Below are 124,069 nucleotides of genomic sequence, written 5' to 3' on the forward strand. Positions count from 1 at the left end.
CTATGCCAGCCAGTCTGCACATCACCAATTTATACATGGAGCAGTGACCAGTATACTTTTTTTAGAAGCATGGCTTAATGAGAGCCAAGGCTGAGACCCACAGCCTACCTGGCTCTGCCCTGGAAAATGCAGAATATTGGAGAGCAGTGCCTCTAAAAATATGCCAAATTGCTCCCCCTCACTGCTGAATAATCACAGCATCTTAAGGGCAGGGAGATACTTTCATGTATCTCTTTCTGAATAAATTAACAAGGGTTCGTAGAATGGCTATACCAAATCTAGCTAGGCGAAGGGGATGTCAGTGTTTTCTTCAGTTAAAAATATATTTGTGTGCTGAAGATGCATTTTAAAAAAACCCATCAATTCAATGTGCCTGTCTGATGCAGCCTTCCCTCAGAATCTGACCATCTCCATGCCAGTAAGGGAAATGGAAGTCAAAAATATAAAATTGCTGATTGAACAAGAATATCTGACTTGTTGCTAATATCAGCTGGAGGACTTGACAGTGGTTAATGCAACACCATTTATAAAAGGGATCCAGAGAGGAGCTGAGATAGTACATTTTGGTTAACATAACATCTGTTCTTGGAAAACTAGTGGAAAGCATTATTAAAGAATGTCCAAGCATGAAGAACAAGCCTCGATGAAACAGAACCAGTATGGCTTCTGTAAAGGTAAGCCCTTTCACTAAACCTTTAGTGTTTGGGGTTTTTTTGAGAGTCAGCAACCATAAAATAGGGGTGATTCAGTTGACATGTGGAAAGTCCCACAGCAAAGACTCCTGAGTAAGCTTAGCAGTCATGGAATAAGAGGACGGGTCATTTTATGGATCAGTTAATGCTTAAGGAACAGGAAGCAGAGTAGAATAAAAGGGCAGTTCTCCCAGTGGAGAGTGGACCATCAAGACGGCTGATCGTCGAAGAATTGATGCTTTTGAATTATGGTGCTGGAGGAGACTCTTGAGAGTCCCATGGACTGCAAGAAGATCAAACCTATCCATCCTGAAGGAAATCAGCCCTGAGTGCTCACTGGAAGAACAGATCCTGAAGCTGAGGCTCCAATACTTTGGCCACCTCATGAGAAGACTCCCTGGAAAAGACCCTGATGTTGGGAAAGATTGAGGGCACAAGGAGAAGGGGATGACAGAGGACGAGATGGTTGGACAGTGTTCTCGAAGCTACCAACATGAGTCTGACCAAACTGCGGGAGGCAGTGGAAGACAGGAATGCCTGGCGTGCTCTGGTCCATGGGGTCACGAAGAGTCGGACACGACTAAACGACTAAACAACAACAACTTCCAGTGGAGGAATATGGGAAATGAGTCTCCTGGGAAGCGGTATGGGACCCTTGCTTTATAGCTTGTTAATAAACAACCAGGAGTTAGGGGTGAGAGCAATGAGGTTGCCAGGTTTGCTGATGATAACAAACTGTTCAGGGTGGTTAAAATAAAAGGATTTGCAATGAGTTCAAAAGGGATCATTCCAAATAGAGAAGGCTGGGCATTAAAATGCCAAATGCAGTTCAATGTAAGCAAGTATAAATGATGCACATTGGCTTCATGGAAATGCTACTGGGGTCTGAACTGATGGTGACTGACAAAAGAATAAGACCTTAGGGTTGTGGTGAATAGCTCAAAATGTTAACCCAGTGTGTAGCAGCTGTGAAAAAGGCAAGTTCCGTGTTGAGGATAATAAGGAAAGGGGTTGAAATCCAACAACATAATAATTATATTATACTAATCTTTCATGTGGCCACACTTGAAATGTTGTGTACAGTTCTGGTTGCCTCACCTCAAGGGGTAATGTAGAACTGGAAAGGTTCAGGAAAGGGCAACCAAAATGATCAACGGTCTTGAGCAACCCTCCTATAAGGGAAAGGCTTATGGAGCTTTATGGTTGAGAAAACATGACGTGATATGTGCAAACCCATGTCTGCTGTGGAGAAAGTGGACAGTGAGAAGTTTGTCTCCCACATTCAACTATATCTTGGGGCCATCCATTGAAGCTGAACGTTGGAAGATGCAGGATTGACAAAAGTACTTCACACAGTGCATTTAAGTTGCCCCCACAAGACGTAGTGATGGCCACCAACAGTGGATGACTTTAAAAAAGGTTTAGGCAAATGGATTGAGAATGCGTGCCTACATGACATGTACGTGGTGTCCTGGGTTTCCCACATGCAGACATACAGCTCTTCCGCTGGCCCCTCTCAAAAGTTTCTTCTCCAAGGAGGCAACAGAAGGAAGGCATAAACGGGGGGCTTCCCGAGTTCCCGGTCCTTCACCCACCCCGCAGAAATCGCTCGCCTGTGAAAGCCCTCCCTGAAGCTGGATCTCGTCTAGCGGGCTGTTTATTAGACTCCGAGCCTGGGCCTTGATTTCATTCCTTTTGTTCAAATCCCAGAAGCCCAACGGGGCTCCCTCGGATTTGACCCCAAATGGCTCAAGCAGTGAGGCCTACCCACGAGACGGTGCCCCCCTCCAACCCACTCCCTGTAGGAGCTACAGGCGCGACCCGCACTTAGGTGCCCAGCCTTGGCTCTGTCCCCGCCCGCCAGGCGAGCCACTTGTTTCCCCACCGGCTCCGCAGCCCCACTCCTGCCTTTCTCTCTTTCGCGGCTCCTCTTTATTTCCGCCGTCCACCTAGCCCCCCCCCCCGGCCACCCCCGCTTCAATATAGCCGATATACAGAACGTCTATCTTGAACCGTCGGAGGGGGAAACCTCCGGGCGCCTCCCCTTTAAGGCTCGGGGCGGTTGCACCGAACGGCTTCATGAATGGAGGCACGTGACCCAAACATCACGTGACGTGTCCGTGAGCGGCGGCAGCGGCGGACCCCGGACTCTCGGTCCCTCTCTGCGTGGCGGCCTCCCCCCCTCCCCGCCCCGGCTCCCCCCCTCCCCCGGCGGCACCGAGCGGAGAGGGTGAGAGACTGCGCGGGCGGCCTGGGGCCCCCGGTTCCACCTCTGGAGGAAGAGGGAGGAAGGCAAACCGGCGCCGCCACCCCCCTTCTCCACGAGGGAGGGAGGGAGCGAGCGAGCATTAATAAGCGGGGGGGGGGGCGTCTGACATAGAAGCGGGGGGGGGTGTCTTTTTTAGGAGAGCCCTGCCTCTCGTTCTCCAATTGCGCCCGGGAATTTCGGGCGCCGTGGAGTTCAGCGTTTATCTCTCCACGGTGTTTATTTATTTCCATTATTATTATTATTTGAAGAAGCGACTCTTGCAATGTAGGTGGAGACTTATGTTGACAGGAGCATGGCCCCCCTCCCCAATTTCCACCCGGGAATGTTCTGGCGCGCTCGGGTGTGGGGGGTGCGTGTGTGTGTGTGTGTGTGTGTGTGTGTGTGAGAGAGAGAGAGAGAGAGAGAGAGAGAGAGAGAGAGAGAGAGAGAGAGAGAGAGAGAGAATGATAAAATAGTGTGGGGGGAGGGATAGGTGGGTCTAGGTGAGCGAGCTTCCGTATTTCAGCAGCCGATCTTCGCTTCCCCACCTCCTTTCTTCTCCTCTGCTCGTTGACTTCATTTTCTGTTGCTGACAGATGGGTGGGTGGCTTCCCCCCCTTTCTTTCCTTCTGAGGGGTTTCTGCGGCGTGGGTGGCCGTATTTATTTCCCCCCACCGCTGTCGTTAGGAGGAGAGAAATGCCATTGCCACCCCACCCCCGGTTTTGCCTCGATCCTTATTGTTGTTGAGTTTTCTTCTCAAGTAGTGGGGATCAAAAAGTAGTTGGGCACCTTATTATTCCATTTTCTTAGGGCAGGTGCGCCCTCTCCCCTGCTGGGGGGGAGAGGTGAGGTTCTCCTTACACACTTATGTGTGTCTCCAGGGATGTGCAGCCATGTCTGCTAATGTTAAAGGGCTTGCCGTGCTGACTCATCAGGTGTCTGGTGGGGGAAAAGAGTGAGTCTATGTGGGGTGGGGCACAGGAAGGGGAAAATATGGAGAGTATTGGGGATTGGAGGGGGGGTCTAAATCACCCCATTGCATCCCCTTGGCACAGCCTACTGTGTGCAGAGCCCAGACACTGCTGACTCATCAACATGAGGTCACCACTAGGTATATGCTGCACAAAGGGAGGTAGGGGCTGACCGGCAGATGGGACCTGTCAAAAGGGTTAGCAGGGGGAGAGAGGGTGACTTGCTGACTCACTTTCTCACTGGGTGATAAGGCAGAGAAGGGTGCAAGTTCAGGAGATGGTTGGGAAGGGGATTCGCCTGAGATTCTTTCTCTCTGCTACTTGTCTATATTTTGCCTGCATTCAAAATGTTGTGACAACTGTAGCTTTCTGAGCATATGTCATACAGTGTATATATCCATGTGCAGTTTATGTGCATTATGTGCAGAAGTAACTGTATGTGGGGAGTGTGTGTGTGAGAAAAGGGTTACTTGGCAGAACTTTTGTGAGAGACCCATTCCTAAGTGCTTGTAGATTTATGTCGGTATGTACGGTATGTTTGCCCTGTCTGCTCGCGTGTCCTCGGTGCTCTCTCTCTGTACATGCAGGTCTTAACTTTACTGTTTTGGCTAGCTTTATAGACTTTGTAAAATGGTAGCTCCTGAATACCTTTATGGAAATTGCTGCTACTTGTCTATGCTGTCTTTGTCAGACAGGCACGATGTCCTCAAGGACTCTGTGAAGGAGCTTGGCATGCTGTCACACTGAAGTGGGAAGGGCACAGAGATGCAGATTCCCTTGTTTGTGCCTGCACAGCTCTGCTTGATTTGTATAATGGAGCACGTCTGTGCAACAAGTGCATGCTGTCCTACCCTGAGTCCCTTGTGTGAAGTTCCCACAGTGAAGGTAGCTGAAGCATGCTGTCGTCTACAGCCACAACTCTGGAGGGCAATCTGTCCTCTGCCAGTTTGAGAGCGGCTTGGCTACTGGGGACTGGGCAACTTAATCAGTATGTCAAAGATGTTTAGATTGCGATTATATGGGGATGCTTTGTGTAACAATAGCTAGCTGTGGTTTGATGTCCTTTTGACGGAGATCTCCACAAACTGATTCTAATTCTAAAACGGTAATGTTAGAAGGACAGAGAAAGTTAATCTAGTCTGATTCCATTCTCTGTAAAAGGATACTTCAAACCTAGTGCTCCTAACAGACTAATGTGTTGCATGTCTCTTTCCTGGTCTCATTGTAGCAGGATAGGAGATGATGAACAGCTGTCTTGATTCTCATTCTGGGTGTCTGACATAGCAACCTGGACAACGTATTATTACTGGATATTTAGATAATTGCAGTGACTTACAAAGTTTGTGGCAAATGGGAAGCAAAATAGATGTGCCTTGTCTAGAAGCCTCGCACAGTACTTGAAAATAATGATTCAAAGGTGTGGAGAGAGATGAGCAAGCTCAGTTTTAATTATAAATATGATGAGCTCCTCAGTGATCATAACTAGGAGTCTGGTAGGAAGAGGTCAAGTTACTGATTTTTGGTCCCCTTTACTTCAGTTCTGCTGAGTAAGAAGAAAACTTGTGTAAACAGCAGTGCTGAGGCACTATGCACTTTCTAAGCATAGTGGGGAGATTGCTGGGGCCAGTCATGTCTGCTTTGAGGAGACAGAATTCTCTAGTGACTCTGTTTCTTGAAGTCTTAACTGGGTAAGCATCTACTTTCAGGTTAAATATTCCATAAATGAGAAGTTATGTATAGACAAGCCCTCATAAAACACATGAAAGACTGAGGGCAGCAGAGTCACTTACTTGCAGATATGTACAGTGTAGTGTTGAAACTACTGTTCATACTTCACCTGTTGAAAAACCTCCCGTTGCAGACGGTCCTCCTGCTCCTGGTTCCCCCTTGTCGTCATGCCCATCTCCTTCCTCATCCCTTGCAGCTGGGCCTCCTCTGATGGGGCTGCCTCTGCTCCTGGAATGGGTGACGTCACCATGTTTACACTAGTTTGATGGCACAGCTCTGTGAATCAGGAATGTTGAGAATGGGGGCCTGTGTTGAATCATGCGCTCTGCTGTCAGCTCTGTTGTGAGCGAAGAATTGGCGGTGCTTGTGCTGAGTGCAGACCTTTTGAGCTTGGCAAAATGTGTTGAGGTTGCACTTTCCCCCTTTGCAGCCGTCGCACTTGGCACTTTCCAGTGTGATCTTTCTTCGGGAAGCTGTCAAAAAGCTGAGAAATCAGCAGTCTGGGGAGTTAGACCAAGTTTGTCTCTGTCTGGATGCCAGTTCTCTCTGGCCGTCGTCCTCCTTGCGTGATGTTAATAAGTCCTTCTGTGGCCAGCAAGTCAGGACTGTAGAAGGGTCTGGTGCCATCCCAATTTATGCTGGGCACAGAACACGCTAAGTTTGGTAGGGATTCCACTTCTTGACTGCCCTCTTTTGGCCTTTTAAAATCTTTCTAGTAATGAAGGTTGTGCTTCTCCTAGGCACAGACGCAGCACACATTACTCCTTCTGATGAAACTAAGATACCTAAGTTTCATATACAAATATGAGTTCAAGTATCTTTGACCCATCAGAGTGACTGAGGTTTTTTTTTGCTGTGTCTCATCTTTTTCTCACAGCATGTTGTTGTGTTGGTTGTTTAGTCGTTTAGTCTCACAGCATAGACTTCCCTAATAATTTCCTATGCAATGAAAGAGAACTATGAGCACTAAAGATTATTTCCGGGCAGCCTTTATGTCATTTCTTCTCTTCCCAGATGATAAAAAGTAACTTCGCATTCTAAACATTGATTTCTAGACATTATATTAGAGTCCTGGACTTGCCCTATGAAATGCATTTTTGAGTTGGCTGGGCAGGGCACTAAGCATATATACTCTCCCACTAAGTATCTCTTTTCTGGGATATCTGTGGAACATCACTTATACTTGGCATGGTGAATCTTATTATTCCCTTACTTCTGCTGGGTTTACAAATATAAGATGGGTCTTTGCTTAAGCAGTTTCTGTACTTTAGAAATGTTCAGATCACTCTCACATGAATGCTTGCAATGATGCCTAATACATTCTCACATGTCTCAAAAGAAAATCCTATGACAGCAAAAGGAGATTGTGTTTGGAGTATTAGTTCTAGTACTGTGGCTATTCAATGAGTGGGTGACTTTAGGTTACAGTTCTGCTGGAGACCTATAACTGCACATGGTTTTTAAATGGAGCAAAGTCAGAAAAATGAAAGCAAAGGGTTATACTGTTGAGAGGCATACTTGTCCCTTCTGTAGCATTTATTTTACCAGTATTGAAAGAACATGATTTTTTAAAGCATTACCGTGGTATCAGAGGGAAGCCTTCGCCCTGTTGCAAATTGTGTTTTGGGGGATGGCAATACTGTGTTCCTCCTAGTCTATTCTCTGAATTAAAAAACTTAACTAGTAATTAATGTCTCTTTCCCCCACATATTTTTAGAATGCTGACTCCCAAATGGCAAGTCCCAATACTGCCTGCAATCAGGTTTTGGATGTTATAGTGCAGCAAGCTAAGTGTATTTTCCTTCAAGATCAGTAATTGTTTGGAACCTACTTGTCAGTTTTAAAGACAAAAATAAGTTGGTAGGTCCCGCTAGTAAGACAGTTGGGACCCACTGCGTTAGTGTGCAGTAAGCCTTTAATCAGTGACCACAGCCATATCCTTTGGGCATAAGCACTTTGCTTGTCAGCAGTTTTCGGTGCTCTAGGAATATCAGAGTTGTTGCTGGCCTATTAGTGATCTTGGAAAGCGCTGAAGCCATCCCTTCTGGGGGTGCTGCTGGGGGACCGTTCCTTGGCTTTTGCTGACACGAGCTTGTCTTAATTCTCTGCCATAAATGTGAACTGATGTTTTATGCATTTAACAAACAAGAACATGGGCTGTGTGTGGGAGAGGCATTTATTATGCCATGTAAGTGCTGATGATGTGCCTGGTGGGAGGTGGATGTAAAAACATCCCTGTCTGGATGCACATAGTGACTCCTCTGTCCCTGACACAGTCCTGGCCACACCAGCAGATTTTCTTCTTGCTTAGGGAAAAACTGTGGCTTCTGAACTATTCCAGACAAGTAGCCAAAGGTATAGTATTTATGACGCCTAGTGTGTGTGCATTTTGGGGGTGCATGTGACCTTTAAGACACGACTCATCTCTTGCTGCAGTCCCAGATCTTCTGCAGAAGAACATAACTAGTGTTTCATAAAGTTCCAGATTAAGCCTTAAGAATAGCACGACGGGATTCTGCTTTCTTTTTTGTTTGTGCTATGTGGTGGACTGTTCTGGCTTATACTGACAGCTACACCAAGGCATGTCTGTATGCGATGTCTTTTTTATGAATCCACTTTTGTCTGCTGGTTTCAAAAAGAACATTCTAATAACGTACTCAGCAGTAAAAATTTGCTTGCAAATGTACTTGCTGTCCCATGTGTCTTGTGAATTCTGGCATTGCAACGCTAAATTTTATTCTCGCTAGACTAACACAATGGATGTAAAATTACTAAATGTAAAAGTATAATCAGTGTGGGTTCTTTAATTTGCCTTCTGATTTCCTGAGCTTTAACTATAAAAACCTGATTACACTTCCCAGGCTTATTTCTGAAATCATAATTGCTGGAATCTTGAGAATCTTTAAACTTTTTTTCTAAAAAAAGTAGCATTTGGCATAGATTTCCCTAGCGACACACATTCTGGAAGCTTAGAACATAGTGAGATGAAACCAGTAAGCCAGCCTTCCCTAATCTTGCAATCTACAACTCCCATAATTCCTAAACATTGCCTATGCTTGATGTATCTTATAGAATTTGTAGTCTTATTATTAATGTTTATTTATTTGAACCGCATCTACTAACTGTAGTTCTTGAGGCGGCTTCCTCTCTCTCTCTCTCTCTCTCTCTCTCTCTCTCTCTCTCTCCCTCCTCTCTCTCCCCCCCTCTCTCACACAAACTCTTGTGTATTTCCTACAAACCAAAAATGGCTCCCAAATGTTGAGTCCCTTAGGTGTCAGTCCCAAATATCTGGGGAGCCCTCGGTTGGGGCAGTCGGGTTGGGGCAGTTTTCTAAGAATGCTCCCTCTCATTCCCTCTTCTCCCTGCCTGCCACCCCCTGTGTCTTGCTATTCAGTTTCCCAGACAAAGAAACACTTGAGACAGGTTGGGTCAATCCATATGCACCAGCTTCTGTCACAGGGAGTATTTATGAAGGCTGCTCCCACACAAACTCTCTAGTTTATGGGATGTCATCGTAGCTCGTGTAGCTTTCAGCCCAATCATGGAAAGAGAGACAGGCTGGTTCCCTGGCAAGCCTCTTGGGCTACAACTCTCCTGCTTGGTTATACTACGAAGCATGCACTGTAAGCAAGGCTGTTAGTATGCTGAGTCAGCATGACTGGCTCGGCACAGGCGTGCAGGACCCTGGCTGCCAGGCTATTTTTAAATGTGGCTTCATCCTGCTCTGGCTCCTCCCAGGGTTCTTAATTCCCCTCCCTGCCATTTGCCTTCAAGTGTTATAGAGAGCTGTGGGGCCGGTAGTGACAGAGGTGGCCAGGAGCTGTTGTAAGTCTCTCTGCTTGGTTCATGCTGTGTGGAGCGCATAGGGATTCGTTCCAGCAGGGAGCCCTGCCCACTTCCCTGCCTGGTTCCTGAGCCAGATGAGTAGGTATCTGCAAATGAGGGCTCAGGGTCTTGAGTTTGATGGTGACCTCTGGCCATTCTCTTTTCTTGCAGAATCTGACTGTGAAGGCTTGCGTGTTATGACGACCCCCAACAAAGGAAACAAAGCCTTGAAGGTAATGGGGCACAAGTGGGGCTTTGCCGTCCATGGGCAATACCAGAGCTTCCCGTGGTACATCTGTTCCCTTCTGTGTCCCCCACAGGTGAAGCGGGAGCCAGGTGAGAATGGGACCAGCTTGACAGATGAAGAGCTGGTGACCATGTCTGTGCGGGAGCTGAACCAGCATCTGCGGGGCTTGTCCAAGGAGGAGATCATCCAGCTAAAGCAACGCCGGCGGACCCTGAAGAACAGGGGTTACGCCGCTAGCTGCCGTGTCAAGAGGGTGACACAGAAGGAGGAGCTGGAGAAGCAGAAGGCAGAACTTCAGCAGGAGGTGGAGAAACTGGCCTCGGAGAATGCCAGCATGAAAATGGAACTTGATGCCCTGCGCTCCAAGTACGAGGCGCTGCAGAACTTCGCCCGGACCGTGGCCCGGAGCCCTGTCACCCCTGCCCGGGGCCCACTTGCCGCCAGCATGGGGCCCCTTGTGCCCGGCAAGGTTGCCACCACCAGCGTCATCACAATAGTGAAATCCAAAACGGACGCCCGGTCTTAGTGAAACGAGCACTGCCTGGGCTTGTGTGTGCAGGGCAGTTAGGCACAAAGCTCATCCGGAATCCCCAAAGCACAACCCTCTCCCAGGTGGCCTGGCCCCACGCAGGCACACGCCGGCCTGCTTGTCACTGCAGTCCCTTTGTTTTTAGCTTTGTTCTGGTTGGTGTGACTGATGGTAATGCAACCCTTCTGTGTGAGCAGAACCTTCCACCCAGAGGTGTTCTGGGGACAGAGACTGAAGGACCTCGGTACTCTAGCCAAAGAGATTCTCAGCAGCATGGAATAAATTCTTGGGGAGAGAAGTCGCCCAAAGGGGGGGGGGAGGGCAGAGGTCATAGAAAGTTGGAAGACCTGCTGTCAGTGATGACGTATACCATTCTTCCAGGGTTGTGTGTCAGCTGTCCAGTCTGCTGCTTGTAAATTGCTTGGTATCAGTGGCTATGATGGGGGTAGTTTGTGTAACCATGTTTATATTAACATCTAGTTGCGCCTTTGATGTTTAAAGGTGGGATTCCTTAGGACTTTTCCTAAAAGGGGAGGGAAGGGGCAAAACTGCAGTTTCCTGGTGTCTGTGCTGCTGAGAAGGGAAAGGAGCCAGGAATGGGCACTGTTGTAGCCTGCCTGTCAGGTAAAAAGGCAGGTTCTACTGTGGTGACTACAGGCCGGTTTTGTGCCTAATGTGTTGCACTGAACAAGACCAAAATCACTAGTTGTTTCCTGTGTTTGGAGAGTATCAAGTGTCTCTAGTGTGATGGTTTACACAAGTCTATGTGGTTTAAATAGCCCTTTATTTAAGAGAGAAACATTCATTTGAAAGAATTGTTAAAGATCCAAGTCTCAAAACTAAAACTGGATGAACAACTTGGATTTAATAGTCTCCTTTTTAACCTGAGAGGGTGGGAATATTTGACTGTCATATTCCTGGAGACTTTGCTAATTTAAAAGAAAAGAAAAAGAAAAAGTTAAAAAAGTTAAAAAGTTTCTCGCTAAGTCTTTGTGGCTCCAAGGTTGTTTTTTATAAAGAGTTATCAGACTTTTATTTATAAATAATGTAGGGGGGAAAAGACAAAAAAAGGCTAGTCCTGTTTGATATCTTTTTGCAATTGTACCAAAAGTGACTTATTCTTGAACTCCTCACCCGCTTCTTTTGTGCTCCTGTTGTGTTTAGTTGTCTGTGCTCTGAGGTCTTGTGTGGCGCTGTGATGTGATGGTGCCAATGGCCATCTTTGCTGTGTGGATGTCCTGTGAGCATTTTTTTTTTGCTTTTCCTGGGCTGAGGGCAGGGCTTTCTTGGGCATTTCCCAATGACCTTCTGGCGATCCTCTCTTAGAAGGTTTACCTGTGTCTATTGGCCTCACTTCCTCAGCTGCTGAAGTCTGAGGTAAATTGGCTCTTCTAGGGTGTTGCTGAAACTGCATAAATCAGGCATAGGCAAACCCGGCCCTCCAGATGTTTTGGGACTACAACTCCCATCATCCCTAGCTAACAGGACCAGTGGTCAGAGATGATGGGAACTGTAGTCCAGAAACAGCTGGAGGGCTGAGTTTGCCTATGCCTGGCATAAATTATAACTGGCAGACACTCTTGCCTTCCCCCATGCCACTTTGCATCACAGAGTTTGCTTTCCTGTGGATACTGGGTCTCCAATGGTCAGTCCCAACATGTCAAAAAAAGTTGGGGAGAGGAGGCCACTGCCCATGCTGCAGCAACATGAATCAGTTAGTGGAGCTGGCAATGTAACTAACTCCAATATTTTCTAGGGTTGGGCCACAGGCGGCATACATCTAGGTTCATTCCTTGGGAATAATTCTTTTGCTGTCAATGCTACCATCAACTTACCTCCTGGCTGTTGTTTTCTGTTCTTGGGCATGTTGGGAAGTACTTGGGAAGCGCCAATGGAAACTCCATAGAGACTAATGAGTGTGTGATTGTCAGTGTGACCCAGGAAAATCCAGCTTTACTATTTATTCTCCGGATACTCATAAAGTGTTGTTGGAAGCCTGGTCACGAGGTTCTCCAAAGGAGAACCTTCTGGCAGCCTGCTTTTTTTCTGAGAGGAGGAGAATAGTTGCCCTGCCTTCTGTGCTGCTACCCAGAAGTGTTTGGTTCACAGGGAGCAGGTGGTCATCCCATTATCAAGAGGAGCATGTTGGGACTTTGGCAGTATATATTTGTCAGGCTGTCTCTCCAGGTGTGCACTTAAAACTTGGGGCTTTGCCTAGAAAACAGTGTTCTTCAGAGCAAGCACAGCTAGTGAGTCCTAGTCGAGAACACGTTCAGAAATCTTGACTGAAGCAGCATAAGAACAACATTATAATTGGCAGACACTAGAACCCTCCAGCTGTTATGATATTGCCAGCAGGATCGAGAAACTGGCATAGCTCAGGCTGGGCAGTACAGAATTTGGTGGCTTTTCAAACTGACATTCTACTAGATTTGGCCTTCACGGCTAAAGAGAAAAACTTAACGGCCAATTTTGAAGCAAAGAGGTCAAATTCGTATAAGCTGAAGGGCCAAATTCCTACCCAGCAGATACCCAGGGACAGCACTCAACAGTTTCCATTGTAAATGTTTTTTCCATCTCAGTTTAGTGAAAATTTATTCCCCGGAGTCATCTTCCGAATAACCTACTCAGTGTGAAAGTTTCACTTAGAACATCTCCTAGGTGCAAGAAAGAAAGAAAGCTTTAAATGAGGATTAGTTGTCGAACGTCCTCTTCTTGAGCTCTCTCCAACTGCAAGCTTTCCATTTGCAATGTAAAGACAGGGCTGCTCTCTACCGCCAGTGGTTCTTGTAAATATCGCAACCATTCTTTCGACATGGCAACCTGGGGTGCTTTTCTGCTGCTCTTTGAATGTGTGGACTGCAAATTTGCAGTTGGCAGTACAGGAACAAGGAAGAGCAGACTGAAAAAGAGCGGGTGTGTGTGTGTGTGGATTAAATAACAAAAAGAGCTCTGGTGTGGTTGCACACTTAGCTTTGCTGGAGATTCCACCAGAAATCATACTGGTTACTCCATACAGCAAATTTAGAAAGAATAGGTAAGAGGCTGCTATTGGCAAGGTAGCACCTTTGCCCTACTAAGGCTGTTAGGTGTCTGACCGGAAAATGATTGAATTGTATGGAGTATGTTAGGGCTGCTGGGGTCAGATGTGGGCTTGTAAGGTCTGGTAAGGCCCCAGGGATTTATGTCTCTCACTCCCGGTTTAAAAGGTTTAGAAACCATTGGAGGATTGATTATGTAGGATTGCTGGGTCCAGAGCTATCCTACCTTTTATTGTTTTTTAATCCTTCTACCTCTCTGTACATCCTTCCCTCCCATCTTCAAGCTGTGCATATTTTCTTCCCCTTGTTGCCTTCCATTTTCTAGTCCTTTGCCAAAGAAATCCAAATTCTGTGAAAACCAAACAGTTGTAATCTGAGCAAGCAATATGTATGCAAGCTTGTCAAACTGAGAAACCACAACAGCGTGTAACTTGGGTTTCCTGGTCACCAAACTGACAAGCGAGAGGTGGGGGCTGAAGGGAAATCGTAGGTCTCGTCATGACTTGCTTTTGAGAGTCACGTGAAGGGCAGTTCCATGGGCTGCCATGCTCCCTTGATGAGCAACAACTCTTGAATGCCAGCTGTCTGACCTCCGCCTGCCTCTCCACTGGCATTGGTGTGCTTCTCTGTACTGTATACTGCTCCATGGAAAGCAGGGCGACAACACCTTTGGTGGTAACTTTGATATTTAAACACAGCTTGTATGAGAAAGTGATTGAGTGGGGCTGTCTTTCTGGGGTAGAAGTTTCTTTTCAACAAACCTTGTTGACTCTTATCATGGATATATTGTCCAGAACAGTTCTTAACAGCTTGCTGGAGTTGGCCGGGCTTCCATTGCTGCTTCCTCTTAATGGGTTGTCTACTGTTTCCATCTAGATCTTGGATAGCAAGAAGGGCCTCTACTGAAAGTCTCTCCTCTAGAGTTGCAACAACTCGTGCCCTTTCCTAAAGAGGCGAGACGCTGTCCACAGCTGGGTTTGTTGGAAGAAGTTGCAGGTGCGTCACCTTGAATACAGCGGGTGTGTTATCAGGCGTGTTCTGGCTTTGGAAAGTGGGAAGGGTTGAAATGAAAGTGGTGAATCTTCCAACACCCAGGGGGCCCTTCAAACCTCCCATTCTCCCTTCATCCATTTTCAGTCCGTTTCCTACTGTTTATTATGAGTTCTTCCCATCCCAGGTGCCCCTCTCAAGCCCTTCCCCTTGATTTCTCTTTCTGGTATATAGAATTCAGAGTGTGATGGTTCTTGTTTTCAAGGTGATTGTTTGTTTGGTTTTTTCTGCTGTGAAGGGTGTTGTGTGTTTATTTCTCCTTTTTTATTATGGGGCATTTTGTTTGATGCAACAGGTGGGGAGCTTTGCTTTCTACTTAGCTGCGGAGCAAATACGTGAAGTATAATTCCGCCCACATGTGGCTGGCTTGTGGCGGGGAGGGGGAGGGGGGCTTGTTTTTATGTCGTGGTGAATTGTGTAAAAGTGATCTCTTTGATTATGGAACAATTATTTTGCTTTGGAAAAAGCAAGCAAGACTGCAGGCTGGGACTAGGGTATTTGACACTTAGGCATGGGTGGAGATTGCTCAGCGTTTGCACATGGGGAATGTGCCCTCAGGTTGGATAGCTGTGAGTGTGTGAGTGCATAGATACATGGACACACACATCACATGCATTCATGCATAAAAGTCATGCATTCCTTGTGTCAGATGTTCCTTTTGGAATCTCTTGTGCCCTTGGCACACTCCAGAGATGTTACAAGTTGGCCTTGGCAGGGGGTTGGACTAGATGACTTTCGAGGTTCCTTCCAAGTCTATGATTCTACGCTTTCTTCATATGTTACCTTTAAACAGGATTGGTATCCTGTTTATTGATGAAGCTGTACTCAGAATTGTAGCTGAGCTCCAGTGGCATCTTGCTTTCCCTTCCACTGGAAAATGCAAGCACTTATTGACAGCCCCCCCCCCTTTTTTCTTTCTCTCTCACACCTTCCTGATGTCTCGAGCTATATTTTGTCGGTAAGAAAAATTTCTAATGCACAGGAAGGTCATTTCCTGTTTGATAACATTGCTGCTTTCTTTGATACCTGCAGTAGCAGGTAGCTATGGCTGCTAAAACAGAGGTTCTTCCCCATGTTGAGAGACCAGGACAGTATCTCATGGCAGTCTTGCTGTGAACGTCAGACAGGTTCTTCCAAGAGATGAGGATTTATGTTTTCCTCTCCCGCTATCTGATGTATACAAGCTCCGGACACTTGTGGCTGTCACCTGTATGAACACTGAGCAGTTGAAGTGAATAGTTTCCTCTTTCCCAATGAAGGTATGTTACTATCTGGCTAAGGTATGTTACTGTCTTGCTAAGGCAAGGGGGGTTGTTATCTTCAGAGGGTTCCAAAACAAATCCTGCTTGTCCTTGCTCTTGCCCTCACCTGCAGTTTGTTCTAAGTTTATTACACCCTTTGCCAAAATGGAATATTATGGAGAAAAACAAGACAAATAAGAATATTCAGAGCACTTAATGAGACTGGCTAAGGACTTTTCCTCCCCACCCTCCAGATGTTGAGGATAGTTCTTACGACATATTGATATAAGAAATACACTGCTGCTTTAAAATGTTTCTTAAAAGGGGTGAAGAGGAGTATTTTGATAAAAAAGAGAATCTCAATCTCCAAAGCTAATAAAACTGGAGATTAATTCTATGTGCCAGGGGTGTAATAGCATATTGTCAAGTCCTGGGGCTCTTCTATATAATGGGAGAGCCCAATGAATTAATCAGTATTTATTGCTAAATTATTGTCCTTTTTCAATCTGTAGATATCTGATAACTGTTGGGGATTTGTTGCCACAGCCCCAGTGGAGGTGTTGTTAATTTATTTATGTATATAGTGTATGTTTGTTGATATGAAGCATTCTTTATTTTGTATATGACCAATAAACATCTTTAAAGAGGCTGGTTCCTATGATATTACTGACTAAATTTAGACTGGCAGATTTGTTTCCTGTTGCTGACTGAATTGACTGAGGCTTGGATGATTTAATGCAGTGAATGTACCTTTCCCCCCCTGCTGTAGAAAAAACCAAATTTGCTTCCTCTTAGGGACTTCCCAGACAATCCATTTTAGCACAATACTTGTGCAATTATTACCCATTTGTTACAAGCAATCCTGGTAACTTCCCTCAAGTTTGTACTTCTGATGCCTTCTTCCCACACTGGATGGATATTTTCTACCTTTGTAAGTCTTCCTTCAATTAGCATATATGTTGGTGTTCTGCCTGCTGTGTGGAATTGTGTTGTCATCCCTCATGACATCAAATAATTTTTTCATACTTCGTTGCTTTCCTCCTCTACTATCCTGCTATATATATATATATATATATAACACTCTTCATAAAACAACAACAATTCTTTGCTGATTTTCTGCTGTTCGGTTGTAAAAAACCAGTTGTAACTTAAAAAAAAACAGACATTGCAGCAAGGCCATTTCCTTACCAAAGTAGACATAAGGTACTGCACTACTAGAGCTAGAGTTTGACTAGTATTAAGGACGATATTTTATTTAATTGCTTAAGAGAGTGGCTAGCTTTTGTGTGGACATGCTCAGGTCCTTCAGTCCTATGTACATCTGGAAGTCAATCTAATTCTGTGTGATTGACTTACATGTAAATGGGCCAAGGTTGGGGTCATAAATGCTGTTGACCTCAACTTTGTGATTCAGAAACAGGTCAAAGCACAAGACAATTGCCCGTTTCTTTTCTCTTGTATTGGGTAAAATCAAAGCACCATAAACTTCCTACATCCCAGACCCCTTAAAAATTATTGGTGGTTTTTACTCCACAGTGGATGTTGAGATGATGATTTATTCATCTACCACCCTTTGTGAAAGACCAAAGGGTTGTTTACAAAATAAAACATAAACAGTATGTTTCAATATGTCACGTGATAGTTATTTAAAGTACGGTACTGTAAAAAAGACGCAATGAATTTGTTTTTGTAAATTACCATGAGAAACAAATCACAATTAACAATGTAATGCATAAAAGCTGTGCTATCACACCAGAATCCCATGTATTTTGGTTTAGGCCAGTGCTGCTGGGAGGTACACACTTTCTGTCTGAAGGCAACAGTCCTTATCAGTCCCTCACTTCTCCATCAACAATTTTCCAGACCTATTCCCCACCCCCCACTCAGTTTTGGAAAATAAATCAAACAGACTGAGACTTATTTTAATGTGTTTATTATGATAAGTAATCCATGTGCTTGTGATAGGTTACTGACTTTGTGCGGCTCTTGCTTGCTCATGTCACAACATTGTTTATAGTCCTGTTATGACATCTGGAATTACAGGGCAGAACTAGCTGCAAAAGCTTCTACAGTATATGGATGGCTCTGTCTCTCTTTGTATCTTTTCTTTTAACTTGTGATATTCTTCTGTGTTTAACTCTTTAAGTGAGAAAGAGGGGAAATAAGCATAAGGGACAAAGGAAACTGTTTGATACAGTCAGATCATTAGACCATCTAACTCAATACAGTATTGTGTACACTGATGGGCAGCAGCTCTCCAGCATTTCAGAAAGAAACATTAACAGCCCTACCTGAAAATGCAAGGATCAAACCTGGGACTTTCTGCAAGTAGAACCGGGGGGGGGGGAAGGGGGGGCACTTGCTTTATATATGAAGGACCATGCTGGTAACAGCAAAGTCGCTGACTTACAGAGGTTAGGGAACCGAGCTTTCATTTCTGCTGTGATTAAAAAAGAAAACCTTGTGTCCAGCTATCTCTGTGGCAGCAAGGATGTGCACGGCTTATGGGGTACAATAAGGAACATTTGACAGCTGTCAAATAAGAGAGGGTCAGCTGCTCACTTTCTCTGCCTTCCTTACATCATTTTTTGATGCTGCCAATTGTATAGATATGACGAGATCTCTGGAGTTGCCTCAATTTCTGATTTCCCATTGGAAAAAAGTAATCACAGAAAACTGGTGCTTCACAGCAGTTATGAATGCCAGCTGTTGACTCCTTTAGCTGTAATTTCTTGCTCGACGTCAGGACTATTAGACAAAATGCTCAGATTGTACCAACCATCAGTTCATGGGCTTAAGACCTCGGTCCCCTCTTTCGGGAAAGCGACAGGAGGGGAGGTGAATATCAAAGCTGAGAACGACCTGGCCAGAACTAGCGCAGCTCCGGCGCGTCTAAGGTTGGAAAGTGCTCGGCTGCCACCACACTTTCCACTTCAATGCCAGCGCGGAGCAGCTTCGCAGGACAACGAGATTCTAGCGGAAAGATACCGGGAAGAGGCGGGCGACAGGCTAGCCCGAATGCGGACCGGCGCTTTAGATCTACTGCTTGGAAAGCGAGAGCCTCTGGCGCTTTTTCCAGCCGGTGGAGAGAGAGCCGCCATGGGCTGCGAGTCTCTTCACGGAAAAAGATGGCTGTAGAGCGGCGGCGTTCTACCCTTTGACATCTCTATGGCAGAACTCCTGGAGACATTGGACCGGAAGTTCCGGCGAAGAGCCTCTTTGGCCCTTCTAGCCTCCTTTGCGAAGAGTTCTGGCAGCGAGCCTCGTCACCTTCTGTCTCTCTCTGAATGGCAGCAAAGTAAGGGCACTCTAGCTTCTTCGGTCGCTGCTCTGGGAGGCCGGAAGCGGAAATAGCGGAAACCACCGGCAGGGCCGGTTGGTACCCGGAAGCTACCGGGACTATGGCGGCTGGTTGGAGTTTGAGCCGCTCGGAACGGAAAGCGGCGGCTCGTGCCGAGTTCCTCCGGCAGGAAGAGCAGCGGGAGCGACGGAGACAGGTACCTGCGGTTGGGGCGAGGAGCTTGTGGGTCTCTGTAGCGCTGGTGGGCGCAGGTGTTTCTGCCTTGCGCCTACGCCTCCTCCTTCCCCATCAACCGCCCCCTTCCTCTGTCTCTTTCTTTCTCTCCCTCTCCGTCTCTTTCTCTCCCGCCGTTCGGCGCCAGGTGTCGCGGATCCTGCACAAACCGGCTGCCGAGCGGAGCCCCGACGAGGCTGTGCTGCTCTCTGGCTGTCAGGAGATCGTCCGGGATCTGGAGCGACTTGGCAAAAAGCGCGAGAGGCTGCGGCGTCGGCTGGAGGAGGTGTGTGCGCCTTGCTAGCTATGCTCCCTCGATGCGTAAACGAGAGCGAGTGAGTACGGAGGAAGGAGGGTTTCTCGACGGGGCAGCCACATCAGTCGCTCGCAGGCGGCAGAAGCAACACCGAGTCACGCGTGGGGCACCCTAAGTGGACGCTAGTCTACAAACGAGCCTGTTAGTCTTTACGGTGCTACGGCGACGCTTCACTTCTGTTGAGATTAGAGTGAACGAGTGAGCTAGTGAGAAGGACGGAGGGGATGAGCATTTGGTATTACAGTATACATTTATCTGTACAGTACACATTTATCTAAGTATGTGGCATGCTTAAGAAATATGTTGTCCAAAGTAAATTCTTTCCAACACTGCTTAGTGTATATTCATGGCTTGCCTAGGCTTCTGGTTATTCTATTTTTACTACTTGACAAAACTTATTCAATTTAATATATTTAGGCAGTTTTTCCTGGGCAAATGTCCATCCACGGCTGCTTGTGGTCAAAACCTATATACACTTAGAACTATCCTTTAACAGCAACCCCACCCCCTTTTTAAAAGCAGAGCCAGGGAGAACATAGTTCAGTCAGATCATTACCTAGCTGATATATGTCATATTCGGAAGACCAGTTAAAAAGTGAAAAGTGTTTCTGAAAACCCTGCAGTGTAATTTGACTGAGGGCTTTATTTTCCTATAGGCAGGGGAGCCAGTTGCTCTTAGAGTAGCATTTAAGTTGGCTTTCAGTTGTTACAAAATCAAACTTCTGCTACAATCCAAAGTTAATGTGGTCCATGTGCTTGAAAGTAAGTTTTGTTACACCGGAATGCCTTCTAAATAAAAATGTTTAGGGTTAATGTTCTGGTTAGCCATCTCCTTGTTCTTGATGAGCTGGTCCCCCCCACTTATTCCCACATGTCATTAATGTATCCCGTTTCTGACATGTAAGACGTTTCTACTGAAGCTCTTTCTTCTATTTCATGTCCTCCTTTACAAAGCTTGTAGAGTTGAGGACAAAAGAAAGAGAGTGAAGGGAAGATACTAAAAGGCATGGCTGAGTTTATGTCACGTGATTAGAATTATACAGGGCTTAGCTGAAGTGGTCCTTTGGAAATAATTTCAGTCCCTCATTCATCCACTCTTAGGTTTGTGATGAACCTGAAGAGTTGAAAAGAAAAGTCAGTAAGCTCTCTGCAGCTGTGCAGGGAGCAAAGCATCTCATCATTTACACAGGAGCTGGCATCAGTACGGTAAGACTGTGTGGTTGGCTGTTCTAAAATCACCTGGTACAAGATCCTATAGTGGTTTGTGTTTATTAGTGTGTGGCTACACATTATGTTCACCACGCAAGAGCAGTCCAGCTCTGACTTGAGAATCCTGTAGGCTCCCTCAGCAACAGATAAATATAGAAGAAACTGTATTCAAACTACTTTTGTTCCCTCCTAGGGACAATTACCTGTTAATGAGAGAGGTAAGCAGAAATAAAACCAGCTTTTTCATCCATGCATGTTTGATTGTGATTCCTGTCCAGTGTTCTCTGTCTGTTGGTTGGGGAGTTTGCAGAACAAGAAGAGCTAGACTGCTCTCTTGTGGTGAGTATAACATGTATAACATAACTCTTGATGTGAGTTGGGCCACTTTCACAAGTGAAACAGAACAACTGTTTTGAACTTATGAAAATAGTTTGTTGTAGTATTCTTAACAGCTTTCTTATTTAGAGGTAGGGAAGAGGCTCTCCTAATCTGAAGTATGGGAAATGTGGATACTGAAATGATGAAAGAACTGTTTTGAATGTATGCAGGAAAATGGGAAGCTGTCTTATATGCAATCATAGAATTGGTGTGTCTAGCTGAGTATTGCCTATTCTTTTTGTAAGCTGCTTTGGGTTTTTTCTACTATCAAATGATATATAGATTTCATGAAATAAATAAATATACTGACTGTCAGTGACTTTTCAGCACTTCAGACAAGACCTTTGGAGCCCAATTGAAGCTGTGACCTTTTGCATGCAAGGCACAGGTGGTGGTGACACTATTGTGGAGTTGCATGAAATACTGATTTCAGTATTTCAGAAGCATTTTTAACTGATTTGGGTGGGAATTCTGGCATCTCAGAATTCATTTGATTTTGCATTAGATAGTTAGTTAGTTGCCTGACACCCTTTGAGATAGATTAAGGTTTTGCCATAGAAGAGATTTTGTTAGAACTGCTCAGGATAATAAGTGGGTGACATGCTAAATAAGTTAAAGGAATGCCTGGTGTCTCAGAGAAACAACCAGCATTTTGCATACCCACCTAAGAGCCAGTCTACATAGCCAGTCTACATATTATGTTGCTTCATGTTAAGGAGCATGTCTCTTTCAATCTAGAATACAGAAGACTCCTTTCAGAAAGCTGTCCCTAACAGGAAAGCTGCAGAATCATCATGTTCTTGCCTCTGGCTATCCCATGTTATTGGGAAGAAACGAGCATTTTATCAGACTTGCCTTTGGCAAAGCAGCTTTTGGACAGTGGGAGATGCTGTTTGGCTGGCTGGGTTTTTCCATCCTGTTATGTTGTACAACTACCGCATTTTTCCATGTATAAGACTGGGATTATTTATTTTAAAATTAAGTTAAAATTTGGGGGTCGTTCTATACACGGATACTGCAGCGTGGTGACGGGCGATAGGTTGCTGCGGCTTGCAGGAGATTGTCATCTTTGATTGGCCGGTTGATTGGTGGCTGCGGCAAGGTCTGTTGTGGATTTGCTGCCGCTGTGGCAATTTGGCGGGCGATTGGTGGGTGCTGTTGGCGACCGTGCATGCGATTGGTGTCATCGGCAAGGTGTGAGAATGTCTAACAATATAGTTATTGTTCTATAAGGTCTATAACTCTGGGCAATCCCCCTAAAAAAAAGCTCAACAACTCTTGGCAATCTCCTCCCATTTTCTTAATTTGGAGTCCCCCAAAATACAGTCTTATACTGTATATACATGGAAAAATACGGTAATCTGCTTTAGCAATTTGTGAGGCAGAAGAGCAGGGCCGATTAATCACATGTTTGCCATGTGAGCAGCATATGAACCTTTAGTGCCCTAGCTAGGAAGAGGTTTGGAATAAGATTTTTCCTGATGGAAGAAAATGTTGAGGCCATTTCTCAGGCAGATTTCAGTATGGTGTTAGTTGACATGCTTGCATCATGAAGGGCTTTCAATTTTGGGCGATGGGCAGTGAAGAGATGTCTGAGCAGGAGACTATGGGGGTTGACAGGGCTTTTAGGATATGACAGACAAAGTTGCTGATGAGTGTGGCTGTGTATTGCTGAAGGTCCCCTTTCTCTTATGTCTCCTGGTAACACAGGCAGCCTCAATTCCTGACTACAGAGGCCCTAATGGGGTATGGACAATGCTGCAGAAAGGGAGGAGTATCAGGTAACCAAAACTTGACCATTCAGATGCTTGCCTGGTGCTTGGGAAATTTCTTAGAAGATCATTTCGGCCTCCTCAGAGAAGGCTCTACTGGAACATGTGTGATTGGCTACTGTTATTTAATACAGTTTTTTCTCTCCACTTGCCAGGGCTGTGGATCTGAGTGAGGCAGAGCCCACACTCACCCACATGAGCATCACCTGTTTGCACAACCACAAACTGGTAAGGCTGCATATTAGTCAATCCTATACTCCCGGGGGCAAAAGGAGATGGCACCTGTGGGGAACCTGGTTGAGGCATGAAATGGATATTGAGTCTGGAGAATCTGGGATGATGGAGAGCCTCTCAGTGCAGAGGATAAGGCCATGCACACCCTCCCTGCACAAATACTGTATTGTTAGACAAAGTGAATCAGATATGGGGCTTAGAGTAGCAGGGAAATAGACAGTCTTTGTATGTGTGTTTTAGGCTGGCACTGATGACTCCGAAAATGAACCTCCCTGTTAGTTACTTGGTTCCTGCACAGGATGGAATTATAGGTTGAAGTGATAGCACATAAATAGATATTACTTGCTGTAAAAAGCAGCCAGAATCCACGAAGAATTAACAGGTTTGTGGTATATTGTATGGGAGGTTTATAGGCTGTTTAACACACTCTGTACTTTCTAAGCTTTATCAGGCAACCACATTTATCCACTGTCTCGCCGCTCCTGCCAATCAGCTATATCTCCTCCAGTTGTTTTGGCAGAGCAGTGACAAAGGGAGGGGAAGGTTGGCTATTTAACATGCAAACTGTGCAGGTCATATCTTGACTGCTGATAAAGGGAAACAAGAAGTGACTTCCTTTTAACTGTACTTTCTCCATTCTTAACACTCTTTATTTTCCCTGTTTAGGTAAAGCATGTGGTGTCACAAAACTGTGATGGGCTCCACTTGCGCAGTGGGCTCCCTCGGGAAGCCCTGTCTGAGCTGCATGGAAACATGTATATAGAGGTGAGCATAGGCAGAGAGTGGGGCTTAGTGTACCATAGTACCATAGGGAATGATAACTGAGATTCTGTGCTTCCATTCAAAATTAGGTTTGCACATCCTGCACACCCAATCGTGAATACGTGCGAGTGTTTGACGTGACGGAGCGCACAGCCTTGCACAGGCACCATACCGGCAGAGTGTGCCACAAATGTGGGGCACAACTAAGAGATACAATTGTACACTTTGGGGAGAAGGGCATCTTGCAGCAGCCCTTGAACTGGGAGGCAGCAATAGAGGCTGCAAGCAAAGCAGATGTGATCCTGTGCTTGGGATCTAGCTTGAAGGTAAGGTAGGAGAAAATGTCATTCAATGTATAATTGCACTATACTCTGTAATGGTTTTATTTCAAAAATTCTAGAATTATATTGGAATCGGCAGTCTGACACCCCAATTTATAGTCTTTAAGGTTTATTGTGAAAGTGTTTGCAAAAATAGAAGTTGCTGCAATGTAGGCACAAATATGTATGTATTTCTCCCTTTGAAGCTTCTTAGAAATGTAACAATAGAATCCTTTGAGAATATTTTCCTGTGTCATTGGTTATAGCCAAATATATGTCGGGGAAGGTTATGGAAACAGATTTCAAATATCTGGTCAAATATAGGAAGCCCTTTAAAAAATTAAGTCTGAAAAGGCAAGCGTTTCACAAGGCAACTTGGTTTGTGTCTTGACTTGCACCCCCCCCCCTTTTCAATTAGAGATTAAAACAGGAGTGGGAAACCTTTGGCCCTACAGACGTTGGTGAACTGCAATTCCCATCAGTTCTGACAAGCATGGCCAGGGATGATGAGAGTTGTAGTTCAGCAACATCCAGTGAGCCAAAGGTACCCAAACCTGGATTAAAGTAAGGATGTATACAGTTAAGTGGTTCATAGCTAAATAACCCAGAATATATATATTTTTAAGTTTGATGTGCTTTCGAACTGCTAGGTTGGCAGGAGCTGGGACTGGGCAACGGGAGCTCACCCCGCCGCGGGGATTCGAACCGCCGACCTTCTGATTGGCAAGCCCTAGGCTCAGTGGTTTAACCCACAGCGCCACCCGCGTCCTGCAAAAATCCTGCAAAAGCCTTGGCAACCATGTAATCCTGGAAGTTGGTACCAGAAGACTGTTCCGGCTTCCCACTTCCCTTCTAAGTAGTTTGCAGTAGGCATTGGTTAAAGATTAACACAAATGACTAAAGATGAACTGTGTTGCCACGTATCTCAAAGTTTGGGACTCCTTCCCTCTTCTAGCACTGATGAATATTTTGGTTGTGTTTTCCTTCTCACAACAGGTTTTGAAGAAGTATCCACATTTGTGGTGCATGAGCAAACCACCCAGACACCGCCCTAAACTCTACATTGTAAATCTCCAGGTTAGTTCGAGCCTTGTCATTCATGGGCAGAGCAATTTGCTCTGGTGATATATGCAAGTGTATATGATTACTTTAGTTGCTTCCATGTGTTTATAGGGTAGGGGCCAAAGATCAGGGTTTATTCTGTCATGTAGCTGGATTTTGTCATGCATTTTGTGCATTATCAAAAAATTGCACAATGTGAAGTATGTTTTTTGTGAAGTTGGGAATATGGGATTGAATAAGGAGCTAAGTAGTTTCTAAGAGAGAAATAGATAAGAAAAGAAATGTTTAGGTTTAAAAGATATACAAAAAATAAGCAATTGACGTGTCTGAATAGAACGTATGGAACATCCCTATGGACCAAAACTCTCTCCATTGATTGGTCCATGGCTGATAACACACTTGTCCTCCTATTCCATGTTGTCACCGGCAGCCCCAGCAGCACCAGCTGGCAAGGGGGCTGCAGGGCGGAGCTCTTCCGCTCTGCCTGCTGATGGGTTGGAATGAATGGGCAATAGCTTGGCAACCTTCCCGAGTGGCAGTTGCGGTGCCCCATGAGCATCGAGCATGACAGAGAGTGGGACTGGGAATTGATCAGGAGCAAGTATCTTGGTAAAGCCCATGCAGAGGGCTCCGTAGCAACCAGCCATTGCCAAATCTGCTCTTCAGTCTGCCCATGCGACCATTGGGAGATTTTCTGGGTCAGGGAGGGAATCTTGAAATTTTGTGTCCAGGGCAAAGACCCCTGTGGCCCCATCCATGCTATGCCACTGCCTAGAAGCCATCTGGTGGATTCTTACTTATCATTGGTTGAAAGTAATTCTGTAACAAGCCACATGGTCAGATTTCAAAGAAATTTTATGTTGTTCACATGTTTATGTTGAAGTTTTGTTCCTTTGCCATGGGATAAACATGTTACCAACGTTTTTACAATAAAAGTGAAAACCTAGTACGTGACACGTGAAGATGATTGTGAATGTCATGGTAGCAGTGCTAAGTCAGTTCACTTCATTCACAGTATTACTGTTCTGTCTACAGTGGACACCAAAGGATGATCTGGCAGCCCTGAAACTTCATGGGAAATGTGATGATGTGATGAAGCTATTGATGGAGGAGCTGGGGCTTCCCATCCCTTGCTATGACAGGTCAGCAAAGAGAGTGCTCGGCTTGAGCACTGTGCCCTTATACACTACTTCATGTTTGTAGATAGTAGCAGATTTTTGAATGAGCAGAGTCTAAATGTAGGTTCTTCTACATTTAATCTAAATGTTGGCTCTTATCTGCTTATACAGTATCATATACAGAGGTTTATAATTAAATATAGCTTCTTGTTTCTTCATAATGTGATGTAATTTAAACATGGCTTGTATCAGTATAGAAATATGCGCTGAGCATATTTGCACTTGTGAGGACTTGCAGTCCAGCCCCATTTTACTGGAGAATATCATGCATGGTTCTAAACACACCCTTTCACTTGATACTTGGGCCTTATGGTAATTCTCTGGGTGCTGCAAACTTAATATTACATATTATTGTGCTTGCAGAACAAAGGATCCCATTTTTTCTCTGGCTGTTCCTCTGCAACCTGAAGAAGAAGGCAGTCATAGCAGGAGAGCTGTGGCTCCACCAGCAGGTCTTCATGAAGTGCAGCTGGGAGAGCAACAGCAGACACCCGTGGGTCCCCTTTCTGGCGGCTGGTTTGGCAGGGGCTGTGCAAAAGGCACCAAGAAGAGAAAAGTGTCTTGATAATGGAATTATAAGGGTGTGGTGTGGTTTTTTTTTAACCTTGAGGACCAACTGAAGTTGCTAAAATCAGGACAAGACGTTTACATCTGCACCGGATTTGACCAGAATTGCTGGGCTAACTGCTCCTGCTGCTATTTTCATAAATGTTTTGTATAACTACTCAGTTTGTAAACAGAGGCTGAAGCCTAGCTTGGTTTCTGCTGTGGCTGAGGAGAGGTTGGTGTTTAATACTCAGGGCTGTCAATTATTAAATATTATTAATAAAATAAAACAATAAAAGCCAATAGCTGTGGATTTTGTAGCACGCTGGTTATATTCCCACACTTGTGTTGGTGTCAGCAATGCTGATAACCCACCACATTTGGGTGTGCATGTTTTATCTAAACATGGGTCTGTTACAGCAAGGGTTACATTCTCAGAAGATGTGCAGTACAACATTGCTAGATTGTTGCAAGTGGTCTTGAGGGTAGGGTTGTCACCCGTCCTGTATAATACAGGATTGCCCTGTATTTCAATGTAAAATGCTACGACCTGCATTCAGTACAGGACACAGCTTGTCCTGTATTTCCTCTCTTTTTCTCTCTGCCAAGTTAGGGATCCTCTCCAAATGCATGTGTGCAAAAGGTCATGTATTTAAGCTCTGGGTAACAAAGCAGAGACAGATTTACAAATTCATGTGTAAGTGTGTGTGTGTTTGACAAATTTCAGAGGGTCCATCCTGTTAGGCTGCAATCGATTGTAATGGATTGTTTTGAAATCGCTCAAGCAACAGATGCGGGGTGGAAATTGCGCCCGCCTCGCCGTCCTGCATTTTGCCAGAACAAAGGTGGCAACCCTAGTGTGTATCTCAGAAGTGGGTGCCAGGAGAAAAGGAATCACAAGGGCTTTGGACTCCCCCCAGCAAAGTTGTGCTACAAAAAGTCGTGTACAGTATTCCCTGGGGTTAGGGAATAGGCGAAACTTTGTTTATTATGATGCAAAGGTTGACAACTGGCGTGGAAGAGAGCTCAAATGTCTCCAGCAGCGGAGGAAGGCCGGTGAGCGTCCGGCGCAAAGGAGACGGTACAGCGCTGAAGGACCAAGACTAGAGAACGGTGCGCCCAGTCCCCACTCTGGAGAGGGTTCCTGTGAAGGGGGCGGGGCGACGCGCGCGACGTAAGGCAGTGGAGGGGGGCGCGCGCCGCCTGTTGGTCAGGTGACGGCCACCGAAGATGGCTGCGCGCTCGAGAGCTGCGGCTCCTCCCTGACCACGTGACGAGGGAAGTGACAGCGCCGGGGTCGGCCAGCCGCCCAAGAGTCCGGCACTCACTCGCCGGAGATGCTGCGGAACGGAGCTGCCGGGGCCTCCTCCCCTTCTGGCAATGGCGCCAACCGGCCTGTGCGCGTGTGGTGCGACGGATGGTGAGCGCTTGCTTGGGTGTGGGGGGGAGGCAACCAAGCCCGTTTCCGAGGGGGACGGGACGGGACGGGGCCCGCCTGCAGCAGCAGCAGAAGAGACGCTTCCCCGGGTATTTCTATGGCAACCGCTCGCCTTGCTGCGGTTGCCGCCGCCCCGAAACGGCTGCCCCTTGTCCCCATAGCAACGCCCGTCCGCACTGCTTTCGGCTGGGCTGCGCTCGCGTCCGCGACGGCGGCGCTCCTGTCACCCGCCGTGGGGCATTTCCAGCAGGTGCCCCCTCGGGTGGCGCTTTCTGTGCGCCGCTGCCAAAGCTCCTCCAGGGGACGCGGGCAGCGCGGGATCCAGAGCAGGAGGCTGCTGCTGCTGTACTGCGCGCTTAGTGGAGGGAGTTCGTAAGCTCGGAGGGGCGAACAGGCTTGCTTCCGGGTAGAGCAGGCGCCGAATCGCGTAGTGCGTCCGCTCACGGGGGGACAGGACGCGCGTTGTGTGTGTGTTGTGTGTGTGCCGCATGCACGTGGAGGGGAGGGCTTCCTGCATCATGCTCGCTTGGAACCGAAGCTGTTGCCGGTTAACAGGGCAGGCTCCCCCTTCTTGTTTGCTTTTCTCTCTTGGCGGACACTCTTCGGCTCCCTCTTCTCTGCGTTTCAACAGGGCTTCTATTTCTACGGTAGTACCCGCTGCTAGCGCAGGGTTTGCAACGGGTTGCTCTGAATGTGGGTGGAAGAGATCGGCGGGCCAATTCGCATCAGCTGAGCGCTCGCGGTTGGAGTGCGCCAATCGCAAAGCCCGGGCTCTTGGCTGCGATCCCGCTGGTAGGTGGGCAGCGAAGCTTCTGTGGGTGGCGCCGTCGCTCCTGATTGGCTCGATCCCGAAGCTGGCTGGTTCCTGTGGCCCAGCTAAACTTATCCCATTGAAGGGACTGGATGTTCTCGTCTCGGGGTTACGTAGATAGGACTTTGGAGCTTGAATACGGTTGTAAACATAAATTTCCCAGTTGAGACGCGCTTTTGGATTATCGGGTGCCCTGAATTCCCCTCGTTCTGAGAGGTGTGTACGGTTCATGGCTGCAAAATGATGTTTGCTCATAGGTATCTTTTGACTACCCTATGGCCTAAATTGCACCTTATTGTCATGGGTTGAGTTTATTGGGCCTCAATGAAATTTGTCCCTGGGCCTGTTCGCCATGATTGTAAATGGGCCAGGAGGTTGTAACTGGCATAAACGTCACCTCACAGGAAATGATACAAAGTCACACTGTTCCGTACAACGTTCTGAAATGCATAGCTGCCAAGTTTTCCCTTTTCTCACGAGGAAGCCTATTGAGCATAAGGGAAAATCCCTTAAAAAAAGGGATAACTTGGCAGCTATGCTGAAATGCCAAACAACCCACCCTTATTATTGCCTCCTTTGGTCACCACCTGGTGTGGGAAGTCAAGTGCATTCTTTTGAGTTCAGTATCTGCTCTGTTATCATTGTTTCCCCAACTTGGTACTGCAGGGAGGCTTCTGGAGCAGCAATTTATAAAGTGCTACCTGTTTGCCTCTCCCTTTCCTTACTGTTTTTCCCCCTCACCTGTCTATTAGCTTCTAAACCATGGGTAAGGTAAAGGTAAAGGGACCCCTGACCATTAGGTCCAGTTGTGACCGACTCTGGGGTTGCGGCGCTCATCTCGCGTTATTGGCCGAGGGAGCTGGCGTACAGCTTCCAGGTCATGTGGCCAGCATGACAAAGCCGCTTCTGGCGAACCAGAGCAGCACACGGAAACCATGGGGTAGGATCTGTCTATTGTACAATTTTTGTATAGTGCTTAGATGTAGGTTCTAGGTCACAGAATCTTAGACTCTTAGAGTTGGAAGGGACCCAAGGGTCATCTAGTCCAACCCCCTGCAATGCAGGAATCTCAGCTAAAGCATCCATGATAGATGGTCATCCAACCTCTGCTTAAAAACCTCCAAGGAAGGAGAGTCCACCACCTCTTGTGGGAGTCTGTTCCACTGCCGAACAGCTCTTACTGTCAGAAAGTTTTTCTGAATGTTAAGTCAGAATCTCCTTTCTTGTAACTTGAAGCCATTGGTTCGAGTCCTACCCTCCAGAGCAGGAGAAAACAAGCTTGCTCCATCTTCCATGTGAAAGCCCTTAAGGTATTTGAATATGGCTATCATATCTCCTCTCAGTCTCCTCTTTTCCAGGCTAAACCTACCCAGCTCCTTCAAGCACTTCTTGTAAGGCTTAGTTTCCAGACCCTCGATAACCTTGGTTGCCCTCCTCTGCACATGTTTCAACTTGTCAACATCCTTCTTAAGTTGTGGTGTCCAGAATTGAACACAGAATTCCAGGTGTGGTCTGATCAAGGCAGAACAGAGTGGTACTATTACTTTCTTTGATCTAGACACCATACGTCTGTTAATGCAGCCTAGAATAGGCTTTTTTTTGCTGCTGCATCACACTGTTGATTCATGCTAAGCTAAGGACCCCTAGGTCCTTTTCACATGTAATGCCAGTAAGCCAGGTGTCCCCTATCTTATATTTGTGCATCTGGTTCTTCCTCCTAAGTGCAGAACCTTACATTTGTCCCTATTGAAATTTATTTTGTTAGCCCGGGCCCAGTTCTCCCATCTGTTAGGGTACTTTTGAATTCTGAATCCCACTTTTTCTCCCTCTCAACAACTGTGTGAAGTAAGTTAGAAGAAGAAATATAGATGGGCAGGTGAGTGATTGATGGAAGGAAGTTTTGAGGTAGAGAGAAACAGCTGGATGTCCTCTTAGTGTATAAGTGATACTGAATTCATGAGATTTAATGAGGTCACCTGGGGACAGTGTGTAGAAAGAATAGTAGAGGCTCAAATACCAGGAAAGATTCTAGAGCAGATCATTAAGCAAAGCAAATGGTCTGTGAGCACCTAGAAAGGAACGCTATGATCACTAAAAGTCAGCATGGGTTCCTGAAAAATAGGTCATGTCAGACTAATCTGATCTCATTTTTTGACAGAATTACAAGCCTGGTAGATGAAGGGAAAGCTGTGGATATAGCCTATCTTGATTTCAACAAGGCCTTTGACAAGGTGCCCCATGATATTCTTGTAAAGAAGCTGGTAAAATGTGGGCTAGACAATGCTACCATTCAGTGGATTTGTAACTGGCTTGCTGACCGAACCCAAAGGGTGCTCATCAATGGCTCCTCTTCATCCTGGAGAGGAGTGACTAGTGGGGTGCCACAGGGTTCTGTCTTGGGCCCAGTCTTATTCAACATCTTTATCAATGACTTGGATGATGGGCTTGAGGGCATCCTGAGCAGGTTTGCAGATGACACCAAATTAGGAGGGGTGACTAATACCCCAGAGGACAGGATCACACTTCAAAATGACCTTAGCAGATTAGACAACTGGGCCAAAGCAAACAAGATGAATTTTAACAGGGAGAAATGTAAAGTACTACACTTGGGCAAAAAAAATGAAAGGCACAAATACAGGGTGGGTGACACCTGGCTTTCAGAGCAGTACATGTGAATAGGATCTAGGAGTCTTGGTAGACCACAAACTTGACATGAGTCAACAGTGTGATGCAGCAGCAAAAAAAGCCAATGCAATTCTGGGCTGCATCAATAGGAGTATAGCATCTAGATCAAGGGAAGTAATAGTACCATTGTATTCTGCTCTGGTCAGACCTCACCTGGAGTACTGTGTCCAGTTCTGGGCACCACATTCAAGAAGGATACTGACAAGCTGGAACGTGTCCAGAGGAGGGCAACCAAAATGGTCAAAGGCCTGGAAACGATGCTTTATGAGGAACAGCTTAGGGAGCTGGGTATGTTTAGTCTGGAGAAGAGAAGGTTAAGGGGTGATATGATAGCCATGTTCGAATATATAAAATGATGTCATATAGAAGAGGGTGAAAGGTTGTTTTCTGCTGCTCCAGAGAAGCGGACACGGAGCAATGAATTTAAGCTACAAGAAAGAAGATTCCACCTAAACATTAGGAAGAACTTCCTGACAGTAAGAGCTATTTGACAGTGGAATTTGCTGCCAAGGAGTGTGGTGGAGTCTCCTTCTTTGGAGGTCTTGAAGTGGAGGCTTGACAGCCATCTGTCAGGAATGCTTTGATGGTGTTTTCTGCTTGGCAGGGGGTTGGACTGGATGGCCTTTGTGGTCTATGATTCTATGAAAAACATATCTTCAAGGGAGAGAAGAAAAGGTTCTACTCATAGAAACATTCAAAGATTGTTTAGATAGGTACGGTAGGAGAGTCACTGGAGGGCAGTCATAAAGGAAGTCAAGTAATAGAAAGTAATTAAGTGCATCAAAGGTGACAGGTCAAGGAAGATGAGAAATGAGTAGAAGCCTTTGGGTTTAACTTACTTTGGTGAGGGTGTTTTCAGCGGAATACAGAGGGGTTCCACTCTCCTTTCGGGGTCTGGAGGAGGAATTGGAGTAGAGAGCCAAGATAGTGGAGCTAAGCAGCACCAGGAAGTTTAGATGCAATGGGCAGAAGCTACATTGGGGGGGGGGGTTTGAGGAGGTAAGAAGGATCAAACTGTTGGGGAGAGATCGATTAACAAATAGTGTACTGTGCTTTCTGTGCTTACACCAGCGTTCAGCAATATTTGTGTATGCAGTCATAATTAATGCAAGATTCCTTGCCATCTGGTTTGCAGTTTGTTCATAGCATTCTGCTTTAAGAAGTGGAACTAAAATTTCCTGCATAATGTGAGTGGGAAGGTGCATTTCATGTGAGAGCAGCCAAGGTCAATTTTCATTAATAGTCTCAATTGCCTTGTTAGCAATAGATATTATCTAGTATTACAGCAGTCTAATATTTTAATAGTACGATAAGCCTTGAGAAGGAATTCCATGGAGGAACGGCATGTCCTTATTGAAATGGAATAAGCCTAGGGCCTTAAGGGAAGGTCCCAGGAATATTTCCAGTGACTGAGCAAAGGGTTTATGTTACCAGGAAATTCTTTAGAGCTGTGGGGCACAATGAGTCCAACATCTTGCATGTGATCTCTTGGTGTGTTCTGAAGCGTAGAAGCTGCTTGTATCAATTACCTCCGTGACTCCAATGAGGGTTACCAAGGAAGGGGGCAAATGGCACCTGGAACCCTTCCATGTGTCGTCATGGTAACTAGGTTTGAAGCCATGTGGCTTCTGGAAGATAACCCCTGGGAATGCTGGCACCAAGACACATTCTAAATTGCAAAATCATAAGTAAGAGCCCTTTTAGTAACTGCTTGCCTTGAGTCTAATGACGTAGTTGCTACCTTCTGGACCAGAGTTAGATTAAACCTGAAGAATTCATGCTCTCCTCAGGCTTTGCTGTCTTTTTCATTAATTTGTAACCCATATTAGCATAATTTTGCTCTCATTACACCTTTAATTTTACCATGAGTATTTCTCCAAGTTATAAGCAAAAGTGGTCTATGAATGCTTTCCTGTGTCATTTTAGCAAAACATGTGTGACCATCGCTGCCCTCACAGGCCTCCCTCTCTATTGAAAATGGCAACTGAAGGCAGGCAAACCATTCACCTTATTGCTAGTTATCTGTCCAGATTGGAAATCCCTGCAATATTAAAATCAAGTTGGGATTTTCCACTTGTGGTTGTCTTCAGGCTGAATAATCTAATCATGCACATTTGTGGTTTTCCATTCATCAAGCAATACAATGTGTCTCTCAGTGCAGATGATGTAACAGTGAGCAAAAATGAGATGCAGAGATATGAGCAGATCTATGTTTAACAGAAGAGCGTAAATGTAACTAGGACTAAAATCTTTTGCTGCTTGTGAGCACCTTTCCATCATCAGTAACCGGTATTAGTGGTATAGCTTGCTGAAATGACGCATTGATTGGTGTTCTATGAGTTCTATGACAAGAGGAGACTTGTCTTGTGATAACAGTCAGTACCAGGGCAAGTTCTTCACACAAGCCCCTTTGTCTTTCCCATTCTTTTTTGTAGCTATGATATGGTGCATTATGGGCACTCCAACCAGCTGCGGCAAGCTCGTGCGATGGGTGATTATCTGATCGTAGGAGTCCACACAGATGGTAAGGAAATTGGCCCACTTTTCTCCTTGTTTCAGAAGCACCCCTGGGAAGACACCCAGAAAGTGAAATTGTGAGCAGCAAATTCCTTTCAGTCAGAATATGGCTAGATTCTCCCCCTACCATCTGCATGATTTCACAGTCCACAATCTGGGGGTGGCCAGCCTGACGCCACTGAGATGCTCACAGCCTAAGCATGACAGTAGTGTTGATTGTCTCCAGCATCTAGTACTCAGAGGTGTATTGCGAGAGAGGAGAGGGATGAATCACTTTCTGTCTGCTTAAAGCCATGTCTAGGCTTTTAAGACTTCACCTTCTACTGCCCATATTTTTCCAAAGTTTGTTCTGAAGCGATGAGGACTAGGAACTCTTTAGGATGTGGGATGCCAGTTTGCTTAGGAAGCGTATGAACCTGTTGGATGCATGCAGACCTGGTATTAACAAACTTGTCTCTCTCTGTCTGTCTTAAATCTCAGAAGAGATCTCCAAGCATAAAGGACCCCCTGTCTTCACTCAAGAAGAGAGATACAAAATGGTGAAGGCGATCAAGTGGGTGGACGAGATTGTACCAGGAGCTCCTTATGTCACAACTTTGGAAACGCTGGATAAATACAACTGTGACTTCTGTGTACATGGGAGTGAGTACCTGATACTCTTCTAGCTGGTTACCTGTGAATGATCAGCCCAGATGCATTTAACTGTGGCTCTCAGGCTAAAATAAATGTAGTAGTTTTCTGCCTTTGCCAGTAAATCTCATGCTCATTCACTATCCTGGACTTGATCCATTCTGCAGCATAGACTAGAGCCATAGAGGTGTGCTCCAAAAAGCAGTCGGATGCTTTTGGGAACAGAAATAAAACGGAGACCAATACCGTCTGCAGAACAGCACTCAAGTTATCTAAAATTACTACAAACCGTGTTCCCAAAGGATTCTGTTTGATCCACAGTGCTCTTTCTCATCTAGTCTGGGAAGGGCAGCGGACTAAAGTTTTCCCCAGCTTTACAGAAGGCAGGCCTGCTCATATACACAAGTTCACCATAACTTAACTGTGGTGTGTGGTTTTAGGCTTTCACCGATTAGTCTTCCTAGGCAGCTTCTCTAATTTGCCAGCAATGATCTGTTTTTCCCCCCTCCCCTTCACAGATGATATCACACTTACTGTGGATGGCAAGGACACCTATGAAGAAGTAAAGAATGCTGGGAGATACAGGTGACGCCCTGCTTAGAACTGTTGTTGCCCTGCGCAAAATCCGTCCCCGTATCAGAATAGCGAAACATTGCCGAGCTGATCGGTTAATTTTATTCATTGTGTTTGTAGCTTGCTTTCCTTCCACGCAGTTCGAAATGTGTACACATCCGTTCCCAGGTGGCCGCCTGCAGAAATGCTGGCCGTGCCTGAGCCCATTTAGCTTCAGTGGCAATATTACATTAGGCTTCTTGATGCCGTTCCTTTGTCCTTGTCTCCCATATAAATGTGGTGTGCTTCAGGGATAATCTTGGGGCAGGAAGGAGATGTGGATGTGAGTGTAGTGTGAACATGGTGAGTAGCCATTGCCAAGGGCCCCCATCTCACTCTGAGCTTGTCTTATTGCAGGGAATGTAAGCGCACTCAGGGAGTATCCACCACAGATCTGGTTGGCCGCATGCTGCTCATGACCAAGGCTCACCACAGCAACTTTGTGAGTCAATGAAAGAGTTTGAGGGGGGAATGGGGCTTCTTGGCTACATTGACTTACCAAGACAATCTGGGCTTTCTGATCTGAGATTGCTTCCTGGACAGATTGTAGCAAGCTCTCTGCTTGCGTGCGCCAGGACTAGAAGCTGTTTGGCAGAAGCCTTTGAGGCAGTAGGTGCCAAAAGCAAAGAGAAAAAACATATGTTTGATGAAGTGGCCTTTGAAATCTGCACGGAATTATCACTGTTAGTGTTTGGACCACGTGTACTGTGCTGATGATGAACTGGCAAGGAGGGAAGAAAAGGGATTCAGAAGCTGTTCATGTAGGTCATCAGATGGCAGTGATGGGATTAGGGAGCAGGGTTTTCAGGTGGGTTGCCTGGGGAATGGTACAGGACACCACAGGTCAGGCGTGTGTACATGTATATTTGTGTGCTGGTGTCAGATTGTTGCAGTTTGCTTTGTGGGCAGGATGGTTTGTCCTGAAGATATACATGAGGTTGTGGAATTGAAGCATTTGATCTTGAGTTTCACTGTGCATCTTGATGTGTGCGGGCTGAAGACGGAAGCCAAACCCTGTTCCATTTAGTGCCTGTTTTAGTTTGAACTGTGGGATTGTCTTCTTTACATGGATGTGAAATGTTTGTACTACCTCCAGTGTTGGGGGGGGGGCAGTATGCTTCCAAATACCAGTTGGGGAGAGGGCTGCTACACTTGCAGGGTTTCCCATAGGTATCTGGCTGGCCCTTGTGAAAAACGGACGCTGTACTAGAAGGGCCTTTGGTCTCATCCAGCAGGACTCCTTTTATGTACTTAGGGTGGGAAAACTTGAGTGATGGCAGCTATGCCCTATCACAAGGGTGGAGAACCTGTGGCTGTCCTGGTGTTGCCAGACCATAATTCCCATCATCTCTTGACCATTGGCCTTGCTGGATGGGGCTGATGGGAGTTGGAGTCCAGCAACCTCTGGAGGGCAATAAACTTCCCACCCTTGCCCTTTCTGATCCCTAGCACCCTGCGTTTCTTTCCTTAACTAGAAAGTCATTTAGGCATTTCCCCACAATTTATTGACATGCTTGCTTTCTCTCTTAGGATGAAGAAATGGATTATCGGAAGCACGCAGATAACTTTGGGAAAGTGAGTACCATTTCCAGTGGCCGCAAATGAAGCCACTGTGATTCCTGCATGTTGTGCAGTTTTGCATTTTTTACTGTGGCTTTTCCCTGCCTGGCGTTACCCTGAGCGGACCTGACTTCAACAGTGGAGGGTGTGGTGGCAACAGGCAGAATCTGGGACAATGTCATGGTTAAGTAACTACTAGATATTCAACACACTATTCACAGCAGGGTAAAATGAAGATGAAAAAGCCACAGAGAGAATTGGTGGGATGAGCTGTAATGGTCTTATCTCCCAGTTGAGTGAAGTATTAAAAGACATGAATTGCAGCTTGCAGCCTGGCAATCTTAGCAGACATGCAGCTTCATCTGGTGTTAACTGTTAATATGGCCAAGAAAGTATCTGGTTGTTCATGCCACTTAATTTCCTGTTGTTTTGTTGAGAGTTACTTGTGAAAGGATAAGTTTGTTGGTGTGAACATCAACTCAGTGATCAAGGAGATTGCTTGGGGTTTGTTGCAGCTGATTTCTAGTCTCACCAGGACTTCAATGGAATATCTATTTTGGCCAACTGAAATACTTTCAGTATCTGCCAAGTTATACAGTAGAGTCACGTGGAAGCTTATTGTGTCTTGGAAAAACTTTGTGCTTTTTTTCCTGGCCTTAGGAATGTGTGCTTTGGCACCAGTGTTGTAATGTGTGTATATCAGATTAGTTGACTAAACTAGCTGTAGAAGCAGTACTTATTGCTGCCGCGTGGTGGAGCTAAACTCTACAAATAGGTTGTTGAGATATCTCAAATGGGTCATTGAAGTTTTCTTTTTTACTTTCCGGATTTCTCCTAGAAAGGGGAAATCCAGATCAAATGGGGTAAAAATATGAGCTGGAAATTTGTCCACAATATCACATGGACACTGCAAAAAAAACACTTTTGTGCACTGATCTGGCAGTAAACACCTGCCTGCAAGCACCTACTGATAAAGGTGGGATGTTGTGTTGACTGTGTGGCATGCCTGTGCTAGGAGTGTGTGCTCAATGACATTTCAGTCTGCTTCTTTCACAACTCATCCCAACTGAAGCCTGCCAAGGTATTATAGTTGTACTCTTTTCTCCAGTGCCCTAAAGGTCACAGCCCCTGGACCGGAGTTTCCCAGTTTCTACAGACATCCCAGAAGATCATCCAGTTTGCATCTGGCAAGGAGCCACAACCAGGAGATACTATAATCTACGTGGCTGGTGCTTTTGACCTCTTTCGTATCCTGTTTCCTTTGGGGCCGGGTGGAAGGAGGTGTCTGTGAGGCAAATTAGGGGTTCCTGACACCTTGTGTTTGGTCTTACTGTACCCCAGGTCTCAAATGGCCCTGCTGTGTTTTGCTTTTGTTTTGTTTTGTTGAAAGTTGTTAAGAAACCCCTATTCCCCTCCCAGAGTAGTTTAATAATCAATCGCTCTTCGCATGGAACTCTGTGGATTGTACCACTCTGAGAAGAACAAGTCAGCTATAGTTGTTCTTGTTTGACTCAGACCTTGCAAGGCATTGCCACCCCTTCTGCAGTTTCTACTGTAGCAGAGAGTGCGTTTTGAGCCCATGTTCCTTAATGATGTGCCAGAAATACAGTCAGCTCAAAACATAGGCCTTTGCATTTCCTCTTTTAAAACCATATGTGTTAAGAATTTTCTGCTGTGATAGCCAAACTAGCCCAGGAGTCTTTGAGTTATAAACTCCAACAACCATCTTCAAAGAAACTGAACTCTGCCTGAGTCGTCCTGTATCACACATTCCAATGCATCCCAGTCTGTTATTTCCAGCTGCTGCTGCTACAACAGTTGAGTGAAAGGCACGCGAACAATAAAGGATGTGTGCAGCCATGCCTTAAACAGGGCTTTCCATGTTTTCTCCCTCCTATAAAGGAAACCCACCTTCCCCCGGCCTTCACTTTGCATCTGATAGACCTACGCATCCATTATTCATCTGCTGGTCTCAGCCACCTGTCTTTGCTTATCAGTCTTCAGTCATTGCAGGCAACATTTGTTGCTTTATTAGTATTTTTTTAAAGGAAAAACACATTTTATAAAAGAGTTACAACATCACTCTGAAGTTATAGGTCACAAGTGCCAAACCGCCAGTGCTGTGCCAAGATTTTTTATGTCAACTGTAGAATTGGTTTCCCTTGAGCTTGATCCCTGATAATAGGGTATTGGAAGTCTGTAAACAATGTGGTGAGTTCACTTCCACAGCTACTCAGTTACTCCAGCGCTGAGTGTCTGTGTGCATCCAAACTATAGTAAGTCAGGTTATCCACAGCAGTTACTGAGACTACCAGGAAAAGAAGCATAGAGTCTATGAGAAGCACACACACACACACACACAAAAGTCTCTACTTCTCATTCTGTTCCATCGGCTTTTATCCTTAATACATACACTCTCCAGATGTTGGTCATGTGGACTTCCTAGAGAAAGCGCACCAGATAGCAAAGCGACCTTATATAATTGTGGGGCTACATTTTGACCAGGTGAGTATAAGCATCACACTGCCTAGGTCAGTGTTTCTCAACCAGTGTGCCTCCATATGTTTTGGGACTACAACTCCCATCATTCCTGACCACTGGTCTTGCTAGCTAGGGATGATGGGAGTTGTAGTCCCAAAACATCTGGAGGCACACTGGTTGAGAAACACTGGCCTAGGTCATTCGTTCCTTCTCATCTCAGCTGGGAGGGAGGGAGGGGTGGGAATGCAAAACTTCCACTTGTGCTGATTGTCGTATTTTAATCGTAGGAGGTGAATCTGTACAAAGGCAAGAACTATCCAATCATGAATGTGCATGAACGAACCCTCAGTGTTCTAGCCTGCAGGGTGAGTATTAGATGAAACCTTCCTCTTACAACTAGGACATGGTCGGAATGCGCCAGATAAAGCCGAGCACATCTGGCTGTGGTAGACCACCTGGTAAGCTTAAAAATGTCACTGGAAGGTGCCTGATATACGGAGTTCAGTAACTGAAACACCCTTTGGCAGATGTGGGAATCCAGAGTGACAGTTGTCTTCTCTTCCTCCCTCCTCCTCTTAGTATGTTTCTGAGGTGGTTATTGGAGCCCCCTATTCCATCACCGCTGATCTGCTGGATCATTTTAAGGTGAGCATAGTTCCATTGATTGGTTGTGTGTGTGATTTCTACTAACTGGGGGTGGGGGAGTGTATGCTCTTAGGAACCTGCTGTTAAAAGGAAGTATCTATACACACCTGTAAATTAGTTTGGCCAGATAATATGCTGGGGCAGATGGGGAAAGGGGAACGAATGCATGTATTGCTAGCATGTATTGCTCCTCTGGCTCTGGAAAGCTATCATCTGTACCCAGCCTGACTATTGTTCCCTATTTGATGAGGGGTGGGCTGCAGTACCAGGATGCCTGCGAGGAAGAGAACACATTGATGATTGTACCAATATGTTCTGCATCAGCCATGGAGGTAACTGCCTATATTTTCGTGGGCGAGTTGTTGGCAGTTGTCTCCCTTCACGCTGTACCTGTGGTAGGCAAGCGCTTGAGAGATATGTCCCTTTGCTTCTGAAGTTTCACAGGTAGCCACATCATAATGTAGGGGAGCCTGAGAGCGAAGGCGATGGTGACTGTTGCTGTTTCTCTGCAGGTGGACCTTGTGTGCCATGGAATGACCGAGGTGGTACCAGACAAGAATGGGTCAGATCCATATGAGGTAAGCAGAAGGCTACTTCCTGGTTAGTGTCGATTTCATGCCATCTATTCCCCAAGTCACAGTGCATGGCAGAGAATTGGGTTCCCTTCTGGAGGGCAGTTTTTGAAAAATGAGTATGTGGGTGACTGGGCAATAAGGCTTGGCCTGTCATTTGTGTGACCAAGTAGCAAGCCTCTCCTTGCTGTTCCTTCCTTGAATGCACTTGAGTTGTCAGCTTTTCCTGCAGCTGTGGCGCATATTGGGCATTCAGAAACTATTTTGGCAAATGCCTGTTGCTAACTTCTTTGGAATGCCTCTAAAGAGCCATTGCCTTGTGTCCTCTCATCTCTCTTCCCCATATTTGCAGGAACCCAAGAAGCGTAATATCTTCCGGCTGGTGGACAGTGGCAACAATCTCACAACAGATCTGATAGTGAAAAGAATAATTAAAAACAGGTTGGCGGACATTGATTTTGATTCACATTGGCACAATAAGGCTTAGATTCTACTGTGCCGTAACTCCTTGCTTATCTGTCTTTTATTTTGGAGTCCCGTACGATGCCAGTCATACTACAAACCAAACAGGAATTCACAGAGGAGGGAATAGCTAAAATTCTTCCCAACATCCCTGAAGATGAAATTTCAACAGTTTCGTTTCAGTGTTCAAAACCAACAAGACGTTTGGGCCTTGGAGCAAGGATTCTGTGCTCTGCACCATTGCTGCCTCCCCATAATTACAACTATCCACTGCCTGATATTCTAGTTGCTGTGCCCTCTGTCAGTTTTGACAGGACCAGCACATTCTGAATTCTTTGAAAACAGATATGGCAACCAGAATTTATTATGCAAGTATGAGTGAGCCATTGGTTTGTGCATATTAGTTACCTGGAACACTGCATTTGCTGTTTTAAGGACTGTCTTGGCAAAGGGAGGGCTTTTGTACCAAGCAGTCTGTTGTGATACTGGATTCTGTCTGCTGCTGCTGCCAGGGCCATTTGAAGGAGCATGAGTGAATCCGTTCTCCTTGCCCACACAGTTCTGATAGTGGTTAGACTATGTCCGTTCCCAAGCTCTGAACAGGCTTTTCCGGGCACCTTTAAGAATGCCGAATCCCTGAAGCCATTGGGTCCTCAACAAGAGTCTTCCACATGGCTGCCTTAGATGGCTTACTTGTCCAGAGCCTTTCCTAGGAGGAATAATTGTTGAAGCAGCAGGTGTGAGTGGCTCAACAGAGTAGTATTTTTTCTGTCTCGGCTGTTTGGAGCGTCTCCACCCCCATCGTTCAGCCTGGACACTGAGATCCAGCACTGAAGGTCTTCTGGCAGTTCCCTCGCAGTGAGAAGTGAAGCTACAGGGAGACAGGTAGAGGGCGTTCTCGGTAGTGGCAACCTGTAACTCATCAAGGAGATGAGTAACTGTATAACCTTTAGAAGACACCTGAAGGCAGCCCTGTATAGGGGAGCTTTTTAACATGCAATGTTTTATTACAGTATGTTTTTATACATGTTGGAAGCCACCCATTGTGGCTGGGACAACCCAGTCAGATGGGTGGGGGTACAAATAATAAAAATCATTGACCTTATAATTGAAAGAGCACAGTGGACTTAAATATTCCATGCCGATACAGATTTCTCGATCGTTACAGGTTGGAGTTTGAAGCCCGGAACCAGAAGAAAGAAGCAAAAGAATTGGCTGTGCTTGAGGCCATGAAGAGAAGAGAAGAGGAAGGGGCCCTGGGGAAGGCAGGCCAGGAAGATCATGAGAGCTAGCATGCGGAACGGTGTGGCAGAATCCTTCCCTCCTGGAGCGGCAATATTTTCCTGGAGGATAGGATACTGCTGCCAGCCTTAGGAAGGCCTGCGGTCACAATTCTCCCGTGTGTGGGGAAGATCCCAGATGCTGCTATCTAGTTAGCCCAGGCCCAACTCCCACGGGAAGATTTTAACATTGCCCTTTCAATAGCAGGTTTCAATTCCAATGAATGTTTGCAATATGGTGTGATTTCACCTGACATATTGGAGCTGGGGAGTCAGGGTTATCTCTGCTCAACTTCTTATTGAGTCTCTGCATCTCGGGGCATCTCCCTGATTTCTGCCTGCCAGAGACAACTTTTTAATCTTTAAAACCTTTCTGGTTTGGCTCATTGCTTACAGCATTAATAGGATCCCAGAGCATCTGCTCAACAGCAGTGCTTGCTGGAGTTGGGCTCCAAGCCAGACTGACCACTACATTTCCTTGCTTGGGCACAAAGGGTTCTCTAAGTGGCCTGTTGCTGCTTGCACACACTGCCTTGCATCTGGTACCTACAAAATATTTCCATGCTGTAGCAGTGGATGGAGCTTAGGCAAGTCGCAGGGTTCCCTGGTGGTAGACAGTGGCCCTCACTACTCTGCACTCAGACATGTTTGTTTAGGCCTATGGCCAAGGAAGAGATTGGTGGCACTGCAATTCTCAGTGTTCCCACGAAACACAAATACCGCATAGATCTTCAGAATGTGCTTGGAGCTCCACCCTGAAGCCCCCAGTACATTGCTTCACAACCAGGGCTTCATTCTCATCCATATGGGCCTTGTGGTTCTTGTGCGGAGAGATTGAGACATCAGGTACATTGAGCCCAGTATACTGTGTATTGTATTTAAAATGCTTTGTGCTGCTAAAGTTGAATGCTTTGTGGTGAGATCCAGGTGCAGATCACTGTCTGAGGCGTCTTTTCATGCACAGTGGGAAACACATGGGTGGGGGCTCATGTGACCATGGGGCTCTTCCCTGTCCAGGCAGGCTCTGTGTCTTTTCTATCTCTCTTGTACAATTTCAGCAGTGGAAATTAATAAAATGTTGATGACTTAACTTGTGTGGCACTTTATTTTATTTATTAACAATAAATAATAACAAACAAAAAACAATAGCCCCCATATTGTTGTTATTAGCCCTGCTTTTGGGCTTCCCAAGAAGCATGTGGTTGGTCATTGTGAGAACAGGATGCTGGACTAGAATGGGACGTCCCTGTTTTCATCGGAGAACTGTTGGCAGGTATGGGACTGCGCCTTGTGTTACATTTCCCAGAAACTTCTGTACTCTTCAGTGGGAAATCCACATCTGAAGATGGGAGGAGCGGCAACATGACATACACAAAGGCATATCACCTGGCAATTTGTTAGTTTTCATTTTGTTTATGAAGCCCAAAACTTTATCTTTCATAACCACTATTTCCCTCAGTTCCTTGGACTCCCTTTCCAATGAAAGTCAGTTTAGGCATAGGGACCTGCTCTATATCTTGTGTTGTAAAGGCCTTCCTGTGACATTTTGCCACTTTGCTTCTTCCTTCCCACTCCCCCTGTGCCCCCGCTCCTGCTTCTAGTTGCCACCAGGCACCCACTAGCTTGTCCCTGCCACTCACCACTGACAGACACTTGCCACCACTCCTGGATTCTTGATCCCCCTCTGCTGTAGCTGTGTCCCCCTGCCACAACCAACCCATGGCCACCCACACCACAGCCCACCCACACCCAACTGCCAGCCCATCAGGGCTTCCCTAGGAGGAGAAGGCGCAGCAGTGGGGTGGCATGGGCACAGCGAAGGAGCAGCAGGAGGAAGCAATGAGCACCTGGAAGCAGCAGGAGCAGGTGGTGTCTGCAGCAGCAAGTGGCAGGAGCCCACTGCCCTGTGGCAATGCGCACTGGGTGTGCAGTGGCAGCACTGCCCCAGCAGCCTGACGTCACTGTGCCTCGATCAGGCAGGCCTGTCTGCTGTGAAGCCAAATGCAAATAAGTCATTCAGCTTCCTTGCAATCTCCTTAACCTCCTTTACCCTACCTTTGACTCCCTTGGCATACAAAGGTCCAACCGCCTCCCTAGCCAGTCTCCTGTTGCTAACATAGTTAAAGATTTTTGTTGACTGTCTTTAAGGTTGGCCTTCATTGTTTAAGCAACATGCTCCTCAAATTCTTTTTTTTTAGTATCCCTTTATTTATTTTTTACCAAAGTTTGTGTTTCCTTTTTTGTTCTCATTTGGGGAAGGCTTCCATTAGAAAATGGAATGCCTCTGCTCGCTTCTTTGGCTCTGCTGTTAACGACACTTGGCCCATTGGTTTCTAGGGGTAGCTTTCGTTTCCTAGGGAAGAAGCGGTGGGAAGTGGCCTTGATGGATCAGTGGAAGGATAGATGGGAAGGAGACCAGTAGCAGGGTTGGGGGGGGGGGGAGAGAGGAAATTGTTGTGTTCACCCTAACAGCTGTAATAATAATAATGTTGTGGTTTCTGCAGAGAGTGGCTGTCAAATTCAAGACCCTGCCACCAAACATGTAATATTTGGTGGGGAAGATTGTCTTTGGGGAGCATGGAGTAGTTTCACAGCACTTCCAGGCTTCAATCTCCTTTGCCACACTCTGACTGCCCACCTGGACAAGAGGGGCTGCTGTGGCCTGGGCCCCTCCTCTCCTCCTTTCCTTGCCAAGTGCCACCTGCCTATGGGCCGTTGACTGAGCTCTGTGCCTCTTCCCACCTCTCGCTGGAACCTTAACAAAGTGGCATGCATGCCCTGAAACTCCTCTCCTTCTGAGCATCTCATGTTTGTTTTTAATCTTCGTCTTGTTACCATTTTTGAATTAATTTCTCTGAAACTTGAAACTCCTCTGGGCCCGGCCGCTTCTGCAGAGTGCGAGATTTGGAAAGGATTTGTCATTAAATGCAAACAGCTCAGCCCAAAGTGGCAAATCTACCGCGGGCTGTGCATTTCCATAGGAAGAAGGTGCCGCTGGCTTCCAACTGTTTGAAAATTGTTATTAAAAATGTCAGACTTATTTAATTTTTGCCTTCCCTGCTGCTTCGCAGCCTGAATCTGAAACTTCAGGTCTACTCAATCAAATGCAATGAGCAGTGCCTGGCGGAGCTGGAGTTACTCACAGCACCTTATTGTTCTTTCTGATCACAAATCCTTTTGCATTTTACATTTTTCCTGCTCTTAAAGTGCCCGTGGGTCCCTGCCTTTCTGCGCTGGCATTTGCTGATGGGTTGTTTCCCCCTTGGGGGATGGGAGATGATAACGATCTTGGATAACGAACTTAGATTATGGGGAAGGTTCATGAATTTCAAATGGAGGCTGTTTACTGTTGCCTGTCTCAATAAAAGCTCTGGGACCTGGCAGTCATTGCTCGCTCACTTTTAGGAGCAATCTTGTTCCATTAAGCCAGGAGTAGGGAGCCTGCAGCTCTCCAGATGTTCCTGGACTACACCAAGGCCATAGACCCAGCTGGATGGAGCTGTTGGGAGTTGGAGCCTCATAACATCTGGAGGACTAGAGATTCTTTCAATGCCACTGCCTACATTAAACCAGTGGTCCACTTTCCAGTCCAGTATTCTGTTCCTGTGGCCAGTTTTTAGAATCCAAAACAGTAAAGTTTAACACAGAGTACTTCATCCCTAAGCTTCTACTGGCCTGACCTACAGGGATACAGTGGTACCTTGGTTCTTTAACTTAATTTATTCCGGGAGTCCGTTCAACTCCCGAAACCGTTCGACAACTAAGGCATGGCTTCCGATTGGCTGCAGGAGCATCGGAAGCTCAGCTTCTGAAAAATGTTTGCAAACCAGAAAACTTCCATCTGGGTTTGCGGCATTCAGGAGCCAATTTGCTCGACAACTAAGCCGTTTGAGAAGGTACCACCATATCATGAAACTGAATGCCCTCTGACCCACTTATTAAAACTGACCACAATATATGCTTTAAAATACCCGTGCTGAACTTTTTTATGTTTGTAAAAAGGGATCACTACACATCTTGGGGATCTCTCTGTTCATCTTGGAGCCTAGGCTGGTGTGCTTATGTATATAAGGGAAACTGAATCTTAACTAGTCCTTAATTCTGGCTTGGTTGTTTGTTTGTTTTTAAAGCTTCCATCTGCCTACCCATTGCTTAATATTAACGAGGGGAGGCACTGCTATTATTGTATCAAGAGCATGTTGCAGAAAACTTCCACAACAAAACACCAGTTTGAAGGGGCCCACATTTTCTTGTCAGTATTAGCAGAGCAGCAAGTGTGAATTTTGGGGGTTAAGTGCATCTGCAGACCAATACACAGCCTGCAGTGTAAGATAGGCTTCATACAGGTGAGTTGCATGCAGAAGGACAGTTTGTATCCAAGGGCCCTCGGAAGATGTAACACACCATTGTGGATGAGTGCAGGTTGGTCTCACCGTAATAGTGTTGCCATGCACTTTCCTTTCCCTGTACATCTGAAAGGGTGCTATTCATTAAAAATTTCGAACCGCTCTGGGAGTTGAACAGACTCCCAGAATGGATTAAGTTCGACAACCAAGGTACCTTGCACTGTAATAGATGTGCTGCACACCAATGCCTGCTGATATAAAGCACATGGTATGACAAATTATATATTATGACAATGGCAAGTTGTCGAATTCTTGGAAAAGGTATTTCAATACATTACATAGGGAGATTGAATGAGGCCATTGGTAAGCCTGGCTCAGTATTATCTATACTGATTGGTTGTGGCTTTATAGATGAGTTCCAGGCAGGAGTCTTTCTACTGGAGACACCAAGGATGGGACCTGGTACCTTCTGCCTGCAAAGCAGACACTTCACCATGGAGCTCTGGCCCTAGTTGCTAGAACTAAATGTGAAATCTTATTTCTGAATGCTCTACTTGGGCGTTTTATTTATCGTCTGGTATCTTTCAGGAGCCAGCAAAGCTTGGGCTTGAAGAACGCTGCTACAAAGAAATTGATTTTATGTCACAGGAAGAATCTAGAAGTACCCCAGTGGCACAACAGTAGCTGGAGGGGTTAGTACAAGTGATGGTGAGAGAGCAAGCGCTCTTCAATAACCACTCAGGTGATTGTGATCTACGGTCATCTCTCCATTAGCGCTTTGTTAGTAGCAGATTTGTGAGGGTTCTTTCCCCTCACCCCTTCCATTATTCTGGGTGTACCTAACTTTGTGTGTCTGTGGGAACACATAAACAAGATTCAAAGGATGCATTTGTGTCAGATACAGTGGAAGTTATATAAGATGAGAAGGAGAAGAGAGCTGAGCTCCTTGGAGAAAAGGTCTTGTGGAAGGTTCTGTTAGCTGTGGTACAGCTGCTGTCTTCTAAGTACAATGTTCCTTAGAATAGTTTCTACTGCAAAAGGGACCTTCTGTCATCCTTCTCACATTTAGATTGATTAATTCAGTTGGGACTGGTGTTATCTGAGTGACTCTGTCTTAGAGGAAGTCAAGGTAAAAGGTAAAGGACCCCTGGGTGGTTAAGTCCAGTCAAAGGTGACTATGGGGACGCAGGTGGTGCTGTTGTCTAAAAACCACTGAGCCTCTTGGGCTTGCCGATCAAAAGATCAGCAGATCGAATCCCTGGGATGGAGTGAGCTCCCATTGCTTTGTCCCAGCTCCTGCCAACCTAGCAGTTTGAAAGCAAACCAGTGCAAGTAGATAAATAGGCACCAGTATGGCAGGAAGGTAAACGGCATTTCCATGCACTCTGGTTTCCGTCACAGTGTTCCGTTGCACCAGAAGCAGTTTAGTCATGCTGGCCACATGACCCAGAAAGCTGTCTGTGGACAAACGCTGGTTCCCTTGGCCTGAAAGCGAGATGAGCACCGCAACCCCATAGTCGCCTTAGACTGGACTTAACTATCCAGGGGTCCTTTACCCCTTTTTTTAACCTTTAGAGGAAGTCAATATCCTTAGCCTGCTTGTAACAGCACCCTTGGTGCCGGAAGGGGTCTATATACAAGGTGAGTCTTTTAAAAGAGGCCCTGTGGAATATGTGTACTCTGTAATCTGGGGAACCGGGTTCGCGTCTCCGCTCCTCCACATGCAGCTGCTGGGTGACCTTGGGCTAGTCACACTTCTCTGAAGTCTCTCAGCCTCACTCACCTCACAGAGTGTTTGATGTGGGAGAGGAAGGGAAAGGAGAATGTTAGCCGCTTTGAGACTCCTTCGGGTAGTGATAAAGCGGGATATCAAATCCAAACTCCTCCCATCACCCCAGACCACTGGCCATGCTGGCTGTGACTGATGTGAGTTGGAGTCCAGGGCCGTCCTTTCCATTTGGCTTAGTGGTGCGGTGAACCAGGGTGCCTCTCCATCAGGGGCGCTGCTCATGTTTGAGGCGGCGAGTGAGGCACTGCTGCTGAAGCAGCCTAGCTCTGCTGCTGCCCCTCCTCCGCTACACTTGCAGGGGGCGGTTGACTGTATTCTCCGCTGTGCGCTGTTCCCGCCACGTCCCCTCACAACAGCAGGCTTGCTGGCCGCCGTTCCAACAATGCCTAGCAAGCCCGCCCAGGTGAGGGGACGTGGTGGGAGCAGCGCCCGAAAGGGCTCCTTTCGGTGCGCTGTTCCCGCCACGCCCCCTCACAACAGCAGGCTTGCTAGCCACCGTTCCAATGGTGCATAGCAAGCGGGGGGGGGGTGCCGGAGGGATTTTGCACCACGGCGCTGGATACCCTTAAGATAGCCCTGTTGGAGTCCAAACACCATCTGGAGTACCACAGGTTTCTCACCCCAAATTACATACCAAATGCTTTTGATAAGGCGGAATTGACAGCTACTTTCTCTCTTCCAAATCGTTAGCACGCTGGCTTTGTTCTTTCTTGGGAGAAACTCAGTGGTTGGGAAGGAGTCCTCTCCTCCCAAGCAGCTACTGCCGCTGCTTCTGTTTTCTTTGAGAGTGCCACCTCAGCTGGTACTCTGAAACCAGAGCTGCAGTTGTGTCTCTGTTCCCTCCCTCTCCCAATTTGCATGGAAAGTGTTAGTGTGTGAAGCTCACAGCTCCCGTTCTGATATCAAAGGGTCTGCAAGGTCATTTGATAAGGCACTGCTTGTTGCTTTCTCACTTGACTCATCATTTGGGTTTTCTACACTCTCATCTGAAGCCATCACAGAGTAAATGGAAGGAAGTGCAGATGCAATTATAGCTTTGTAATAAATGGGATGATGATTGACTTGGATAATTCACACAACTGCACCCAGTGCTGTGTAAATCGCTTAACCCAGTGTCTGTTTAAGAGCTGTGGAGTGATAGCTGCACGTGAGAACCAGAACAAGGAGGGAGCTTGTCCTCAAAATTAGGAATTTCGGGGTACTTTCCATGGTCTTTATGCTCCCTGAACTTCACTTGTCTTTTATGGAGGGGAACCAGTGCAGGGATGGAGAATCTGCGGCTCTCTAGATTCTGTTAGACTCAGCCAATGGTCAAAGAAAGATGGAAGTTGTAGTTAAGCCATATTGGAGGGGGGGGACAGACGACATTCCTGATCTATGGAAAAGAAGCCCGCAAAAAGATATTCCCTCTCTAGCACCAGAGTGAGCACAGTGTCACAGAGTGTTTCTTTGTATTCAGCCCCAACCCCTTTGTTACTGGGCTCCATGTGGGGCTCTGGCATCACTCTTTCATCCTTGAGTGTCGCCAGTGGAATTCTCTGAGCACTTCTTGTCCTGCCTGCTGCTCTATAGCACGGGTGGAAGCGACTGCTCCTTGGCACTGGCTCTTTCCAGGGCCTGGGGCTGCTGTCTGGGCGTGCAGGTGGTTTGGGGTTGGGGAGATGATTAGCATGGAAATGGGAGGATGCGTAGAGCTAGCTTGTTATTGCTACCGCAGGGTGCATGCCGCGTCTGGCAGCCTCCACAGAGACAGGGTCCCCCCCTCCCACTCCGCCCAAACCTTCCAAATGTCAATAAATGTCAGTGGAATTAACTGCTAACTGGTGGGGTGATGGAGCAGCCTACAGGAGACAGAGGAACCCAATCCATGTGTAGGTGGGCAACTGGCACTGCCTGTCTGAGATGGCTGTGCTTTGGAATCGTGCAAAAAAAATGTCCCCTGGGGCAAAGAAGTTTGGGGAGTGGGAAAGTTTACAGCAAAGTTCTTGGATATTTCCAAGATTAAACTGCAAACAGGAAAAAAGGGAGGGAATGGGGGGGGGGTTTGGGGGGAAGCAGAGAAAGGATAGTTTTTTCATAGTACTCCCAAGGCCACATTCCCAGTATGAATTGCACTCCTGTCCTTATCTCAAAGTCGGACTACTCCATTGTCTCCCAAGATAGATAGAACATAGCAATTGAGACTAGTTCATTGTGGTGTTCCTCTCAGCTTTTGTGGATGTAAAAAGGTAAGTAAAGGTAAAGGACCCCTGGATAGTTAAGTCCAGTCAAAGACGACTATGGGGTTGCAGCGCTCATCTTGCTTTCAGGCCCAGGGAGCTGGCGTTTGTCCACAGACAGCTTTCCGGGTCATGTGACCAGCATGACCAAACCACTTCTGGCCGTGACGGAAACCAGAGCGCATGGAAACGCTGTTTACCTTCCCGCCACAGCAGTACCTATTTATCTACTTGCACTGGCATGCTTTCGAACTGCTGGGTTGGCAGAAGTTGGGACAGAGCAACGGGAACTCACCCCATCGCAGGGATTCGAACCATCAACCTTCCGATCGAAAAGAGGCTCAGTGGTTTAGACCACAGCACCAATATACACTGTGGTCACCTTAGCTTATGCTTATATATGCTGTGGTCTTCTTTTCAACTTATATCCGTGAAATGGGGGTGCCTCACCTTGGACAGTAACAGCAAATGCTTATCAGACAAGACATGGGGTAAGGTGTTCAGTATAGGATGATATTATTGAGGGAATTGAGGTGTCAGTGTGACTGCCTGCAGTCACCCTTAAAAAACCAAAAACAACCTGCCCCCAACATTGCAGGATGATTACATTGGACCAGTGCTTGCAGAGATGGGTAAAGGAACCATCAGATCCTGATGGACTTTTTAATTATACAACCACTGAGAGAACAGGAGCAGTCAAGATATGGGATTGACACTTTTCCAATATGTCATTGACTGAGTTGAATCTGGAGAGCAGGCTAGTTCTAGGATTAAACTCATTGATTTCTTAATACCATGTGGGATGTGCATCGGTTGTGCAATTAGCTCCAGCCCCCTCTTCATGGGCAGTCATGACATTTCTCTAATCCCCAATAATTTTGACTGGAGGAGAGGAAGGGAAGGAACTAGCAGTCCTCCAGATTTAGGTGCACCAGGCTGGGAAACACCTTGTTTTCATTTCAAATGGCTTGTCACATGAGATTAAATGCCTCTCACCTCTGCCCAATATAGGCACCCAATTTGGGATGCATCTAAGCGTTTGCTCTGCAGGGAGCAGCACTTTCAGTGCAGGATAAGTTCCAAGTGGCACCTTAATTATGTGTGGCTGTCCTGTAGGAGGGGGAAAGATGGGAACAAGAGATGCTAGCCTGGTCCCTACCAATAGGCAGAGTGTGAGGCAGTGAGAGAAAATAAGTGAGGGTTATTTATGTTGCCATATGAGGTCTGGGTGGAGAGCAGATCTCTCTCTCTCTCTCTCTCTCTCTCTCTCTCTCTCTCTCTCTCTCTCTCTCTCTCTCTCTCTCTCTCTCTCTCTCTCAGAGAGAGAGAATCAGAGTTCATTATTTGTTTGTTTACTGATTTATTTCATAGACTTTATATTCCAGATGCTTTTTTGGGGGGATACTCAATGCTGTTGCATTTGGGGAAGTGGAGGGGCAGGCTAGCATGGCTATAGTATGAAAGAGCAGTGAAGGTGAGAACTTCCTTAACAGTCTAAGGAGCTGCTGGATGCAGCGGGGCAATGGGGCCATTAACCCAGGCTGTGGTTGTTAAACTCTTCTTCCCATCAGCCCCAGCCAACATGGCCAAAGGCCACTGAGGAATGATGGGGGTTGTAGTCTAGCAACATCCAGAGAGCCATGGGTTCCCCATCCCTGCAGTGGTCTATGGATTTTCCCTGTGCTTTTTTTTCCCTAGAAAAAGAGGTGCTGGAACTCACCATGAACACCTCCCTTGTTCTCTTATAATGGCCATGCTGCCCACCTGACAGATGCCGGAACTGAGTTCCAGAGCGTTCCGGCTGAAAAAAAGTACTGGATGTTCCTGTGTAACACCCATACCTCACTCTGTTTCCTGATCCTCAGATCTCTGATTCCTCCATGTGTGCCATCTCTTTCTCCTCCTTGCTCCATGGCCCTTCAGCCACTGCTGCAGCCATGAGTGTGCCAGGGCTCAGGAGGAAGGCATAGCACATAATTTATGAGCACCAATTTGTCAGTCGCTTACAGCCAGTAATTTTCCACTGGCTGAGCAGCGGTGGCACTTGGCGGGATCCTATAAACTCATGCTTGTCACAGGCCTGATGGGGCCCTGGAGGCCCCGGAGCCACTTCTTTGTCAGTAAGTACAGAAGGAAAAGTTCTGCTTGACAAATGGCAGATGTTACAGAGGGGGATTGCTATGGGAACAAAGAACCTTGCTGGTTTTGAAACTGGACTTGTCTAATTTCTGAAAGGTGATACTGCAGATTTTTTTTTTTTGTGTGTGTGTGTGTGTGTGTGTGATCAGTATTCCTGCTCCTGCATACAAGCTGTTGTTCCCCCAAAAAAACATCATTGCCATCAAAATACCGACCTGTATTCCCTTACCTCCCATTTAATCTAGATGCACCCTTCCTAGGGGTGTGGGGGTGTGTGGAAATGATATGTAACAGAAACCCTTACAAACAATCCCTTTGCAATATCTAATGGACCCATATGCAAATTAAACTCCCCCCTGGAATGACCCAGGGGGCAAAGAAACCTCTCCATCCCTTTTAGATGTTCCCCATCACCACTTTCTTCCATCCCTACAATTCTACATATTTACATGGGGAAGAGTAATTTGGTTCAGGGATTCCCAAACAGACATCGCCTTCACATGTCGATTTGCTTGCTGTGGACCCAGATATGACAACTGTTACTCTTAAAACAGCATCAGAACATTCAGGAATGGTTTCTCCCACTTAGGTGGTGCAGCACTCTACTGGCCCATCCTCTTTTTGTCTTGATTTTGCAAGCACAACTCCAACAATGCTCTGTGGGTGAGAGAATAGATGACTGCAGCAAATGGGTGGATGGCAGTGCTCCTTAACTGCATGCTCCTCTTCCAGAGGTGTTAACACTTGTGGAGAAGGCAAGGAGCTGCCAATTCTAGAATCATAGAGTTGGAAGAGACCACAAGGGCCATCCAGTCCAACTCCCTCTCAAGCAGGAAGCACCACCCAAGCATTCTTGACATATGGCTGTCAAGCCTCTTCTACTTCTACTTATGTTCTGCCCCGGCTCAGCGGCAGAATACACACTTTGCACATAAGAACTCCCCCAGGTTTGAGCCACAGCATCTGGGAGAGATCTCTGGCTGAAACCCTGGACAGTTGCTGCCAATCAGCGTAGCAGACAATATTGAGCTAGACTTCATTGTCTTCCTGAACCTGCTACTACTCATTGGTGACCTCCCTCCCACTCTTAGCTGTGTGTACACATTGCTGGCTTAAAATGCAATGAGATCACACACACACACACACACACACACACACACACACACACACACACACGTGTGTTTCAAAGCACATTTGCTCGTTATTGTACACATCAGTAGGGTTAGATGTGTTTCCACATCACCTGCCGTCTGTCCAGACCAGTGGGGGGGCAGAGCGGGGACATAGATGTCACCACGTGGCTTATATTTTCAAATTGGATCACAGCTGGTTTGGGGGTGGAACATATGAAAACACAGTATTTCTCAAGGAGCTACACAACAGTTCTACTTACGCCCATTTACCCTCATAACAAACCCGTGAGGTAGTTTGGGGTAAAATACAGTGAGTGGTGAGCTGAGTTTCATGGCAGACTGGGTGTTTGAACTGATCTCTCAGGTCTTAGTGCAACACTCTAACCACACTGGCTTCTATGTGTGTTGTTTCAGCAATCTCTCTCTCTCTCTCTCTCTCCCTCTGCGGATTCAGCTATACAGCTGCAAATAAAGCGTTTAAGTGTGTTGTAAAGGGAATTATACAAATGTGACACTAGATGGTGATGGTGAGCTATGGCAGATTCAGTATATTTATTCACAACGTTTTTATATGTGTCTAGATTCCATCTCTCCTCTCTCTCTCTCTCTCTCTCTCTCTCTCTCTCTCTCTCTCTCTCACACACACACACACACACACACACCTCCTGTGCGGCAGCAAGACTGCTGATCGGTCAGAAATGGAAAAAAGAAGAGATACCCACAATCCAAGAGTGGCAGTTAAAATTAATTGAATTTATGAACCTAGATAGAATGACAGCGGCAATTAGGAATAATTCGAAACAAAGTTCTAAAAAGAAATGGGAATATGTAGAGGAATATTTTAAGAAAAAAGATATCAAAACTGAGTTGGTGATCTGTTTGGACTAGCTGACCACAAGGGACTTTACTGGGAAATTTGATAAGGAGGGAATTTAAATTTAGGGATTGTTTTAGGGGAAAGTAACGCAAGTAATGGAGAAAACTTAAAGTAAAGCGATGTGTTAAAGTTTGGAAGTTATTTTATTTATTATTGTATAAATGAAATGTGTATTTCTTTTTTTGTATGGATTTTAATATGAATTAATAAAGATTTTTTTAAAACTTAAAAAAATGCAGTAAAGAACAATAGTAACATTAAAATTAAATGGATGCTATCTCTTATTGCCAGATATCTTTAATAGCAGGACTGCTTTAAGAAGAGAACATCTCATACAATAAAAAAAGTCATGGGAATACCATAACACACACACACACACACACACACACACACACACACACACACACACACTCTTTTTCTGCCTTCTCCTGCAGGATGTTCCAAGTCCTCCTCTCAACAGCAGCTACAAGGGGGCCATCATAGCTCCTCCCTGCACCATGCTAATGCATGGCCATAGCCGGGGGGGGGGGCAGCTGCTGCCCAAATAAATAAAAATCAATAAAAATACATAGCAAACTGAGGTTCTGCCCACCCACAAAAGGCTTGCCCCCCCTCAATATCCTGGCTATGCCCATGTGCTAATGTACCCCAAAATAAACTTCTTGCTGAGTACAACAAGATGCTGCTGACAGCGCTCAGTCTCCCCTTTCTAGAGGTGGGGATTCCTTTCCTCTATCTCTGAGCAGTGCTGTCATTTGTAATTAAGCTGCAGCTGCTGCTGTCTCTAAGGAAAGGTGACTGGTTCTGCTTGACAGTATTAGTTAACATTAGGCTGCGGAACTTATTCCTCTCCCTAATTAGTTCGTTTATTTCCGTAGATGAGATGATTAAATGAGGACATATGCCTTATGTGCCTGTGATTCCTGAAGCTCCAATATTTGTGTGTGTGTGTTAGAGAGAGGGGGGGTGATGGAATTCGATCCAGGATTGGTACATCAACCCATTGCCTCCACGCTCTGAGGATTTAGATTGTCCCAGCTAGTCGAAGGAGGATCTGGAATCTCATCTCTAAGTATAATGTAAGCGCACATCTAAATATGTAAATGGGTGGGCAGCTCCACTTTGTGTGACAAATAGAACCAGAGCGTGTGTGTTGCACAGTGCGCACAAAGTATAGATTACATATTCATTTATTTATAGCATTTATATACAGATTGATTGCCACCAAACCTCGAAGCCGTTTACAAGAAATATTATTTTTCAATGAAACAGTTAAAAATATTTAAAAACGAGAAAAACCAACAGACAGAAAAGATAAAAACACATGAGAGCATCTACATGCCTGGCAAGGCTTGCCTAAACAAAAATGGTTTTAAGCGGGCACCAAAATATGCCTGCTTGATCTCAATTGGCTGGAAGTTCCAAAGTGCATTGACTATTATGGACATAGATGTTTTGAAATAACTGTGTACACATGCAGAAGCTCTGAACCAGGCAGGGTACACAGTGTAAAACACTGGAGTACATGCAACAATTGTGTTCGCCACCTAGAACTTGGAGCTGTGCCAGAAATGCAAAAGTCACATTTGCAAATGTATCTTTTACATGTACAGTGTTAAGACAACTACAGGTGCTTCATCTAAGAGATCACCATTTGACTGCTTCGATCAGCAGAATTGGCACTACTACAGGTGCCACATATGGTAATACATGTTCCACATTTGTAATAACTTGGTTTTTTAGTTGTTTGGCAGCAGTAAACTTTGGAACTCCCTGCCTATTGAAAGCAAGCAGGCACCTTCTATGTGCTCTTTTTAGTGCCTGCAAAAAAAACATTCCTGTTTAGACAAGCCTACCCTGACGCTTAGAAAGTTGTGGTGATTTTAATCTGTTTTAATAATTTAACTTCTGTATGCCTTAAAGCAGGGTTGCGATTTCTTTCTTGATTTTACTGTTTTATCTTTTTTGAATCGCTTTGAGGTTTTCCCACAGTCAATTTTGTATATGTAAATTTTATGAAATAAATAAACATTATTTTTGAGTGTCCACCCCATAACAGACATAATTATAAACTTTATTAATAATGTGTGAAATAGTCCACAGTTCCTGACTTGATTTACAATGGCAAAATCCCGGCTTGACAGCCATATGTCAGGAATGCTTTGATGGTGTTTCCTGCTTGGAAGGGGGTTGGACTGGATGGCCCTTGTGGTCTCTTCCAACTCTATGATTCTATGATTCTGTGACTATTAAAATTGCAGCCAAGAACAAAGTCCTCCCATTGCCATCAGGAATAAAGTGAACCAATGAAAGATGGGCTCAGAGCAGACCCTAAATTCCATCTACATTCCTTCTAGAATCTTTATAGCTCTCTTATGTGACTGAGCCACAGTTACACCTTTGAATATGGCCTATTAGATTACCTGTGGCTTTCTCTAAATGTGGCTGGACTCCAACTCCCGGCCATCATGGCCATTGTTTTTATCTGGTCAGCTGTCTTTGTTCTACAAAGTGACCTGCTGGGATTTTGGACAGAGGGGTCTGGGGTGGCTGTGTCTTTGTGTTACTGACTGAATAGTATAGTGCTATTTTAATTTGCTAATATATTGCATTTGACTTCTGTTTTGTATGCTTTGAGATTCTTTCGACTATAGAGCAATTAAGAAAATTTCCAAATAAAGAATTACACTGGTTCTAGTACACCTCCCCCGTCCCCGTTGTGACATGGAATGGTTTTCGACACAGATAAAAAGGCATTTCTATTAAAAATGCTAATTATCATCTCCCTAATTGTTTTTTATTAGGGTGATTAAGTTGGGCAGGTACTATAGGGAAAGCCATATGGTGCCAATATTCATGGATCAGCCTTGCTGCAGGAAAATAAGTTTCAGCCTGACTTGCCCCTGCTTACTCAACACTAATGATTGATTCCCTTACATTTGCTTTCAGGTAAACAAGCTTTGACTTGCAGCCAGACAGTGCGATCCAGTGCAGGTTTCTGTGGAAATGCATTACATTCTGTTCTGTGGGACTTTCTTCCAGGTAAATGCAAGCAGAGGGCTGCAGCCTTGATTGCCTTTCTGTGTGTTTTTGGTATTTTTTATTGGTTTTACATAGTTTTATACATTTTAACTTTAACCATTTCAAACATTAAAATAAAAGGTTATTTCAAACCTTCGGACCTCCTGCCCTCCCTCCCTCCCCGGGTTCCATATTTGAAATAAAGTATTCTGCATACGCCGGCTCCCTCGGCCAATAATGCGAGATGAACGCGCAACCCCAGAGTCGGTCACGACTGGACCTAATGGTCAGGGGTCCCTTTACCTTTTATTCTGCATCTTTTAGCATTATCCAACTGTTGTGTATCCATAGTTACCATAGTTGATTCCACATTACAAGTATCTTTACATCCCTGCCAGTGATTTTAACTGTTTACAGTGGTCTTTAAATATATTAAAATTTTACTCCAGTCTTTTAGAAATACTTGATCTTCCTGGTTAGCCTTGATTGCCTTTGAATCCCGGGACTAGGAGGGGAGAAACCTGGGGACCATTTTTGCAAAGCAGCGTGAAAACCAGCTCTGTTTCTCTAAAAAAAAAAGTACCTAGATAAAGGCACCTCCTCCCTTTTCTGGGCTTGGCGGCGTCCTCTCCCATTGCAACAGCGGCAGGAGGGATGGAGCTGAGAAAGCTTTGTCCTCCAAATGTGAAACAGCACCTCTGAGCACAACTAAAGCCTGTTCTGGATATGTGCCTGGTCAGAATAGAGCCCCACTGAGTTCACATTACTTTACTTATGTTTACTCAGATTTTGACCAGAGAGGTGCCATCCTTCTCTTCCCGATGTCTCCTTCTGTGGAGCCAATAACTTTGTTCAACCTGTTCTTTCAAGAAACCCAGGCAAGCACAAGAGCCGTTTAAAGCGCCTTTATTATGAGATGCAGGAGAAAAACACACACTCCCGGAGTCGGTCGCTTTGGCTAGAGAACAACCCCCTCTGCTACCTCCGCCTCCCTCCCTCTCCTCGCCCAGTCCGGATGCCCCATTCCGGACTCCAGGGGGAAAGGACGCCCCGTCGGGGCTCAAGCGCTGGCGCAGTCCGCGGGGTCCAGCGAGACGGTGACATCGGCTTTGCACTGGATGACGCTGGGCAAGCCAGGCAGCAGCTGGCAGCTCTGCAGCTCCGGGGCCACCTCCTTCACACACACCGCCTGCAAAGGGAAAAGGGAAAAGTGAGAGGGTAAGGCAGGGGGCACCAGCCTCAGGCTTCCCTCCCTCTTTGACTTGCTGCCCGCAGGGCCGGCTACAACTGCGATCCTAAAGCACTTCGGGGGAAGCATCATGGAGCAGAAGAGCCTTTACATGTGCCCAGGATGGAGCTGCGCGTCTCCCGGGCCCTTCAATCATTGCAATATCTTTACCTGCTTGATACAGTGCGACCCGACGGCCTGTTTGGTTAAAGAGCAGCAAATAAATATTTTCTCTCAGATTTTTATAGGCTAAAACCATATAGGCTTTTTAATTTAAAAAAGTTTGAAAATTCTGATCAATACTATTACTATAATTATCTGATTAATACAACATTTCGGGAGTGGCTAATGTACGCTATAATTCAATAAATAATAAATATACAATGCAATGCATTAAAATAAATCACAATGCATATAAAAGAAACTCCCCCCCCCAGCTGCCTTCTCCACCCGGGACCCTCCCCTCTTCCAGGGGGCGCTACTTGCGCTGCCCACTACCGTCCAGGCGTCCCCTAGCGGGGCCCTGCGGCACCAGCCACTCACCATGTTGCGCAGCCCGCTGGGGATTTGGCGCGGCTCGGACATCAAAAAGGAGGCGGCGGCGCCGGGTCCGCTCTCGGCGCTGGTGCTGCTGCTGTCGGTGTCGTCGGAGCGGCGCATGTAGGGCGAGCGGCGGATGCCGGACAGCAGCCCCGACGCCCTGCCCACCGAGTAGTAGCTGGGGCCGGCCGTCTGCTTGTACCACGCGTCGGCGGGCGGGCTGAGCAGCGCGACCAGGGCGAGGCAGAGCAGCGCCGAAGTCCCGGGTCCCGGCATGGTGCGCTCGGCTACGACGGCGGCTTCTTTGGGCAAGCGGCGCCGTCGGCGGCTCCTTATATCGGGGAGGCGAGAGCGGAGGCGGAGCGGCCCAGCCTCCTCTCGGAGCCCCCCAGCGCCCCGGAGCTGCGGGAGACCTGGGGGGCGGGGGGAGAGAAGGAGCGGTGTGGGGGCGTCGAGGCTGCGTCGAGAGAGGGAGGCGTCCTGATCCTGAGCCTTATTCGGAAGGATGCCCCTCGGGACCGTCTCCTCTGTGGTTCTGGCGCACTCATAATGGTAGAGTTGGAAGGGTTCTCGAGGGTCATTTAGTCCAACCCCCTGCAATGCCCACAGCCGTCCATGGGTGGGCTCCTCGAATCACCAACCTCGTAGTTAACCTTAGGTTACAAGCTCGCCTTTAAGGATGCTGCTGAGGACTGTCTGTGGCGCCCCCTGCGAGCAAAGTAGTTGCTCTGCCCTGGAGGCGCGACGGCGGCCCTCCCCTTGGTCCTGTCTCTTTAGACGTGTCGCTTGAGCTTCACGTCGCCAGCTGAGGGCTGAGAATCGGAGGGGAGGGCGGGCGGGCGGGCGGGCAGGGGGTTGCCAACGCGCAGCCTCCCGTCGTGGCCGCCGCTTCGGATGTCCTGCTCCCTGCATCGCTTTCGCAGCCTTGCTGCTGGCTAGCGAGAAAGGCAACGCAGGGGCTGGCTTCCATTCTCCCCCGAGCCGAAGAAACTTCCAACTACCTTGAAAGCGTTGCCATACTGGTGGTAGTTGCTGAAGATCTCCCCTCCGCCTAGACATAAAGTGGAAGGGGGAGTGAGATAGCCTTGCTGTCCATAAAGTTTTGTGACGAAAGGCTAATTGACTATAACAAGGCATTTAAAAGCATTTAAAATTTCTTTTTTTTTTAAGGATGTTTTCTTCTCTGTGTCTAAAGCTGACCCTAAGGTCTTACTGCCTTGGGATGAATAATCGTCCACTTAAGAGGACAGGTTACTTCCCCCATAAGCAGAGGAGTAAAGCAATGGCAGTCCCTTTCCATCCATCTACGGGATGCTATAATTTGCTTTGATTTTAAGTATCGATTCTAGGTTAATTAATCAGGAAAAAGAGCTGAATGTTCCCTGGAATTTCTCTCTTTTCTGGAATGAGCTGTGCTCTCCCATTTCCTTGCCTCGCTCACCCGTACACTTCCTTGCGTCTGTTCCAGGCGCCTGTTTTCTGGTCAAGGGAGCTGTCCCTTTGCTGAAACAGATGCTGCTGAAATATGCTTTAACTTGAGTGGAATTACGAAGTAGGCTTTTATTTACGTGCGGGCGCGGCTCCACCGCTGTGCGGGAGAATCCTGATCGCTTGTCAAATTTTGAATTAAAAGCTTATCTAAAGTTTTTCGGAAGGTGCCATCAAACAAAATTCTCTTTATAGAGGAGTAAAAGTACAGAGTTTTTATACCGTACGATGAATAAAAGGTGTTATGTTTTCTAATGCCCTCTTGTGGCATTTTCCTTCATTTGCACAGGCAGGTTACCCTGTTTCTCCGAAAATAAGACATAGCCATAAAAATAAGCTGTAGCAGGATTTTTAAGCATTCAAGGAATATAAGCCATACCCCGAAAATAAGACATAGTGATAGGCGCAGCAGCAATGCCTGCTGAAGCAGGAGAAGGAGGGGGGGGGAAATAAGCCATCCCCTGAAAATAAGCCATAGTGTGGTTTTTTTGAGGAAAAATAAATATAAGACGGTGTCTTATTTTTGGAGAAACACGTTATGATACCAGCTCATTTGAAGAGAAGCAGCTTCTCACCACGATAGTTTATAGGACAAATACCTTTGCCCAGGGATACAGTACCAGGTCGAATTTGTGCTATGGTTCAAAACGACTTAGATCGATAGATCATAGCTGCCAAGTTTTCCCTTTTCTCGCGAGGAAGCCTATTCAGCATAAGGGGAAATCCCTTTAAAAAAGGGATAACTTGGCAGCTATGCGATAGATGTACCATTGATTTCATATTGGATCCTTGGGTTGCAATCTTAAAGCATACTTGTTTGGGACCATTGCTTAGGCTTGACTGTTATTTTTTCCTAGAAATTATGCAGTTGATGAGGCTGCAGTTTAAGGGAAGACTAGTATAGGACAAGGCAGCTTTCTCTGTCCAGTCCTTTTCCAACGAAACATCAACACTTATTGGGTCACTTTTACCCATGTTGAGGAAAAAGTACCAGGATCCTTCCACTTCAAACCACATCCTTAGTGGCTGTATTATTATTTTTTGCAAAAGAACTACTGATCTAATTCTCATGAGTTTCTTTAGGAAACAAATACCAGTTTTCAACCTTTTAGTGCTCTTGCAGTGCTAGTTATACAGAAAATACTTCAGGCATGATGGGAGAATGATGAAGCAGAGATTTCTGTACTGACCTTCAGAGAGTCTGAAAATACAAGACTCCATTTATCTAAATGTCGTGCTAACACTGAATTTCCACATAGAATAACCACCACTCAAACTATTCAAGGCTTCTCAAAGGAACTGTAGAATGGAAAAGACTTCCTTCCTTTTGCCAATCCACAGAGCAATCACATGGCAAAACCATGGTCAGAGGATCAATGCAGCTGCCAGATATTAAATGTGGTAAGACCATAGTCCTGAAAGCATTGCACTGCCTGCCTGTGAATTTCAGGCCCAATTCAACAAGTTGATGTACAAAAGTCCTATAGGCTTGAGATCATCTCTCTCAACACTGACCAACCTGTGCTTTAAGATCAGCAGGGGGGCTCTGCTGGTGATGCCACAAATAGATATGGCCCATGGGGCAGCAGCAAGACAGAGCCTACTCTGTGGCAGTGCCCCACTGGTGAAACTGTTTACCGCATTACAGTGATATAGGCAAAAATCTGCCCTTATTCCCTTATTGGGTTCTCCATCGGTTGGAGAATATAACAGAGGCCAACCAGAGAAGTTTGAGAAGCAAAGCCTTTATTTTCTCTGTTGCAACAGGGTCCTTCCTCTCACACAGGAGAACAAGGAAGGAACCCCAAACAAAGGTGTCCTGCCCTTAAAAAGAAATTTGAAATTGGTTTCAGCCCACCCCCCAGAAGCATCATCCATATGTCACAGAAGGGGTGTAGCCCAAGACCCCTCTCCCTAGATTCATCATAGGTACATCATGAAAGGGGAGGTCTGGTGGCAGTAATCTGAGCATCCTGGACCCTGCCCCCTGCCCCCAAAACCTAATCAACAAAATTGAGAGATATTTACATTTCCCTGTTTCCCAGCCAAGTTAATCACACCCTTTTGTCTGGCACCCAGGTATCAGGATGCCAGGGATTATCACTTTAATTCCTGAGACAATGCCAGGGATTATCACTTTAATTCCCACCCCCCTTCTTCCTTGCAGAGGAACACCTGGTCAGAGAGAGAGAGTCAAAATGGTGTCAGTCAGGCCTGTCTTCCTGTGCTGCTTCCTGTGCTGTGATGGTCCACCAATATTGACTGGAAAGTGCAGTTTGTTACTAAAATTACTTGTGACATTCTAGCACTTTGTGATAAGCATTTTCTCGATAGTGGTCTATGCTTTAGAGTTATGAGGAAGGTTCAGCAAAGACTGAAAAATACATTCTGCTTTGTTTCTGTCTTTTTTGTGTGTGTCTCAGGTGTCAAAGCTGGTTTTCTGGTCTCACATCTCCAACATACTCACAGCAACAACTCCTGGTGAAATCCCCTTAGGGCTTTTCTTTTGACCATGTTGCCTTGTCCCTGGCATAAGGTTTGGACACGCCGTGAGAGAAATGTCTTTGCCTTTGCCTCCTGTGGGATTGCATTATTATTTATTTGGCATGGGTCTTGCACTCTAGGGAAGTTGCTCAGTTGTTCCGAGGGGACCAGATAAAGTTCATTGCACCTGGGATACATGGCCAATCAGAATTGCCAATTAGAATTTAGATAGTGCCATGGTTTTGAACTTTTCAAACCAATCCATAAAACCATTCTAAGAAGGGCACTTGTCCAAACAGGTCAATTTAACTATATAAGGAATCATTCCTCTTAAATCAAAGCATATTCCTCCATGTATCTGGGTTTTTTCATGAATCTTGTAGCTTCTTCTTGGTAAAATGATTTAAAACAATCTAAAATTGTGTAAGAAGGCTGGCACACTGCAGAGTGCCAGGTGGGACAAGAAAACGTGGTCATAAGTTGATCTAATCTAAATACTGGACTATGCAATATCCTGATCCTTTAAAAGGCATACAATGCATGGCAATAATACAAAAAAAACCATTGGGACACTATACATTAAACATAAAAAACAATTAAACACAAAATTGGTTCACACACCCCCTCCTCCTTGTGGAAATAACATACTGTCAGACATAGCTCAATGTTTCTGTCGAATATCACGCAACATAAAACATAGTAATTATATATCAGTTGTATGTCTTGAGGCAATCATGATCTTGAGACAATTCCAGCTGCTTTTAAATCCTAGGGCACAGAGTCTTGAGGTCAAGGAGAGAGAATGTCCTTGCAATTCAACTTTCCCCCTTTGTCCCAAAGTCATTTATGGAAAACAATGGCTGTGGCTCCTTCTGTTGCTATTGAGCTGTTGAAGAGTTGGGATGTGGGTAGGTTCTTTAGAAGTACATCTTTGAAGAGATAGCCTGCAGATGGACAAGAGTGCTTGGAACTAAAAGACAGTTAGGAAGGAAGGAGTGGGAAACCAAAAGGGGAGAATATCCTACAGTATTTCTTAAAAAAATTGTCGGGAAGCTGTAAATGATACACATCCTTTTGAAAATAGGCCTGCAGGGGGTTGGGGCCTGAAGATATAATTAGTTAAAAATAATAATAATAAATAGTCAAGAAAGGGGAGAAGCTGCAAATAATATAAGATCATAGTTAAGCATTTTATTCATTTAAATATTATTATTATCATTCATATTTAATTACTGCTGTTATTGTCTACTCAGTCTGTTTAATTTACTTCACCTAGTTTGGCTGTGGAGGAAACAAAGGGGAAAAAATTGTTAATTAGGACACAATTGATAAGTTATTAACATTTTCCTTATGTGGTTCTGAATTCTCTTTGAGGTTCACGTATCTTGTTTGAAAGGGATTATTATTATTATTATTTACAGGAAAGAATGACTTAGATGCTACATTTGTATGTACAGAAAGAAAAAGTAGAAATACCAAAAAAGATACAAAAATAAAACAAAATAAAATTTAGATTACCACTCACACAACAATTTTTCAAATGAAATTGGACTTGACACAAAGATATCAGATTTTTAAAAAAAGAATTATCATTAAATAATACAAAGACATTATAAATTGGAGAGGAACCTTAAAGATCTGAAGGTGAAATATCCAATTAAGATGGAAAAATGGTAAAATAATGGAAAAAGCTCTGAAATTCATCATGTGCTATCTGATAAAAGAGAACTCTTTGGGGGAAAAACACAGGTGGTACCTGATCAAACATCAGTAATAAGTTTTTGGAGATGCAATGAGTGAAAGACCTCATTCCACGTGATGGACTGGTGGACATGCCCCAAAATATAACAAATCAAAACACTGACCAATAAATAAATAAATGCTAAAACACACAATTTCTAATAATGAGCATCTCAAATGAAAATAAAGAGAGTAGAAATCTAAAGTTGCGCAAGTATCTCAAACTGGCCAGAATGTAATAAGAAATACTCAGGCAAGACTACCTGACAAAATACAGTACAGTTACAGAACAATACCTGGTCATTGTTAGAATAATTTCATAGACATAATGGAAAAACTGATTTAATAAATGGAAGCAGATTATTTATAAGCTAAAGGGAAGCGTCAAAGGCAAAGAGAAATGAAATTACTGTTTGTATCTCCTCACTTTTTTTCGTTTTTTTTGCTGTGGAAGAAAAGAATTGGCAAAACACTCAATCATTGCTACATTAGAAAAGGGAGGGTTATATTAACATAGGGTAATGCTTCGGGGTGAAATGCAAATGAGAGATAAGTATCCATCCTGAGTACCTGCTAGGAAAGAACAATGGAACAATAGAGCCTTAGTTTGCATAGTCTGTCAACTGGGTGGATCTGACCAATTTCCTATGAATTTCCAAGTGTGGAGGGGGCTTGTTTAGGTGGCGTGTCCCCCCCCTTGGGAGATAATTTTGCATTAAGGCTCTGAAAGAATTTCTCCGCACCCTGAATCTCAGCATCCTGCTGGAAGGGGGAAATTATTTCATGTGAAAATCTTGTCAGGAAATGTTGTTCCTAAAATGTATAGGTATACAGTGGGAGAGCTGTGAAAAGAGTTTTGCATGTTGAACTGGAATTGGCAGCTTCTAAACAGTTGATGGTTCAATGGTTCTTTATCTATTTATTTTTACATAAGGAAATTAGAATTTAAGTTTCATGTGCAAAGCATAACCTTGAACCTCTTAATTAATTTATAAACTACTCAAGAGACAGACATATAGTAGGAGTACTCTGCTATTTATACCTGTGGAAAGAATCTGGCATGTTAGATTTTTGGAACTTGGCAACCATTTAACTTTGATGGACCAGTAACACACATGAGGTTGTTTTCCCTCAGTGGTTCAGAGCTTTACATTAAGAAATTAGAATAATATTTCATGTGCAGAGTATAACCTTGACACCTCTTAAGTTAAAACCTCCTTTTCTCCTCTCTCTTTCTCTTCAAGCTGACATAGTCTCTGTGCATGTACAGAGTTCATGATTCGGCAGTCTATTGTACCATTTATTTATTTATTTTAAGTGCTGCACCTCTTGACAAAATTACCATCTGAATACTGGAAGGGAAGGGGAAAGAGTAGAATTTAAAATAGGGTTAGATTTCAAACAAAAGATAGAAACATAGCAGTGGTTTTGTTTTTTTTCAGAGCCAGTTTAAATTCGTTTTCCTAGTTTGGAGTCCTAATACAATTTGATACATTGTTTCTTGTTTCTTGCTGCTTAAGAAGCAGGTTTATAAATCTTAAACTAACTTGGAAGCTGCAATAAAAGTTGGGTCAGATTAAAGTCCTAATGAAGTCACCAAATAAACATCTCATACCCCAGGCAAAATAAATCTCGATTCAGACATGTTTCTGTACATTCATGTACATGTTTTATGAACAATTATTATATATATGACCTTAAAATTCTTATAACAATAGCTATTTAGTTATGAACTTCAGACATTTTTGTCCAGAACTGGAATGCTATTAGAGATTGGTATATTGTTTAGCTGTGTCTTTTTAAACATTTTTTATTGCTGTATTGACTTTATGATGGTGTGCACTCCCCCTCATTCAGGAGTGGGGGCTTGAAATATAATAAGTCATAAAAGAGATGTGGGGAAACTTTGGTCCTTCTGATGTTGAACAACAGCTCCCATTGGTCATACTTGCTGCAGCTGATGAGTTGTAGTTTAACAACTGGAAGGGCAAAGGTTCCTTCACATCTGTAGTATATAAACAATTCTGTGTAGCATTTTGCTTAGGGAGTTGCAGTTTGCCTGTAGAGGTGTAGCCAATGTTACATTGCCCTGCTGTTATTGGGACTACAATTCCCAGCATCCCTGAACCCTGGACTTAGTGGCTGGGGCTGATGGAATCAATAACTTTCTGGAGGGCACCACATTGGCTCCACCCCTGCTCTAGAAAATGGATGTGTGAACATGTTTGACTAATCTTTGGATCCCTGATGGTGCAGGGTGTTTTATTTTATGCTAGTGCCCTGAGCGAGACACTAGCACACACTGTGAACAGGTGTGTGTCAATCTGATCTTTTTCTGTGGTTTACGACTGTAGATCGTGGCACGTGTAAAAAAGGTGGTATTAACCTAATATGACAGGAGATCCCCATTATGAATGTCCTTGACCCTGGTAACAGTCTTATCTCAAAGGTCCTGGAAGGCATCAAGGAGACACCCTGAGCTCCTAATACTTTGTATAAAGATATGCACTTGTAATCTAGTTACCAGTAAAATCTAATTAACACCTGCTAAAGAATGGGTGTGACACAGATAAAGTGATAAGATAAAGTCAGGAAGCAAACAAAGGTAACTAGTTTAGTCATTGCCTCACTAGGATTATATTCTTTCAGCGTTACATTAAGCAGTATAAACAAAATGGGAAAGAGGAAGGAAAATCTGGGAAGAAATAATAGAATGATAGGATGTATAGGAATTGCTCATCTCAAAGCCTTTCTCCCTTCTTTGTTAGAATGCATAGGCTAAAATTAGTACAAAAATCTTGGATTTTCAATGGTTAGCTAGCTCTCCAAGCTCCAACAAGGAACTTAGTACAGTACTCTCAAGGAACCCACACTCCCTTCACTTTAAGGACAGGCATATCCTTCCTCCTCCATTTCTTGAACATTAGTGTGGGTTCTGCGGGGAAACTGTCATGCTCACTTTCTGAAGGCTTTTGAGAAAAGTTGGGCGATTCTTTCACTCTTTAGATCAAGGTGCATATGTATTGTAGAATTTGTTGCCTGCTTAATTTGTAATTTTGCTGTCTGTATATATTTTCTGTCACTTTCATTTCATATAACAATAAACCGAGTTTTCTTTAGGTCTTTTGTGTAAGAACTTTTTGTGGGCAAGGGGTTAGGGGAAAACACATATGCATAACAGACACATGTCATAATTCTAGCAAAAGACCCTAAACCTCTTGTGTATACATATGAGTGCTGGACATGCATTTGGGTTCAGACACATACTTTTAACGCTGACACTTTCTGCAGATTGAAATGACAGCATGAACCATACTTGGCACCTCAGTTGATATAGTGGACAGAGAGCAAATTTCATGTTACCAAGCCTTTCCTGCAACAAAGCATTAAGTGTGAAATACTTTAGAACAGGTAAACAGAATGTAGTCCTTCAAATACCCTTTTTCTCATATTTTAAGACATACCCATAAAATAAGCCATAGCAGGATTTTTAAGCATTCAAGGAATATAAGCCATACCCCGAAAATAAGACATAGTGATAGGCGCAGCAGCAATGCCGGCCGCGGCAGGAGGAGGAGGAAAAAAATAAGACATCCCTTGAAAATAATAAGCCATAGTGTGTTTTTTGAGGAAAAAATAAATATAAGACGTGTCTTATAATATGAGAAACACGGTATCACTGGACCACAACTCTGATCATCCCTGACCATTGGCCACAGTAGCTGGAGCTAAGGAGTCAATCAGCACCATTGCAGAACTCTTGGACTGAGAACAAGATGAAGAATTTTAGACACAATAACCCTGCAACTCTTGCTTTTGTAGTAACTATATAAACAGGTTGAACGGTAATCACCAAATTTGATATAATGAGAAATAAATTAAAATATTCCCGAGTCTAAATAATAAACAGGAGGGTGACAGTGGCATCTCTCCTCTTGCATTGCCTCCTTCCAGCCACTGCTGGGGATAGGAAATTCTGCAACATCTCTGCATTTGGATGAAGCTAGATCGTTCCCTCACATATGGCAGAATTCTCAGAGGATTCTGTTGCCCACTGTGTCTCTGCATGAGTCGCAGCTGTGCACTAGCCCTCCTCTAACAGAGCAAGCCCACAACTTACACACATTTAACTTGTTTCCATTCAGCTCTATGCACTTGGCAATAATAAAAAAGGGGGAAATCTCTCTCAAGAAAAATATCTGGCAATTCCACCTGCCACTGAACCCAACACATTGTGACTACATGACTTTGCCTTTAGGAGCGATCCCCAGAACATAACCCCCGCATAAATTGCAGGCGTATCTGCAAAACAGATACAAAACAGTGACTCGTGAGGAAACGCAAAGGGCAGGCTGTATGGTACTTCAGGCAGCCACTTCTCACCCTTTCATACCCCTAGAATAAACTTTTTTGGGTGTAAAAGTGGGGCCTCATTGTATTTTAGAAACACTGAGGTAGAACATATGAAGTAAAATTCTGTGGCCTTTTTTCATTGTTAAGAGTCTATCACTGTTTTTTTTGGGGGGGGGGTTGCTTTGAAAGGACACATCTCTCAAAGCTGGGGAGGGCTTTGGGGGCACTGAGAGGTAGCCTTTTTGCCTCTGCAAATTTTCCCTTTAGGGGAGGAAGCTTACCATTTTGTTAGCAATACTATGCTCTGTGTTCGAAAGGTCACCGATTGGAATCGTTTACAAACACCACCTTCTCATTTGGGTGCCATAAAGGGGGCACCAATTACACATTGCAGGCGGGGGTAGCATACACAGCAGAAAGGACTGGGCACCCAACAGCCAGGATGAAGCATCACAAACAGCTGGTCTGTAGGCTGTGTGGCTACACAGCTAAGCAAGCGCAAGAGCATTTTTCGCATTAAAAGTAATTTTAGTTATTCTTTTAAGAAGAACGAGGACATTCCCCCTTCCCCACAGGTCACACCCTATCATCTCACTGTGCATTGGCCACAGATAAGAAAACTGCATTCTCGAAGAATCCCCAGGCAGATGAAAGAAAGAGGCAGGAACATTAAAGGAATGACTCACAAAATTTACTGGATCCATCCCATGTACAAATGGTAACTCACTGTGGGCAAGCACTTGGCAATCAGATCTGGTATTACAGCCTTTTGGGAACAAACATATTATTGTACTGCAGGCCAAATGTGTAGTAAGACAAGGACACAAGCCTAGAGCATCCCCCAATCTCTAACACTATTTACACTCAAAAGCTTAGATCCTGGACCAAATTATACTGATATCAGTGGGGCTACATGGCAACAGGAAACCAAGAATCCTTTGTTCATATATAAGCGCTACTCGTAAGAAAGAGAAAAGAAGTTTAGCTGCTTCATGCCTCAGAATGCAATAGTTGATGTTTGTTGTTCTTATTGTTAAACAACCATTAAAAATAAATGACAAATGGTTTTAAAGAGACTACAATAGTTGGGGTATAAGTTTAACAAGAAGATTTAGAACAGCTCAACCTTTTGTGCAGTTGAACAAAGCAGTTCCTTGAAATCAGGCCTCATTTGCAAGCACCTCATGTGCATTACCAAGGCAATTCACCAAGAAGCAGACATAAACATTAACGAGAGGGTACAGATGTTGTAAAATAGCACAAATCCCTCATGACATTTGCCTGTCTGATATTCTAACCTTCCAACCAGCATAGCCTTATACTTCGTACATTGTAGAGACTTTGTGATCACAGCACAAACAGAGGCAAAAACATAGGATATTGTAACATGCAGTAGCTGTGTTCCCACATCCACCTCTCTCTTCAGCAGCTCTGGGAAGGATGAAGGTAAGTGTGGCATTATAAAGTAGCAAGCTCGCCAAGCTTCAGGAAGGGAATGGGGAAGAAATCAGTCCACAAAAGCTGAAGAGGTGTTGGGGAGAGGAAGAAATATTGCCAGTGTCACTCTTTGAACTTCCATTCCTGTCGACACATTGGACAGTGTTGCTGGACTTGCTGGGAGTTAAGCCATTTGAGAATGCAATGCATGTGGAAGCAGTGGGAACACTGGCCCCACACTAGGGGACAGTCATCTCCAGGCACTTTACCTGCAAAACATAGGTTCCATTAGAGCAAAGTTGGGAGAAGACGGTGCACAAAGGTTAAGGAAAATCCCAGTGAACTGATACTCACAGTCTGGGCAGCAGCCATTAAAGGCCATCCGGCAAATGCCACAGTTCTCATCATTGGCAACCCAGAGCCAAGAAGCAACGCCATGCCAGCTCTTGATTTTCACTTTCATTGTGCCCAGACTACATACAAAACTTAAGATAGCCCCTGAGGGAAGAAGTAAAAGCTTGAATAAGACGTTTTCTGTTGCTGCAGATCTTCCACGTTAAAAAGACTGTGTTAAGAGGTTTTGCACAATTTCTCTTAAATATATTGGCTACCTCACACTATGAAGAAGACTCGATGGTATGTCAGATTTATAGATAGGGAAGAGTTAGATAAGAACATTTGGCCACTTTCCCAGCTTACAAGAGTGCTAGGATAATTCTTAGGTGTCCCGCCTTATCAGTTCTATGCTGTACGTGTACGGTATCTTAAAACTCCACTGTAGGAAAGGCTGAGCTATTACAGATATGAGCACAACAATGCAGATAGCTACATAAATGTTACTTGCCATTTCCCAAGTCCCAAACTAAGACAGGTCTATTAGGCATAGGATTTGGGGGCAGCAGTTCAGGTGACTGCAGACTTTTAGATCTGATTTTTTTCACTGCTTTATAGTGGACAAAATTTGCAGGTAGACGTGTTTGTCCAAGAGCAGCAGTAGTATCTTTACTAGTACACTCTAAAACATCAAATAGGGAAAGGGAGCTTTTGAGTTCACCATTACTCTTTCTGAGGCTAGATATTAAGCTAACAAACAAAATGGGGAGAGGAAAAGAGACTGTTGAGCAAGATGGAAGCCTGTAGCTTACAAGTGTTGAAAAAGAGAGGAAAAGAAGTTATTTTAACTTACTTACCGGTAGTTAAAGCAATTAAAGAGGCTCCAATACTTTGGCCACCTCATGAGAAGAGAAGAATCCTTGGAAAAGACCCTGATGTTGGGAAAGATTGAGGGCACTAGGAGAAGGGGACGACAGAGGACGAGATGGTTGGACAGTGTTCTCGAAGCTACCAACATGAGTTTGACCAAACTGCGGGAGGCAGTGCAAGACAGGAGTGCCTGGCGTGCTATGGTCCATGGGGTCACAAAGAGTCGGACACGACTAAATGACTAAACAACAACAAAGCAATTAAAAAATAGAAATAAATGGAGCACCAGAGTTCTTCGAAAGGGAAAGAGAAAAACGTAACATCTTCAGCACTGTTAAAAGGACTATATTTTCCTTTACTTACTTCACTTTACCTTAAGGGGTATATTTTTGTTGTTGTTTAGTCGTTTAGTCGTGTCCGACTCTTCGTGACCCCATGGACCATAGCACGCCAGGCACTCCTGTCTTGCACTGCCTCCCGCAGTTTGGTCAAACTCATGTTCGTAGCTTCGAGAACACTGTCCAACCACCTTGTCCTCTGACGTCCCCTTCTCCTAGTGCCCTCAATCTTTCCCAACATCAGGGTCTTTTCCAAGGATTCTTCTCTTCTCATGAGGTGGCCAAAGTATTGGAGCCTCAGCTTCACGATCTGTCCTGTCTGGGACCAAAAATATATTCAGGGGTATATTTTACTGGCCTGCTATTTGTAGTACTTAAGGCTTAAGTACTACAAACAGCAGGCCAGTAAAATATACCCCTGAATATATTTTTGGTCCCCTCTCCCTTTCTCCTAAAATCCAATCTAGCAAATAGTTTTGTGGCATTGTCTTTAGTTCTGTTGTAGAAAAATTTGGGGGTTGGCAGATCTTGATTTTTCAGTTACACCAGAGTTCACCTCTCCTTTCAAGGAGGTGAGGCCCAGAAAAAAGGTGTGCAAGCCCCTATAAATAAACATTGTCCCATCTCTTAGCCAAAGACTAAAAGCATCATACACACATCACAGAAAGATGTGGTCTACTACAGAAATTTGAGGGTGTGGCTTCTCTCCAGGATATCTGGTGTTTTACTGATTGCATTACCTGGGCAATCTTGCCATTCTTTTGAAATGGTTAGTACTTTGGTTTTTGCAGCCAGTTCACAGGCCCACCCTATTCATACACAAATGTGCCCTTAAGACAGGATTAGTAGGCAAAGAGTACTCCTGAAAATATTTGGGGTTATTAAGAGTCAAGATGGCCTCAGGAATTGCTCTCCCGTACTATTTCAGACATGTAGTTTATATATTTATATGTGTGTTTACCTTGTGCATTTATGAATATTTATTCTCAGAATTGTTATGTCTAAATAAAAATATTGCACCAGTCACTTCTGTATCACTTTATGAGGTTCTAAAGAAGTAACATACGCAAGAGAGAGGAACAACACATACAAAAGTACCTGTTCCAAAGAGAATACAGTCTTAACTTTCAGCAGTCTGGGAAACGACAGAAAGACCAGAAAGTAGAGATAGAAGCAAAGCATGAATGCGAGCAATTGCAAAGATTCGTTTCAGTTGGGGGTGCAGACTAAGGGGTCGAGCTCACAGAAGAGGGGAGTATTTAGAAGGCCTGGGAACCAATTCCAGGTGTAATGGGCAGCAAGGGAGCCATAATAGGAGGGGAACCCCAAGGGTCATTTATTCCAACCCCCTGCAAAGCAGTACGAGGAGAACAGCCAGACCAGGCATCCCCAAACTGCGGCCCTCCAGATTTTTGGCCTACAACTCCCATGATCCCTAGCTAACAGGACCAGTGGTCGGGGATGATGGGTATTGTAGTCCAAAACATCTGGAGGGCCGAAGTTTGGGGATGCCTGAGCCAGACTCTGGGGTAGCAAGGATAAAAACCCAACCCTCCACCCTCCGTCGCACGCCCAAGCTCCGTGCCCAAGCTCACCTTCCCTCGTACAGGAAGTCCCGCCCCTTGACGGGACTTCCCATGTTTCCTTGCGGGCCCAGCTCCTATAAAGCCTCGCGCTACAACGGCGCCTGCTGCTGCTACTTCTTTATTTCGCGCAGCCCAGCCTGCACGTGCGCGCTCTTTCTCTCTTTCTCTCTCCGCCCCCCACCCTTCTCCTCCTCTCGCTCGGCTTTCCTGTCCTCCCTGCCTTATCCGCATCCGGTCCCCGGTGTAGCGCGGCCGGAAGTTTAGGCCCCGGGAGCCGGAGGGAGCCGCCATCATGGGCGACAAAATGGATATGTCTCTGGACGACATTATCAAGCTGAACCGGAGCCAGCGGGGCGGCGGCGGCCGAGCGGGCGGCGGCCGAGGCCGCGGAAGGGGAGCTGCGGGTCGAGGCGGCGGAGCCGGGCGAGGCGGAGCTGGGCGGGCAGGCGGGGGCGGCCCCGTCCGGAACAGAGGCGCCCTGTCCCGGGGAGGCGGCAGGAACAGGCCTGCGCCGTACAGCCGGGTAGGTCCCTGGGCGAGCGGGCGCGGACGGAGCCCCACCTTTACCCGGGTTGGAACTGGGCTCCGGCCACTTGTTTCATGAACTTTCTTGGGGAATCAGGTGGTTCGGGACTTGTTCTGGGCTCTTTGGGGGAGCGTCAAGGGGGGTCTCCCCACGCGGAGATAAAGAGGGTTGGCGGGAGAAGGTGGAGTTGCTTCGGGTTCCTGGCGCGCGTAGGCCCAGTTCGAGCGCTTGTTGACGGCAACCGGGCGAGGAAATTAAGGGGATTTCCCTCCCCCTCCGCCTCCGGTTTGAGCAGAAATGCATAGCAATGGGACCGCCGTTTATGTGGGACGCTTCGTTGTAATGATCGGGTTTTCTCTCTTGTTGCAGCCAAAGCAACTCCCTGAAAAGTGGCAACACGATCTCTTCGAGAGTGGCTTCGGTGCTGGGGCTGGTGTCGAGACAGGCGGGAAGCTGCTTGTCTCCAATCTGGATTTTGGAGTATCGGATGCAGATATACAGGTACTTTGTCCTTTGTCTTTAATAAGAGGGAGCCAATAGGAGTGGATAGTTGTAGCTGGTCGTTTAGTTCATTTTAGAGTTTCTTCATTTTACTCATTTGTAGTTTCCTGTTGCTATCCTACATTTCCCCTGTGTAATGTACTAACTTCTCCCTGATCCATTACTACATGTCCCCACCCTTTTTCAACAGCAAGTTTTCAGAAAAGAGCAGTTACAGGACAAAAAGTAATTGCCCTTAAACCGCCCCGCCCCCCAATAGTTTGGGATGGCATGTAGCTTCAGTTAGCATATTCTGGTGCTCCTGTTTTGAGTGCAGTACATATAAAAGCATTTATGAAATTGAAGACACCTGAGCACTGTCTTGGAGAAAGGTGCCTCTTGATTGACGAGAGACCTCAATCAATGCAATAAACTGATTGCATTACCTGGGCAATCTTGCCATTCTTTTGAAATGGTTAGTACTTTGGTTTTTGCAGCCAGTTCACAGGCCCACCCTATTCATACACAAATGTGCCCTTAAGACAGGATTAGTAGGCAAAGAGTACTCCTGAAAATATTTGGGGTTATTAAGAGTCAAGATGCCCTCAGGAATTGCTCTCCCGTACTATTTCAGACATGTAGTCTGAAGGGTTTGTATTGCATAAAGGATGATAAATATACTTAAGTTCTGGAAGTAATTTTAAGCAGAAAAGGAACAAAGTCCAAGTGATGAGGCTACAATAAAAAGCAAAATGTCATGGAGAACAGAAAGGTCTGCTGCTCTATTGTTTGGCCCATCTATTATTAATGTTTAGCAAGAACCTCTTCCCGTGTCCTAGCATATGTGAGATCTTGCTTTCTTGCTTTCTAGGAGCTTTTTGCAGAATTTGGGACATTGAAGAAGGCAGCAGTGCACTATGACCGTTCTGGGCGTAGTCTAGGTACAGCAGATGTCCATTTTGAGAGAAAGGCAGATGCACTGAAGGCTATGAAACAGTACAACGGAGTTCCCCTGGATGGTATGTATTTTATCTTCATCTAGGTATTTACTCAGTGGGTGGGAGAAGGCATGAATGAGCACTCAGCTCATACACATAGGTGACAGTAACATGCTGACCAAGTGCATGGGATTTCATGCTGGTAAGTGAGCAGGCAGGTGAAGGAAGGATGAAAAATTCTATCCTGCCTCACTCTTGGGTCAGCAGACCAATATATTTTTTGCAGGTCAGCAATTTTTATGAACTTGCTTACAAGGTTGCCAGAAACACTTGCTCTTTTTATTTTTCCCAGGACGTCCTATGAACATCCAGCTGGTTACATCACAGATAGATACACAGAGGAGACCAATACAGAGGTAGGAGATTTGTCTTTTGATGTTTCACGTTGATTAATAAGCTATATGGATGTCTTCAATTTTAGTGCAGACCCTGTTCATTTGTATTTTTGATTCCCAGAGATTAAATAATAGATGGACTTCCCACTGTCATTTTACAACATGGAGCATGATTTTTAAATTGTAGTTATGTTAACATAACCATACTCGGCTTCTCTACAGAGTTCTTTGTGAAGGGTGTAGACTGCAGTTTCTTTTAGTGGGTTACTGTAATGCAGTTTCTATTTGTAGGTTGCTGTAATTCAGTCTTATCTCTTGCTTTTAGTGTAAATAGAGGCGGCATGACCAGAAACCGTGGTGGTTCGGGTGGCTTTGGTGGTGGCAGCAGACGAGGCAGCCGTGGCAACAGGGGCAGAGGTAGAGGTGCTGGCAGGAGTTCCAAACAGCAGCTCTCTGCAGAAGAGTTGGATGCACAGTTGGATGCTTACAATGCCAGGGTAAGTAATAGTTGAGGGATGGTGGATGGTGGTGGGGAGAGGGAGGTGAGCCTGATGGCAGAGCCTGGCATACATGCATTAGTCATCTGTGAGAAAAAGTGCAACTTCACATAAAGTAAGACATTTGGAGATAGTCAGCACAGCACTAAAGCAGAGCACTCTGTAGGTTTTTTGTTTAGTTTCCAAGTGATTTCCTACGGTATGCGCAAGAATTAGTTGCATCAATCTGGAGTCAGTTCCTATAATGTAGCACCACAGAACCTAGGGCTTGCCGATCAGGTCGGCGGTTCGAATCCCCACGACATGGTGACCGCCCGTTGCTCGGTCCCAGCTCCTGCCAACCTAGCAAGTTTGAAAGCACGTCAAAGTGTAAGTAGATAAATAGGTAGGCAGGAAGGTACCTCTGGCAGGAAGGTAAACGGCGTTTCCGTGTGCTGCTCTGGTTTGCCAGAAGCGGCTTAGTCATGCTGGCCACATGACCTGGAAGCTGTACGCCAGCTCCCTCGGCCAATAGAGCGAGATGAGTGCCACAAGCTGAGTCTGTCACGACTGGACCTAAGGGTCAGGGGTCCCTTTGCCTTTGATTCTTGTGGAGTGCTACTCAGTCTGGTGAATTTGGTGACTCACTAGATTTGGTATCTTTGATAGAATGCAGCCTGTGCTATATCAGCTGTCATGCTCTAGGCATGTTTCATAGTCATAGTCATGCTGCACAACCCTATTTTCACAGCTACTCTGATTCAACTCTGCGATGGATGGTATTCTTTATTAACACTTCTGCCCTGTAAAGAAGTCAATCTGGGTAGACTTTGCTGCATACCATCTTCCTGCTACCATCATGAGTCATTACTTGGAACTGAAATCTTGGTTCTTGGGAGAACCAAACTTAAATTTAAATATGCAGGACTGTAAAGTACTTGCTAATTATTCGAAGAGGCCAGCTAATTGTGATTCTGCCATCTTGTTTCCTGAGTACAAAATACAATTTGGATGCAGATTTTAGGCTTTCTCTAGTATTCTGTAACTGTTTGCAGTTTTGAGTGGAGATTTATGTACATGCCATGTCTGTAGCATTCCCCAAACTGCTGTGCTTCACATGTTGCTGGACTAAGTGTCTCATCATCCTTGATTGTTGGCCGTGCTGATTGGGGCTGCTGGTAGTTGTAGTCCAAAACATCTGGAGGGCCCCAGTTAGGAAAGGATGCTGTGAACTCTGTTCACTTTTTGCTGTTAGTGAAAAGGTATTAGAGAATTATTTTCCTCAGCACTGAGGTATAAAGATTTATGATATTATAAAGGTACGTATGAGATATATTGTGGAAAGTGCAAATTGCTTTCTTGGCTAAATAACTTCACCTAAATGCATAGAAATAAATAAATGATGCAGCGAAAACCTATTTAAAAGCATTTTGTTATGGTTAAACAATGCTGCACAGGTCCTGTTTGTATGGTGCTGCTTGGGGAAGTGCCCTTGACTATCTGGATTTCTTGTCTTGGTACTTAGCTGGTGGCAGCCGACTAAAACTGTTTTCTTTCTTTTAGATGGACACCAGTTAAAGCTGTTGGCGCATCTTGTGCATGGGAAGGACTGCAGACATCTCATTCCATGTTCCCCAGTGGGAGAAGAAGGGTGGATGGCGGCAGCGGCTACTAATATCAAGAATGGAATTTGTTTTACTTTTATGTTCTGGAATAGGTTTCAAACTCATGTAAAGGTTTCTTTCTCTTTTTTTAAAAATTCTGAGACAGATCTGTTTTGTACCGAGTTATTTTTGGGAAAAATTTTACTGGTTGCCTGTTGGGCCAAGATGGCTTTTTCACCTTGGCAGTAATAAAATAGAAATGTGTCTAGAGCTGTAAATGTCTGCTTCCTGTTGCAGCTGGAACCTAGTCTTGAGGCTGCAGAAGCCAAGGCAGGTAGAGGAGCCAGGTGTCTGGCAGCAGGCCCCTAGCAAAAGAGTTGGTGCTGATTGCCCTTCCTAAGGGGAGGGATTCTGTTATCTCAGGTCTCTCTCCTCCACTCTGCCCCCGTATGGGCTTGTAAACTGTATTTTCCCCATCTCCTGTGTGCTGACTCTTATTCGTCTGTGCTAAAGCCAACCGGTGTGACTGCTTTCGCAAGGAGAGGATGGTGGTCTCCAGTGAAAATGCTCCACCCTTAGTGGTCATGAGAGGGAGTAAATTTCTTGTTAAAGTCGTTTTTGTATTTAACACTTGATTCCAAAGTTCAGTGCTGGTCCCACCTCAGTATTTTTACTGTAAAATAAGTTGCTGTGAAAACTCAGTGACTCCAACATGCCAAGTAAAGATTTAGTCTTTCAACTTGCAATTCCCTATTGAATTCTTATTTCAAGAACTTATGTTTGGTGGCATTTACCGGTATTATGGTCTTTTCTCACTGCTGCTGATATAGTGGGTTATAATATAGTCATTTCCAGGTCTTGGGAGATCGGAAGACAGAGTACATATTGTAATATTGTGGTGGGGTGAAGGGGATCTTTATCTCCTATGTTTGGTGGGCATTAACCTCAAGCCATTCATAGAGACATTGTGCCAGTGCCACCCAAGGATACAGGTTTCTCTCTCCCCACCAGTTAACAGCTTTGAATATGAAAGAATCTGTGTCTTCATGGTTTTTGGCACACTTTCACTTCAGCACCACAGCTCCCTAATGCTGAAGGTGAGAGTAGGAACACCAATCTGAAACAGTACCAAAATTACAGAAGAAGTATCTTTCATAATTGCATTTCTATTTAAGGAAATACATTTAACAAAGCAAAAAGGGGGAAAGCTTTGCATACAACAAGTGTAGATACTTGCTAGACATTGTGATCTGTCACTAATTATATGCAACAAATTGTCAAGATCAAACTAATATCCATAAATACCTATTACGATAATGAATACTAGGTGAAAATTTCAGTTGGGAAAACCTGACATTGGCTACGTTTAAGGTATGCGGTGATGGTGGATGTGTTAACTTCATCGGTGTAGAAAATATGACTGGAAGTGGGTGTGGGACTGGTAACCTTCCCTATTTTGAACTCCCAGCTCCTTATCTACCAGAGCCAACATGACTAGTAGTCATAGTTAGCCATTCATGATTTAAGGTAATGAGGAAAAATAACTTTCTGTACAAAATTCAGATAGCCATAGAAGGTTGTGTTATATTTTTAAGAAAGTTTTCAACTTATTCCCAGATACTTGTGTGCATTCTGTTTTGTATTCAGTTAGTTGAAATTATACCCTAGAACATTAATGCTTAATTGCATCGAGGCATATATAAACTTTGTATACAAAAAACTTTATATACAAATACATCAGTTCCCTGCATCCCATTTAATGGGGACTGTTGTGTGTGTATAGTAGAAACCTTGCTTTAAATGATACAGTACTCATTTTATAAAAGACTAGTTTCTCATTTCAGAATAGTACCAGCTTTTTTGAGATTCTTAACCCTTAACTGTTTAGCAATATGAGCTACCGGTACTATAGAGCAATGAAGGAAAGCCCCACACTACAAAATAGGGAATATAATTAACAATTGTTTTAATACATGGTGTACATGTGCATACTTAGCAAAGAGTTACTGCCCTTCCTAGGTACATTTTAAAGCTGTAGCTAAACATATATAGAATAGCACTGTGCTACACTACTTTTTAGGGATGCAGGTGGCGCGGTGGTCTAAACCACTGAGCCTAGGGCTTGCTGATCTGAAGGTCGGAGGTTTGAATTCCCGTGATGGGGTGAGCTCCTGTTGTTCGGTCCCAGCTCCTGCCCACCTAACAGTTCGAAAGCATGTCAAAGTGCAAGTAGATAAATAGGTACTGCTCCGGCGGGAAGGTAAACAGTGTTTCTGTGCGCTGCTCTGGTTCACCAGAAGCGGCTTAGTCATACTGGCCACATGACTGTCTGCGGACAAATGCCGGCTTCCTCGGCCTATAGAGCGTGATGAGTGTCGCAACCCCAGTCGTCCGCGACTGGACCTAACGGTCAGGGGTACCTTTACCTTTTCACTACTTTTTAGTAATTGCAAAAACTGCATTTTGTTTTTTTAGGATTACAGTATTTTAAATACTATAGGGATTAAGTTTGTCGTTCCTTGAAAAACATATTTAATGAGGTAGTGGGCAATTGGCTAATTTGGACTTGTTTATGAGTGGGCACACAATTCATGTAGTGCAAATTAAAAATATGTTGGCATAGATTAATCGGGCAGCAGTTCAGTCTTTTAACACATCAGTTCTAGTTACAGGTACGTGTTGGTCTGACGTAGAAACAAAATAAATTCCTTCCAAACCAACTAAGTTTGTCATTGGTATGAGCTCTTGTGTGCATGCTCATACCAATGACAAACTTGGTTGCTCTCTAAGGTGCTACTGGAAGGAACTTTTTTATTTTAACACATCAGTGTTCCCCATGTGTGCACAACACTCGTTGGAATGGATCATGCGTTGCCTTCGTAAATGCAGGCTGTATTCTTTAAGAAAGCGTTAAAGAGTTGCTTACGCCTAATACTTCCTAATCGTTCAGTGGTCCGCTCTTGTGTGTTTACCCCCAAAAGCTGAACATTTCCAAATTGGTGTCCCGTATTCTTGCACGTCAATTCCGCATGAAAAAATAAGTTTTTATTTGATGGCGGTGAGAAGTAATCCTCTGCTGAGATGACCTGTGTTTACCGCTAAAATCCTAAATATACAGTACCGTACTTACGTTTATGAGGAAGCGAGGCTCACCAAACAAGGACGGGGGAAGAAATGGGGTGGGGGCAATTTGGGCATAATATTTAGAAGCCAGGCTGTGGGGAGGTGGCAAAAACAATTCCTGTAAATGTATAGGACAAACAATGGAAGGGTGCGATGGTCACTTAACGTGGTGTGGAAGAGGGAACTCAACGTTTGCCGCTGCTGCAAAAACCTCGCCACCGCCCCTCTTCCCCCTCCTATGCCTTCCTCCAGTGCTAGAAGAAAAGGCCTCGGACCCCCTAAAAGCCTCGACGTCCTTCTCCACACAATGGAAGAGCGTCATCCGCCCGGCGCACAGGAGACAAAAGTCCGCCATTCCCACCCCAAGATGGCCGCCGGGCGGGGAAAAGAGGAATTTCGCCCCGCCCTCTTTCCCGTCTCCCTATCTCATATGTAGATACTCTAGGCGTTGGGGCGCGCTCTCTCTGATCCGGCTCGGCTCCCTTTTCCCGCCTCCGCTTTAGAAGCCAATGCGCGGCCCGCTCACCGGACGTGACGTCTCACCGGAGGGCGGGTGGCAGCCGGGATAGCCTGCCTGCCGGCGGAAGGAAGTGACGCCAAGGGAACATCGCGGAAGTGTGGGGGCGGGTGTGCGCGCGCGGGGTGGATCTGGGCGGTGGCGGGCGGCGTTTGTCACCGGTGGCGGCAGAAATAGCAGGAGCAGCGACACCAGCAACACCGGCGCAAGGTAGAGGCCGGCGCTGGGCAAGGGGGCTGCAACTGAGGTCGGGGCTTCTGGGCTTGGGGCGGGCTGCTGCTGCTGCAATGCTTGAGAACCTCTTTTTATCCCGTATTTCCCCCCCTATCCTGCTTCTCCACCCCACCCTTCTTTGGCTTTGGCGATGATGGTCGCCCGCCGTTTCTGCTCGCCATCGCCTCTGCGGGGTGGCTTTTTGGTTACCCTTCCGCCCTAGTGGGAGTCGCACACCTCAGGGCCGGTTTGCGTTATGAATGGGCGACCTGTGCGCGCGCCCGTTAATATTTCGGTTGGGGTGCCGTCCATTGAGCTCTGCAGCTAACTTCCTCTCGCCATCCCTTAATAGTCTCCCGTGCCTGTTAGTGCTGCCATGTAGGCACCTGCTCGCATGGGGTGGGGGAGGGAATAAACTTCCCTTTCTGATGGCTAATCCTAGATATATATATATATTTTACTCTGTTCATACTCAGATTTCTTGTTCTTGCCTTCCTTTATAATAAGCGACCAGTTCCCATGCTTTTGTTTCTTTGTCTGTTTCGTTGGAATAGGCCTAAAGTGTATCTCTGCCTGCTCTATAGCTGCTTGGGTAGGCGTTGCTGGACTTCACACCTTCCTGGTCTTTCCTCCATAGGAGCTCTTATTTTTTTCCTCAGCAATTTCCTTCAAGTCAAGCCTGCAGCAAGTGTGTGTTAAAGTTATTTTTGTAAGTGCCTGCTCAGTTTATCATTGACATGAAATTTCACACAAGGCCTTTGAGAAAGTCGCTATATGAGAGAATGTGGGTGAGCTTGAGGGCTTTATTTGAGTTAAAACGTGGCATTTGGTCACTTGTTTCCCCCCTGGAGTAAGGGGGGCTCAGTATTGTACAGAGAGTGCCATTTCATCCATGACTGAGTTGATATATTTCTGTTTCTAGGTTTAGAACAGAGGAAGCCAATGTGGTGCCATCCAGGTGTTGTTGGACTCCTGTCATCCCTGACCATGCTGCTTGGGGCTGATGGGAGTTCTAGTCCAGCAGTCTTAATGTAAACAGTCTACAGGCTTGAAAAGCATCTCTTCTTTTTATATTAAGCCCTGGTGTGGGTGAAAGTTCATATCACAATCACTAACGAAGGTCACTACTCAAACTGTTCTATTAACAAAACCTTTATTTGAGCCTGTTCTCTCCATGGGATATGCTTCATGTTGGCTCTGCTTATAGAACCCTACAAAGGGGTTGGATTGAAACATTGGGACTAATTGCCTGCACATTGAGATGTGGATGAAATGCATATCCTATGGACCAACAGCATGCTATGCAGCTAATGCTAATTCCATAGCAAAATGTGATTGATAATAGGGTACGTATTTATGGCAGTATGATCATATTTGTGGCTAAAAGTCATTGGATGCAGAGGATCAATTTGACCGCTATACATTTGTGGAGCTTTGTTGCCATAGGTAGGGCTGTATCACTTTTTTAGCATTGGATTAATGACACTGATAAAATGTTTTCAGGGCATAATAGCTGATCTATTCTTTTAGCAGTCTTCTGGAAAGACCTAGAGATGCTGGAGGGGCACCCACAGACCTGGACTCTGTTGTTACTGAGTGTTCTGTAGTCTAAGTGTCCAGTAGTAGCAGAGGTGTTGAGAGTGGGAGGCACAATGTTATCTGCACAGGTTAGTCATACCTTATCTGTAAGGTGTGTGTGTAAATCTAGTGCCAACTTCTCGGTCCTGCAAACAGTTATAAGAATATAAATTCATGCCGTATACAGGAGGAAATTACAAAAAAAGGCTGTAAAACAATATTCCTTCTAACAGTAATGCTATGTCTGTACTGTAATGGGTAAAGCTGCTTAGATTCAACATGGAACCTGTCTGCATCCTTTCTGAGAGTGCACTAAATCTTAGCTACATTTCCTGAACCAGCCTGTTGCACTGTAGGCTTCCTTTTATAGACTGCAACTAATCAGCCAAGATTTGGTTTAGGGTAGGGACCTTTCTGGCTCTACAGGCCACATTTCAGAGTCACAAATGATGCTCGGAGAACTAGCAGGCAGCAAGGTGGTGCTAAAAGCAAGATTCCCTTCCCACTTCATTTCAGCAGCTTATTTCACTGCAAACCAATGTTGGAAGATGCTCCTGCTTAGTGTTGTGTTCCTGCTTTGTGCAGGACTTGCGACTCCTGACAACCAGCTGGTTGTTGGGCACTTTGGAAGCTGCTTAAGCAGACTATGACAAGACCTCAACCTTTTGACTCAGCCTTGTCCATACTCATGCGGGGTAAGGTAGATACATACCATAAGAGTGGCTTGCCCAAAATGGCCTCATTGTCCAAATGGGGAAGTCCGGAAGGCCAAGATTGGCCTCTGGGTCAGAGGGTCCTGGGGGACTGAAATCTGGTCAGTCTTGATGCTCAGTGAATCACATCAGGAATATGCTGGAAGCAGAAGCTTTATCCTTGATGTAGCCATTCTGTATGAAAAAAACTCAGCAAGGAAGATGCTTCTCTTCTGCTTTAGGGAAGGTACAGGTTTTTTCCCTCTTATCGGTAGGCTGTGGGTGAAATAAAGGAAATGTAATTGACTACAGTCAAGCAGTGTTTGGTGGATCTTTGATAAGTGATCTAGCTGCCAGTGTGCTACAAGTTATCCAGTCTGTCTACCTACTTATACTCTGGATTGCTTCAGCTGCTTTGCCGATCTTGTGGCACTATTCTGTAAGAGGTCCTGCTAGCTTGGTCTTCACTTTCTCAGTTCCAGCACTCAGAGCTCAGCTAACACACAACTGACCTTTTTGCACCAGTGATCTACTGGCTTTGGGCTTCCTAATGTTTTAGGTTGGCATTGTAGCAGTACCAGTAAAAGCCAGGACTCCTGTCATGCCTTTACTCTGGTCAATATTTGCTGCTCTGTTTCCATGGTGAGTGCTTGTGTATGCTGCAGCTTAGCAAACTTGTACTATCAGCTAATACATCGTGGCAAATGAACGTTGCACAGCGGGTAAATGCAGATTAGAATCTGTCGTGCCTAATTCTCCACCAGTATGAGAACTTCAGAGCACTCAAGCAAAGCTCACCAATGCTTGGAGGCTATAAAATGCCGGTTTGTGAAAGAGTTCTGTATCAGGCTGTTCTCCTGGCTTTAAAGGCTGCGAATGTTTTAGCAACAAAGTCTTTTCAATTCTGTATGAAATGCTAACAGATGTGGTCAAAACCAGCAAGAGTTACATGATCTGGCAATCAATGGCTTCCTGCATCCCCTGGCTCAATTGTGCATGTAAAAAGGATAAATCCAAACTCCCCACTGATCCCTTTCTCCCTCACTGCAGCAGAGTGCATTAGCTCTAAGGCTAATGGGATCTCCAGTTCGTTCAGATGGAACATTCTGCCAAAGTGAATTAGTGGCTCAGCCTTGGGGACCATTCGTGTGAGGAGCTTCTGTTCTTGCCTCTCATCAGCAGCAAATTTCCCTGGTGGCAAAACCCTGTGTCTTCCCTGCAGTGCTGAATGTTTCTCTGTCTGTTTGGCAGTCTGATTAATGATGTGGATTGTGCTTTCTTGGAAGACCTTGCTTCTCTGGGACCCCCCCTTCTTCCCTTTAGAAACATCCAAAGGGTGAAAAGACTGGATGAGTAGCGAGGGTCTGTCAGTAGAAGAAACTGGGAGCAGTGCTGGCAAGCAGTAATGCTGGGCAGTTGCAAACAAGCTGCCCTGCTGCTCCTGAAATATGTTAGCTGTAAAATAGAGCCCAATGCATTAGTTTTGGCCCTTTCACACTAAAGATTGCTTACACATTTACTTTTCTCTGTACAGCGATTTCTGTGTAGGAAAACTAGCTTTCCTTTCTGTGCAGTGTGTTGTGCCTGTACAGTATTTCATGCCATGGGTATGCAGATTAGCACACAGCCCCGCTGCCTGATAAGTACAGAACAAGTGCATGTGCCAGATTTCACACATTTTGTTGTATAGCAACATGTACTCAGATTTATTCCATGAATGAAAGTGTGTGGGAAGCAGGTTTCCCCTCCCAGAACCATTGTATTGACCCATTGTCTAACCCAGGCATCCCCAAACTTCGGCCCTCCAGATGTTTTGGACTACAATCCCCATCTTCCCCGACCACTGGTCCTGTTAGCTAGGGATCATGGGAGTTGTGGGCCAAAACATCTGGAGGGCCGCAGTTTGGGGATGCCTGGTCTAACCAGTGGCATGTAACAGACTGATATAGCCAGTGTTGTATTGGTCAGCCTGTGCTGACCAAGGAATGAGATGGTCATTGTAATGCTGCAAAGAATATACAGTATAGAGCCATTTGCTGTGAGAGCAATTGGGAATTGGACCGTAGATCTTTACAGATGTAGTTAAGTACCCTAATCACTTGAGGGCAGGCAAGCTTTTCTGTGTTACTACCGTGTTTCCCACATTTTAAGACACCGTCTTATATTTATTTTACCCAAGAAAATAAGCCTATGGCTTATTTTCGGGGGGTGTCTTTTTAATTTTTTTTTAACTGTAATTACGGCAGCCAGCGTTGCTGCTGCTGGGTTCCGGAGGCAGCCTGCAGGGTCGGTGCCCAGCTGCGCCGGTGCTGGACACTGGAGAGAGCAGGAGACTGAGCAGCCACTGCGGCATCGCGCTGCCAGAGACTCGCAGCCACTGAGGAGCTTGCGGCGCCGGGGCTTGCGGGCGGCTCTCGCCTTTCCGCCCTTTCTCCTGCTCCCGGGGGAGACGTGGCTTCTATTCCCCATTGCCAAGGAAACAGCCCGGGGGAGAGACGCCAGAGCTGAGGCGCCCCCCGCCCGCGGATCCCACGTGCCGCCGAAAACGGCAATGCTTAGGGCCCCCCACTCCTCGCCCGAAGTGGAGTAAGGCCCCCCGAGCGGTCCAGGGCTTGCTTCCGAATGCGCAGGGACAGGACTGCGCTGTTAAACTCTTTGCAAACTCCTTGCCCAAAAGAAAGCTGTCCTGCAGAGTGCCGGATCGAGGAGCCGGTCTGCAGAGTCAGCGCCCAGCAGCGCGGCGCTGGATTGAGGAGGCGGTGCTTCGTGCGGAGCTGCTGGGCGCCGACCCGGCAGGCCGCTTCCTCGATCCGGCGGCCTCCCGGGTTGGCGCCCAGCAGCGCCGCGCGGAGCACCGGATCGAGGAAGCGGCCTGCCGGGTCGGCGCTGGATTGAGGAGGCGGTGCTTCGTGCGGAGCTGCTGGGCGCCGACCCGGCAGGCCGCTTCCTCGATCCGGTGCTCCGCGCGGCGCTGCTGGGCGCCCACCCGGGAGGCCGCCGGATCGAGGAAGCGGCCTGCCGGGTCGGCGCCCAGCAGCTCCGCACGAAGCACCGCCTCCTCAATCCAGCGCCGCGCTGCTGGGCGCTGACTCTGCAGACCGGCTCCTCGATCCGGCACTCTGCAGGACAGCTTTCTTTTGGGCAAGGAGTTTGCAAAGAGTTTAACAGCGCAGTCCTGTCCCTGCGCATTCGGAAGCAAGCCCTGGACCGCTCGGGGGGCCTTACTCCACTTCGGGCGAGGAGTGGGGGGCCCTAAGCATTGCCGTTTTCGGCGGCACGTGGGATCCGCGGGCGGGGGGCGCCTCAGCTCTGGCGTCTCTCCCCCGGGCTGTTTCCTTGGCAATGGGGAATAGAAGCCACGTCTCCCCCGGGAGCAGGAGAAAGGGCGGCAAGGCGAGAGCCGCCTGCAAGCCCCGGCGCCGCAAGCTCCTCAGTGGCTGCGAGTCTCTGGCAGCGCAATGCCACAGTGGCTGCTCAGTCTCCTCTCTCCCATGCCCAGCGCTGCTGGGAGCCGACCCTGCAGGCATGGCTTATTTTCGGGGTATGTCTTATATTTTACAAAGGCTTTAAAATCCTGCCATGGCTTATATTATGACTCCGTCTTAAAAAGGGGGAAACACGGTAATTGGCTGTTTTTAATCTCAGGTACTTTTAGGTGCTGCCTGAAATCTTCAGATGCAAAATTGGCTCAGATATTATACCTCTCTGAGTTAATCATGTCAACATGATAGCGGCTCTCAAATTCAGGTGCATGAGGATGGCCACTTGCTCTAGAGCTATATTTAGTGTGTAGAGGTGCTCCAGTTCCTAGATAAATTGTCGGTTCTATATTAGTACTGAAAGTGTTCTAAATAGTCCTTGAAGCTGCAGTGCTACTTAATCCCCCTTTTCCTGACCCATCTTCTCCCCCTGGCTTTCCACACTTTCCAGTTCAGTTAGGACACAAATATAGCGTTAAAATAAACTCCTTCCTCTCAATCTCTTTTCATCTTTAATTTTCTGTTGCTTCTAGATGGTATAGAATAATTTCCCAATAATAAGTGTATGTAGTTCATGTGGAAAACATGAACTAATTTTGAAATGAAGCGCTCATAACTTTGACCTAAACTCTGTTAGCACTACATGGTCTAGTGTAGGCTATGCATGCATGTATGAACAAATTGTTCCAATGTATCTATATATTATTGTGGTCTGTTGGTGATCCTTAGCATTTTTAATGTGCTGATATGACTGTTAAAACAATGTAATACCCAATAAGTTTCAGAGGGGTAACTGTTTTGTTTAATCTGTTTTTAAGCAAAACCAAAACCTTTTGGCACATTAAACACTAATGAATTTATTTTGGCTTTTGCTTTCATGCCAATTTCCATGATTTGCTTGTATCTGCAAGCTTACAGGCATCACCCTGCCCATGCTCTCTGCTGTAGATTAGATTGAAGGTTGTACAAAAGGTTCTAATACTAAGCTTGTTGCATATGATTTTGTGGTTTGATACTAGAAAGATCTAGTAGTATAAATAGGGTGAATACAGGGGAAGCTAAACAAAGCTTGCTGTAGTTAAACATTGATGCTTACATTCCAGTTTATGTATATGGCTTTTCGCTCATGTGACTTGCACCTACCGTAGCTATTTGCTGGAATCAAAAGGTGTCATGGCACCATAAAGCAGGAGCGAGGAATTGGTGATCAACACCCATTAACCCCAGCCAGCTTGCTCAGTGGTTAAAGGTGATGGGAGTGGTTGTCCAGCAATGTCTTGAGGGCCACAGGTTCCCCAGTCTTGCTTTAAAGTAAAGTAAAGGGGCCCCTGACCATCAGGTCCAGTCGTGTCCGACTCTGGGGTTGCGGCGCTCATCTTGCTCTATAGGCCGAGGGAGCCGGCGTTTGTCCGCAGACAGCTTCCGGTTCATGTGGCCAGCATGACAAAGCTGCTTCTGGCGAACCAGAGCAGCGCACGGAAACGCCGTTTACCTTCCCGCCGGAGCGGTCCCTATTTATCTACTTGCACTTTGATGTGCTTTCGAACTGCTAGGTGGGCAGGAGCTGGGACCAAGCAACAGGAGCTCACCCCGTTGCAGGGATTCGAACCGCCGACCTTCTGATCAGCAAGCCCTAGACCAGGGGTCCCCAGACTACGGCCCCCGGGCCGGATGCGGCCCAATTAGCCTCCCAATCTGGCCCGCAACGCCCGCCGCCTGCTGCCGCCGCCCGCTTTTACGGCGCACAGCGCGGCGGCGATCTTCAAAATCGGCAAAAAATCGCCGAAAATCCTTTGTGCACATGCGTATGGGCCTCTCCCGACCCAGAAGAGGTCATTTCCAATGCACTTCCGGGTCGGGGGAGGCCCATACGCATGCGCACAAGCGATTTTCGGCGATTTTTCCCCGACCGTGTGCGTGCGCACGGGCGCACGCTCCCCGCCCTCCGGCCCGCTGCGCGCGCACTCCCCTACTCTCCGGCCCGCCGTGCGGTCGGCGCGGCGGGCACCGGCCCGAAGCCGGGTAAGTCTGGGGACCCCTGCCCTAGACTCTGTGATTTAACCCACAGCGCCACCTGGGTCCCAATGGTACAAAACTCTTGGCCTTGCTGTACCAGCCTAACCCTGGCAGTCCTTTGGAGCACAAGTTACTTTCCTGTAACTTTGAACAACACTGCCGTGATTTCCATGGAAGTCTCCCCCACCCACCTGAAATTTGTTCTCTGTGCTGCTTAAGATACTGTGGCGCCAATCTTGCAAGAGTTTATGCCACTGTTCTCTGTTCTCCTCTGCTGTGCTTGGGAAAAGTGGAAAGTCTAACTTGAATGGCTCTTTCTGGTATTGGACACAGCTCCACCATCGGGGCAGATTTCGTGAGCAGAGTGCCTGAGAGTGTGATTTAAAACAAATCTGCTGGTGTTGCTTCTGCTGCCACCTGGAAATGGCGATAAAGGGCCTTTGTTCCCTCTAGGCGGTCTTTATCCTGCTGACCCTTCGTAAACTGCTCTCTTCCTCCAAGGAAGGGCCAACGTCTTGTTAGAAAGTGGCCTTCCTCTTTGATTGGAAACGGCTCCTCTTAATGCAGGCAGGGATTTTGTGACCTGATGTGAAGGGAAGCTGCTCCCTGGCAAGGGCATATGAGCTTGCCCTCCCCCCTCAAAGCCTTCTCTGTTATACTACAATTGCATGGCCCCTTCGCCTGCAGCAAATCTGCGTGTGCTGGGAGCGAAGTCTGCTTTCTAGGACTGCATAGTCCCTTGTGTGTGATGGGGCCAGGCTGTGGTGTCTGCCTTCCCTGGAAGTCCTGGCAGCTGAAAAGGCTTTCCAGCCTCATATCGACAGCAGTCTTGAGAGGATTAACGTTCTGGCCTGGGGTGGGGAGACAGGGGAGGCAAAGTATCATCATATTCTGTGCCACTGCTGGGCTTGCAGTGCTTTGTGAATGGTGAATCATGCAATCCAATTTCTGACAGCTCCTGTCTGACTCTTTTCTCTCCTCCCCCCTTTGGATTTATTTTTATTAAAGATTTGTCTTTCTTACACATCAGTTACATTTGTTGTGAGACAATTGTGCTGTGTACCGTATAAGGTTGGGGGAAAAGAGGGGTGGGGTGGTGAGGCTTATATTCTTTTATATAGTGTACGTGTCAGCGTCAACTGAGTAGGTTCTCTTTCTATTTTCTGGTATTACATTTCCTTGGTAGTGAGAGGTATTGGGGGGGCAGGGTGTGGTTGGTTGTCTGTGGTTGGCTGCAGTGGGGTTTGTTTTCATTTGTGAGGTGGGGGGGGGCTTGTTGGGTCAGGTAAGCCAGACTGATTCGTATGCTGTCGGCGGATTCTTCTTGTCTTGTTGGGCTGTGTATGTGATAAAGGGAAGCCATACTGGGGTGAAGGCATCCTCTTCTATTTGTCCCTGTGTCAGTTTCAGTTTTTCGGTTAGCTTTTCTAGTAAGGCCTTTTCTCATACAATTTGATACCATTGGTCCATGTTTACTCCTGACAGGTCTTTCCAGTGTCTGGCTTTCCAGTGTCTGGCTATGAGGCTTCTGGCTGCTGAGAGTAGGTGGGATTTAAGCTCTGTATGTGAGTGGTCATTATGATATTGGAAGATGTTCAGTAGCGCCAGTTCTGCGGTGAGTTCTAATACCTGTTTAGTTATTTTGCATATCTCTTATAGGGCTGCTATCCAGAAGGGTTGGGATTTTAGGGCATTCCCACAACATGTGGAGGTATGTGCCCGTGGAGGTGCAACTTCTCCAACATCTTGGTGGGGTTCCTGGGCGTATCAGCGCCAGTTTCTGTGGTGTTAAGTGCTACCTGTAGGTGAGTTTCAGAGTGAGTTCCCTTCTTTTGGCTGATACGAATTTAAAGGGAGGTTTAGACCACATTCTAGTCCATTGGGTGGGGTTAATTTCATAGCCTATGTCGTGCTCCCATTGCTCTTTGATTATGTCAAGGGAGTTTGTGGGATTTTGGAGCAGTATTTTGTATATTGTGGATACCATCCCTTTGCCATGTCCCTCTGTTGTCAGGAGAAGGTTTTTGAAGGTGATCAAGGGCCTAGTCGCTGTTGATTTTACTGCTGGATTGTTTAAGAAGGCATGTAGTTGATGGTGTGGTAGCCAAGGTATTTCCATGTCCCCTAGTTTGTCTTGTATTTCTTGTTTTGGTATGGGTTTGTTGTTTTTGTAGAAGTCTTTTAGACAGTGTAGGCCTTTGGCTTGCCAGGTTTTTATCTGGAGGTTTTGTGCTGCGTGTTGTAATAGTGGGTGATAAGCCAGTGGGGTTTGGGATAGTTTGCCTACTTTTCCCTTCTGTGTGAACCTGTCCAGTGTTGTGCGGTTTTTCTTTAGTTTGTTTTGGAGAAATGGGTATGCTGTTGTGGGGATGTTTTCGATGGTGTCTCTCTCCAAGTGGACCCATTGTCTGTGCCTGACTCTTTTCTGTGGTGCAGCCTTGAATTAACTGGGTAGTCATAGGCAACAAGGAATTGCATGCAGGCAAGTGAATGGGAGAGTCACACCATCCCTCTTCTATGCCCATCACAAAAGCCCCTTGGACTGCCAGAGGAGGGAAGACACCCACACACTATTAACATTTATTGTAAGCTTGTGGGTTTCTTAACAAGGTTACTTCAGTGTGTATTGCCCCGATCCCTATAGTTCATAATTCCTGCTATTGCTGTGTACTTCACTTAGTTTTCTGGGGTGGATAAGAGGTGGCGAGGTTCTCGCTCTGCAGCAATACTTGTAATGTGGATGTCAGTTTCCAGGATTGGAGGTGGTGTGTGGCTGTGTTTGTGTATGACAGGGAATTTTTCATGAGACTGGGGCCTAGTGATGCACATGAATCCTACTAGCTGCTTTTTTCATGGGGTTGGAAGCAGGGATAACAGTGAGCCTAGCAACACAACTTGGGACTGCATGATGCTAGCGTGGGTGGTATAATAGGTACTTATGATAGTCCGTCCCCCCATATAGATTGCTTCTTGGCTGCCTTTAGGGGAAAAGAAGTGGGGTGTAGGCAGAAGTCTGTAAGTGGGCCTAACCCACATAGGAAAGCAGCTGAGCTGTGCCAGTGGCAGCAGCTCTTCAGTAATGTCTAAGGCATGTGGTCACACCCTTGGGGAGCGAGCCAGCTTCCTGATTGGAAGGGGAGGGGCATTGCTGCTTTCCATCCCTTTATACTTCCAGTCCTGACAGCGAGCTGCTGTGCCTTAAAGGGGCACTCCAGCTGGAGCAAGGAAAATACTGCTGCTAGCCAACAGCTTCTCCCCCTTGAGGACCCTGTGCGCACACAGGAAAACAACTCCCAAGGGTGGGGGCAGACAACTGCTTTTTTCTGTGTAGCCTTCCTATTGCACACAAGTCCCCTTCCCTGGTATAGTTTTACCTACACCTTTTATTCCAAGGAAGGTCTCCCTCAGTTCCTGGAATTCTTTGAAGATTGCTGAACTACAGTATGTTTTGCAGTTCTACGATGCAAGGAGGGACAGGGGCAACTAGGGTTGGTGTTCCTCCTCTGGAAGGTAACTGCCCCAGGTAATTTTCCATTCCTTATCCTTGGTTTTACGAACAGTGTTCAAAATTAGACAGGCTCTGGGTGCATTTTGCAACCTTGGTTTAAGGAGCCACTTGGTGCCTAGTTTATATAGCTGAGTTTCTAACACAGCTTCTGAGGTGGGACATACCTAGTTGCTCATTTCAACATAGTTGGCTTGGCTTAGGAACATGTTGGCCGATGCCTTGCTACTGAATATTTATGAAGAAGGCTGTTTGCATTGGCTGCCTGGTATCTTGGAAATCTCTGCCTTTTGCCTCTCTCTCTCTCTCTCTCCCCTATGAAAGATGAGAGATCAGTGTGTTTGTTCAGTCAACTTTAAACCGTAGTAGTAGTAGTAGTAGTTAACACTGCTGCAGTAAAAAGATTGAAGCCCTGCCCTTTCACAACACATGTACCTCAGCAAATGTCAGTGTTTATGAGAAAAGTCTGGAGCACTTGTTTGTGTTCATGTGATAACTAGCCTTCTTAAATCAGTATTTGAGCCTTTTCAAGTATTTAGGTACCGTGTTTCCCCTTTTTTAATACGTAGTCATAAAGTAAGCCATGGCAGGATTTCTAGGCATGTGCGAAACGTAAGACATACCCCGAAAATAAGGCATACCTCGGGAGAGGTTTGAGACCATGTGGGAGGGGGTGCATGAATTGAGCGCGTTGCCAGGTGAGCCACGCTGGGAGCCTCCCTGCTCTTCCCAGGACTTTTTTCCACTCGGGCCGAGCGCCCGGACAGGGAAACCCCCCGGCGTCGGGAGCGCTGCTAGCCCCTTCCGCGCCTCTGGAGCACTGTGGGCTGCATGGTCCAAGGCTGAGCAGCAACGGGAGGCCCGCTGGCCCTTCCGTGCCGCCAGGGCAACGGACGGCGGCGGGAGCGCTGCTGGCCCCTTCCACTCCTCTAGAGTGTCGTGGGCTGCATGGCCCAAGGCTGAGCGGCGACGGGAGGCCTGTGGGCCCTTTCACGCCGCCGGGGCGACGGACGGCTTTTTTTTTCCTAGTCGCTTTTAAAAACAAGGCGCTGGACTAGAGGGACCTTTGGTTTGGTCCGCCTGGGCTCTTTCTGTTTAAGCGTGTGCCTTTCTGTTTAAGCACGGGAGAACAGTTCTTCGGAGAGGCTCTCCCGGCTCCCGCCTTGGGCTCTGCAGCACCACCTCCCACACAGAGGAAGCTGACCCCTGCGGAAGCCCTCACGCCCGTCCCTCAAAGCCATGTTGTGCCGGAGCAGCCCAGCAGCTTAGCCGGCAATGTCTCGCCCTGCTCCCAATCCGCCTTGCCACCCACGACTGGGCCATTTCAGATTCCGTCCCACTCCCGCCCTGCCTCCTCAGCCGCTGTGCGACCTAGCCCCAGCCAGCCAGCCGCCCAAGCCTGGCTCCTTGAAGGCTTCGCCTTAGCAAAATCCCTGCCTAGGCTGGAGCTGGGGGAGCCTCGCGCCATCGCTTCACACACCCGCTCACGGCGCGCCCCAAGCACCAAGCAACCCCGGCGCGGGACCTGCCCGGTTCCCGCGTGCGCAGGTTCAGGCCGCGGCTTCGGCACTGAACGGACGGTGACGGGAGCGCTGCTGGCCCCCTTCTGCCCCGCCGGAATGTTGTGGGCCGCATGGCCTCGGCGCCCGGAACCGGCGGCTGCTGCAGCGCCAAGCACTCGGAGCGCTCAGCAGCGCCCCGAGCCAGCGGGCTGTCATAAGGTACCGTAATAACCAGCTTGCTGACTACCGGTACACTTTCCTCCCTTCCTGTATTCCGAGAGCCAGTCTCTGCAAATTCCACCCTTCCTGTCTGCCTTATAAGACCAACGAGCAACAGAAGGTACCGTAATAAAATAAAATAAAATAAAAACCTAATAAAAAATTAAGACATCCCCTGAAAATAAGACACCTTGTGTTTTTTTGAGGAAAAAAAGTTATAAGACGGTGTCTTAAAAAAGGGGAAACATGGTAGAACCACCACTACATCAGTCTTTTTGAAAGAGGCTTAAATCGAGAAGATCTGCTATGGAGAAGCAAGCATTTCTTTATACTGAAGACATAAAGATAGTCACGGAGGCCACATCTGCACCATACTAAACCTCTTTTATGTGGCTTCTTCCAAAGAATCCTGGGAACGAGAGTTAGAATTCCCAGAGTGGTTTAACAGCTAGTCCCGCTTCCCTGGGAGTTGTGAGTATTATACCTCTGCAAAGGAGGAAAGCAGCTCTCAGTATCCTAAACAAATGCAGTTCCCAGAGCCCTTTCTAGGAAGGACCGAATGTTAAGGTGGTGTAATCATGCTTTATGTCAGGTGCAGAAGTGACCTATGTTACAAGTGTTTCTGGTGGATGCTGTTGGCCCTTGTCTGCCTTCCCCTTTGAGAGTTATGCATGCTTGCGGATGGAAGCCACAGATCATGTGATTGTTGTACCGTACTTTCCCAGTTGAGCTACCTTTGTGGAGTTCTTCCGTCCAATAAAAAGTTGTTCCAGCTGTACTGAGTCTTGGTTAGTTGATCAAAATCCTGGCATTTCTACTCTTAATTGTTAAAAACAACAGCAACCCATAAGGTTCATTTTTTGGATAAGCAAGGAGTCTTGTGTACAAAATTTGCCAGGTGCATTTTGCACCTGACTGTCGGCCACTTGCAACCAAGTGAAGATGCCTGAGTGATAGGATGGTGCCTGACATCACCATCTGGAGGTGCATGCCTGGGGATCCTTGGATCTTGACTGTTTTCACATACTAATACCCCATCCTGTACAATTTTATTGGTTATATTTTATCTGCACAATCAGAATGAATTTCAGGAACCGAAATGCTTTTTTCTGTACAACGTGAGCAGGAGCAGTGAACGCCATTATACGGTAGTTAATTGTTGTAGCTTGTCTTCACTTACCCTGCTCACAGTTGTGAATAATGTTCTTATGTTATGAATGGTCTATGTCACCATTAAGAAAAGGAGGTAGGAATATGCCAATATATATGTGGACTGTCTCTAAATAAAGTGGCTTTTCTTCTTGTAAGTTCTCAAATCTCTTAACCTAGCTCAAGAAGGTAATCTGATCTAGCCAGATGTTTAACTAATAATCAATCACAGTCAGTCTGTCGTTTGAAAAATAAGACTTTAGAGCCGTCTTGCCCAAAAAATGGCAACTAGACATTCCGTTTTGGCGACTGTAACCTTGGTTTAAGGAGCCATATGACACCTAGCTTATATATCTTAGTTTCTAACACTGCTTGTGCCAAGGTTAGAAAAATTATTATGACATATTATGACATCATAAAACATCAGATACATTGTAAGCCACATGAACAAGTCCTCCCAGAACTGCTGTCCGTTACCTGATTGAATAATTAGTGACAAAGCATTTCTGTCCCCGTTTTCATTTGTTCTCCATCAAATACAAGGGCAGAGGACGCTTCCTGAAAATTGAAATACAGTCGTACCTTGGAAGTCGAACAAAATCCATTCTGGAAGTCCGTTCAACTTCCAAAACATTTGGAAACCAAAGCACAGCTTCTGTTTGGCTGCAGGAAGCTCCTGTAGCCAAGTGGAAGCCGCGCCAGACGTTTCGGTTCCCAAGACCGTTAGCAAACCAGAACTTCCTGGTTTGCGGTGTTCGGGAGCCAAAACGTCCGAATACCAAGACATTTGGGATCCAAGGTACGACTATACAGTTTTGAATGACTTTGGCATACTTTTGCCCAGTTTGAGATTTACTGCTTCATCCAAGTCCTGCAGGTGCAGGCAAGATTGGGTGCTAAGTAGCAAAGGCTCCTGTTGAGGCAGTTCTTACAGCCAGGTGTCTGGTCTTTTAGTGGTCCTGAAATTTGCAGGTACACAAACCTTCGACCCCAGAGCACAGTCGGGGGCTGGGCTAGACTCAAGAGCCATATCTCAGTGGTGGTGAACATGCAAAAAGTCCCCGACTCATTTCCATAGCAGAGCTGGGGAAGACCGCGGGCTTAAAAACCCTGCAGAGCTGCTTCCAGTCAGTGTAGGCTGCCCTGAACTAGATAGGCCCAATGTCCACTGTGTTATATGCAGCTTTTTATGAGCAGAGAAGACCTTTGAAAGCTCACCAGGTTTTTTTGGGGGGGGGAGTATATTGTTTTCTGCCTTGTTACCCAATAAGATTTCATAATAATGTGTCAAAGTTAAAAACAACAACATGTTTAGCAGGATTCATCTGGCATCCTGATGCTCTTTTCCCGTTTGTGATGCTTTGAGGCAAAAGACCTGGCTTCACTTCAACTTATTGTTTGTCACGATGAGATTGTACTTTGGAGGCAACAAGCCACCCACAACTAATCAGTTGGGTTAGTGTGGAGTTTGTTCCAGCTGTCAAGTGCGCTCCACTCTCTCCTGATTGGGTCCTTTTAGCATCTACGTAGTGCCTGTTGGCAGTGATTTTAGCCCTTGTCCTGACCTCTGCATATTTATGTAAAGTGAATCGGAGGAGAGGAGAGGCACAAGAGGAAGCAAGGAAGAAAATTGGTGGCAGCGGAAGAGCTACTTCCCCCGAACCCCCTTTTTTATTTATTTAAAAAAGACAGAGGCCTGGGCTCGCTGGTTGCCAACAGCACAAAAGGAAAATTCCAAGGCCTTTGAAACCCCGTTGCTTGAGAACACCACCTCAGATCATTTCTAACCTTTCCAGGGAGCCCCCTGGGATGAGTTGCAACTTCAAAGGGCTTTTCGTAGCCTGCAGAGGAGTTGGGAGTGTCTGAACTGGGTTTTATAATGAGAGCAGGCTCCTTTAACCATGGTTACCATAATAGCTTCCTATTCGCTGTCCTGAGATAGCTTGGAGGAAGCTTGCCCCACCTCACTCCATGACTGGTCCCTCCGCCTGCCCACCCCAGCCAATAATAGCAGCCACCTTCGCTGGCTTTGTTTAGCATTGGGTATAACTGGGTGCTTTATTTCTCCTTCAGACGGGCAGCGGGTGCTGCCAACCCTAGCCCGCCTGCTGTGTGAGTTGGGGTGCCGTTGGCTTATATGGGGCAGATTTTGGCTAAAAGGGCTAGCATGCAGTGATAAAGACCAGGGTGGAGCAGCAAGCTTGTCGCTTGGTTGATTCGCTTCCTTCCAGGTCCTGAGTGAGGTAGAACAGAACATCTATCTGGCAATGAGGCTCTTTTAACTTCAGCAGCAGGGGGCAAAGTGCAAAGGTTCACATCCTGTGGTGCCTCTCTTGAGGAGGAGGAGGGGAGCATATCAGCTAGGAACCTCAGTCTCTGCGACTTTAATTCCTTCAGGAATTCTGTGCACCAAGACAAAAATCTCAGAAAGTTAAAGGATTACAGCACCTGGGGAATTTCCTTGAGCTTTGGCAAGGGTTTTCCCCCTTGCAGACATTGTTGTTTCTAGCCAAGTTGCCGTAGCTAATGCACTTGTTTGTGTCCCTTCCTTCTCTCCTCTCTCTCCCACCCCCAAATAGGTCATAGTTGCAGACATGGCTGAACAAGAGCCTACCCCCGAACAGCTGGCCCAGATTGCAGCTGAGAATGAGGAGGACGAGCACTCTGTCAACTACAAGCCCCCTGCCCAGAAGAGCATCCAGGAGATTCAGGAACTGGACAAGGATGATGAGAGTTTACGCAAGTACAAGGAGGCCCTGTTGGGAAATGTTGCCATCGCTGTCGGTGAGTCCCTGGAGGACGTATTTGGGCTTACTGTGCGAGGGAAGCAGGCCTTCTGAAACCTGCCCCGCTTTCTCACACATGCATGCTTCTCCAAAAGTATTTGGCCCTCTTCTATTTGGATGTGGTGTGGAAACCATCTGGTCTAAGCCAAGAGCTGAGGTCCTGAGGAAAGAAGCTTGGGAGTTGCCCAGTCCTGAAATCCATGGTCTTGGAGGGGGGAATTGTCTCTGCAAACTGGAACTTTAGACTTTGAATAAACTCTACAGGTTTGTAACCAGATCTAAGTCAGGAGTAAATTTGCGTAAGCCTTGTCTTCTCTCTCTCTCTCTCTCTCTCTCTCTCTCTCACACACACACACACACACACACACACACTGCTAATTACTTTTTTTGGCAGCACCTGAGATGATGGGGAACAAGTAGAGGTACTGGTAGGCGGGTAGGGGGTGAGAAACTATAGGGACCAGGGAACCATGAGAGTTAAAGGCCCAAAGCTTTCCTCTTAATCTGAGTTTTGGGATCCACTTATGGCTTTCAGGACAGTCCATTTGTGAAGAGAACATTAAGTAAACTTAGGCACAAAGGGTTGTACCCAATGAAGTTGACCTGTTAGCACAAGGACTTTGGCCTGCACGATAAGACTTTCCTTCACACTCCTCAAATTTGCTCAGCAGAGGTGGTGGTGGAAAACCCAGAATGGAGGTGCATGAGGAGAAAGCAGGGAGAACAAGCCCAGTTGCACAGGCAGAGGCCCTTAATGGGACAATTGAATTGGATACAACCCAAAGGCTCACCAGGTGGCAGATTTGTTGACTGCTGCGCAGTACATTGGTGGATCCATACTTGCCATGCTTTTTTGCTGCTCTGCTCTGCAGCCCATCCCTGCAGCTATCAAATGAGATACTTAAGGGCTGGTCTGCTTACCCTCTAGTATTTATGCCTTAACTTCTCTTCCAGATCCCAGCACTCCAAACGTGGTGGTAACAAAACTGACTTTGGTCTGCGCTACTGCTCCTGGACCCTTGGAGTTGGACCTCACAGGTGAGTGGGTTAAGTCAGAATATATGATCGGTCCTGTACAGGTAGGCTAGACTGGTTCACCAGAGGATCTTTCAGTCTCAATACATTGCATTCTCACTGCAGATAGCCAGCCCTATACAAACATCTACTGCTACAGAGTTTCGCCCTACAGCATTTGCTTTGCACCCAGTTTTGATAGAGAAGAGGTCATTGCCAGAACTGAGAGCCATTTGAAGAGTTTTTCCTGCACAGTTGCTGCTGTGATGTGGTTTAAGGCTCGTCTTGCCTATTACGGAATAGGCTTGTGTTAAAGTCATCTTAGGGCTCAGCATTGATCCATGAGATAGACTAATTCTTAGTTTCAGAGCAGCCAAATTTACATTTGGCTGTTCAGACAGCCTACCGGTCCAGTGGTAGAGCAGTCACCCAACAAAGGCGCCTGCCTCGTTTCACATCTGCACCTTTGCATTCTGGGAAAGGTCTGCCAGACTTTGGCTAGGAGAGAGTGCAGTTTGCAGAGTTGTGGCAGAGCTACCAGCTGGAATAAGCAGGTTGCCAGAGGGGAAAACAATCCGGACCTGAATGCACAATTTCCTTTTTCTTTTTGGACAGAAGGAAATACAGTGGTACCTCGGTTTATGAACACAATTGGTTCTGGAAGTCTGTTCATAAACTGAAGCGTTCATAAACTGAAGCGAACTTTTCCATTGAAAGTAATGGAAAGTGGATTAATCCGTTCCAGACGGGTCCGCGAAGTACTTAAACTGAAGCGTTCATAAACTGAAACATGGGTGTAATTGGTTCCGGAAGTCTGTTCATAAACTGAAGCGTTCATAAACTGAAGCGAACTTTCCCATTGAAAGTAATGGAAAGTGAATTAATCCGTTCCAGATGGGTCTGCGGCGTTCGTAAACCGAGGTGTTCATAAACCGAGGTTTCACTGTATTAAACTACGGTAGGACTCAGTGCAAACCCAGCCATTTTACCGAGTGCTGCAGTGCCAGCTGAATAGCCTGCAAAATGGCCTAGTATACAAGCCTTTGGATTGTCTGAACTGGACAACAGGCATCAGTCTAGGCTTGTGCCATTCTGGTGTTCTTTCATTCTGGTGTTGCTTTGATGCTCCATGGCTAGAAAAAACAATGATACCGTTAAACATTCACAACCATACTTTAAAACACATAAAATTTAAAACGCTAAACCAGATTTCTAAGCATCTGGGTAGGCTTTGTCTAAACCAGAATGTATTTAGCAGGCACCGAAAAGAGTACAGTGAAGGCAATTGTTGTTGTTTAGTCGTTTAGTCGTGTCCGACTCTTTGTGACCCCATGGACCAGAGCACGCCAGGCACTCCTGTCTTGCACTGCCTCCCGCAGTTTGGTCAAACTCATGTTCGTAGCTTCGAGAACACTGTCCAACCATCTTGTCCTCTGTCGTCCCCTTTTCCTTGTGCCCTCCATCTTTCCCAACATCAGGGTCTTTTCCAGGGAGCCTTCTCTTCTCATGAGGTGGCCAAAGTATTGGAGCCTCAGCTTCACGATCTGTCCTTCCAGGGAGCACTCAGGGCTGATTTCCTTCAGAATGGATAGGTTTGATCTTCTTGCAGTCCATGGGACTCTCAAGAGTCTCCTCCAGCACCATAATTCAAAAGCATCAATTCTATAGCTTGACCTCAATAGGAGTAGCTTGACCTCAATAGGCAGGGAGTTCCAAAGGGCAGGCGCTGCCACACTAAACAATCGAGTTCTTAAAAATGAAGAACGGGTATTATGTGGCACCCACAGTAGCGCCAATCCTAAGTAATCAAATGGGCATACGTGGAGCAAAGGGATCTCGTAGGTAAACTGGTCCCAAGTTGCTAAGGGCTTTATATGCTAATATACATAGAAATCAATCTGCTGCTCTTTGCTTTAAAGCTCTCAGTGGAAAGTTTGTCTTTGATTCCTGCCTTCTCCTTGCTGTTCAGGTGACCTGGAGAGTTTCAAGAAGCAGTGCTTTGTCCTGAAGGAAGGTGTTGAATACCAGCTAAAAATCTCCTTTCGGGTAAGGTCTCTTGTCTTACTGGTCAGCCTTCGGGTTGTGCTCTGGCCTTTAGGATTTTGTGTGTCAAGAGAAAAGTGCTTGTTGGCTGATGGAATTCTCTGTCTATTTAGGTGCACAAAGAGATTGTTTCGGGGTTGAAGTATATTCAGCACACATTCAGGAAAGGAGTAAAAAGTAAGTGTCAAGGAGTGGGAGGGGTCATGTGCAGTAGATCCCATACCTTTCGTTTGCTTTTCACGAAGCAAAAGGGGGGGACGACTTCACAATGGTTTTTCAGAGGCGTTCTATCAACTTTTAGTTTGAAACATTATCTCAATAAAACTGGAACTTGGTGTTTGAGCTGATACAGAGGATGTGTTGCTTCTGCTTGAATGCCAACCATGCAGGCGGCAGTAGCGAGCGATTCCGATGGCTTTGGAAGGCTGGCTCTTCCCTCTCCGCACAAAAACTCTTTGGAGAGTCATTGGCGCATTTCAAATATTCTGGTTCTGTGTCTTGTGTTTCCCCCCCCCCTTCTAGTTGACAAGACTGACTACATGGTTGGGAGCTACGGGCCACGTGCTGAGGACTACGAGTTCCTGACCCCCATGGAGGAAGCCCCCAAGGGCATGCTGGCTCGGGGCAGCTACAACATCCGATCCAAATTTACAGACGACGACAAGACAGACCACCTTTCCTGGGAGTGGAACCTAAACATCAAGAAGGAGTGGAAGGATTAGCCCTTCCCTAGCCAAATCCTGAGAGTTGCTCAGACAGTGGCTACAGTAGGAGAAAAAAAAACACCCCACCCTGTACCAAAGTGCTGGCATTGAGACCCTCCCTCCCCTTCCCCATTCTTAAGCTCATCAGGAAGACCTTTTGGTTCAACGCCCCACATATTTCCTCCCAAGAATCACTGAAAGAAATTGACCAAACCTGCACTGTCTGGCCCAAGCGCAGAGGTGGAAGTGCTCTCTCTCCTTTCTCTGGCCTCCCGATTATGAGGTCTGCTGCTTCTGACCCACTTTGAATACATTTCAGGCAGGTGCTGAAGGGGAAGCAACATTCCTGCCTGCAGGGGAGAGGATTCGGAGGCACTCCTGTCTCTGGGTGAAGGGCAAGGTGCTGAGGAATCGATTCCATGCAGAGCTGGGAACTGCCTGCTGCCTCCCCCCCCCAATTGTTTCCAGGCTCAATCATGTTCATGGCCTGCCCCTTCTCCTCCGGAGACGTGGGTCGGCTTTCCATTTGTGATGGTTTCCTGTAACCATGATGCCTTAATGTGTATAACATACATCCTCCAGGGAGGGCCCCCCCCCGACCTTGTTACACTTTTTTATATGTGCTCCTGTCCTGTCCCCCACACATACCCCTCCCTCCTCCTGATTTTTCCATCTTCTGGCCAGACCATCCCCCTGCTGAGGCTGATGTCTCCAAAGGCTTACGCTGCTACCCTTACAGACTCCCTGTGGCCAGAGAAGCGCTTGCTTCCAGCTAGGGAGGTGGGGCCTGTTGGTGGGCGTGGAAGTTACGAGTGCCACTGTCATCTCCATGTTAGTTCTGTCACACCTAAACTGGCTGCAAAGTGCTGAAGTTCCCAGGGCAGCCCCTGGGTTTTAGGGCTGGAAGAAGGATTGGCCCAGCTCAGCTGCTCCTCACCAGATCTGAACAAAAGAGCTTGCTATGGACAAATATTCGAGAGCAGTGAATGCCTTATGTATCTGTTCTGCCTTTGAAATCATGTGCCTGGCCTGTCAGTATTTATTATTGCCTTGATTAGATGCTTCTCCTTCATGCTGCCCGGACAGCCCTGCTACCCCCAGTAGAAACCCCACTGACGTGGAAGGAGGAGGCCTCGCAGGGCCTGCTCTCTTGTTTTGTCAGGTGGGCATGTTCCAGCTCAGCAGCCCAACTCAGCGGGGCTATTGCGAGTCCCAAACTTGTGTTAGAACTGGGACCAAGCGCGTGGTGTGTGTGTGTGGTTCTCTTTCATAGCTACATCTCTGCCCCCGACTCCTCTTCCCCACTCCGTCCCTTGCAGGATTTTTTTTTTGTTAAATTGATTTGATGCGTTTTTGTCTATAAATCTAAAGATCTGGATTAACAGATTTGGAATCATCAGCTTCCCCTTTACTGACGGTAAAATAAAATCTTGAAACTGACATGGTTTTCGCTTCCTCGTCGAAGTTCTTCCAAGCTTGCTGTGAGCAGTGGGTGTGGGAGGGGGAAATGGGGCTCAGACACCCAAGGCCTCCAGATGTTGTTGGACTACAACACCCATCCATCCCTGACCTTTGCTTCATGCTGGCTGGGACTGATGGGAGCAGGGAGTTCAACAACATTTAAGGGCCGCAAGCATCCCGTCCCTGACTCAACAAGGAGGAATTGCCAAGGCTTAGGAAATCCAGCTTTTGCAGTGATACCATGTATTGATACCGCACTCTCAAAAATGTGAAGGGGAATTAAATTTCACTTGGAACTCTTTCCTAACAACCCATAGATGGATACCTTATATGCCAAAGGGATTTCTCCCTGATTCCCACCTGTCAGGGCTTGTGTGTGACTACTCTTGAGTAAAGACGCCAAACTCCTTCCTGTCTTTAACAGGTTTATTGTGCATCGTATTTACAGTGCAGAGATGCCAAGAAACATGACCTGCTAGTCACTCGCAGAATCCGGGAGTGGACGTTTCCTGTTACGTGACCAGCGTAAGAGCTTGGGGACCCCAAAACGCCGCCTCCCTTCCTTACGCTTAGTCCCACACCTTAACTGGGGCGACGGAAGTGGCTGCCCCGTTTCCGCAGCCTGTTGGCCAGGGCAGTGCCCAGGCTCTGCAGCATCTCTGAGCCCTCTCTCCTCCACCCCCCTGACTTCCTCCTCCCTCTCTCCTGACCTGCTGCTGCTGCTCTCGCTGGGCAATGTGCTGGTCAGCAGGAGAGGGGGAGGCTCCCTGTACGGAGGTCCCCTGGCACCACCCTTGTCACTTTTTGAGACTGAGGGTCGCTGTTAGAACCATCTGCAAGGAGACTGGTTGGAACAGCTCCTTGCAGCTTGACCTGTGAGCGTTCATGCCATCACCAGCTGCTGCCAGGAATACCTGCTGCTAGTGTAGAAGCTGCTATGTTCCATGCCATATAGGGGGGGGGTCTCTGCTGAGTTTTTCTACTGTGTTAATATTGCAAATGGCCAACTTCTCAAATCCAAATGGGTGGGTGGCTGTGTGTTGTGCATGTGGGGTGGCCATAGCCACTGCTGGCGTGCAGGACCTGGAGGGTGGACTGCGAGTGAATGTAACTTTTCAGCCTAAAGAAGGTAGCCTGGTCCTGTTGTCACTTCATGGAGGCTGTTTTCAAGTCCTGGAGCTGGTGTATGGATAGGGGAAGGGGGACGTTCAGGCAAAGCATCCTCAGCAGCACCCCTTAAGTTGGAATATGTAAACACAAATGCTGTCTCTGCACAACACAAGGGGACTAAAAAGTCAGGGTGGCACTGGAGGCGTTGCCATTATCGGGTGCTCACAATGAATTCTTCTGAATCAGACTGAAGCTCCACTGAGCCTTACCCAGAAGTTGCTGTCTCTGCAGAAGTCTACAAGTAGGTCATTAATGGAGCCGCCTACCCTGCTTTTTGCCTCCTAGCAGCAGTTTTACTGCCTTTGAACCTGAGCTGTGGTGCCTGTGGACATTTGTCTTCCATGAATGCTGGGTGCTGGACACACTGAGGAAAGGAGGTTTCCTCCATGCTCTGCTTGCAGTTTTCTCAAGAGACATCTGAATGTTCATCTCTATGAGCTACCGGTAGATGGGCCACTCAGTATATAACACAGCTTCCTATGTCTAGCACTAGGGGAATGAATGTGGCTTAGTGGCAGAGCATCTCTTTTACAAGCAGAAGGTGCCAGGTTCAATGCCCCAGAATCTCCAGGTAGCCATGGGAAAGATTCCCATCTGAAATCCTGGAGAGATGATGATGATGATGATACCCCACCCATCTGGCTGGGTATACTACCAGCGTAGAAAATACTGAGCTAGTTGGATCAGTTTCCTAATTGTATAATGTGGGTTCCTACATTCCCAGTTTCTTGGAATCAAGATGGTGCAATGGGTAGTCGCTTGGCCTGGCCCAGCAGGGACCCTGTTTACTGGGACCTCAATCAGTACCCGACTTCACAATCCTGTGGAGGCAGCCATGTAGAGTTGCCTACAGATAGCAAGCCCACTGCGCAAGTTCTGTTCCCATGATGTAATGCACATAGTGTATTTGCTCTCAACTCTTGCTGATAAACAGGTCCATAGTGTTCTTGGTGAATCATCCAACTGACAGGTGAAAGAACAATGGAACAATCCAGGAGAGAACTCTCTAGATTTAGAATACACAGCAGTTCTCTTGGAAGAGAAAATAGGCAACCTGTTTTAAGAGGTGGAGATGAAAAGCTTTCAAGACCCGAAGCTGTGGCATCCCTGGGTAACGCCAAAAACCTAGTCTTAGTAATGCATACTTTATTTCTTGACTCTGTTTTTTCCCCTTTGAAAATTTGAAATGGGTTGGAGTCAGTGCTTGAAAATAAAAAGTTAATCTTCTCAAATGGTGCCAATTTTGTGTCCTTCAGACCTTTTGTATTCGAGAAAACTCAGAAAGTGGTCCGCCAGTATGTTTTGATCCCAGTCTGGCCTGCATAACACAAGCAATCACCACTCTCTTATAGGCATGGCTGTACCCAAAAGAGGACTTACTGGCACATGTGGTGGAAATGCCACTATGTCTATAAGGGAAATAGGCCTCATGATGGGATGAGAAGTGTCACTAGATCCAAAGCTATTTTTGTAAACATTTGTTAACAAAAACACTGATATTACTTGTAAACTCTTGGTGCTTTATCTCTTGGTTGCTGCCCACTTGGTTATATCCCAAGGTGGAAGAATGTTTCTACTTTTTATTGGGATAGCTTGTTCCAAAAGGTTTTATGTATCACCATTTTTGAAAAATTAACCCATCATTTGCACGTTACTGGGGTGACACTGACCTGCAGGATTTTGCTGCCATTTAGTGACATTTTCTGACTTATTTGGCAAGGCAATCGCATAGCTGGCGCATTCCATCAAAATACAATTACAATTCGATACCGTTATGACAATATTACAACGGCTTTTTATTTTCACTCAAACATTTGTCACCTTTGCTCCAAACTGAGCGTTTCGTTAACTATTTCACTTTTTTCATTTCCCGTACCTGGACGTTCTTTTCCCAAATAAAATGTTTTCTCTTTACCTTGTCTCATGATGGAATCGTCTGTACTCTTTTTTTATGTTTGTATTTTTAAGTTCTCTGTATTCCGATGTGTTTCAATACCAACCAAAAAGTTGTGGTGTCTTGGACTAACAAACTTCGGCTTCCTAACAGTTACAGACGTGCCCAAGCAGTTTGTTAGTCCAAGACACCACAACTTTTTGGTTAGTGTTGAAACACACCAGAATACAGAGAAATTAAAAATACTGTACAAACATAAAAATTTAACAAGTATTCTCTCACTGCCATTTACAATGCTCTTGTTATAGCATTAGCAAATGTGGGGATTGTTGTTGCTGGTCATCTAATCATTTTGGATTGGTTTTCTGCTATATATTGCCTTTTCCATGGAGCAGTCTTGTCCCCCTGATCCATCTTGCTGCATGTGAAAGTCTTTGATAGGAAATGAGCTATTGTTGCAGTGAGCGGGGGCAAAGTATATATAAGAACATTCAGTATTGCACAGTCATTTTAAGTGTAGGAAAGCCTGAGGCTTGTGCTCCTACTTGACTGTATCGGGGGCAGCAGCAAGAACTTAGCTCATATAACCATATCTTTATGCTTGAAAGGAGAAGCAAAGGAGGATTACATCACGATATAATTATACAGTGCGTCTCCATAGAAGAATTTTGTCCACAGATGCTAATGAACCAAGTTTGCAACAATGTTCTAGTATGTGTGTAATAGTTGTGGATGAGAAGACACATCGTCAGATACACTGAAACAGAAGTCACCAGACCCTTATGTATAGTCAGAGGGTGGGTGGGGGACCAACTTAGTTGGTCTCTAAGGTGCTACTGGAAGGATTTTTTATTTTTATTTTGACTGCGTCAGACCAACACGGCTACCTACCTGTAAACAGTCCGTTTGGTTCTCCTTACTAGCAACAGGACAGTAAACGTCACGCCAGTCTTTGTATAAAACACTGTTGTTTCCTGGATAGCCGCCAGAGGCCGCTGAAGAACAGTGTTGGTATTCCAGCGGCTGCAAATTACCTCTCGCCAAAGAAACCCGATGAGTGAAGCAGCTGCTGCTCTACTGATTTCAAGGCGCAGAGTAGCTCAGGACTCTTGTGGCGTTTACTTTTGAAACTTTTTGGCCTCCTTTTCAACGGATATGCATTTGCATCACAATGGAAACTGCTGTTTGTATAGGCAGAAGGGAACTGCTTCCCCTCACTTCCCCCCATATTTTCTTCAAAGGAGTATTAGGTAAAGGTAAAGGGACCCCTGACCGTTAAGTCCAGTCACGCGGACGACTCTGAGGTTGTGGCACTCATCTTGCTTTACTGGCCAAGGGAGCCGGCGTTTGTCTGCAGACAGTTTTTCCGGGTCATGTGGCCAACATGACTAAGCCGCTTCTGGCGAACCAGAGCAGCGCACGGAAACGCTGCTTACCTTCCCGCCGGAGCGGTACCTATTTATCTACTTGCACTTGACATGCTTTCAGGAGTCCTAATACCGTTAAATAAAGGAGAAGGAAAAACTGACAGAACTGCATCTATTTGCATTGCCAATTAGTGGCATCTCATTTGAAAACCAGGTGACATTTTATGTTAACAGCATTTCCCTCAAATTCGACATTCAGTTATTTCTCCAGTGCTTGACTTGCAGTGTAGCGCAGAGCCGTCCAACTATGTGGCCGTGGACCAGATTCTGTCTCTCACTGGCATTGTTAGGTTCTGGTCTTTTGCACCAGGCCCTGGATCTCCAATCTCTCCCCCTGCTTTTTAAACTTGTTAAATTCACATTTTTATTGTATCAAAAATAATAACTGCAACGAGAAGAGAATCAGGAGTACAGCAGAGCTTTGCAATGCCTGACCCAGCAGCCCCATTTCACTCCTGCAAGGAGCCCCGATGTTCAGCCCAAATCATCCTTCAGTAATGTGCAATGTGATGAAGGTAGGGTGTATCCATGTTCTGACTTGTTTGCATATGTAATAAATGTTGGTGTAATGAAAGAATAGGTATATAGAAAGAGTGAGCACCTGGATGCCAAGATCCAAGTTTGGGGCAAGTACACTTTGGTGAGAGAACCCCAGCAGAGATTTAAACTCTCAAATTATGCAGCAAAGTAAAGTGTAGAAATATAGACTGTTAGACCTTCAGAATATGTGTTTCCAAGTGAATTCCAATATAGGCCCCTCTTCCCCCAGCATAGGAAAAGACCACACATTTAATAAATTAAAAATGGTTTACTTACAAAGTTTTCAAAGGTCAGGTTCATGTCATATCAGAGATGTCAGACAGGTAGGTTGCACAGGCAGTAAAACGTAGCTTCATTCCAAAGTGGTGAAAGTTCCTAAATTACTGGTATAAACACAGAAGAACGGCTTGTGAGAGCCATGCAAGTAAGCTTAGCTTCTTCACATCTTGACCACCTTTGGTAGACTGCAGGGAGCGGGGTGAACAATAGGCTTGATTATCTAGTGCCTCCCAAAGCGAACTAAGCCTATGGTCCTAACCCCTCCATGGATTAATTAGACTTAAGCATGTTGGTTATATGAGGCTGGTTATCCTCAAAATGAAAGCCACCTGCTTGTTCCTTTCTGCCTTGCTCTGATTTGTAAAACTTTTTTTAATAAATGAAAATTTGCTTGTTGGGTGACTGCCTGGACAAACTGCAAAGCACAATGCTGATGAGATCCAGCCACTCAGGATTTTAATTTGACCAGGACTCTGGGCATACTAAAATGGTGGGTGGCTGTGGTATGTTGTGCCTAGCCAACTTGCATGCAAAGGGAAAAAGAGGGAGGGGTCTACAGCACAGAGGATCAGCAAGGGAAGAGGAGTGAGTATTGGGTGAGCAGCACAGAAATGGGAGGGTGATTCTGGTGAAACTGAAGGTTTTCCCTTGAAAGCTTCTATGTGTTTAATTCCTTGATGAAAAATAAATGGGGAGGGTGATAATTCCTTGATCATAAGACTCACATCATGTGTGGCTTAGCTGTCTTGAGTTACTTGCTCTGCATGTAGCAGGGGGGCAGCGCAGGACAATGTATGGTGTCCTGAGCTCTTGGGAGGAAGGAAGCCAGAGCTAGGACTCAAAAAAATAAACGCAGACATGTGCCTGGAATTTCAGGCTGTTGCTTGCAATCAACACCCCCTTGTGTTTATCAGTGATGAGTTTCTTCTGGCACAGTGTCCTCAGAATAGCAAGCACCTTCTGGGAGATAATTATGTCTTTCCACTGCTAATCAGAAAGCAGCGGGTAGAAGATCTGGCCACAGAATCAGTTTCCCGAAACTTCTCCCATGGATAAAATTGCTACTGTCGCTTGCCTTCTCTACCATGCGGAGAGACTTCCTGGTCTCCAAAGTTCCACATCACAGGTGAAACTGGTTCTGTGGCCAAATCTTCTACCCGCTGCTTTCTGATTAGCAGTTGGAAGTCATAATGATCTCCAGAAGGTGCCTGCCATTCTGAGGACACCGTGCCAGAAGAAACTCATCAATGATAAATGCAAGGGGGTGTTGACTGCACACAACAGCCTGCAATTCCACACACACATATGCATTTGAGTCACAGCTCTCTCTCTCTCTCTCTCTCTCTCTCTCTGAATGAGAGTGAGTGACTGTTCTGTCCCATAACAGCCCCTTCTCTACACATGAGACATTGTCAATCTCCCAATATCCCGTGACTCAGCAGGGCTACCAGTCTATACTTGGGCCAGGGCAATGCTATGGCAGCTTTACATAATGTTGTTCCTAGGTTCAACAAGAGTTTACTCTGAAGGTAGCTGTGTTTGATGTGGCTTGTACAGTATAGTTTCGTTCACACATAACACTAGACCATGGTTCATAAATATATGTGAACCCTGCCCAGTAGCTTAACTATGGTTTGCTTACTATCAGCCAACCACAACCTGAAGCCATGGTTGGTTGGTTTTTGCTTTACAAAGCTTGGTGTGTTTTCACTGTGGCTTGGCTTTATATGTGAACCCAGCACCCTTCCTTAACCATGTTTTATTTTACCATTCCACTTCACTCACCAGGCCACACAGGCATAAAGCAAGAGCAGCTGGAAACCAAACCAAACTTTGGAGGACAAGCCATGGCTTGTTTGTCTGTAGGACAACTCATGGTTACGCCATGGATTGTTAAACAAACCATGGTTTAGTGTTACATGTGAACTGGACCATTGGTTTTTCCTGGAGTTTCAGCAGACAAAGGTTAAGGGGCCAGCACAAGATGTCATCATCAGTTTTGGCTGGAAAGAGCAAAGAAGCTGAAAGCTTTGTATTGCACCCCAAGCACCCTCGCCAATCTGAATGCCCCCAAAGTCCTGTGGCCGTTTAACAACAAATGTTATCTCAAAATATAGTCTTATAGTTTGGGCATTTGCCATGGATGCTTTAGTTGAGATTGCAGAGGGGTGGACTAGATGACTCTTGGAGTCGCTTCCAACTCCATGGTTCTATGATTTTATGTGCTTACTTCATCAGATACAGTGGTACCTAGGTTTACAAACACAATTGGTTCCGGAAGTCTGTACTTTACCTGAAGCGTACTTAACCTGAAGTGAACTTTCCCATTGAAAGTAATGGAAAGTGGATTAATCTGTTCCAGACGGGTCCACGGAGTACTCAACCTGAAGTGAACTTAACCCGAAGTATGAGTGTAATTGGTTCCGGAAGTCTGTACTTAACCTGAAGCCTATTTAACATGAAGCAAACTTTCCCATTGAAAGCAATGGAAAGTGGATTAATCCGTTCCAGACAGGTCTGTGGAGTACTTAAACTGAAAATACTCAAACCGAGGCATACTTAAACCGAGGTATGACTGTACATAGATAAGTTTTTGTTATACTTAATCCTTAAAGTGCCACAAGAAGACTCTTTGTCTTCTTTGCTGTAACAGACTGATACAGCTTTTCCTGCTGAAACTCTTTAGCAGTGTGACAGCTGCTAGTAAATAAGGGCCAGGACCGTAAGTTTGTGTTGTTTAAAAAATACTTGAGCAAGTAAGTGAGCAGAGACAGAGTGGGCTCGGGCAGTGGAGCTTCGTAATTTTTGTTGGGCCAGGGCTGCAGCTGTGTGTGCTTTGGTATAGAACAGGCATGTCCAACAGGTAGATCGCGATCTACCGGTAGATCACTCGATGTCTGTGGTAGATTGCCATAGGGACCCCCCCCCCAAAAAAAAGATTTGGCTCCCTTAAAAAAAAGCTCAACAACTTTGCCTGTCAATAACAATGGGGGCAGATCACAGCCAGTCTTTTTATAATGTGAGTAGATCACAGTCCCTTGGGAGTTGGATGTGCCTGGTATAGTACAACTGGGAAAACAGTGGGGTAGATCAGTGTATGGGATCATGGCAGGCAGTTGGGGAATTGTACTGTAGTTCAAATGGTTGGCATCTGTGTGTCACAGGAGACAATGGAAGAGTGCACCTTCATGGGTGAAGTCAAAAGGTTGGATAGTTACAGCACCTGCTGTGGCTGTAGAGACTTGTCAGAGGGCCTGGTATGGCTACTCTAGAGTAACGACTCCAGCATGGTCTTTTAAGGTTTTTATTAAGTGCTGATTATTTACAGTGTTCAGAGCAGTAAAAATGCATCCTTAAGGTGAGGTGTCTGAACTCCCGAATGGCGATTGGCGCGTTTTCTTCCAGCACCACAGCTTTGGCAGACCCAACCTCTTCCCCCTACGTTTGCGTCGCAATTCGGGAGTTGGGGGAATTGGCCTCCCCCCTGTGCGTCCTACTTCCTGTCCCACCTGCGGCCTGGGCTCCACAACCTTGCCTGAGCCTCGGACACCACTTCCTGACTCTCCGCTGGAGGCAGATCTCTCCTTACTCTCTCCCGCGCTTGGGGATGGGCTGGAACTTAAGATGGGAGGGACTTCCCTGTATCCCTCGTCCCTCACAAGACTGATATGGGAGAGACATGTTTTGTTGCAGCAGAGGAAGAGGAAGGCGTCTGGTTGTGTTGATGCAGGTGTAACATGGAGTTTCTTCTTTTTGCACTCCTCCCAGCGGTCATCCCTCCTCTGGTTACTGCTGTGGATCCATGGCCTAGTTCAAAAACATCTGGTTAATTTGGCAAAAAGCCCTTATACCAAACCTAAGTTATTCTTTATTGTACTGTATCCGAAATAGGATTTCAACCACAGTATTGATTTAGGATTGATTTTAAATTTTGTCTGTTAGATTAGTTTTATAACTGTCTTTGTTGTAAGCTGCCCTGAGAGCCCAACTGGGCTATATGCTCAGGCATAAATACATGTTTGGCAACACTCATTAGGTTGGCATTCACTAATTAGGAACAGGAGGTACTTTTCTCTGGTGACGTATATGGACAGGACAACCCAAACGCAAGCAATAAAAAAATGTCAGATTAACCGCTGAGATAAAGGGAAAAAAATCTTTGGCTAACAGTATCCTTTTGTTGCCCCCTCAATTATGGCTCTGCCAGGAAATAAAACACAGCGCTTAGCATAATCTGTTGCTATAAGATGCAGAATATATCCCTAAACCTAGTGCACATTCAGAGATCTCTAGTGTATCATGTATGGCAGAAGAAAACCAGAATATAACACGTTTTTTCTCACTGCCATTTACAATACTCTTGTTAAAGGTAAAGGGACCCCTGACCGTTAGGTCCAGTTACGGACGACTCTGGGGTTGCGGTGCTCATCTCGCTTTACTGGCCGAGGGAGCCAGCGATTGTCCGCAGACAACTTCCGGGTCATGTGGCCAGCATAACTAAGCCGCTTCTGGCGAACCAGAGCAGTGCCCAGAAATGCCATTTACCTTCCCACCGGAGTGGTACCTATTTATCTACTTGCACTTTGACGTGCTTTCGAACTGCTAGGTTGGCAGGAGCTGGGACTGAGCAACGGGAGCTCGCCACCTTACGGAGATTCAAACCGCTGACCTTCTGATCGGCAAGCCCTGGGCTCTGTGGTTTAACCCACAGTGCCACCCGCATACCCAATACTCTTGTTATAGGGTTACCGTAGCAAATGTGGGGATCCTACAGGTGTTGCTGTGTTATAATTCCCATTATCCCTGACCACTGGCCATGCTGACTGCAGCTGATGCAAGCTGAACAAAACTGGGAGGATACCATGTTAATGAGTAGATATCAGGGTGTCCAGTTTTAGCATCCCATTTTTTAGCCTTCCGTGAGTTGTTTGCTGGAACAACATCACTTTGTCATCACCTCATCACGTCTTTGCCAAGGCTAGCATATGGTAACTTATTATTTTTAAACTGATAGCTAGCTGCCTTTCCAGATTATCTGGTCACCCAAGGCAATTCAGAATATAAATGTAAAATCATTACAGTATATTTTCGCCCCAATCCTGACTCATGTATGAGATAATCAAAGTCAAGTAGTCTTTGGAGTGCTATTGGAGGGTGGGGTGGAATGCTGGTAAGCTAAAAGTGCTGTGGGTGCCAGCACAAAATGGCTGGCATGGGCAGCAAAAAATATAAGTGTGAATACTCTATACCAGTGAGTAATGTCACACATACAACAAAGCCCTGAGTCTATTCAAGTAAGTAGAGATAGGATCAATTATCTGTTTGGGGGGGATGAAGAGATTGAAACCGGCTTCTCATTCTTCCTAATTAATTGGTGCTGTTGACAATTCTTCTGTCTGGATCTTGTCCACAGTCCTGACAACTAGACAAAGGACAGTGCAAGTGAGGGTCAGGATGTGAGGAGATGGTTTTGCCACATGGGAGTCGTATCATAATCATCCAGTTACAGAGAGCCACATGTAAGCCTATCCCTGCACATGTATGCCTCCAAGCTCAACCAAGGCAGTTATATATAAGCAGGTGAAGTCAGGTCTGGTCCAAGGTATTCTGCCACCTGTGTTGCCAGACCTCGAGGTCCGACTTGAAGTCTCCAAGTTCACCTCCAGGTAGTGAGTGAAGGGCCTGAATCTCCAGGTAGGTGACAGTGCCCTTAATAATAGTTTTAAAAGGTAACAAAATCAAAAGACTGCATATGCAGCCAGGGCCGGCCCTACGGCAAGGCTGGGTGGCGCAGGGGGCCGGGCCGCCAGGGGGCCACCGCGCTGCTGCGCACGCCAGACAGCCGCGCTTGGAAACGGGGGGGGATGGGGGATGTCGGAGGGATCTTCGCACCAGGGTGCCAGATATGCTTAAGACGGCCCTGTATGCAGCTTGCAAGTTTCAGCTTGGGAGTGGCAGGAGCTGGCTGCAAATTATAGCACAGACATTTAGTGGGTGGTGGGTTCTGCCCTCCTCTGCTCCACTCTCCCAATTAACCTCTGTCTCCAGGATCTGCCCCTGTGACATCACCACTATGTCCAAGGGCGTACCCACCATGCGGCAAGTTAGGGCAGCTGCCCTACTCTAGAAGCAGGGCTGGTGGGCAGAGGCGGAGCACAGCCCGGCGGAGCGCGAGTTCGCCATTCCCGCCGCACCGCGCCGCACCCTCCCTCCAGCTCCCCGTCGCGCCCTCTGGCAAGGCCAAGCGCGGCGGGGAACCAGAGAGCGTGGCGCGGCGGGCAGGAACGCTGAACTCGCGCTCCGCTGGGCTGGGCTCCGCCTCCGCCCACCAGCCCTGCTTCTAGGGAGGGGCACAGCCCGGCGGAGCGCGAGTTCGCTGTTCCCGCCCACTTTGTGGCCCCTCCCCTTCCGTGCCTTGGCCCCTCCCCTTGCCCCCCCCTAGTTTTGATCCTGGGTACGCCCATGACTATGTCTCAAGTTTGGTCCCTGGAATCTCAGAGACTGGGATGCTTCTGATTGGAAAATATCCTTTGGGGTATTCCAGCAGCATTCGGTGAACCTGTCCATAGTCCCAAAGTTCTTAAGGTACTTTAAAAAACAACGACACACTATTTCATCTGCAGTGTTTCGCAGTGGTAGGCAAGCTAACTGAACCTGTTTCCTGTGGACTTTCTTTCTGCTTGGTTTCCTGCCCTCAACAAAAGTCAGTTATTGATCAAGCGAACCCGTTAACAGCTAAATTCTTTCCTGAAAGAGGAACAAGGTTTGTGCTGTGTTATCTCAAAGCTCGTTCTTTCAAATATCCAGACCCAAGTTGCATGGGGCTTTACTGATCAATACAAGGACCTTGAAAAAGTGGGCTTGGTTGAGGTAAACCACTGCCACCGCAACAATAGCCTCCTTTTATTTCCAGAAGAAATACACAGTGCAGAAACAGGTAAAAAAATAATAATCCAAAAGCAAGTATAAAACTGAGCAAAGTATAAAACTGATGCAGCCAGCTATTATTAAAAATACATAGTAAAACAGCTTCATCACAACATTGAAACATTCATAATTAAAATGTGTAATAAACAAACCCATTAAAACAGTGAAAAGGTTTAAACAACAGTTAAACAGCAGGTTCCACTCAGGATACCAGGGAAGTGTTTATCTAAACAAGTCTGCCTTCAGGAGCCCATGGGAATGCAGGAAAGCGGACACAGAAAATGCAGAAGGCCCCTGGGTTTGAGCACTTTAGCAATGAGTGAAAGCGAAAGCAGGGTTGTCAAAATAGTGCCTGTGGCCCCTATGCACTCCCAGGACCCCATCCTCCTTGTTCTTCCTCAAAATTAGGTTTAGAGGGGGGGGGGTATCAGAAAAGAGGCACCAGCTGACCAGGACAGTGGCCATCTCTGTAATTTTGCCATGCAGTTGAAGAAAGGCAGAATAGAATTTTGGAAGTCAATCATCAGCAATGTTGCTGCGCTTTGTTGGTACCAATTACTGTATGCAAGTGCCAATTTGCAGCAGCTTTAATGCTCATCTGCTACAGGATCATCAACCCCAGAACCATCTGCAGTTTGGGGGGGTGTTCTGATGCTGAAAGTGATACCAGTCCTCAAAGGGGTAATTTTTTCTGTTGTCAACTTGGCGAGCAAATGAAAATGTGTCGGAACAGAAATCCTCCAAATTCTACGCTGCAATATGTTATGTTCCGACAGAGCTAATTATTTATTTGCATTTTTGCTTGCCCTGTTTGTTTGTTTGCTTGCTTGCTTGCTTGCTTTTCTTCCCCTTCCCCATCATTCTGACTTGTATTGTTATAGTTTTGCATATGTACATGATAGCGTAGCCTGTGAGAATTGAAGTAAATATTAATGACTGCTCTAAGTGGACATGAGTAGTGAACCTTGCCCAGCCATTCCAAAGTACAGCCTGGTTACCATGATCAGTCTAATGCTTGCACACAGAGAAAGGGTGGCGGAATATTTGTATTTGATAACTAAAGTGTGAGTTGGAGAAGGTGATGCAAGAGAAATACACAATGGATGTGAATCAAGGGCTGCAATCCAAAACACACTCCCCAGGGAATGAGCCCCATTGAATTCAGTGGGACATACATCTGAGTAAATATTGTTAGGATTGGGCTATAAAATGCACAGCACATGAAGGAGCTGCCTTGCAGCTGAGACACCTTCCTTCCATAGCTGTAACACTGGTTCATTTGTGTTCCCGTGTAACTATTCCCATTGTTATCTGAAACCACACAAAAGAGCCGGAGGAATGTAATGCTGCGTGCATCATTGGCACTTTGCTCCTTCTAAAACACTTTCCTGGCCATTCAGTCCCACGGAACTCAATGAGGCTGCCTTTTGAGTAGATGTACTGTATAGGAAAGCCCTGACAGTTGCCTGATATACAGTTTTACAAACATCTCTTAATTCAGGAGCGGGGAGTGCTTTTCAGTCTGAGGGACACGTTCCCTTAAAAGCAAGCTTCTGGGGGCCACATGCCAGTGGTGAGCAGAGCAAGGCAAAAGGGGATGGAGTAATTAATATATTCTTTTTGTACTTTTAGTTTCTACACACACTCATACACACCTCTATCCTCCATCCAGACAAGCAAGAGTTCATTTAAGGGGCATGTTCCAGCTAGGCAAAAACACCTGGGTCCAATGAAGGATTTTGATTAGGGAGAGAGACTGTGGCCTGGAGAGAGTTCTGCAGGTTGATGTCATGGACTGGCTGGACACTGAGGAAGGGTGGGAGGAACCAGCTGGGGAACCCCCAAGGGACAAAGGCTCAGAGCCTGAGAACTGATGGTGGTCAGAGGGAGAAGACTGGGAGGAGGTGTCAGAAGCTGAAGGGGCAACAGGGCTTAGTGAGCTGGAATAGTCTGTGGCAGAGAGAAGTTCAGAATCAGAGGCAGAAGCTGAAGCAGGAGGGTGGGAGGAGAGAGGTCAAGAAGCAGAGATGAGTCAGGCTTATCTAAAGGCACGGGTGTCTTCCTTTCCTGCTGCGACCAGCTCCTCTCCTCCTTGGTCTCCCAGAATCAGAAGAGATATGAAAAAGGCAGAGGAGAGATCGGTGAGGTGCAGATGCAGTTTCCGATTGCTTGGAGAAAACCCTGGAGAAAGGGACTTAGGTAGATGTGGAGAGGCAGGGACCCTCAGTCTCAGCAACTGCTTCATGAGGGCAAGATCTACCAGAGATGGGTTGCTGAGCTCATTAAGTCTAACACTCCTGTGCTGATCATGTTTTTGCTAATAAAGAGTTGACTCCAATGATCACAATTTGATTTACCACTGCTTGCTTCTGACAGCCAAGTAGAGAGTCCACAAGGGCCACATTTGGCTCCTGGGTCTGGGGTTCCCGACTCCGCTCTGAGATAGCTCAGCTCCTGTGCCTTTAACAGCAGGCCTGATGCAGAGAAATACAGCACATAAAAGAAAAATATTGGCATGGAGGTAAAGTGATGGGAAAAGCTTCAGCTGTTGAGTTTTGACATGTCAGGCAAAAATGAAATAAATACGGTAGTTTCTAGGTCAGTCACTAACATCTCCTGTCACTGTTCTCCTAATTTAGGAACTGAGCTCTGATTCTTGCAGGATTCTACTAGAAAGATTTTCCACACAGGAGTATCTTCCCTGAAAAGCATTTACAATATTTTAAAGCCTTGATTATGTTTATCATGCATAGACACCCTTCTTCACTGCTGGCCTTGATCCAGTTTGGCAAATTGTTCCTGTTTCGCTTGCTGGATCCTCATTTCATGACATGGTTAAGGTAAAGGTAAAGGGACCCCTGACCATTAGGTCCAGTCATGACTGACTCTGGGATTGCGGCGCTCATCTCACGTTATTGGCCAAGGGAGCCGGCGTACAGCTTCCAGGTCATGTGACCAGCATGACAAAGCTGCTTCCGGTGAACCAGAGCAGTACACGGAAACTCCATTTACCTTCCCGCCAGAGCGGTACCTATTTATCTACAACTTGCACTTTGACATGCTTTCGAACTGCTAAGTTGGCAGGAGCTGGAACCGAGCAATGGGAGCTCACCCCGTGACAGGGATTCGAACTGCCAACCTTCTGATCGACAAGCCCTAGGCTCTGTGGTTTAACCCACAGCACCACCCGCGTTTAACCCATGACATGGTTGCTTTGCCTTTAATAGACAGGAATTCAGCAAGTCCACCTGTCCACAGCAGAGTAATGAATACAGTTACCGGGGTTGGATTTCCTTAGTGCTTTTGAACTCAACGTCACACTATTATGATAGTTCCATCAGCATAAGCATTTCAGCTTGCCACATGGAAAGATCTCCCTGCACCACACTGTGTGCTTTTCGGGGGGGGGATTCTCCTGACCCCCCCCCAAGAGCTGATTTGGGGTTGCAGTAACTCTGCTGGCTCCTACTAGAATCCAGCCCAACACGTTTGTCTTGTTCTTCCACTCCAAAAGGCTCAGCTTACAATAATAATTAAAACAAACCTGATCAAAACAGAACAAACAGCATAAAAATAAATCCACAGCAGAATAAATAGCTGTTAAAAATGAAGAAGAAAAAACAGAGCCAGAGAGATAGAGATCTGTTTACATTACATCTTTTCCTGCAACGACTGAAAACACTTCAGCTCTGTCAGAAAAGAGAGAGCAACCACAGCAGCTGTGCCTAAACAAAATGCAGTGGGAAAGCTTAAGAAAGCAAGCCAGGCTAGCTGGCTGGAATAAAGGTTGAAGGGCAAAGCATTGGCTTGCTTGCAGACAGCAAGCTAAGATATCCACACAAGGGGAAATACCATTCTAGATTCTGCTGGACATTGCGGCAGGTGAGTAACATCTGTTCCTCCAGCTAGATTGATAAGCAAACCTTATCTACCGCCGGCCAATAGAATCTACAGTACTTTACTCCTAGGAAGAGCAAGATAACAACAGAACAAGACTGGAGTAAAAGCCCTATCTCCTTCTGCTGCAGCTCAGCCCAGGGTAAAGGGGCAGTACAAGTCAACCAATTGCAGCAAGCCAGCTCAAGCTTCCTAACCGGTGGCCTTGTTCCCTGGCTCTGGGGTTCTAACCTAACAGGCTGGGACACGTCCACCCAGAAAGGAGGAAGCCACCACATAGGGAACTGGTTTAGATTTTCACAATCAGGAAACAAATGGGGGTGGGGGGGGATAGGAAAGGAGAATAGTGGAAAGGGAATGCACCTTCTGCATAAATATTTGCTTAACTGCAGATTTGCCTGCATGAAGGAAGAAGAGTAATTATTACATAACTTAATGCAGGGAATGATTTACCTTACACTTGGGTTGAGTACAGAAAAATGCAAGGTCCATAATGTGCACTGTGGCTTTCTTAATGGCTCAACTCTAAGTTTACCTACTTGAAAGGGAGATTCACTGAACTTGTAGGGACTTATCTCTTAGCAGACCCCTGACAGACAAGCCAAAGATGAATCAAGCTCTAGATTGTGCTTTCTCCACCCACTAAGCCAAACATACCCATGAATTACATACAGGTAGGTGTTTGTCAGTCTCCATAGTTTTGAAGAAAAAACAGGAGGTTACTAAGCCCCAGCTTCAAACTTGTGCCTGCCTGCTCTAAATTCTCAGTTGTGATAATACAAGCCCCCATACCACTCCTGTGTTTTATCAGAAATGAATCCCTTTTGTATTACATACTGCACTGGCTTCCTAAGGTTGAAATAACAACTTTTCTCACTCCTTTATTACTTCCAGCCTGGAGCTGCCTCACATTTTAGCTCTACTCGTTTCCCCACCCAGTGGTGTCTGCTTGCTCAGGCTGGCCCACCATCCTATGAATAGATCAGACAGAAATAAAGGTAGGACTTTGAGCTGAATTGCCTTTGGCTGGCGTTTACTGGGAGGGCATCTTGCAAAGCTGGATATCTCTGATGACGTGTCCCAGCAGTACTAAGTCTAACAATGCTGTCTCTCCTCTCTGTCCCATGCATACACACCCTGATGAAGAAAGAGAGATCTCTTTGCACAACTGGAGCAGCTTGGCTGAGAGAAACACACCCACATTTGAGTGGGTTAACAAATTATGGAAAAGCAGCAGAGCCTTGGAAGAGTTTAGTGTGCAGTTCAAAGCAGACCTTCCTTGTACTCTGCCCTGGCGAGCCATATCAAGCGAAACATTTTAAATGAAGTTAAGACCACTGTACAGGGTGTGTATACAATTCTTTCCAAAACTAGGATCTTTTAACCAAAGTTAGCATGAGGTTTCTCTATTCATTAATATACTTGCATGTAGTCTATTTGTATTTGTTATTCCTACTAGGAATATTTTAACATGAAAACTGTTTAAGCTAGAAGAAATTTGAGAGCCTTCCAGCTTTGGGATCTTTCAAGCCTTGTATGTATTTACTTTCCACATGAAGAGTTGCTTGCTCCTGGTGGCAAAGGATCTAGAAGCTCCTGCTGAAATACTCTCCCTGGGTGTGCCCAAATTATTTATAATGCTCTGCTGAATAGTGCTGCTGCTAACTTGTTCAATCCTGTGCTGTTGGAATGCTATTATACTTGTAGAAGCTTAGTGTTTGTGTCCCCTGAGTCCATCCATTCCACACTGAATGCCAGGTAGCAACCCTACGTCTTGCAGAAAGGTAAGGTACACAAAACAGATGCTCCAGCTTTGGATTTCTACCTAAACTGGCTAAACTAATAGATTCTTATTGTGTGCATACTGACTTCCAGGGACTGAAGCAATGTGGAAGTTTCCACTCACTAGAGACACAACACCAAAACTGAAAGTGAGTAAGTAAATAAATAAATAATGTCTAAATACCAAACTACTGTAGACTAGAAGCTTAGTGTAAAGGACTGCTTACATTGCTCTGGGTTTTGCCAAGCCTAAATATTTTGAATATCAAAAACATTTCATCATGTTGCACAGCAGCAGAAACACCCCTTTAAACTTTACTGAAGTTATACAGCTCACAACTATTTCAGCATTCATATACAAAGCCAATGTAATGCCACTGAAGTTGATGGCAATTGTGAGTAGGCAAGACGAGTCAACTACATGGATGATCCATTGATGCAATTGTCCTTGAGGTTCCTGGACATGCAAATTTATACAACGAAAACATCCATTCGCTAGCTCTGTATGATAGGCATCTCTTTGTATCATACCAAAATGCACATGGGGGAAATCTGAAAAATAATTGCCCTACTTTAAGCACTTGGAAAATGTTTTTGAAAGTTTGTTATCAGCAGGTGGCTAGTGTAAAATTACATTATTTGGAATTTTGTCATATTTTACCTGATTCATCTAAGAGCAAAGGAAATGATTGGTTAAAAATGTTAACTGACCTAAGAGCTCAGCTGTCAACTTAACAGTAGCTATTATTTCTCAGACATAAGCCACATAGATTTCAATGGGACTTTCTTCCAGTTAAGTTAGTAAAGGTCTGCAGCTTGATTCTCAATCTAAACATTATGGCAAATTTGGCTGTCTCAACTCTCATACTGTTAGGCATAAACAATATGACATACAGCCTACAGCAGACCACTCTCCCAGAGCTCCATTTGTGGTTGATTGTGGCACAGGTCTTTGGAATGGTGGTGGAAATGCTGATGAATAAAGGATGGAATGTTTTTTCAGAAACTATTAGGCTTGGTTCTGCCACTTTGCTGCCCCGCCCTTTCAAACACTGCCATATAAAATGCATTACTGTACATTATTACAGTATATTATAAACCAGGGAACAGAAGAGGAAACACAGACAACATGGGAGTGAAAACGATCCAGACACTGGAATGTATTTCCCATACAAATAACCACAAAATATTTGTATTTTATTTATCAACAAGTTCTATTTGAGCAAACTCCTTATTGCTAGATGGGCGGGGAGCT

General features: G+C 46.0%; 7 protein-coding genes across 15 annotated transcripts; 5 read left to right on the plus strand and 2 right to left on the minus strand.

Annotated features, from left to right (window-relative positions):
* The first annotated feature begins 2,838 nt into the window (after nt 1-2,838).
* Nucleotides 2,839-16,220, plus strand: MAFG (MAF bZIP transcription factor G). 3 transcript variants are annotated; one of them, XM_035104269.2, is made up of 3 exons: nt 2,839-2,922; nt 9,637-9,698; nt 9,786-16,220. In XM_035104269.2, exons 2-3 carry the CDS (start codon nt 9,663-9,665, stop codon nt 10,236-10,238), a joined length of 489 nt encoding a protein of 162 aa, XP_034960160.1. In that variant the 5' UTR covers nt 2,839-2,922; nt 9,637-9,662; the 3' UTR covers nt 10,239-16,220. The 3 variants fall into 3 exon arrangements, with proteins under 3 accessions (XP_034960160.1, XP_060127893.1, XP_034960159.1); XM_060271910.1 differs by lacking the exon at nt 2,839-2,922 and adding an exon at nt 2,930-3,225; XM_035104268.2 differs by lacking the exon at nt 2,839-2,922 and adding an exon at nt 3,373-7,995.
* Nucleotides 16,221-16,361: 141 nt separating this feature from the next.
* SIRT7 (sirtuin 7) lies at nt 16,362-27,005 on the plus strand. Of its 2 annotated transcripts, XM_035104265.2 has the most exons (10): nt 16,713-19,070; nt 19,236-19,373; nt 20,505-20,609; nt 22,701-22,771; nt 22,918-22,990; nt 23,663-23,761; nt 23,848-24,084; nt 25,075-25,155; nt 26,176-26,282; nt 26,682-27,005. In XM_035104265.2, exons 1-10 carry the CDS (start codon nt 18,975-18,977, stop codon nt 26,881-26,883), a joined length of 1,209 nt encoding a protein of 402 aa, XP_034960156.2. In that variant the 5' UTR covers nt 16,713-18,974; the 3' UTR covers nt 26,884-27,005. The 2 variants fall into 2 exon arrangements, with proteins under 2 accessions (XP_034960155.2, XP_034960156.2); XM_035104264.2 differs by having other exon boundaries at nt 16,362-19,373.
* A 1,103-nt stretch (nt 27,006-28,108) lies between these two features.
* On the plus strand, nt 28,109-42,967 carry PCYT2 (phosphate cytidylyltransferase 2, ethanolamine). Its single transcript, XM_035104263.2, has 13 exons — nt 28,109-28,284; nt 34,234-34,322; nt 34,796-34,957; nt 35,464-35,530; nt 35,915-35,999; nt 37,088-37,132; nt 38,226-38,364; nt 39,540-39,622; nt 39,886-39,963; nt 40,178-40,243; nt 40,756-40,821; nt 41,168-41,256; nt 42,446-42,967. The coding sequence occupies exons 1-13, from the start codon at nt 28,202-28,204 to the stop codon at nt 42,567-42,569; spliced, it is 1,176 nt and encodes a 391-aa protein (XP_034960154.1). The 5' UTR covers nt 28,109-28,201; the 3' UTR covers nt 42,570-42,967.
* Nucleotides 42,968-59,076: 16,109 nt separating this feature from the next.
* NPB (neuropeptide B) lies at nt 59,077-60,137 on the minus strand. The gene is made up of 2 exons (XM_035108019.2): nt 59,853-60,137; nt 59,077-59,270 (listed from the first exon to the last, which is right to left on the minus strand). The coding sequence occupies exons 1-2, from the start codon at nt 60,123-60,125 to the stop codon at nt 59,142-59,144; spliced, it is 402 nt and encodes a 133-aa protein (XP_034963910.2). The 5' UTR covers nt 60,126-60,137; the 3' UTR covers nt 59,077-59,141.
* A 10,446-nt stretch (nt 60,138-70,583) lies between these two features.
* On the minus strand, nt 70,584-74,621 carry ANAPC11 (anaphase promoting complex subunit 11). 3 transcript variants are annotated; one of them, XM_060271912.1, is made up of 4 exons: nt 74,488-74,577; nt 72,542-72,641; nt 71,706-71,824; nt 70,584-71,620 (listed from the first exon to the last, which is right to left on the minus strand). In XM_060271912.1, exons 2-4 carry the CDS (start codon nt 72,586-72,588, stop codon nt 71,475-71,477), a joined length of 312 nt encoding a protein of 103 aa, XP_060127895.1. In that variant the 5' UTR covers nt 72,589-72,641; nt 74,488-74,577; the 3' UTR covers nt 70,584-71,474. The 3 variants fall into 3 exon arrangements, with proteins under 3 accessions (XP_060127895.1, XP_034960150.1, XP_034960152.1); XM_035104259.2 differs by having other exon boundaries at nt 71,706-71,849; nt 74,488-74,517; XM_035104261.2 differs by lacking the exon at nt 72,542-72,641 and having other exon boundaries at nt 71,706-71,849; nt 74,488-74,621.
* Nucleotides 74,622-74,770: 149 nt separating this feature from the next.
* On the plus strand, nt 74,771-79,643 carry ALYREF (Aly/REF export factor). Of its 2 annotated transcripts, XM_035104257.2 has the most exons (6): nt 74,771-75,001; nt 75,374-75,505; nt 76,356-76,503; nt 76,775-76,838; nt 77,143-77,314; nt 78,857-79,643. In XM_035104257.2, exons 1-6 carry the CDS (start codon nt 74,771-74,773, stop codon nt 78,869-78,871), a joined length of 762 nt encoding a protein of 253 aa, XP_034960148.1. In that variant the 3' UTR covers nt 78,872-79,643. The 2 variants fall into 2 exon arrangements, with proteins under 2 accessions (XP_034960148.1, XP_034960149.1); XM_035104258.2 differs by lacking the exon at nt 78,857-79,643 and having other exon boundaries at nt 77,143-77,344.
* A 2,968-nt stretch (nt 79,644-82,611) lies between these two features.
* ARHGDIA (Rho GDP dissociation inhibitor alpha) lies at nt 82,612-104,877 on the plus strand. Of its 3 annotated transcripts, none has more exons than XM_035104254.2 (6): nt 82,612-82,747; nt 99,470-99,674; nt 100,631-100,714; nt 102,660-102,736; nt 102,847-102,910; nt 103,256-104,877. In XM_035104254.2, the coding sequence occupies exons 2-6, from the start codon at nt 99,485-99,487 to the stop codon at nt 103,453-103,455; spliced, it is 615 nt and encodes a 204-aa protein (XP_034960145.1). In that variant the 5' UTR covers nt 82,612-82,747; nt 99,470-99,484; the 3' UTR covers nt 103,456-104,877. The 3 variants fall into 3 exon arrangements, with proteins under 3 accessions (XP_034960145.1, XP_034960144.1, XP_034960146.1); XM_035104253.2 differs by lacking the exon at nt 82,612-82,747 and adding an exon at nt 91,772-92,130; XM_035104255.2 differs by lacking the exon at nt 82,612-82,747 and adding an exon at nt 92,177-94,038.
* Nucleotides 104,878-124,069: the final 19,192 nt, after the last annotated feature.

The sequence above is a fragment of the Zootoca vivipara genome, chromosome 2 (assembly GCF_963506605.1).
Source record: "Zootoca vivipara chromosome 2, rZooViv1.1, whole genome shotgun sequence".
Classification (NCBI taxonomy): Eukaryota; Metazoa; Chordata; class Lepidosauria; order Squamata; family Lacertidae; genus Zootoca; species Zootoca vivipara.

What these genes read in the sequence shown, in the direction of transcription:
- MAFG (XM_035104268.2), top strand. Translation starts at nt 7,839, where the DNA reads ATGATGTGCCTGGTGGGAGGTGGATGTAAAAACATCCCTGTCTGGATG. An exon ending in TTCCAGACAAGTAGCCAAAG is followed by an intron (nt 7,996 to 9,636) that starts GTATAGTATTTA and finishes CTTTTCTTGCAG; the next exon opens with AATCTGACTGTGAAGGCTTG. An exon ending in AAGGAAACAAAGCCTTGAAG is followed by an intron (nt 9,699 to 9,785) that starts GTAATGGGGCAC and finishes TGTCCCCCACAG; the next exon opens with GTGAAGCGGGAGCCAGGTGA.
- SIRT7 (XM_035104264.2), top strand. Translation starts at nt 18,975, where the DNA reads ATGGCGGCTGGTTGGAGTTTGAGCCGCTCGGAACGGAAAGCGGCGGCT. An exon ending in ATGGAAACATGTATATAGAG is followed by an intron (nt 23,762 to 23,847) that starts GTGAGCATAGGC and finishes ATTCAAAATTAG; the next exon opens with GTTTGCACATCCTGCACACC. An exon ending in CCCATCCCTTGCTATGACAG is followed by an intron (nt 26,283 to 26,681) that starts GTCAGCAAAGAG and finishes TTGTGCTTGCAG; the next exon opens with AACAAAGGATCCCATTTTTT.
- PCYT2 (XM_035104263.2), top strand. Translation starts at nt 28,202, where the DNA reads ATGCTGCGGAACGGAGCTGCCGGGGCCTCCTCCCCTTCTGGCAATGGC. An exon ending in ACGCAGATAACTTTGGGAAA is followed by an intron (nt 37,133 to 38,225) that starts GTGAGTACCATT and finishes TCTTTTCTCCAG; the next exon opens with TGCCCTAAAGGTCACAGCCC. An exon ending in TGGTGCTTTTGACCTCTTTC is followed by an intron (nt 38,365 to 39,539) that starts GTATCCTGTTTC and finishes TACACTCTCCAG; the next exon opens with ATGTTGGTCATGTGGACTTC.
- NPB (XM_035108019.2), bottom strand. Translation starts at nt 60,125, where the DNA reads ATGCCGGGACCCGGGACTTCGGCGCTGCTCTGCCTCGCCCTGGTCGCG. An exon ending in CCAGCGGGCTGCGCAACATG is followed by an intron (nt 59,271 to 59,852) that starts GTGAGTGGCTGG and finishes TTCCCTTTGCAG; the next exon opens with GCGGTGTGTGTGAAGGAGGT.
- ANAPC11 (XM_060271912.1), bottom strand. Translation starts at nt 72,588, where the DNA reads ATGAGGTGGCCAAAGTATTGGAGCCTCTTTAATTGCTTTAACTACCG. An exon ending in TTTAATTGCTTTAACTACCG is followed by an intron (nt 71,825 to 72,541) that starts GTAAGTAAGTTA and finishes TTTTGTATGTAG; the next exon opens with TCTGGGCACAATGAAAGTGA. An exon ending in TAATGGCTGCTGCCCAGACT is followed by an intron (nt 71,621 to 71,705) that starts GTGAGTATCAGT and finishes TATGTTTTGCAG; the next exon opens with GTAAAGTGCCTGGAGATGAC.
- ALYREF (XM_035104257.2), top strand. Translation starts at nt 74,771, where the DNA reads ATGGGCGACAAAATGGATATGTCTCTGGACGACATTATCAAGCTGAAC. An exon ending in GGCCTGCGCCGTACAGCCGG is followed by an intron (nt 75,002 to 75,373) that starts GTAGGTCCCTGG and finishes CTCTTGTTGCAG; the next exon opens with CCAAAGCAACTCCCTGAAAA. An exon ending in TATCGGATGCAGATATACAG is followed by an intron (nt 75,506 to 76,355) that starts GTACTTTGTCCT and finishes CTTGCTTTCTAG; the next exon opens with GAGCTTTTTGCAGAATTTGG.
- ARHGDIA (XM_035104253.2), top strand. Translation starts at nt 92,107, where the DNA reads ATGTTCAGTAGCGCCAGTTCTGCG. An exon ending in AAATGTTGCCATCGCTGTCG is followed by an intron (nt 99,675 to 100,630) that starts GTGAGTCCCTGG and finishes CTTCTCTTCCAG; the next exon opens with ATCCCAGCACTCCAAACGTG. An exon ending in AGCTAAAAATCTCCTTTCGG is followed by an intron (nt 102,737 to 102,846) that starts GTAAGGTCTCTT and finishes CTGTCTATTTAG; the next exon opens with GTGCACAAAGAGATTGTTTC.